Raw genomic sequence first — 109281 nt, forward strand, 5'->3', positions numbered from 1 at the left:
CGATTGGATCACGGGAAGGTGGGTTAAAAAACGACCGAAAGATTTGCACGGTCGTAAGCGCGCAAGCAAGCAAGCAAGTGAACTTAATATAAAGGATTTAAAAATAAACGAGCTTTATTGCCCATCGGATTCATCCCGAATTAAATAAAAATTCTGATTGTGAATGGTGGGAGGGTGGCATAAGTGCGAGGGGGGGGGCTTAGGAGGGGGGGGGGGGGGCTTAGGGGGGGGGGGGCGTGGCCACGTGACGCGTGACGTCACCGCGGACATGGTGCACCGCAGGCGGCGTGCGGGCGGCCCGAGGCACAGGTACGAGCGACCCCGCGTCCTCCCCCGCCGCTCTCGCTCTGCCTACCCCGGGGCCCGACCCCTTCCAGACTCGTCCACGCTGCGCGTCCCCGCGGATCCCCGCCGTGCGCCGGGGTCCGTGGTTACGTGGAGCCGCGCTTCGTCTCCGCCGCGCTCCACAGCCCGGCGCGGACCTAGGCCTCGCCGGGCCCCCGCCGCTTTCCTAGCGGTAGCACCCCGGCAAGGCGTGACCGCGGCGGCGGCTGTGACCCCTGCCGGTGACGTCGGTCTTTTTGGTGGTGTCGGGGTGTCCCGTGTCCCGTTTCTCTTGTCGTATTCGCCTGGAGCTGTGGACGCCCGTGGCGCTCGCGAGTGGGATTTTTCGCTCGGGGCTGTGTGCGTGAAGCGTGGTCAGTGAGAGAGAGAGGTGAACGCATGTGGGGCTAATTGTGGGTCGATGCGCTTCCATGCAGTAGCAGCAGCAGCAACACGTGCTTGTGGAGGATTGCGTTGGTGTGGGGGAGTCTGCTACACGATATGGCCTGTGTGAACTTCATGGGCTGTACGATGTGTTGTAAAGCTGCGTAGGGCTGCATCGTGATCTCTGTACAGGGTGTATGTGGATAGCGTAAACCTGAATGAACTGCATTGGGCTGTGTGAGCTGCATCGGTTCGGCGAGCTCTATAGGGGACACGTTGCCTCTGTGGACTGCATCACGCAGTGCAGCTGTTAGATACTTGGGAATGTTAATTTTGGAGCTTTCGTGACTGCAGGAATTATTCTTTAATTTATTATTTTATCTTTAGACGTGACTTAACCGAAAGAAACTAAGAAGAATACGTTGGAATGTTTGGGTTGTTGGGGCCGGGTTGCATGGACTGCCACGAACTTACACGAGTTGAATGGACCGTCCGGGATTCATGAATTGTAAGTGATGCATGAAACTATATATCTTTATTTTATGTGTGTGTGTGTATATATCGAGTTCATAGCATACATGATGGACTGCATGTGTTGTAAGGACTACCTGGGGCTGTATAGCCTGTATGAGCTTAACGTTGACTGTATTTTATGACATTGTATACGCTCTGTGGGCTCTGAGGTGTATGGACTTACATTGGCTACATACACTGGGACGCGTTGAGAGACGTGGGCTGTGTAGTCTTCAACGTGGGCGAACGTGAGTTGTGGTAGGGGCACGGATATGCTACGTATGGTGCGAAAGAAGTTTTACATACGGCACTTACATGGGCGGTGATGCATTGACTCAATAACGTGTGTTCTGCAGCAGTGCCGGATTAAGCTAGTGCGGGGCCTGTAGCATATGTTATAAAGGGGCCCTCAATAAAAAAAAAATAATTAAACCACTTGTTTTTACTTGCACGGTAAAGTAATTGTATTTTTTAAATTTGCTATACAGCCAGATAATACGACAAATCGCTAACCTGAAACACCCAGTCGTTCATAAAAGTTTAAGGCGGTATAGTACTATAGTAATAGAGCAAGTGCAGAATCGCTTAACCGGAATTGATCGCTTGAAAGCATTGAGCGCAGAGCCCTTGAAAGTGCGGGGCCTGTAGCTACTACATATGTAGTAGCTACTTTTGCTACGAGGATCATCCTGAAGTGTGCCCTGCAGGCCGGATGGGCTGTTTGGCCTGACATTGGAGCACCTTGCCTCTTGGGTTATGTGAACGGGGCTCCCAGGATTTCTGCCCCATCTAGAACCCTTTCCTGCTTGTCACACAATCGTTTTAAGCCAGTGGCTCTCTTAACCTTTACCGCAGCCTTGAACCCCGTTTGGTTCTCAATCGTAAAACAATAAAACATTTAATGACAATAAATACATAGGGATTGATGAAACGGTAGTTTGTACTTGCGTGCCCGTGCTTTAATTTGTTTTTCGATTATTTACATTACAAAAAAAATCTGTCCGTGTCTCGCACCCCCAGAAAGGGCATCTCGCACCCCAGGTGAAGAACCACTGGTTTAAGCCGTGCGACAGAGCGAGGCGTTCCGCGTACCCCGCTTGTTCAAGACCCTTTGCTCCTCTGCCAATGATTAACTCCGCCCCCTCTCCCCTGCGAATCCGTAATTGCACTTTACTGTACCACAGTCTTAGATTCGTACCACAGCCTCGACTCGGGCGCCACGGTGGCTAGGAGACGTTAACTACCTCGCCTGGTATACAGGAGGTCGTGGGTTCTATCCCGACCCTGACGCCTGCTGCTGTATATTTGGAGTTTAATTGTTCTTGTGGTTCTCCGTTTTCTCCCCTCCACATTTAGAATCGGCATGCGTTTAGAGTATTTGGCTGCTATAAATGTCCACGTGATACGCCACTTCGTTGAGCTATCGTTTGTGGCCAGGTTCCTTCCGAATAAAGAGATGCAGCTCTGGTTAAATAGAGTTTAGTTTTTAGATTCCCTTACCTGTGGTCTCCAATTCTCCAAACATGCCCTTATTTGAAAATACTCGACCCCTTTCTTCCGCCGACCCTGCTGACCCTCGCGCCCCCCCGCACCTTTGCAGTGTCCTTAAGATGCCAATCACAGTTTGTCACCCCGTTACTGTGAAGTTCACGGTTCATCTCTTGGAGTTTCATCACCGCCTGTCCGAACCCCCCCCCCCCACCCCCCTTAAAGCCGTCACCGTGGGATGAAAGTCAGTAGTCCCCCCGCCGCCTTACTTGGTTCGGTGTTGCGGCGAGCTCCACAATTGGTGGGCCTAAGTCGGTGGTGGAACGTTTATGCAGAAAGGACCATGCAACAACGGGTTTGATTTTATAGACCGCGGGGGGCTACACGGTGGGTAGCAGAGGACAGGGCAGCAACATCCTTTATGGAACCGTACTTTTCTATGCCCCCGTAACTACGCTCCACCAACACCACACTTGACCAGCGTGGTCAAAGTTGTACACCCATGACGTGCCCCACACGTGGTGGCACTCACGCAGCGGCTGATTAACTAAACGGCTGCACACATGCTGTACGGGACACGAATTCTCTTCCACTTTCAGTAAAGTGTATAATATTCCGTACCTGCCATATGTGCGTACACAAATATACTGCTGATGGTTTGAAATATCGGCCTTCTGCTGCAGCCTATAACAACAACAACCTGTTGTGCACGGTGGTCAAGACATCCAAGCACTGTTCACGCTCTACCCCGCTTGGCTTATTTGATGTGACGAGATTGGGCCACGGGCAGTATACAGTACACATGTATTTTGCAGTCCCTGCAGAACATTGTTTTATATAAATTGGCGACATCACGTTTCGTTTTCACATTACGCAACGCGCGTTGCTGTTGTGCGGGATTTATGTGTAACGCATGTGGCGACAGTGCAGGGGTTGCCAGAACTCCACCCCCAGAGTTACAAAACGTCGATGTCGCGCTCTGCTGCTGCTGCTGCTTTCCTAGTCCCGGGGTAAGAACGGAGCCATTTACATCGAACGCGCCGCCTTCATCCGTCCAATACTCTACAATCTACTACGTAAGGTTATCAACTGCTTTTTTCCCCCCATTCCTGACAGCTGTCAAACATGCTACTGTGTACGTTTTTTCGTTGTCCCCTGCGCTCGTGTTGTATACACCCCTCCGGTATCTCTTCTTCGGGTTACGACAGGTGTCAGGTCGGCGGCCTCCGACGTCCCGACGTTTCGCTCCACATGCCGTGCCGGGCAGCTCCTTCGGCAACTGAAGAAACGGGGAAAGCTCCCGCCAGACGCGTGGGGCGAAACGTCGGACGTCGTGGCGAAACCGACGGTGCAATCAGAAAATACATCAGAGAGTTGTAAAACGTTTTTCCATGCCCCCACCCGCTCCCCCTCCTTAATGTATAATATCTCCGTAAGGTTGCTAACAAGCCACTGTCTACCTTCAGCGAGCTCTGCCAGTTAAAGACTATTTGATTATGGTGTGTTTACCTTTTTAATTATTTACACAATTTCCATTAGGCTTTCCATCACACAACTGACAATCCACTCCGTTGCTTCCAGTCGTTAAGGACCATTGAGGTGTAAGTGGTGCGACGTTTTAACAGCCGTATGCCCGCTTGCCTGACACCAAACCACCCTGGGAAGCACGTGATCTCGTCAGACATCAGGAGCTCCACTAGGTTGAGCCTGAATTGCACTTCAGTGGGGGGTGACCGCCATATGTATGCATGTGGAACTTCTTCCACACCTTACCTGGGCAACCGTGCCAATCGCGAAATGGGTTGCCGTAGGGATTGCAGGGCTATGTGGTGGGCAGTCAAGGGAAGGGCAGAAAAATATTACCGTTGTACTGTACTGCTATGCTTCGGTGCCTATGCGTTTCACTTTCACCAACCGCGCTAACAGCACGGAGAAGCGTCGTTCAAATAATCCTGATGACTCGCACGAGTATATGGGGAGGCCCTCGCCCAACAATGGATTGTGCATGGTGGCCGTCCATCCAAGCACTGTCCAGGACGGCTCCATCCCGCTTAGCTCCGAGATTTGCCGTGATGGGCGCATTGTGTGTGCGTGTTTATATTACGTTAAATACTATGGAACAAAAGTTTAAAAGTGCACAAAGCAGCACGGAGAGGAGCATGCTTGGAACTACTTAGAGACGGAAAGAGGAGCACGTGGATCAGATAAAAAAAAACGCAAATCGGACGCATCACGGTGACGAGCATCGTAAATGGGCTTGAGCGCCACACTTTTCGCGACGGGATGGGTGATGGTCGGTGGACTGGGCCGGTGACAAGAGTGGCAGCCACAGTCGGGAACATATCTATGAGGCCCACCTCTTGGATGTGTTTTTGTAAACTCCTATTTTTTGTTAAACTGCTTTTTTGTGTCGTCCTTCCCCCGCACCTCTGATTTAGCACGGCTGGCTATGCACAGTGCGAAAGAAGTTCAATACGCGTACGTACAACCGCCGGTGGAGGAGGAACAATAAAGATCGGTTCTTGTGCAGAAGTAGGATTGATGGCGGCAGCGGTCTTCACCCAGCAGTGGATAGACAATGGCCGTGTTAACCCAACGCGTGCGAACGTGATTTAAACCTCCGCAGTGCAAGATACGGGCACCACGTGCAAAAAAGGAGAGCCGAGACACATCGCTGGAGTACCCACACTGGGCGGCGATGACTGCTCCGAGCCGCTTGCAACCAGTGCCGCCGCTATAACTGGTTTGTCTAGGCCCTGTTGGTCACGCGATATCCGGTTGAAGCCCACGGCAGGTGCGGCTGGTCGTACCTGCAGTTGTAATGGCCTGCCGGGTGGGGGGAGAGGGTGGTTATTTTGGTTTGCTGACCCCTGGTTTAGTCTGACAACCCTCCAGAATTTTAGTGGAGTCTGGATTTCACTTCGTCATTCTCTCGGTCTCTAGTCCACTGTGTATGTACGTTGAACTTATTTCGCACCGTTCGTAGCCAACCGAGCTAATCGGAGGTGCGGTGGAAGGACTACAAACTAGCGCACGAAAAGCAGTTCAAAAGAAGTTAGTTTTCAGTCCAGACTTAAAAGTGCATTGCTCCTGGGTGGCCTCCTAATATCGGAAGGAAGGGCGTTCCAGACGGCCGCAGCAGCGCATCTGAAAGGTGACGTCACACATTTAGTCCACACACATGGGCGCAAAAGACTAAGATTTGATATCTGCACAAATCACCTGATTTGGTTTGTCTTCATTATTGCTTGGCGTAGTCGTGCTTAGAAAGTGATTTTCCCACCCCTTCTAGCGACAACCAGGTGTGTTACATAGGACTGGGGGGGGGGAGGGTATAACGCCGCATAGATTAATCGATTCACGTCGGTTCCTGTGGTCGGTACGTGCATCGAATAGAGGTTACTCGAATGCATTTATTCCGATGTATTGAATGGGCTTCTCTTGACCCCTGCACAGCCACCAGTGACCGCTGTAGTCACCACGTGCTTAAAACACGAAATATGATTTGTAAATAAAAACACTGACCAACACATGGCCCGGGGAGGTGCTCCTCCAGCAGTGGATTGATGAAGGGCTGAACAATTATTCTTATTCTTTCCGAAGTCCCGCGACATATTACAAATTTGACAGCTTATTTGGACACGTTCTTATGTTTCTGCGTGTAAAAAAAATAACAATCTATCTCTGTTTAATGCACAAACTTACACTTGAGGTGTTTATTTAATATAGCACACCTCCTAGAAAACGTTCTGAGTCGCGTAATGTATCCGGTGCCTCTTCGTCTTCTCCATTAACACCGGCAGCGTTCGCAGCTTTGGACACAAAATGTTCAGCGAGTAAAAAAAAAAAAACCCTACGCTCGACATCCTATTTATGGCTTCGCCCCCCACACCGCTTCTTCCCGCCCCGCCGTCACGTGACACTTACGGGACGTGTCATAAGATTGCCACGCTTCGGAGAGGCAGCGCGCTAATTCGATATAGACACGCGAAATAACCACCCGCCCCTGGTGTCGAAATGAATTAACCCGCTCGCGGGCAGGGGAATGCGTCTGGGACAGGTGGGGGGGGGGGGGGCCCTCTCATGGAACAGTCGTGATTACAAAACGCGTGCGCGGTCTAATTGGCGCAAACTGCGAAGATGACTTGAAACTGAGACTGCCGCCACCACGGCTGCTCTCTAGATCCGGTTTCTCTCTGCCCGCGATTGTAGTCGGCGCGCGCCACAACTGCAAATGGGGGGGGGGGGTGGGGCGGGGGGCGGTTTTGGTGATGGAATTTACAGAGATGGCTTGATGGGCCGGTATGGGTTTTTTTGTGGTTATTGCCGTCACCGGACACTTCCCGGGCAGCCCTTACCTTAGGACGACGTGTGCCATTATTTTTGCGGGCTCTGCTTTTTTTTTTCTCGTCCGTGTCTTTTGGTAACTGCGGAAATAAAATGCAAACTAACACTCGCTGGGTTTTTTTTTTTTGGCAGACAGCCGTTGACAGGTAGGTAGGGTTGATGGGGTGTGTGCAGCGCAGTGAATGCGAATGCCATTACAAAAGGCTGTCCATCATTCGAATACACCGTGCTGGACACACCCAGCATTGCCGGCCTTGTGGAATGTCCGTCTACCTTGCCGTTTCACGTTTATCGTTTTAGAAAAAAGTTGAATTGTTGTTCAAGCTGCGATACGTGAAAGTGATGTTACTGTCATTGCTTGATGAATGTAATTTGGGATTATCATCTTCCCAATGTTTTGTGCAGCGTAATGAAATGTTACTTTTAGCCACTAATAAGTAATATTATTAATAACGTACGCACCTTTGTCAGTCCACTGCTGCATTGAATGCTTCCCCGTGACTTTCGGTCATGATCATCAGTCGGCAACCAAAATAACAAGAGACCATTATTTTCAATTCGGTAATAAAAAAAACTCTATTTCAACAGCCGCAATGGATGTGAATAATGCCACGAAGCAGTCCTTAACAAGCCGCAGGTGGCCATACTTCACCACCCTGGGCACTGTTCAGATGTCACTCCGCCACCTGGTATTTGCTGTGACCGGGAATCAAGTTCAGTTCATAACCCTTTGCGCAAACCGCTGCAGCACTGCTCTACGCTCTTGGACACTAAATAAGCATACTTTTAGTAAGTTTGTAAACGTTTAAAATCGTATCATTTGCATATTTAATGAGTTTTGCTTGTTGTGTTCACCATCGTTATTTTTCTGTGCGGCTCTTGGGAGATGGTTTTATAATCCAAGGTGCTACATAAAAAAATAAAGATTCACTTACGCTCACTCGTACGATTTCGTGAGTAAATATCAGCATGTCCGTAGCAACAATAGCGATGCCTGTTGAAGGCTTTCCCGAGCTCCAGTAAGACAAGAATGCGCAAATTTCGCTGCTCAGGGAAGGGCCCGAGGTGACAGGTGCGAACTTGTCCATGACGGACTGCTCCATAAAGCGCCTGCGTGATGTGCATCGTCACCGTGAACCGTCGATTCTCGTCCGGCGATCCTCTGCGCCGCTGTACGCGAACTGCCGCAGATGCCTATCTCCATTCACTTCGGCAGCAGACACCGCGACGGACGTGCGGGCGGGCGAGCACGCGGGCGATCGAGCGGCAGGGGTGGGTTGGGAGACACGCGTTCCATCTGCGGATGTGAGCATCACTTGCCGCAGGGGCGACGCTGCACGGCGACGAATCGTCCGCTTCGCCTGCCATGTCCAGGTGTCGCGTTTCGCCGGGCAGCAAGAGCACGTGAGTACGAGACGCCGACGCCGACGTTGCCATCGTCGTTGGCTTCTCGCGGGGGCGAGATGTTTGTGGGGGTCTCCGATTGCACAGTGGGGCGATATGAATCTGAAGATGCGTCTGGCACGGCGTGGATCGTCCTTTTTCGATCGGAAATCGTGGCCGCGCCGATTTTTCGCGCGTGCGCTCGTGGTATTTGCAAATTCGGCCGTCTTGCGCAAGTCTGTGTGGATATAAATAAGCAAAAAAATAACTTTACGAAAGATTTACTGCCTTTGTCAATCGACATGTATGTTGAACTTACTTCGAACTGTTTTTAGCCAACTGTGCGAATCGGAAAAAGCAGTTCGAATGAAAATAATTCTAGATTTGAAGCTTTCGTGACTGCAAGGATTCATATTCTTAGGTTTTTTCGGTAAAGTCACGTAGGTAAAACATCAAAATTAATGAAAATAAAATAAAATAAAACAAAAATCACGACGTTTCGGAGGCAACACAAGTCTCCGTCATCAGGTGGGACCGTCACAGCCGAATTAGCTGCATCACTTGATGCAGCTGCATCACTTGATGCAGCTAATTCGGCTGTGACGGTCCCACCTGATGACGGAGACTTGTGTTGCCTCCGAAACATCGTGATTTTTGTTTTATTTTATTTTCATTAATTTTGATGTTTTACCTACGTGACTTTACCTAAAAAACCTAAGAATACGAATGAAAATAGTTTTCAATCTATGCGATTTAAAATTCATAGTTCTAGTGGCTTCCTAATATCAGAAGGAAGAGCGTTCCAGACGGCCGCAGAAGCACATCTTGAAGCGCGTCTTTTTGTCCGACTGTTCGCCGAAATTGACGGCTGTTGGACCAAGGCCTCCTTCACCACGCTACGTCGGTCGAGGGTATGGTGGGGTGGGTTTATTATGACCGTACCGCACCGCGTGGATCAGCATTGGCTACTGACGTCGCGGTGTCAGGAGAAAGGTGGCAGGCGCTCGCGCGAGGGAGCCAGCATCGGTTCCGATGCCACCCGCCCCACAGATGTGGCCAGCGAACAAATTTAGGTCGCTGGGGTTTGTCGCGCTGTGCATTAAACCACCACGCCAACAACTCCTCCCCAATGAACCTGCTCGACGTTCTAAACAAATTTAAACAAGGCTGCCTTGTAAATGAGTTGGTTTCCGCGGTATGGAGCTGCCACGCTTATACAGTTCCATAAAAGAAGCAAGGATCTGCCTCGTAAATTCGTCACTGCTTCATGGAGCCTGGAGTGACACAAAGTTTAAAGGCATATTCCAGTATGTATAAACAATAAATATACTTTGCTTGCTTCCCTTTGTAAATTTACTGTGTTCTTTTGTTTGGTGGGGGGGGCGGGTGGGACCTGGTTATGCATTGCATTTTAAGATGAATGACGGGAATGCCAAACGGTAGCAAGGCCTCATGCGCGGGCAAGTTGGTTGAGGGGTGGGGGATGTGATTTACATAATTTACGTGTCCAAAAATAATTGCAATTTATTTGAGTTGTTTTTGTGTCGTCGTCTTGGCCCCATCCCTGGAGTTTTTATTTCCGAAAATCAAAACCCTCGAATTAAACGGCAACTTATCGCCTGGCGCCAGTCAATCTGTCATCGGCGTAAACATAAAGTCGAAAACGGATTTCTTATTCTTCACCCGAGTCTGCCGAATACACGGGGGGTAATTCCATTCATTAGGCTCCATTTGTGCGAGGATAAATGAGTGCAGCTAATTTTTTTTCAGTCAAACAAACGCTATTTTAGAATGTTGTCAGACTCGCAGCTATTTTTAATAATTCGGGTGAAATTTCTGCCGTCAGTCACGCACCGCCCTGATCCAATAAACGTCGCGCCGCCCGCGTAATTACGTTACGCACAGAACTTCATATCCGAAATCTAAAGTTTCGGCCACAATCATAAATGGATTATAATTCAGAGCAGAGACCGCATCATTCCTGCCTCTCTCCGTCCGAACGTATAAAAGGGAACATTCTCATTCCGAGCCCTCGGAGTTTCAATTTTGTGTGCCGCCGCCGCCGCCGCCGCCACGGCTGGGTGTGAGATGAGCCGTGGAACTCTCCGATGATGTATGGGGTTGTCCGTCGGGCGGGTGAGCAAGGCCTGCTAGCCCGCGTCACGCCCACATCAGACTGCGATGGAAGAGGCCAGCCAGGCACGGTAGCCCCGAGCACTCAACTGATTTGCTCCAGTCGCTCGCGGATTGATTCACTACCAGCACTTACCAATTCACTCCAGAACTCGCCAATTCACTCCAGCCACTCACCGATTCCCTTTAAGTCACTCACTGGTCATCGGTTGCCCTCCTTATCACTCTTTTGTTGCTGCGACCTATTGTGGTTACTGCTCCCGTGAACGCCAACCAGGGGCGGTTTCTTCATTAGGGCGATTGGGCGACGCACCACCAATGTCATTCAACCAGAGTCACGCTAGCCGTCACTGTGCCTCTGGATATAGTCCAATCAGCGTCATGCTACGTTCTGTGGAGTACCGCCTCTTTTTGGGCGATTTCCCTCCAGCTGAGAATCGCCCCGAGTGGCCCCATAGACTTGCATTCAAAGATGTTTTTTTTCGAACGGGGGCGCTGCAATGCATTCTCTATGGCTTCCGGGAGGGCTCGCCCTAACGTGCTTACGTCATCATACGTGCTTACGTCATCATACGTAAGCACGTTTCATCCAACAATATTATTTGTCGCCACCTAGTGGAATCTTTAATAAAATAAACTTGAGTGGTTTGTTTTAATAGTGAGTATAGAAACAAACAAGATGTATTGTAAGAGTCACTTTATTTTTCATTAATATTAAAGAAGTGAAGTTGCCTTTACATGCTTAAGCTGTTAATTTATCCATTGCATGGGTGGACATTATCCTTATCAATCATCCAGACATTTGCCCCCCCTGAGAGATTTTGCAGGAGCCGCCACTGACGCCAACCATGAATTGCCCCGCTCCACGTTTGAGGGATCTGTTCTACCGGACACCTGATTGTATTTACATTGCCTTCACGTAATTTATGTGGCGCCTTGCAGGGAATTAACGGCAGTGTGTGGATGTGATGGTGACGATGAGGTGGATAAAATAGATGAGGAAGTAATCGGCGTACTTGTGATGGTGTGAATGAAGTAAAATAAAAAGCATCCACACTTTGTTCAACCACCATACCGCATGTCAACACCTCACTCGCCCACCACGCTCCAGGTCACCTCACTTATCTTGCTGCCTCTTCCCTCGCGCTGTTTCGCTATACGTTATAAATAATCTCGCTCGATTCAAGAACCCTTTCACACTCGCCTTTTTACAACTTCGACAGTGCTGCTTGTTAAGCTAAACTCTTTCTATTTTACCAGGTAAGGCCCACTGAGCTAGAGTTTTTTATTTCAGAAGCGACCTGGCCACAAATGATGGCTACCCAACGAAGTGGCTTGTCGCGGGGAAATGTATCGCAGCGAAATACTCGACGCCTTTTTCCAAATATGGAGGGAAGAACCAGAGGACCCAGAGAAAAAAAATATTTAAAATACTTTTTTTTAAACACTCATTAATGAAATGTACTATCCGAGCTGCCTCTCCCTCTGCCCCCTTCCCCCATCGCCCCTCCCCTCCTTCCACATCCCCCGCCCCTGGGCGTGGCTCCCCGAGGCTTGCCGTGACGTCAGGGACCGTGGTGATTTACAAGCAACGTCAGTTGAGCGTCGACAATTAGAGCCGTTTAAAAGATTGTTTTAAAAATATATTTTTTTCAATGATAGAATATAGTATTGTCATCAGTATGACATACCTATACGAAGTTTGCAGTCGATAGCACATTGGGAAGTGTGTAAAAATTGAGTTACAAGATTTCTTCCAATATACAGGCGTCAGGTTTGTGATCGAAACCCACGACCTCCTGCATACGAGGTGAGGTAGTTAACATCTCGCCACCGTGGCACCCACAGCGCTGCTCGTCCTCGGTCGCTCTGCGTTTTTTGGCCCGCTGGTTCGTGCGCGGCTGGGCGCAACCCTGGCGCAAGCGCGCACGGGTTGCAAGGTTTATGTCGCGTGATGGATTTTATGTTAACAAATATACATGCCCGCGGAAATGCACCAATGAATTATTTATGCCGAGCAAGCTGGCGCCTTTGGCAGCGACGCGGGACGTTTTCGGCGTTTGGGAAGGAAAGGGCAAAATTGGGTGGCGGCGGGGGGGGGACCCCTTTCAGACCTAAGATGCGAATCTAAGATGCGAATCGGGACGAGAGTGGTCAGCCGCGAGTGTATGCGATGGGGAGCGGTAGTGTAGCGGTTAGCGCGCTGTGCTTCTGACCCGGCGGCCCAGGTTCGATTCCCCCTCATGACCAGCATCAGTGGCGATTATCTGAACTGGTCCTTGGCATCCCCTAAGTCAACTCGGCCTAAAATGAGTATCTGGTGCGGTGTGTAAACGCCCATAGACTCATCTTCTTAGTTCTTTCGGTAAAGTCACGTGACTTTACCGAAAGAACCAAGAAGATTAATCCCTGCAGTCACGAAAGCTTTAAATCGAAAAAGCCCATAGACTCGCATAGAGACCCGGTTACACACGGCTTAATTTCTCCCAGATTTTTTTATGGGTTGCCGCTGAACAGAAACAATAATGAGAGGTAGACTGGATGTGGTGTGCCAGGTGCAGTAATTATTTCCCGTGCCACCGACCATGACAGATCTGATGGACATTAATGTCTGGGTCTAACGATTCCTGTAACTTCATCCTGGGAGACATTTGGGTCCCTCTTGAGCCGTCATTTTTGAAGCTCCCTGCCCCATTGATCCCATCGCACAAGTGGTCGTGGCATAGACTTTTGGAAGGATGTGATGTGCCTTTCTCTTGTATGGCCATCACAGATACCGCGGTGGCGAGATGTTAATTACCTCGTCTAGTGTATACAGAAGTTTGCGAGTTCAAATCCCGCTGTGGTCGCGTGTATTTTTCTCCAGCTCCTCTGGTTTTTCCCATCACATTTAGAATCAACATCACGTGTTTTAGAGTATTTGCCCGCGATACATTTCCATGTGAGTAGCAAGTTCGTTGAGGCTATCATTCGTGGCCAGGTCACTTGGAGAAAAAGAGCTATTTAGCTCTGTGTGGAGCCTTACCTGGTGGGATAAAAATAATTTAGTTTTAGTTTCTCATGTTGGGCCATCACAGAAATATGTAAATGGTTTGGGAGCTTGTCGAGTGGCAGGGAGTTGTTCTAATGCTGAAGGACAGCTGTAGAGAGCGGGGAAAAAAATAACATGTCAATTAGACCCAGCCTGCAGGTAAGAGCCACCCGGTGTACAGACAGAAGCGATGTCGGAGCCAGTTTCAAAGTCAAGCAAGCTGGCAATGCCAGTCTGTTAAGGGATCCTCCGTTTTGTAATGCACCTCCGATTTAGTGCGGTTGGCTGAGTACAGTGCCAAAGATGTTCAACATACATACAATCTGTGCATCTAGAATGTTACGTTTAATGTATTGTTGAATATACACGTCCCAACCACATGCATTCGAACGGACTTGAATTAAACGTGCTGCTACGTAGCAGCGTAATAATGCTACGTAAAAGAAATCAAAACAACGGGAAGGTATTTAATTATTGAAGAAGCCATTCTTGCCCAAACCTAAACAAGCCTGAGTATTGGTATTGGCAGTCTTCGTGTTACATTTCATCGCGATTTGTTTATGGCATGCCCCGGAGTGAATTGCAATTACGATGTAATTACAATTACGATGTAATTGTAACTGAACTATCAATGCTTTTTGTGATTATTGTCGTTATAAGTCTGAAGTCAGTTGGCCATATGAGAACTCATCATGGTCTTCACCGCAGGTCTGGTCTATAGGTTGTCCAGTTGTCATGCCTATCGATGTGTGTTTAAACTTGTTCCGCACCGTACGGAGCAAACCGTTGATGTACGAACGGACCCACGGACATAAACAAAACTATATCCGCGACTTCCCTTACGATGCCAACGTGGTTTACCACTCAAGCAACCATGTGGAATTGCTCGTTTGTTTACAACCTGCTGTGCAAAGTCCCCACATCATCACGGCGAGTCAAGTCTAATTTTCTTGGTTCTTTCGGTAAAGTCACGTAGAAGGGAAATAATAAAATAATAAAAAATAAAACATTAAATAATTCTCACGACGTTTCGGCCACAACGCAAGCAGCCGTTCTCAGGTGAAGAACAGGTCTGTCGAGACGACAAAGTCTGAATGACACACCCCAGGCTTGGAGCGTATATTTAAGCTGGGAGGGAGGAGGAAGAGCGCCTTGACAAAAGAATTTGCATATCAAATATACGCTCCAAGCCTGGGGTGTGTCATTCAGACTCTGTCGTCTCGACAGACCTGTTATTCACCTGAGGACGGCTGCTTGCGTTGTGGGCGAAACGTCGTGAGAATTATTATATTATGTTTTATTTTTATTATTTTATTATTTTCCTTCTACGTGACTTTACCGAAAGAACCAAGAAGAGGAATCCTTGCATTCACGAAAGTTTTAAATCGAAATTCAAGTCTCATTTTCAACAACCTCTGCTCGTCCCCTTCCCAGTCTACTCCTGGCATAAAACACGTAATACCACCGCTGAGTAAGAGCCCCCTTTGTATGAATGTTGAACTTCTTTCGCACTCTATGTAGCCGACCGTGCTAATCGGAGGTGCGTGGTAAGGATGACAAACTATACACAAAAATCGGTTCTAAAGAAATTACTTTTCAATCAAGTTTTTCAATTCCCAAAGTTCTGCATTCCTCGACGTATAAAGATGGTATCAACCAATTTAATGAGTGTTTACATGTGGGATGGAACCTGGAAATTGCCAAAGAAAACCCACGTGTGCAAGGGAGAAACGCTTCATCCCATACAGACACAACAGAGTCCATGTTTTCGTTTTTTCAGTCTCCTGGCGAGGTAGCGTTTGGGCACCTCAATGCCCACGGCAAGGGAGTTTTTGAGCATTTGTGTAATCCACCAACTCCTCGCCTCCAGTTCCAGCCCTGCATGCAAAGCCACTTTGGGTCCCCTTGCATGTTATTAATTATCCTCCGTCTTGCACTAGACTCCCTCGTTGACATTTCACCGTGTCCTCAACACCGAACGCTCGACCACATGTGCGTCGTGCACAGCCACTTTAAAAGGCTTGCGGCCCGTGCCGAACGTAATGCTGGGGTTGCTCCGGGTCTGGTTCTCCATTGCGTGGGCGAATGCAGGGTGGAGGCTCGCTGCTCTGTTCGATTTATTTAGGTTATCACTACCGATTGTTGGTTCGATTATGCGACTCCACGGATAATGCCATTGGTTAGCACAGTTGCACCGTGCACCCGGATATAAGCCACTTCGTTGAGTTCTCATATTAGAGCTATCATTTGTGGCCAAGTCGCTTCTGAAAAGATCTACTGTGGGCCTGACCTGGTAAGATACAAAATAGATTAAATTAGAGTAATATTTGACTCAATCCTGGGCCTCCCTTCACCAACCCGCACCGACCAGCGTGACAAAGTACAGTGACTCGCCTTGCCATGACCGATGCACAACCTTCATCCAGCAGTGGATTGTGTGTCCTTGCGTATGTTGAACTTCATTTGCACCGTACGTAACCAACCGTGCGATTGGCAAAAGGGGCTGAAAAATCTCCCTCTTCGTATCATCATTATTGTTATCGGTTTAACATATAGGCTTTCGCGACCAGTATCCATAATACAGGTTTTTTTTTGGGGTTAGATCGCGTAAATATATAATTGTCATTAAACCCGAATTGGCATATTCTGTTTACGTGACAAACCTTACGAATCGGAGTACATCCAGCATCATGGAGCGATTTCTTTTTTTTTGCGTGCCAGAATTGCCGAGTAGTGGCGGTTTTAACGGCACGTATATTTACGCGATCTAACCCAAAGAAACCTCAATATCGTTGCTCAATTTTTCAAAGTTTTCTCGCAGGTGGCGGACGGTGCAAGGGTTCCGACTTTCGAGGTCGAGTTTGTCTTCGGCGAAGGCCAAATCTCGCATCTGCCGCACGCAGTTGCCCGGGTTCATTTCGCGCGCGGTGAGACCTATTTATTAGTTTCTGAGATGGGCGAGCGCGAAGGATGGCAGCAAATGGTCCTCCGCCCAAGTACATTATGACATTACTTGTAACGAGACAGGCCGCCTCGGTGAGCACGCCATGAGCCTGAATGGAAGTGGCAGAATGTGACATAACAACGTTGCGAAGCAATATACATATTTAACGGACTTGGCACACCCCTGATAACCCTGGGCACGACAATGATGGTGATGATGATGATTGTTAGTATCGTTATCGCGATGGTTATTATTGTGGTAGTAATGGAGCGTGCCTTTTTGGTGAGACTGGTCATACAGTGGTTAGCGCACACCGTGCTATAAACCCGGTGATCCAAGTTAAATTCCCTGGCCATGGTTAACTAACGTAAGTTGTAAGTCGAAGCAGTGCTCGGTTCGTCTTGCCCTCTTCCTTAAAATGATTATTGGAAATGTAAATATCAATTAAGGGGGTTATTAAAACATTTAACAACCCACACACTAGCCAGCCTTGTAAAAATGTGGTGTAAAAAAAAAAACTCGCATTGTTTTAGAAAAAAAAGTGACTGCGTCGACAGTGGTGTGCCGCTAGTACAAAACTCGACGCATTCATCAATGACACCACCCTGAAGAGGGGGGGGGGGAACATAAATTACAGGAGACGTTTTCCGAGCAATGGCCCTGCTTACTGCTTATTCTATCAAATCGGCCCGCCGTCCGTTTGAGGTTTGCACGGAGCTGTGTTTGTGGACCAAAAAAACCTCTTTCTGGGCCCGCTGCGATCCGGTCGCTTCTCCATAGCGGCACGCTGCTCGCCACCACCCCCCCCGCCCGCCCCCCCAGGAAGAGCGCGGCTTGTCGGGCATTGGAGGTGGCAAAGAGGGTCTAGTTTCAGGACCGGGGAACTTTATAGACCCGTGGCAGCTTGGGCCTTCGATCACCCTCTGCACACAGCAAACCCAAAGGGGGGCGGTGGGCTCACAAAGCCCAAGCGGAGCAGGGATTCAAAAGCGAGCCTGAGCCGAGCCAACATGCTACGGAGCCAGCTCGCCCGGGTGGGGGGGGCAGTGGGGGGGGGAGGGGGTACACGGCTCCACACCGTTCATCGTTTTCCCGCTAAGCCGTCGCTCTGCCACGGTCGCCGTTTGAACTTGACGCGCGTGGTCGTCCGCGTGCGGTGTAGCAACCTGCCGCCCCCCCCTCCCGCACCGCCCACTTCTCCCGTGAGTAATTTCCGTAACTTATTATCCGTGATGCGAGCAGGGCAGCCTTAATGTGCCCCCTGTCAGGGCGGCGGAGCGAGAGGCATCGCCGGGGCGCTGCGTCGGACCGCACCGCACGAGCAGAGCGCGCGCGCGCGCACATGGGTAATGGAGTGTCGCGGGTTATATTTGGAGTGGAGGAGATGAGGCCTGCTATTAATAGCGCTCCAAGGATGTTTGTTTCTCAGCTGGCGATGGGGGCGGGGGGGGTGTTGGACGGTTGGCGCGGTCGACCCGCGCCAACTCTTGTTTCGTTCTTTCTGCCGCTATCGCCGCCGCCACCGACGATACGGCCGCTGCCTCGAACGCGCCTTCGAAAAAGTGCCGCAGTTCCAGAGAGAGAGGGACGCCGTTGTTGCGTTGTTGCGCCGGGGGCGGCGAGCTGGAGAACGTGGTGGCCGTCACTTGCTGGTGGAACAAGCCCAGCGGACGTTGCAGGCGATCGGCCCCCCAACCCCTCCACCCCCCCCAATACACCAACTCGAGGCCGACACTTTTCTGTTGTGGGTCGCTGTCGACGATTGAGGCACCTCCCGAGGCGGCCCGGAGTTGTTGTCGACGGGAGGGTCGGGGTACACGTCGCATGTTCGGCACGCGTGGCCGTTTGTACCCCCCCCCCCCCCTCCCCGTGGGCCTTACCTGATAAAAATATATTTTTTAATAGTTAGTCTCTACGGCAGTGCGGGCAGTTCACAATTGGAAGGATGTGAGCTCAAATCCTGCTTTGAGGTTAACTCGGCCAATCATCCCTGCAGGGTTGGTAAAACGAGTACCACTTTGTGAGCAAGTCAACGGTGTCATTTGAATAGACTCCCCCCGCCCCTCCCCCCCCCCACCATAGCAATGCGGATTTTTTTTACCGCTGGGCTCAGGGCTGTGGACATCGGCACGATACCGCTCCTGACAGCGTTGTCTGGCTTGACCACCAGAATGTGAAACTGCAGTTGTTGCTCTGCACCTACGCCAGCCGTGCGGAGGGGAAGGACGAAGACAAAGAAGGGCAGTGAATGGCAGATGGAGTACGGCCTCAATGCTCGTTTGAGCAGGGGAAATCGCTCTGACTACGGTTTCCAGGGTTAATGATCACGAGCGATGGGGAATTGTCTCATGGGTAGTGCTGCAGATGGGGCTGGGGACATTGGCAGCGTCTCCCTGGACCTTGGACACACACAGACGCGTGGGTGTGTTACAGGACAGCCTGTGACACTGATTAGCCTGGTGCCTGGGTGGGGTGGAGGAGAGGGGAGTTAGTGGGCGGTTAGAGGGGGGGTGGGTGGAGGGGGAGTGTGTGCATCATGTTGGTGCCACATTTGCCCCATGTCCAAAGTTCACTTGGTCACATCCCAGCCCTTACTGATAGCGCCATTAAAAGTGCATTGCCCTGTCGGCTTCTGGAAGTCTTAGCACGCCCCTCCTTGTTGGATCTTACCGGTGAAACGGTCGTCGTCTAAATGGTGCACGGGCCGCGGAGTACTTAGTTGGACGATGTTTTGGAGTTCCCGCTCCCAGTGAACCGGTCAACAAATTCCTTTTGGTCGAGGTAGACTTCTTAGTCAAAACACCGTTATCTTGTCCGCATGTATAGCCGTTTTGTCATGCCACTGCTCCCAGAGAGCATTCCCATCCTACGTAGGGGCGTGTCGGTTATTTGACCATACTTCACCACGCTGGTCGACGAAGGGGCACGGGGCGTAACGTGATCATTAATGCGGACGCATAGATGTGGAAGTGGAGTACAACAAAACATTTAGGTGCACTGGCCTCTTGGGCCCTCTAGCCCCGCGGAAGCCTGTTGTAGCACCCACTTTATGTATGGCGTTCTCTCTTACACGCACTATCTAGGCTTGCGCATGCTTGGCTTCTGAGATGTGTCGTGATTAGGCGCATTCTAAAAATGGTTTAATAATAGGCGTCGCTACATACCCCGCCCCTCCCTGCAACATCATTGGCTGCTACTTTGGCAGATATGCCAACCATGGAATATACGTACAGTAAACCCTTGTTAATTCGACACACATGGGGCTCTGGCCTTGACGAATTATCCCATATTTCTAATTATGTGCAATGCTACTTCCCAGTGCCTCCTGCCCCAATGTATTTTTTTTTCAAAATTAGTTTTCCAACAATGATTTTAGGAAAAAAGTAACGCTTGCCATCCATAACCAGGCACTGCAGGAGGAGGAGGAGGATGTGGTTGCTTCCATGTGGTAGGTGACATAGGTTATAGAGGGGGCTTAATGCACACTTAGTATGCACTTACTGTACCATGTGTTCACTTTATCACTAAATTATAACCGAGTTGTTTTGGTCGTGGCGCGTGGCGTTGCTCCACGTTTATGCCGAAATTGGACCATTCGGTACGGCATTTCGGCTCGTGGCGAATTCTGTATATGCCGAAAACCGCAGCCGTCCCCATTTACGAATGATCAAATAGTCAAATAACGAGGTTTTGCTGTACTATTAGTGCGTGTCTGTATCGCTCTCCTCGCCAACATGTAAATAGACGCATGCGCACAGTTTGCCTGAAGCCTTTAGGGCAAAGAGAAAGGAAAAATCACAGAACCCTGCCAAACACCTTTGTGAGTCACACCTATTTGAAGGTCTAGCAAGCTGCTCTATATATATTTAAACTTGCAATATTAATATTTAATTGAGCAAGCAAACCACTCCACGTTAAATGCCATTTGAAGTGGCTCTCGGGGAGAGTGGTGGCGCAATGGTTAGGACACTGCTCTATGGACCCCCGGAGTTTGCCCGCGTTAAATATTTGGCTACGGCTTAAGGCAAGCGTTGAGTACGATCCGAATCGGGCCCGAGCCACTTTCCCCGCTTCCCCATCCCGCCGTAGCCAGCACGGTAAGCAGAGGTCGCAAACGGGTTTTGATTCCTTACCCGTACACATACCCGGCCGCACCAGGGTCGCAAATGGGTACCCTTACCCTACCCAAAATGAGTGACAAACGGTTACTCACCAGTGACTCACGGCCTACCCGTACCCGGTCGCACCAGGGTCGCAAACGGGTACCCGTACCCGGCCGGGTACGGGTATCGGGTAGGGTACGGGTATCGGGTACCCGATTACGACCTCTGACGGTAAGGTATGGTCAATCGATGTTTAACTTCTTTCGCACCGTACGTGGCCAACCGTGCGAATCGGAGGTTGCCGGAGTCTGTGGCGAGGCCTTCATTCGACAGTGGTTTGACCCACAAGACTTGAGCGTTCGTAAGTGACACCAACGATAGTTAGGCCTGAACTGCCGGGTTTCATGGGCAGCTGAAACGATTGGGTCGTCACAAGCGCTCTTAAGCGTTTGCGCCGCGGTGCTGTCGTCCGGGCATGCCGTGAGGCCAGGTCAGGCCCGCGGTGCCTCTGCCTAATGAGTCGTCTCGGCAAACACATTCATTCCCACCTGCGCTTTTTTAATTTCCTCCCTTAAGCGGCCTTTACATCACTGTCAGGCGTGCTGGGGTGCCTTGCAGTGGAGGCACTCTGCTGACTGTGTCAGGCGTGCTGGAGTGTGTCCCCTGCCAGCCACTCGGCACGCTTGCGCCCCCGCTTGCGGACGCCGTGGCCAGGAATCAAACTCGGGTTCAGAGTACGGTGCAGTGCGGTAAACACCGCACAACATCAAGAGTCGCAGAATCCTTCAAATAAAAAAAGCATTCAAATAATTGGGCAAAACTAACGGCGAGTAGGTTTGGAAAACTTTCAGTTTTTTTTCGTGCGCGTGCTGAAAAAGAGCATTGCATCAATGGTTAGATCAACAAACCGTCCCTGCAGTTTGAGTGCGGTGTAAAGTAGCTCAAAGTGACGGACAAATTCCTAATTTGGCTCCCTCCACATCTGAGAGTTCGAGACGTCGGTCAGATTGTGCACGCCACTAACAATCTCGCAACGATTCAAGACCCCAGGTGGCCCACCGGTGGCCGGCTCTGTCCTGTGACCCCTACACCGCGCGGCCACCTTTACATACCGACCTCTGCGATCGGCGTTTCCCACGCACGGTCGCGATGCCGTCGCGTTGCCGCTGCCGTAATCGGAGAACGCTCGCAGCTAAATAAAGCCGGCGGAAGTGAGCCCCCCCCCCCCCAGCCTCTCCCCCTCTCTTGTCTCTCCTCTTGCCCGTTAAGTGAGCGGGGAGAGCGAGGAAGGAGCTGGGGGGGGGGGGGGGGTTGGGGGAGGTGATAGGACAGGGACCGGCGACCTCACCCCACTCAAGGTTCTTGCTCGTGGCTAATTAATATTTAAAGGGAAGCAGCGTCTGCGTCCGCTTTTCCGAGCGAGCAGAAGTTGAGCGGCGGTAGAGGCCGGCGTTCGTTTTTTTGTTGCCCCGTGAGATCACCCCGCGGAAAACGTCCGTCGGGACGAAAGCGTTTTTTTTGTTTGTTTATTTTTGGCCAACGCTTGGCTGCGAAGCGGACGGAAATCGTCGCTGTCGGGCGCTGGCCGCCGCCAAAACTACGGGCCCGGCCACAGTGAGACTCAACGCTAACGAGTGCAGATGAAGACGCGGACTAGGGAGCATTTGGGAAGGCCATTTAGAACCCCCCCCCCCACTCCCCAGCGTCGCAATGAAAACCGAAAACTGGTAATAGGCTGGATGGGTATCTCCTCGATTTACGCAAAGGATGCGGTTCTTAAGAAAAAACTCGTAAATAAATTTCGTAAATTGGACTGGCTTTTCCCGTAAATTTTATTAAAAAAAAAATTATGGTTGTGTTTCAGACAGTCATTTCAACTCTTCTCCTTAACCTAAAAAGAAACACCTAGCACTTTCCAAAATACTAAAATAATAATAAACAATGTAAATTTGGAAAGGATTGGATGGCAATGAATTCGAAGCTGAAATAATTAACCTTTTCGGTGAACTCGCCGAAAGACCTGCTTTTTTGCTGCACGTTGGAATGACGGTAAAGGCGCGATGGTAAAGGCGTTACCGCTGCACTGCAGGGACACGTGACGCTGTCGCCGATTGGACGATGACGCAGCCCTTCCGGGCAGCTTCTCGTTTCATGATGCCACGGTGGCGTGCGGCCGTAGTGAAATTGCGTTCGCGCGTAAAATTCGATTTCGTCAGTCGCTTAACGGCCGTCATTTGCCAATTGCTTTAACGCGAAATTTCGAAAAACCGCACGTTCGAGATGTTAACTCCCTCGCCTGGTATACAGGAAGTCGGCGGTCCGACCCCTGACGCCTGCTGTATATTTGGAGTTTGCATGGTGGCGAGATGTTAACTACCTCGCCTGGTATACAGGAGGTCGTGGGTCCGATCCCACCCCTGACCCCTGCTGTATATTTGGAGTTTCCATGTCTCTCTCCCCATGGTCGCGTGGATTTTTCTCCGGGTCGTTTCCCCCCCCCCCCCCCCTCCACATTTAGAATCGACACGCGTTGAGGTTATATTTGGCTGCTATAAATTTCCACACGACGAGAAGCGGCGGCTTCGTTGAGCTATCATTTGTGGCCAGGTCGCTTTCTAAAAAAAAGAGCTGTGCAGCTCAGTGGGCCTTACCTGGTAAAAAAAAAAAAACGCACAGACAACTGAACTACCGAACTCTGAGTCCTGAATTACATATCATCGGGACACCTTGCGGTCCAGTGAACAAAAAACCTGGGGAACGGCTGCAGTGTGGCAAGGGGGGGCTGGGGGGGGTTCGGGGGGGGGGGGCACCGGGGGGCGGGGCTGGAAAGGGAGTTGGAGGACGCCGGCTGGATATCGCGAGTTGAATCTGACGCAGTCCACTTCGACGGCGAGTACGTAACACAAAATGAACGACTAAAGGACGCTTTGAACACTGACCTAGTGCAGTTATTTTGGCGATTTAAAAGAATCTGTTCATCAGGAGACATTCTTAAAAAAAAATATTCAGGCCCCCATTGTGTCAAGCGCAGACTCTAACTCTTATTATCTGCCCTATCTCCTCGCCTCTCTACTCATGTGCCACGAAGAAAGGCCATCACCTTTTAATAATCCTTTTTAGGCCACAGTGTGGTTGAACGTGTTAAGTTGTTTTGTTAATCTGACTTGTGCAGCAGCATTGCCACTCAATAATTTGTTTAACCAACAGAAGGATCGCATTCGGCAACTGCGCTCAGTGGGACCCCGGCAGGTTCCTGGTGCTGAGCGTGCCGCGCTGTGAACCCGGCGATCCCGAGTTAGATTCCCGGCACGGAGGTCGGAGGCCAGAACCCCACGTGGCTCCGCTTTGCCCGCGCGTTGTCGATGAAACCCACGTGTCACTGCTCGCCATGGAATGAGCACGCGCTCGATAAGACCGAATTTACACGTGAATGGAGGGGAAAATTGGTCGCGCGCTGAAGCCACGAGGTTTGTTAATAATTAATGCAATTCATCAACGGCATCGGTGCACAATTAGTACTCCAAGGTAATAATTGCCTGAACAGTTTTACTGCAATAGACCTGAATAATGTACTGCAATGGATTATGATAATTGCTCGCCGTCAAGACGGGCTTTGCCGAATTAATGCCGTGGCATGTTTAGCGACCGTAGCAAGGCAAAGGTGCAGCCCTGCAAGTGCTTGCTAGCAGCACTGCTGCCAGACGGACCTTAACTCGGGGGAGCTCCAGAGAGCCACTCTGAAGCTTATTGCGACCTACTCTCCCACGTTGGAGGAACGTTTTGAATAGAGGTGGAGTTACCCACACTTCACCCCACCATATACGTGACCTGCCAGAACCCATGGTGGCCACGTGGATGTTTACACACGGGTTTCTGGTTTTTTCCCTCCGCATTTATCATCGAAGTGCGTTTCCAGTATTTGGCTGCTGTAAATGCCCGCGCGACGGTGACGAGACGTTAACTACCTCGCATGGTACACAGGAGGTCGTGGGTTCAATCCCGACCCTGACGCCTGCCGTATATTTGGAGTCTGCGTCTCTATCATCATCATCACGGTGGCTAGGAGATGTTAACTACCTCGCCTGGTATACAGGAGGTCGTGGGTTCAATCCCGACCCTGACGCCTGCCGTATATTTGGAGTCTGCGTCTCTATCATCATCATCATGGTGGCTAGGAGATGTTAACTACCTCGCCTGGTATACAGGAGGTCGTGGGTTCAATCCCAACCCTGACGCCTGCCGTATATTTGGAGTCTGCGTCTCTATCATCATCATCACGGTGGCTAGGATATGTTAACTACCTCGCATGGTACACAGGAGGTCGTGGGTTCAATCCCGACCCTGACGCCTGCCGTATATTTGGAGTCTGCGTCTCTATCATCATCATCACCGTGGCTAGGATATGTTAACTACCTCGTATGGTATACAGGAGGTCGTGGGTTCAATCCCGACCCTGACACCTGCCGTATATTTGGAGTCTGCGTCTCTATCATCATCATCACGGTGGCTAGGATATGTTAACTACCTCGCATGGTACACAGGAGGTCGTGGGTTCAATCCCGACCCTGACGCCTGCCGTATATTTGGAGTCTGCGTCTCTATCATCATCATCACGGTGGTTAGGAGATGTTAACTACCTCGCCTGGTATACAGGAGGTCGTGGGTTCGATCCCAACCCTGACGGCCTGCTCTATATTTGGAGTTTAAATGTTCGCGTGGTCCTCCGTTTTTTCCCCTCCACATTTAGAATCGGCATGCGTTTAGAGTGTTTGGCTGCTATAAATGTCCACGTGATATGCCACTTCGTTGAGCTATCGTTTGTGATGGACAGGTGGCTTCTCAAGTCAGTGGGCCTCAACCTGGTGAAAATAAAAAATATAGATCTAGTCTGTGGACTTGGGCAGGATTCGTCACAACTCTCGGGGATGATGGTCATTGGCCAAAAATGATGACGGAGTGGCAGCCAGGGAATGGAACGCATCTGAGAGTATGCCCACATCGGTCAAAAAGAGCTTCACAGCTCGTCGGATTCCTCCAGTCTAAAAGAGGAGTCTGATTACATCAAACGCGTGTGTGCAGGTGACTGGTGTATTGTTATATCACAGGAGAGACGGCAGCATCTGTGGGGGGGAGCCCTTCATCCAGCAGTGGATTGATCAAAGCAAATGATTCTGAAATGTTTGTGAGAAATTTTTAACCGAGGTCTCTATTTATTACTGTCACATGGGACCGGAGTTCACACACTGTCATGGTTATATCCTGTTATATTTGGCCACTTTGAGCTAACAGGCTAACTGATAAAATAAATAGGCTGAGCTGCTCAAATATAATCATTCATTTGATACATGTGTGTGCATACACACAAACACGCACATACACGCACGCACACCAAGGATCTAAGATCCCCCGTATAGCCTTAACAGACTGTAGGAACAAGTGCTGTTAGCGAGCGCCTATGAAGGCCGGCACGGCACACGAGGGGATGGGTGACCAACACCACACCCGGCCACCTTTGTCTCCCTCGTGCCGATGTTTATACATCGCACCAGATACTCATTTTAGGCCGAATCGACCTAGGGGAGGCCCAGGACCGGTTCAGATAATCGTCACCGGTGGTGTTGACCGTGAGCGGGAATTGAACCCGGGTCGCCAGGTTTGTAGCGCAGCGTGCTAACCGCTAAACTACCGCTCCCTACACACCCCCTATACGCACACGCACACACACACACACATAAACACATGCACGCATACACACACACACATGCACTTGCATGTGTATGTCGTGTAGTGGTTAACGCGCTACGAATCCGGCGATCCGGGTTCGATTCGCGCTCACGGTCAACACCAGTGACGATTATCTGAACCGGTCCCGGACCTCCCCTAGGTCGACTCGGCCTCAAATGAGTACTTGGTGTGGTGTGTAAACATCGCCACTGGGGAAACAAAGGCGGTCGGGCGTGGTGCTAGCCACCCACCCCCCTCGTGTACCGTTCCAGCCTTAATAGGTGCTCGCTAACAGCACTTGCCCCTACAGTCTAAGGTTACACGGGTGATCTTTGTCTTTGCATTGTTCCTGTGTCGCACACGCACGTTTTGGCAGCCGGTACCTATTAATCTTAATGATTTGTGAACCTCCATTTGAAGGCGTACCTCCTGGAAATCATAAATTCCTGCGCATGCATTTAAGTGACCAGAGGATTTGTAAAGAGCTGGTAAATACATGCAAACGAAGTGTAATGCAGATTGCTTTTCCAACAATCTGAGAACGTCGTGCGAGTCTCGGAGGTTTATGGGTGCCTGTGTCCAGGTCGGTCTGTGAATCGTTAATGCCGTAACGCATCCTACTTCCGCGACTACTTTTTTTGTTTTACCCAGGTAAGACCCACTGAGCTATGTAGCTCTTTTTTTTTAGAAGGGACCTCACTGTCACAAATGATGAGCTCAAAACGAAGTGGCTTAGCATTTATTGCAGCCAAATACTCCTAATCGCACGTTGATTCTAAATGTGGAGGGAGAAACAGGAGGACCCGGAGAGAAATCCACGCGACCATGGGTACAGAGACACGCAAACTCAAAATATACAGCAGGCGTCGGGGTCTGGATCGAACCCACGACCTTCCTGTATACCAGGCGAGGGAGATAACTTCTCTACACCGTGGCGCCCTAGAATGTGAACCCCCCCCAATTGCTGATGCAAGGGGGGGGGGTGGTGTGTGATGGTGGCAATTTACGCCCCCTCTCCCATCCTTGCCCCCTCCACTTCCCAACCCATGAAATGCGGAGCGTTGTTGATATTTACCACTGAACGCTTTTGTTATTCATGCAGAGCCCTGTTCAATGAGCTTCGCGTTTTGCGAATGCGTACGTCGGACGATGTTATGCGGCTGTCTCCACGCCGCGGCAAACCCTGGCACGCACGGACGGACGTACGCGTGGCAGCTGCCGTACCGGCACCACGCACCGACGCCGTGCCGCACAAGCGGGAGAAACTGCACTCGGGTGTCAGGGGCAACTTGTTTTGTGTCCCGTGGTTTCTGGTGTGTGTCCCGCATAAACGTGTAGGGTCCGGCTGGCCTCGCCTCGCCTCGCCAGTACTTAAGAGAATTGCAATTGACTTCAATAAAGAACAGTTAGGATAAACAAAATAAATATGTAACAATAACCCACAGCGAAATAACTGCCTTTCGGAGTGAAACCACTCTCATCGCGCAGGCCCTCAATTCTCGGGTGGGCCTAGTAGCCAAGCGCGCGCTCGCGTTTGCCCAGTCAGCCCTGGGCACGTTATAACATTAATAATAATTTGTTTACTTAGTCATTGATTTTTGACGGTGCGTGTTCCCGTCAATAAAAAAAGAGCACTTGATTGCATAAATGGTCGACTTCGGAGCGAGGAGGTGCACACGAGTGTAAAAAGAGAAACTAACTTTTTTTTTCGTATTTTTATTGTTTTTATTACAACTGAGCGCGAGCCCGGGTCCAACAACGCCGGTCACAGAACGGAGGGGTGGAACAGAAACTCCGTGAACGGCATCCCGGTTTGGACGCGAGAGGGCCCAATGAAGGGGGAAAATTGGGCTCAATAAAGAAGAGAAAAAACTTTTAAAAGTATATGTATATATGCCACGGTGATGTTTATACCGTCTTAAAGGCATAAAACAAAAGCTGCCGTAGATTGTAAGTCCGCATGGCGGTGCTGCATGAATAAGAGATGCCGCGGCAATAGCGTGTCGTGATGGGACGACCCCGTTAAGTAAGGCACGGTCGTGGCCGCCCCCCCCCCCCCCCTTGTTTTGTTGATAGCTCAACGAAGTGGCTTGTCGTATCCCCTACAGGGACGGCCACACTCTCATCTCGTCCCAGCCAGGTGGACCAGACGACAACACGGCCGCATGTTCGGCCCGTTTGAGCCGCTGGTCTCGGCAAGGCAGAGAGAATTTTTCACCGTGCAATGTGGTGGTCACGTGCTGTGCATGAATGGGTCGTCGTGAGCAGCATGGCTCTGCGTGTTGATGCATCTCTTGAATTGGTGGTCTAGACAACGCTCAGATCTTTGTACACGCACGCAAGGCATATGGATGGGAAAGTCTGGCCCCTGTTGTGATGGGATTTTTCATTAGATTTGAAGGCAGAGTCGTGTTGGCGTGTGGCCCTGTGTGACCTTTGGCCAGTGGCCTAAGCAGTTGATTTCCATGTGGGCGTCTGGATCCTTTAATGCCAAGTTCATAAGATGAACCCGTACCCGGCAGGTGGGTGGTTAGCACAGGAAACTAACGCTAAAGCAATTGTTTTTTTAAAATGTAGATGTATATAAAACTTGCAATCTCCTGGCGCGGCAGTTGAAACAACGTGGAAAGTTTTTCTGAAATCCCTAGCGCCGCGTCCGTCCACCCAGCGGTGCAAATGTATCCGCCGCAGTCGATCGGCAGGTCACTTGCGGTGGGGTCAAGTGTGGGTGCCCTCGCCTCTTCCGAGTTGTCTGACCGGCGTGGACGAGTGGGCCAACAACACGCCCCCCCTCTCCCTCTCGGGGGGGCCCTCACTCGGGGGGCCCACTGGTGTCGTCTCTCCCGGCAGCAGTTGGTGCGCGCGAGAAATTTCAGGGCTGCTCCTTTTACCCCCTACTCGTAAAACTCACCGCAGTGCAGGCCCAGCACATGACGCGGTGTGGCGACGATGATGGCGTTACCAGACTCGTTGCGCAGCAACAAAAATATGCGCTCGTGCAAATGACAAACGAATTCCAAGTCGATGGTTTTTATTTTTAAATGTTATTTTTTTTAATCGAGCAATTGTTTCATCGAAGCAGCATTCGATAAATCGATGATATTGACTTAACGACAGTGGCGCTGCTTTTCCGTTTTTTTACGGAAAGGCCAAACCTGTGCCCCTTGCCGGCAAGTCGTGCGCGCCACTGACGGTAACCCTGGCCGGGAATCCAACTCGGATATCTGGGTTCGTGGTACGGTGCGGGGAACCGCTGTGCCACCACCACTCCACCCAGATACCAATAACTGATCAATTATTCAACGACGTGGGGTAATTGTTCAAGAAGCTCGACCTGAGAGGTTGGTGGGGGGGCGGATGAGGGGGGGGTTTGTGGGGGGGGTTTGTGGGGGGGGGGCGGTGGTGGGGGAGGGAGGGAGGGGGTTGTCTAATGCCACACTATCTGGACACATTGGTACTAAAACTGCCAATTGGGGCTGTTCACCTTGGCAGTAGAGGTTGACCTGATAGAAATATAGTGTCTGGTGCCTGTCACTGATTTGCTGTGTCTTAAACTTGTCATTCTCATTCAACGTACATTTTTTCGCATTTTCCAAGCCGAGATCTATATATATATGTGAAAAGAGAAAAAGTGATCGCTTGATGTATTTCTTTGTCACCGGGGGCGACTCAAAAGGCTACTGAAATTTTCACCCCCCCCCACCCCCCCGTAGAATTTTAAATAAACATTACATGTTAGCAATAATAATTACAATCAGATTTTTTTTATTTTTACAGATCGGAGCTTACCCACATGAGCGTCTTTCACAGTGATGGACAACAGTACTTGTAATTGGTGCAAACAGGCAGCAGGCACTTGGTAAACAAGGAGATATGATTACGTATGTTTGAACTTCTTTCGCACCGTACGTAGCCAACAGTGCTAATCGGTCGTGCGGGCGAAGGACAACAAGCTAAACACAATAAGCAGCTCTGAGTTTTCAATCTAGATTTAAAAGTGCATAGCCCCAGTGGCTTCCGAATTATCTTCCATCATCATTGGCTGTAATCGGTCCACTGCTGGATGAAGGCCTCCCCAAGTGGTCACCATCTCTCACCGTCCTGCGATGTCGCAATCTACCCGGCACTTTGCCCAGTAGCTCATTTCATCATTCCACCTCCGCACGGACGCGTTCCGCCCTTTGTCTGCTGCGCTTCGATTACACCGCACATTGAGCGTTCTTTAGACGTCAATGAAACTCTCCCTCGTAAAGCAACAATACTCCCAATGTACAGTTGCGGTTATGTTTTTTTTTAACTGCAATAAGACTCTGAGCTAAATTCCTTTGTTTTATAACTTTGCACGGTGGATCTTGTTTTGTTGAAAACTGTTGTCTCGTCCCACAGTAAGTGATTGTTGTAATGCTGTGTGTGGATATCCGGGTTGAATAATAAGGCACTACCTTTGGCATTGTTGCCCCCGTCTCATAGTTCAAGGGTAACACAAAAGCGTGAGCTGTCACAAACCGGGTATCGTCTGCCAGTGGGTGACGATGCTACGTTGTGGTTTTGCCCAATCAAGTAAAATTTGCGCATAATTTTTCAAACGTTTAACCCCTCCACTGAAATGAACTTTCTATAAACATGAAGCAGTCCCACCTCCTTAACCTCCTTCCGTTCCTCTCTCTAAGCCTCGTCTCTCCTCCATCGCCCATTCCCTTCCTCTTCCCTCGCCCCTCCGCTCCTTCCCGTCCCTCCCCTGGGGGAGCCCCCACGTGACCCCCACGTGACCCCCACGTGACTCTCTGTTACGGTCACTCGTCCCACGGACCCTTGCACTGCCCCTGCCATCTAAATCGCTCTTATATTTTTTTTTTCTTAACTGCTTCTTAAACCCACGCGAAGAGCCTTGAGCCAAGGTGCTTCTGTATAAACATAATATAAAATAAGATGAGGAATTGGGCCTAAACTTGCGACGGTGACGCCGGCAAGCGGTCGGGGTGTCGTGCGTTTTACGCCGAACGCGCACCGCAGTATATTCAAGTCCGCTTTGAAAATCCATCTCTTTGAAGTGGCCTTCCCTCTTTAGTTTGGGTCGGTTACCCTCCCCGGGTTCGGTTTTCGTTTCCCACTTTTCATGCATTGTGCATCGGGATCCTCGGATGGAATGCCTCATTAGACGTTTGAATTGTTGTTACTGTTAACCGGGGCGGGCGCGGGGCTTGAACCGCGAGGGGCAAACGTGCTCGCTCCCGCTCGGCCACGCCTCTGCTCCCGTGTGGAGTCGCTCGTTGTCGAATGACTCGCTTGTAACGAATGAATCGCTTGTATGGAATGAAGCGCCCCATAATTAATGAATCGCCTGTAACGAATTAATCGCTTGTATTGAATGAATCCCTTGTCTCAAATGAGTTTCTGATAGTGAATGAATCGCTTGTATTGAATACGTTTCTTGTATCTATTTCATTGCCTGTATCGATTGAGTTTGCTTGTATTGAATGCATGGCTTGTATTGAATGAATCTGATATTAAATGGCCCGATTGCATCGCGTGCAGCTTTTTTTGTATTTTCTTAACAGCAGCAGTAACAACAATCCCAGTGCAGAACACAACGTCCACGTGGCCGGCGCGGGTTGGGGCCGTACCCACAGTGGTCTCCAGCTGTGGTACAGCGAGTGTTGGGGAAGTGCTTTGAAGGCATTGGAGAGGGCACTGGCAGAGTTAAAGAGATGGACCTGGAAGATGGAAAAGGAGATGTGGGGGTGCCACAGTGGCGAGATGTTAACTACCTCGCCTGGTGTACAGGAGGTCGTGGGTTCGATCCCGACTCTGACGTCTGCTGTATATTTGGAGTCTGGGTGTCTCTCTCTCTCATCATCATCACGACGGCTAGGAGATGTTAACTCCCTCGCCTTGTATACAGGAGATCGTAGGTTCTATCCCGACCCTGACGCCTGTATTTTGAGTTTGCGTGTCTCTCCCTCCGTGGTCAAGTGGATTTTTCTCCAGATCCTCCGGTTTTTCCCTCCACATTATTAGAATCAACGTCACGCGTTTAGAGTCTTTGGCCGCTATAAATGATCATTTCTGGCAGCCAGGTCGCTTTGAAAAATATCTACATAGCTCAATGGGCCTTACCTGCTAAAATTAACGTCGTAATATAAAATTAACATCGAAGAGCATCGAGCAGAAAAAAATAGCACGATGTGGGCAAGAAGACAAACTCCGATCGCGAGCTGGAGTCAACAACGGTGGGACGGAACCTTTCTGCAAACCGTTGGGGTTTGCGCGGCTTTTGCGAATGCGTGTCGCTGCTTTCATTAGGCCCACAAATAATGCATTAAGGAACGGCGCCTTAGCTATCGCCGGCTCTTCACTGTGCATTATCCAAGTGTTATTGATTTGAAATGTGGCAGAAGTTGGGTTTTTTTTATGCGCTCGCGCTTTCGCGAGCGCAAACGCTCGGCTCGTACGTACGCCTCCTGAAATTACAAACTGGCCGCGTGCTCATCACCAACTACCTCGACCCCCTTCCCCCCCCACCACACCGCGGCGCAGCACCCCGTCTGTACGCGTCTCGCTGTCGAGAGAGAAACGCCGCTCAGCAGTGGATAGAGAATGGCTTTTAGTCACAGGTCGAGGGACAGCCACGCAACTGCTCGCTCGATCGTGCCGCCGTTTGGCAGCAGGACGGCGACCGCCAGATGCTATTTGGCCCACGATGGCCGGACGTCTTGAAAGAGGTCGAGAGTAACCCACACTTTACCGGGGTGATTGAATCTGACCGGCCGCCTCTGGATTGCAAGTCGAGTGTTGGTAACCTCACGACATACACACACTGGCAACATCCCTGCCATTGGCACGCGTTCAATGGAGGAATATCAAAGCTGCACAAACTCTCTCTCTCTCGAAGCCCTCTCGTGGCTATCAGATCTCTCTACATTGGCATTCAGCTTCTGAACATATTGCCACGGTAAGCAAGAATAAAATTTAATTAATTCTATCTCTCTGGCCTGTCTATTTACGTGCTGTGAAGAGCACTATTGCTCGGCACATCTCCTAAGTATGTATATTTTTTATTCAGTGCTATTGACGAATGTGTCTTTTTTTCTCTGGGTGGTTTGTGAGTAGGTGGCAAGAAAAGTCCACATTGAGCTCGCAAAGTTAAATTCTTCCCGTCAATTCGTCACTGCCGCTCAATTGTCTACCGTTCAAACAAAAGTGTCCAAGCTGGGTAAAATCTGACCGCTGCTCTTCCTTATTGGATGGCATCTTCCAATCGGATTGTGGACACACCGATCACATGACTACCTGAGCTTGCGTGTGCGCGCTCTCTAGACCAATCGCATTTCATCAAAACAGAATTTTCAACGATTTTTCTTTTCATTGACCCGGACGTTACAACCTCACCGTAGCCTTGCTATTTGGCTTGGGTCTCCTCTAGTTTTATTTCTACAATAATAATTATGAATACACGATTCTTTACATTTAGTGACTTGCTTACCTTCTCAATTTTGCTCTCCGATCGTGTTCTTGTACCGTTGGTCTGTTGCAACTCGCTGTGACCCGCCCATGCTGGACATCTGTGAAAAAAAGCTTCACAGCTCATCGGATTCCTCCTCCAGTCCAAATAAACACTCTGATTTTGTGATTCTCGTTCCGGCTGGTGTCGTTCGAACAGACAGCTGCTGCGTGTGCCCCCGTGCCGTGCCGTGCTGTTCCCAGACGCCGGCATATTCCCAACGTGCGGCCAAGGGAACTGTGCAAAGTAAATGTGTTGCCGGTGACAATTGCCTTGAAGTTGCCCTCTGGTGTATCGCTCGCAGGTGAGCAGGACTAAATTACCGTTCCTAACGACTCCGCGGACAAACTCCGTAAAGACGGCGCTTAATTAGCCGCGCCGCGCGTGCGCGAGGTGTAAACGTGCTGCGGCCCCAAGGAGTTTATTTTTGCTTCGTCCTTAGCATAAACATTTTTAACTTTCATACTTTGACGGCGCGCGGAGGCCTTTTCAGCTGGAGAATTGATTTCGTGCCGGAGTTAGGATTTGGTCAGAGTTCCAGTCCGTGTGCTTGTGTGTGCGTAGCGGTTTGCTTGCTGCGCTTCGAACTCGGCGACCCGTGTACGATTCCCGCTCGTGGTCAACGACAGTGACGGTTGTCTGTACCAGTCCTGGGCCTCCGCTAGGTCGACTCGGTCTCAAATGAGTACCTGGCGCGGTGTGTAAACATCGCCACTGGGGAGACAAAGGCGGCCGGGCGTGGTGTTGGCCACTCACCCCCTCGTGTGCCGTACCGGCCTTCATAGGTGCTCGCTAACAGCACTTGCCCCAACAGTCTGTTAAGGCATCTGTTTAAGCGAGTAAATGGTCTGCCTGTTTTGACCATTTTGGTCTCATCAGCAGTTTTCGTTTAAGCAGTAGGCATGTGACAGTGTGTCGATTCGTACGTGTAATGGCGTACCCCAGGATCGGTGGATTCTCGACAAAGTTTGGGCAGAACGGAGTCGTAGAAACGAGCCGGAGAAGAATGAGAAACGACACAAACGAGGCGGCGGCGGCGACCAAACGAGCCGTGATCATTGAATCGAATCGCGAAACCGAACTTGTGTCAAAATCGTCAAATCTCTGGGGGTCGGCGGAGTTCACGTTACGATGCGAACGCGTACGTTACCGGGCATGCCCCATGTGGTGTTGTGAGTGCGCGCGGGGTAAGTTGGCGTGTACACACACACGCGCGCTCACACACACATACACGCTCACACATACACGCTCACACATACACGCGCGTGTGGAGTGGACCTTGATTGTGAGCGAGGAGCGCCACGGCATCTGTCAGCGCACCGGGCGCCCGACTTAAATGAAGATATGTAAAGGAATTCTCCCGCTGTATTGAGCAGTCATCTTTGTTTTAAATTCCCGTCACTCTTTATTTAGCCGCCCGCCCGCCACGCCGCGCATTCCCAGATTGCTCTTTCTGTTCGATACTTGAACTCTGTGGCATGCAGAGCATCGCGTTTTCATTTCAATCGGCGGGCCGCGGGAGTTATTACGCGGCATGATCAATAGCATTAGTTGCACGCGGCTATATTGCTGTAGCAGTAATTTTCGAGGCTGGCCGATGACATAACCCCTTGGCCCCCTCACATATAGGGAGCGGGCACGCGCGGGCACGCTCGCGCGGTGTGGGGGGCGGGCTGGGGGCAATGGGGGGGGGGGGCTCGCCGTTACATTAATGCGAGAATCAGCAAACGCGACAGATTTTGCGATCGCGGGACAAGGCCGTGTGCAAAAGGTCAGCCGACTGTTTAAATTGTTAAAGGCGGCCCGCGGCTTGCCTAGCCTCCGATCGTGGTACGGGGCCCAGAGCGTTGTGGCCACCCTTCTTGGTTGCGGCCGTCAATTCTTGGTTGCAGGCCACCAATTCTTGGTTGCGGCCGCCAATTCTTGGTTGCGTCTTCTGCCGCTGCTGCTGCTTGGCTTGTTTTGAAGGAACCTGTTTTGACGGTTGTTTGTGTCACAGGCTTCCCACTTTCCTTGGCTTCGTGACATTTTTTTACCCCCGGTCGTTGATTCGGTTCATAGCCAAACCGTGCTTATCGGAAGTGGTGGGGGGGGGAACAAAGGACAACAACTTAAACACACAAAGCAGTTCTATAGAAATGAGTTTTCAAGCATTTGCCGATTTGAAGCAGGCAAGTTCATCTCACCCCTCTGGCCGCTGGGCCCGTCGCATTCTTTAACAATTGCATTCAACATTTTCTGCATCGAGTGATCGCGCACGCACGCACAGATCAATGTCTTCCTTTCTCTGCCCCCCCCCCGGCCTTTTGTGGAAAGTGCCACATTTGACACGGGGGTCTGCGTTTGAAGCTGTCGCCGGTTTACGTTTCCCACACCTTTGCCGCTGCCGCCGCGCGGAGAGGCGCCGCGTAACCAAGCGGCCACGCGTCCCCAATCTCTGGCAAAGCGTGCCCCACGCCCCCCCCCCCCCCCCCCGCGTGTGGCGACGGCACGTCGTTGCGGTCTGACACGTGCCAGACCGCTCGCGTCTCTCGGTGCCAGACAGCGGCACGGGGGGGGGGGGGGGGGGGGGCCTGTGCCGATCCACACTGTACTGCTGCCCTGATGCTGGGATGGGGGCCCGCTGTGTCCGAGCAGGGTCACTCGCGGCCAGGGAAGGCGTGGGCAGGTGCCAGGAGGTGTGCATGCAGGTAGAGGAGATGAAGCGGCGCGTGTGTGCGTGTGTGCATTGAACTTATTTCCCACCGTGCGTTGCCAACCGTCCTAATCGGAGGTGCGGGGGGAGGTCAACAGAAAGCAGTTCTGAACAAACGAGTTTTCAATCTGTTTGATTTGAAAGTGCATAGCTCCCAGCGGCTTCCTAATATCGGAAGGGCGTTCCAGACGGCCGCGAAAGCGCATCTGAAAGCGCGCGCGATGGCGGTAACCGCCGTCCTTTGTCCGATGGCTTAGCCAGAAGCTGCCGCTGCTGCTGCGGGGATGACCGGAGTGTCACGTGACGGTTTGTGCCCCTTCACGAGACCAGCGAGGTATCCCGTGGTTCATTTGTGGCGAGCGCTTTGTGGGTGATGAGAGGTGAAGGCCGAGGAAGGCCGGGAGCAATCGGGTGCAGCAGGAGCAGCAGGGTAAATCGGGTCGGGTGGATGGCAATCCTCCCCCCACAATATAGTGAATCCTTGCAGTCACGAAAGCTTCAAATCTAGAATTGCCTGCGTAGCTCGTGAGTAGGAGGTGTGTCGGCCGTGCAACTGCACCAAGGCACCACGGGCCCAGGTGTGGGGCTACTAAGAGGTAGGGAGATAAGTTGGATGAGGGGGGGGGCGTTGTTGCTGGAGCCGGCATTTAAATGCTTGCACCAGGGCCAGTTGCCAAACCTCGCTGCGCCACTGCCCACAATTTGATTATGATTAAGATGCACCTGCCTTCTGATGTCATCGCTTCGGCGTTGCGCGCGGCCTGGCACACTCGGGGCCGGGAGCTACGCGTCGTCGATTCGGTGATCAATATCGACGTTCTGAGCTTCTGGATGAACGCATCGACGTTCTCGGTTTGTTTACGGTTCCACGGGGCGGGAGGGGTGGAGCGGTGGTCCTTGCGGCGGAGAAGTGGCCGCCGAAAGATTTTGGGTCTTGCGGAGGGAGGGAGGGAGGGAGGGAGGAGCGGTGGTGGCGGTGAGCAGGAGACGGGGAGAGAGCGCGAGCGGGAGATGGAGCGAGCGGAAGACAAAACGACGCGTAGGGACGGCGGTTACTCCTGCACAGGGTAGAAGGGAGAGGTTAAACGACTGAACGAGTGAGAGAAGAGGAGGAAGAGGAGGAGAAGGGGGCGATGTTAAAAAAAACCACATAGAGGGCAGGGGAAGCAAGAGGCAGGAAGTCGAGAGGGGGGGGCGACCGAAGAGAAATCGCGTGCGGCGAGGGATCGCGCACGCATAGATCAATGTCTTCCTTTCTCCGGCCCCCCCCCCCTCTTCCCCCCCCCCCCCCAGCGCGCCCCCCACCCGCATCCCGTTACCCGATCCTGCCCAACACGCTCATTGTTTCAGCGCTCCCATTGATCCCTGTTTAAATATAGCGTGCGGCGCTCTAGCGGCCGGGTGGCATGACGTAATAGCGCGCGGCATGTGATGCCCGGCACAGCTGCTGCCGTGGGCACAGCCTCGCTCCCGAGCGTGCGCGCGGTCGCGTGCACAGCCCAAGCGCGCGTGTGCCTCGTGCGGGCTTGCGCTCGAAGTGCGCGCGCGTGTGTGCTCGCGTGCTTGGGCACTCGTGTGCTTGTCCGCATAGGCATTTGCGCATGTGGGCACTTGAGTGCGTGCGTGCGTGCACCGCGTGCTCGTGAGCTGTGGTGGCCGCGCTAGGATGGCCGTGCCCGGTTGCCAGTCGGCGATGGTGGGGGGGAGGGGGCGGGCAGTGTGGTGGTCAAATCCCGTTTGATGGATTCCGTTTGGACTCCGTCGCCCAGGTTGTCCGGTCCGCCGTCGTGCGCGTGTTCTGCCGTGTAATCGGCAGCGCATCTCTTTTTTCCGTCGGCCGCGTATCGAGGGAAACGCGGGTCTGGGAGCCGGTTGGCTGGTGGTTAAAGCCCCGTGCGTGTCAATTAGCTGGAAGTGCCCGAGTGCGACTGCTGAAGTTGCCCAACCGATCGCGGTGATGAGCGTTGCCCCCCCCCCCCCCCCCCCTGCGGGTTTATCTCGGAGGCGGGTGAGGGGTGCCTCTTCCTTCCTTCCTTCCCCCACACGCACACACATTGACACGCACAGCTTCAATAACAAATAATAACGGGACGAATTATTAGCGCTCACATCTACCGCGCTGCCATCCTCTCGCCAACGCGGTGATGTAACGGCTCTCCAGCAGAGACTCAACGCGGCCCAAGACGCTCGTTGGTGACTGACAAACATAATCTGCGGGACCGCCTCGAAGGCGCTAGGCCTCATCCAGCCGCGGGCCGTGGAGAAACGGAGTCACGCGGGCCGTGCGCGCTGAAGTCGTGGGTCGCATTTGGCCCGCGTATATCGTCGAAAATCCACCGGCCGTGGTTCGGAGCCCGTTGATGGTTGGTCACTGGGGGGGGTTGGGGTGTGCGGGCGGCTTCTCGTGGTGGTTGCCAGGTCTCGGGGTGCTCCCTCTTGTGTGTCGTCACGTCACTGCACCGCGCGCGCTCCTCCGTCTCGTGTTAACTCCCCGCGGGAAATGGGCGAAGCTCAATATTTGTACTTGTAACGAAAAAAAACTCAACGCGTTCGTCGATAATGTAACACCGTGTGTGTGTGTGTGTGGGGCCTTCAAAGGAAAAAAATGTAACAATAAAAGGCGACGGTTCGGGCATTCGCCCTCCTTCATTCGTTTCATTCGTGCGCTATGAAGAAGGGGGGCATTGCCTGAAACGTCACCACTTACGGTTTTTCCTTTGAAGGCCACACACAAGGTGTTGTTGTTGACGAGCGCGTCGAGTTCTTGCCCACAGGTGCTGGTGCACCACTACCCAACGCAGAAAAGCGGCGGCAGTAAGCATCGCCAACGCTTCTCTCTGTCAAGCTGACGAATCGCCGAACGTGCAACCGATGCGTCGATTCGTTTCTTGAAGTCGAATGGGGCCCACGTGCTCGCAGGACGTTCGCTGACTCCGTCTCGAGGGAGAATGGATTAATTAGGACTCGTACATGCGGCGCACGCTTGAAGATGGCGCAACTGTTACGTTTATGCTAACGAAGGGCGCTCGGCTGTAGAAACGAGATAAAAAATAGACAGCGCAGCAATGCAAACAAGACGGTGCAAACTAGAGGGAGGATTTACCGCTGAAACAAACATCAACATCGAATCGGATCACTTGGGCGAGGTGAATTACTGCATGCATGCACGTTTTGGCAACGTCTTTGGACAGATTTCTATACAGCAGACGGACGTTTCTGAGCGTTTGATGTCAACATTATATCCTAGAAATGTGTACATGTGTGCACCGGCCTGTCTCTACATGCTGTCAGATAGTGATATCTGCTGTGGCTGTCTCTATATATAATATATATATTTTTTAACTGACACTCTTTTAAATACAAAGACTAGGAACTTGCTTTTAAGACTCGCAGTCAACTCTCGCCTCCTCAGGATAGCCGAGAGGTTTCTTTTGAAAAGCCAAAAATATAGACACGAAATGTCTTCCGTGCCAGCCCAGCCGGAACCCGTTGTCCCACGTTCTCAGATTTTGCCGGGAAAATTCACCTTGGGGGGCGGGGGGGGAGAAAGGTGGGTTTGGGGCCTGTTGAGTTTAGAAATGGTAGTCGTTAAAAAAAAAATTTGTTGTTCAAATATTTCCTTCAGAGCTGTGACCTTGGGCAAAGGTCAACCCAAAGTGAAAAAGTGACCTTGACTAGAAAAATCACCCTGGGCTCAATGTGGACACCACCGTTTTGTGCAGCACCTCGTTCCACTCATCGGGAGCGCTGCGACGGCTCGGAGATGATAACTACCTCACCAGGTATACAAGAGGTCGTGTGTTTGATCCAGAGCCTGGCGCCTGCTGTATATTTGGAGTTTGCTTGTCTCTCTCCTTCTGTGGTCGCGTGGATATTTCTCCGGGTCCTCCGTTTTTTTTCCCCTCCCCAGTTAAGACATGCGTTGAGAGTATTTGGCTGCTGTAAATTTGCTCTTGATAAGCCTCCTTTCGTTTTTGGCCAGATCGCTTCTGAAAAAAAGATGTGTAGTTCGGTGGGCCTTGCCTTGTAAAATATAAATAGGGTAATAGGTTATGAACAGGGCTGTTCAGAAACAAATATCACGTGCCCCTAACTTTTGGCAGTGGCGAGTGTTATTCCAACTTCAGCCCAACCCCCTCTACCCTGTGGGGGATATGCGGGCCTTTTAAATGCTGACCCGTCCAAACTATACATCTGTGAAAAAGAGCTTCATAGCTCATCGGATTCATTATCCAGTCTATTACAAAGGTTCTGATTCTGAAATGTAACTACTGCTGTAAGAACCCGGTTTTTGGAGACAAATTCTATCTCGTAATTTCCGGGGTTAAGGCCAACCGCCACGATCTTTTCTAGATTTGAAGTTTTCGTGACTGCAAGGATTCATACTCTTTGTTCTTTGTCGGTAAAGTCACGTAGGTATTTTAAAAAAAAAAAGTTAACTCACGACGTTTCGGAAGCAACACAAGCCTCCGTCGTCAGGTGTAACTGCTCCAGTGAAATTGCCGTAGCGTAACGTCCAAATGTTTTTTTTGTTGTCGCGTCACCCTTCCACCATCCGACCCGCCGGCACTGTGAAACCGTCACGAGGTGCACAAGCGTTCCAGCTTGCTCTCACCGGTTGGCTCGAGAAACTCTTCACGACCGAGTTTTGGCAGCGATTTTGTTGCGCCCGCTTCGTTTAGAAAACGCTCCCACTGATGAGCGAGGGGAAATAACTCCGCTTGTTTTACCGTTCAAAAGTGTGCGACGAAGTGTGTGACCTTGAGCAACGTGTGCAAGGCTTCTGATGATTTGGAATAATTTCACTCTCGGTAGCCGCCCGCCGGCGCCATTGCGTGTGCTGCGATTCACGCTTTGGGTTTATTTATTTTGTTACGGTTGTGTCGTGATCGCAGCGCGTCCTGTGATTGGACGGAATTTGTCACGTGCAGGTTAATATTTCTTGACTTAAAGCTTTCGTGACTGCAGGAATTCATATTCTTTGGGTCTTTCGGTAAAGTCACGTAGATAGGTTCAAATTAATAAAAATGTAACAAAAAAAGTCGTACTTTTAGTTTTTTAAATTTTTACTAATTTGAACCTATCTACGTGACTTTACCGAAAGACCCAAAGAAGCTTAAAGTTTGACAACAAAAAACTAATTTGCTGCGTCCTGGGCGTGTTCATAAGACAACATCTGAAAACACTCAGTTTTTATCCTCTGTTTAACCGTCGACTTTCGCAACCAATATTCATTTTAATGATAATGATGTGATGCGTATTGACCTGCACTCTGGTGAGTGGGTGGGTGGTTGTGAACTGCAGTGTGGCGGTGGTCAGACGCGGTGTGGATGGGGTGAAATAGTCACTCTGGTAGCCCGACTCACCAACATGGGTGGACGAATCATGATAAAAGTTTTTTGGTTTAGATTGCATAAATATCAATGTGTCATTAAACCCGCCACCACCCGACCAGCCAATTAGTAAGGTTTGTCATGTAAACAGAACATGCCAATTCATTACTAGTCCAGCACAACATCCAGCATCACGGGGCGATTTTTTTGTTGTTGCCAGAATTGGCGAGTTGGCGACACAACCATACTTACGCGATCTAACCCAAAGAGAAGAAAATAAAATCTTCACCATGAATGATATTGGTTTGCGAAAGCCGACCACGTGTGAGATTGCGACTTTATTTACCTTCGCCGGAAGTGATGCAGGTTGGCCAAAGAGTGCTGTCAGGTGTTTGGCTCATCCACCACCACCACAGCAGCGGCAGCAGCAGTAGAGTCTCGAACGACGGTCGTAACCAGCTCTGACAAACAAGGTGGCTCGTGGTGCCGATGTGGTTTTTCGAGCAAAAGCCTTAAAATAGCGTGCGGCGGCGGTGGCGGTGTCTCGTTTTTGCTCGGCAAAAAAAGCTTCACTCGTCATTGGCCGTGCGAAATTGCGCGAGTTTGTCGGACTTTTATTTTATCGTTCGCATATATATACATACGGGGGAGTGGTGAAATGTGATCGTAGATGACAGTAATTATAAGTGTGAATTCAAATGGGTTTCAAATTCCTCCCCATTCAGTTTTGGGATGCAGGGAACTCTTCCAATTTAACATGTTACTCTGTTGTTTTTCTCAATAATTAAATGTCGTGCAAGTATTTTATTCGTTGTTTTGACTGCTTCCGTGTGCGATTTTCAATTATCGAATTGCTTTTACGAACGAGCGTGTGAAGACTGCATAATATTAATTTGCAGTTTAAAGTGATTCATTATATTCGTGTTGGCATGTGTTGGGAGTGTGCACGTACGTTCGAGCTGGTGAAAGATTGATCGGGTGAATGAACGAATGATCGGGTGAATGAACGAATGATGGGGTGAGTAAACGAGTGATCGGGTTAGTGAACGAGCGAGTGACGGAGTGAGTATGCGAGCGAATGAACGGCCGATTGAGTGGGCGAATCGGCGAGAGTGAACGCGTGATCGAGAGAGGGAGGAAAACGGTGAGTGAGTCGGCGGTACTGAAGTGAGTGAGGTAAGAGAGTCGGCCAGCAAGCGATCGAGTGAGCACAAGAACGAGTGCGTGAGCGAGTCTGCCCGTGTTTGAGCCCTCCGGCGGGAGTGGAGGCGGCTTTAACAGTGATGTAACGGGCCATCGCCATTGACCCGCGATCCTGGTTTCCACGCGATATCGGATGCGCAGTCGATTTCTATTTGAGGCCCGTTGACGCGGCGGGCTGATTACACCATTGTTTCAAGTGCTCAGACTTTGTTATTAAGTAGATCTCGTTGGTGTCACCCGATCTTTGATATAAAATTCTTAAAGGATTTGAAGTCGATTTAAAAAAAAAAAACTGTCTACGCTGAGACTCCCCTCCCCGAGTATACGGTCAAAGACCCCCTCCCATTCACTGAATCGTCGCAGCTCAGTTTTTTCTTTTAATATTTTATCATTGCGAATATAGCGGCCTCTAGTGGCTGGGGGGAACTTCTGGCAGCGGTGGCACGCGAGCAAGCAATTTGCAGGGCCGCACCTTTTTACCATCGTGTTTAATAATCTACGGTCAGTGGCGCTAGCGCACAATGGGCGTTGTTGTTGGCCACGCTCGTGCGCCCCTGTTCCTCCCGTGGGCACCGGTCCCCCTCGCCCGTCCGGTGAGACGAACGCGTCGCGTTTACTCGGTGATTCCATGTTGGCGCCGGTGCTCGCCGATGTACACGTTTGAATGCCTTTCGCGCACCGTACGTAGCCAACCACGAGCGAGTCGGAGATTCGCGCCCTCGTCGCTCGCTCGTCGGCTAGTCAGGGCTCGTCTTCTGTCGCTCGAACCGTGGTTACACTGGTCCTGCAGACTTCCCTCATTGTTATCCGGGCACCCATTTCACGCGCAGAGCTCTCGCGACCAAACATGATTCACGGTAAAATAAATGTAAAGTGTCGTACCACCCGCCTCCACCCCACGAGTTTGCACGTTTTGTTCCACGTGACCAACCCTTACTGGTGTCGGGGTGGAGGTGGATGCACGACACATTTTACATTGACGTGACCCAAACCCAACAAACATTATCATGAATCCTCCACCCATGTCGGGGGAGTCGGGCTACCAGACCGACTGTTTCACCCCATCCACGCCGTGTCTAACCACCGCCACACACCGCAACTCGCAACCACACTCGCTCGCCCACCCGCTCGCCACGCTGCAGGTAAATACGGTATCTCTCCCCGCCTCTCCCCTCCCATCGTCCCCTATCCTGAGCTCGTAAAACCACGCTCGGTTCAAGAAACGCGTGACGCTCTTCATCTGTCACGGCTTTCATTCGAGCGGCTGGGTGGCCCAGTAGTAACGCGCCTTCCTCAGCACCAAAGGGCCTAGGTTCGATTGCCCCACTTGAGCAACTTTACCATGTGGGGTTTGTGTGTTTCTCCCCCTGCGCTTGTGTGGGTTTGCTCAGCTCTCCTGTTTCCTCCCTGCACGTACGATGTCACGGGCATTGGCCAAATAATCACGGTGTCGAAAAATAACATGCAAATAACTGCAATTGGGATTACACACACACACAGCAGAAACATCGCCCTCTACCCATTCTGCAAAAAAAAAACCTGGCAGGACCCTCTTGAAAAGAGCTTTTCCTGGTTAAATTAGCGTAATAATGACATTCATAAATAACATAATCAACATCGTCATCAACTAATGTCGCTAAAAATATTCCACTTGATGTCCCAAACACTCCTGTCTCTTCCCACGCACTGCTGCACTTTAAAATCACCTCCCATCTTATCCTGAGCCCTTCATAATAACCGTGCTCATATCAGGAAGCCTATTAACTCTTGATCTACGTGTGTGTGGTGAACTTCTTTCGCGCGCCGTACGTAGCCGACCGCGCTAATCGGAAGTGCGGGGGGGGGGGGGGTCAACAAACTAAAACACAGATAGCAGTTCTCGATTTGAAGCTTTCGTGACTGCAAGGATTCATACTGTTAGGTTTTTTTGGTAAAGTCACGTAGGTAAAAAATAAAATAAATAATTACCGAAAAAACCTAAGAGTATAGCAGTTCTCACCAAACGAGCGGCTTCCTAATATCGGAAGAGCGTTCCAGACGGCCGCGGAAGCGCAATTGAAAGCAAACACAAACGAGCAGATCTATTCAATCTTGAACAGTGACTTTTTGGTTCTGACCATGTTGCATTTTCGTGCCTTCAAGCCCCTGTGCCCTGCAGCTCTGCAAAGAGGTAAAAGAAACGGTCCTTGCGGTCGTAGCCAAGGCAACGCATGCGGTCACAGGAGACTCTGTTCCGCTTCCCGTGTCACGCTGCATCGGCGCACCTAGCCTGGCGCAAGCGCCGTGGTGACGTCGCCGCCGCTTGGTGCCGAGTGGCGGCTGTTTGTTTGTTGTTGTTGTTGTTGTTGTTGACACCGCATTGGTAGTTGACGGATCAGCTCTGCGCTGTGTTGTGTGTGCAGCCACACTTGCTCGGGACGACCGTATTTATCTGGACAGGAGTGCAGCACACATTTTGTTCTCCTTTGCCGCCATGCGTTTTAAAGCAGTGAGCATTGCGTCGTATAGTACGGTAGGTGCGTGTCTGTGTGTCTGTGGGGAGCGGTGGCGCAGTGGTTAGCGCGCCGCTTATGAACCCCGTGACCTGGTTTCGATTGCTGCTCACGGCCAAAAGCAGTGATTATCTGCAACGGTTCTGGGCCACTCCTAGGTCGACTCGGCCTCACATGAGTAACTGGTGCAGTGTGCAAACATCGCCACTCGGGAGACAAAGGTGGACAGGCGTGGTGCCGGCCACCCACCCACCCCATCGTGTCTTGTGCCGTTCTGAAATAGTGCTCTGTAATAGCACTAGCCCCAGCAGTTCGTTAAGGCTATACGGGGCTTTGCCGTCTTTGTGTGTCACGCGGGACGTGTGTAACAAGCAGCAGGTGTGTGCGGCGTGCGACGACTCTATTTGCATTCGAACCGAGGCGGAGCTCGTCCAGATTCTCCTCGCCGCGGCTAACATCGTCGGCGGAGCGCGATTTTCCTAAGCGCCTCGTCCACCGCGGCGGTTTCGCGTCGACCTTCCGCACGCGGCCAAACGCAAAACTCCACCACGGCCGACGGAGCATGCCGGGGGGGGGGGCGGTGGGGAAGAGACCTCCACCGGTAGCAACGGCACGGCTCGGCTCGAAGCATTGGCGGCATTCGCAGCGGCCTCGGTTGATCGCTGGCAGCGGTGGCGTTTGGGAATGAGTGATGAGCCGCGGAAGGTGGGAGGAGAGGCGGTGGTGGAAAGTGGCTTGCTGCGTGGGGTTCGAGGCCGGGGTGGTGGGGGGCATTGCTGGAGGGGTGAGTTGGGGGTGGAGAGACGCGGGGGGGGGCCGTGGGGCTGCCTACACCAACACCTGTGTGACTATCAAGCGCCGCCCCCGCTGCACCCCAGGGGCAGGCGACGAATGAAACCCCCACTTCCTGGTTGCATGCGCAATGAGGGCGCTCTATATGAAGCGGCGGCGCTGGAGCCGAAGGAGGAGAGAGAGAGAGAGAGTCGATTGGGGGGGGGAGCGGAGAGAGAGGTGCCAGGCAGCAAGAAATAGACGCAGAGAGTGCGAGAGAGAGGGGACGCGGGCGAAAGCGGTGGAGGGGGGGGTGGAAGCGAGAGTGCGCGCGCACGCCAGCTGGGAATGTGCGGCGACACGCACGGACACTGACGCCCTTCAGGCCTCGTTCAGCCGTCCTTAAGGCCTCGCTGTGCAGCGACCGACCGACCGCCTGCCAGCCCGCCACCCCGCCAGCCCGCGTGCGAGAGCACCATCCGTCTGCCGTTGGCCTGCGGGACCCCCCCCCCCCCCCTCGTGCCGAGATGGAGTTGTGCTTCGTGGAGCCGATCCTCAGCTGTTACAACAACCAGTAGGTCGCCGCCGTGGGTCGCGACCCTCCTCCTGTCTTTGGTCGCCCTCCCCCCTCGTCATGTCGTCACCTCATCCTCTCTGTGCCCTCTCTCCTCCTCGTTGTTCACCTCTTACTGAACGTCCGTCGTCTTGATCCACATCGCTTGTCCCCCTTACCCCGGTAAACGCCGGTGCGTGGACAATTGAAAAAAAAAAAAATGTTTTAAAAATGTTAACGTGCGGGAAGAAACTGCGGCAAGCCACTGGCGGGCGGGCTGGCAGTGCAACGCAACGGTGCGCCAACCATACCCCTCTCCACCCCTGCCACTTCTGCCATCCCTCCATCGGCATGTGACACCGCTTATCCGTGTGCGTGCGCGCGTTTGTGTGTATGGGGAAACTGGTGTAGTAGCGGTGAGCGCGCTGCGCTGCAAACCGGGCGACCCGAGTTTGAGTAACTCTCACGGCACCGCACGTGCGTAAACATCCCTACGAGTGAGACAAAGGCGGCCGGGCGTGGTGCACGCCACGCAACCCCCCCCCCCCCCCCCCCCGTGTGCCGTGCCGACCTTAATCGGTACTCGCTAACAGCACTTGCCCCGTCAGTCTGTTACAGCACATACGGAGGGTGGGATCTTTGTGTGAGTTGTGTGTGTGTGTACCGTAGATTCTTGCCTTTCAGAACCCGACTGCCCTTCTACATCGGTCACTCCTGTCTCCCTCTTCCTCCGACGCCTTTGTATCCCTTTGCTGGTCCCTGTGTCCCTGTAATCCTTTTGCTGGTTGAGAGTATTTGGCTGCTAGAAATTTCCTGCACGACGATGTTGAGCCACTTTGCCGAGCTACGTAGCTCGGTGAAGCCTCTAACCTGGTCAAATAAAAAGTTGCGTTTTTAATGTGTCTAACACCCGGGTCTTCTCTGCTTCCGTGCCGGCGTTAATGTTTAACAACGAGCGACTCGCCGTTCGGGAGCGCGGAACGCGATGCGGAGAGATTTGTAACGCAGTAACGTCCGTTCTGTGACGCAGTGTGCCCTTCTCACGCCGTCACCGTTACGGTTCGTTCGCATCGCGCACGGAATTTCGTTTTCGGGATAACTGACGTCCGTTTTGCTTTGGCACGAATTATTCGGTATGCATAGTTGAACTTCTTCCGCGCCGTACGTAGCCAATCGGAGGTGCAGTGGAAGGACTAGAAACTAAATGCAAAAGACAGTTCAAAAGAAATTAGTTTTCAATTTACATTGCACGGTGCATAGATCCCAGTGGCTCCCTAATATCGGAAGGAAGGTCGTTTCAGACGGCCGCAGAAGCACATCTGAACGCGCCGCGTGATGCAGTGGTGACCGTCTTTTTGTTTGATCGTGAGCAAAAAGCCGCTGCTGCTGCTGCTGCGAGGATGACCTGATTCGCTGCGTCGGTAGTGGTGCTGCACAAACAAACAACAACAACGAAGAGCTGAACGCGTGCGTCGTCAAGAACGCGCTACCTACCCCTTCCTGGCGCCTCTACGGGCTGTGAAAAAGGGCCGTCGCCCGAAACGTCGCCCACTAACGGTGTTGCAGTGGCAGAGTTTTGTAGGCTTCTCATGCAGACCGGAATGAGGGTATTCGCATCGTTTAGTGACGTGTGTATGTGGGGTGGTGTGTTGCAAGTGCCGCGACACTTTCAACACACGCACACGTTTGTGCATTTCTGCGCTGCGCTACAAACCCGCGAGCCGAGTTCGATTCCTGCTCACCGGCCAACCACGGTGACGATTATCTGCACCGGTCCTGGGCCTCCTCTAGGTCGACTCGGCCTCAAATGAGTACCTGGTGCGGTGTGTAAAGTCATCGCCGTGGGGGAGACAAAGGCGGCCGGGCGTCGTGCTGGCCACCCACCCCCTCGTGTGCTGTGCTGGCCTTCATAGGTACTACTCGCTAACAGCACTTGCCCCAACAGTTTGTTAAGGCTAAAGGGGGGGCGGTGGATCTTTGTCTTTGTGCGTAAGCATCCTTAGAGTTCTTGCAAAACGAACTTGTATATATAAAAAAAAAGAAATGCTTCGCAGAGCAGTGTCATTGATAAATATTGTTTTCTACCACTTTCTACTGCAGCCTCGCCACTGCGCTGCAATCACGACAACAGAGCGTTTCCTTGATTCCCGCGTCCAACACCCACTCCAGCGGCGTTTATTGAATTCAAATCCGCGAGCCAACGACGTTGACGGCCCCGCCTCGCCGCCGCGCACCGCTGCGGCGCTACAGCTGCGCTCCGATCAATCGATCCCCGCCCGCCCGCCCGCCGATGGCCGTTCGACCGAACTGTTCATTTCGGAGTCGGAGTTAACGTTGAAAAAAAAAAAGTGCGAACGAGGCCCTGCCCGTGTCGCGTCGGCGCGAGTCGCTCCGAATCGCCTCGACAACTGCCGAGTCGTCGATGTCTCTCCCCGCCGCGGTTTCCCTCGCCTCATTTGCCACTCACCCCTCCGTTGGCACCCGGTCGGGCCTCCCCCCCCACCCCCTCCTGGCAACGGCCGGCCGTGGACCCCCCCGGCAAAACGCAAGACAGTCGCGATAGGACGGACGGAGCCCGTGGTGTGCCCTTCCTCCTCCTGTCGCCACAATTCCGCGCCAGCGGCGTGATCGCCGGCAATCTTCTTGTGATCTCATTGCGCATATGGCCAGCGAGGCAGAGCGGCGTAATTCCACTTTATAGCTCTGCGAGCTTTTTCCCTTCGCCAGCAGTCGTGTTTGCGCCGCGTTCATTCGGTCGGTCGTTTGTGGCCGTCGCTACGATGAGGAGGAGGAGGTGGCGGTGACGGTGGCGGCAGGGAACCGGGGAGGGCGGTTGGTGGAGACGTGGAAGGGTGGCGAGTAGGATGACTACCGAGATGACCGAACTTTTGTCAGATGTTCTTTGTTGTCTTTTTTTTGTGTGTTTTGTGATCCAAGGGTCGGCACGTTCACGCCGTCCCTCGTTTGTATTGTTCCTCCGTCCGTTCCCGGTCATACAATTTGTTCCGCTCCGTGAGTCTAAATGGCCCGCGTGACCGTATAATTACCGTAAATCGCCAACAGTCGATTTTTCGCGTGGCGCGCGCAACACAGGGCCACGGGAGGCAATCCCAGTCGATGGATCTGCGCGCCGTTAAATGCCTCCAAAATATCCCCTGCGTACGAGTTGACCGCCGGGGCAGTGGCGGCGGTGGCTACGGCTTAGACCTTTGGCAAGCGGTGGCATTGGGGGGGGGGGGTGGGGGTGGATTGGAGTTGCAGGGGGTCTATTGCCTTTGTGCAGCCTCAAAGGCTCATAAGGGGGCGGCAGAGGTGGCGGCGGGGGCAGTTCAGAATCGGAATCTTTATTTGTAGTGGAGGACTCCGTCCGACGCTCTTATTCGCAGGTGTCCAGTCGTTCTGAACAGGCCTTCATCCAGCAGCGGATTGACCGTGCCTGATCGATGATTATGACGACGACGATGAATCCAGGGCAGCTTAAACTGAAACAACCAGGTTGTACGGCCGCAGACAGCTTTCGCACGGGCCGCCCCACTTTACGAGCCTCGCATCGCCGCGTGGGCATCATCCCTCCATTCATCCAGCTCGTCAGCGCCCTCGCGAGAGAGCGCGCTCCGGGGTTTTTGTTCCGTCGAATAACTTAACGCGACCCGCCGTTGCCCGTCGCTCGGGTCCGTGCGGGCGTTCCGCTCCCGGATGGTGTTCCTCCTAAAAGTGGTCGGCGATTAAACGCCCCGGGAAGTCCGCCACTTAAAATAAATCGTCGCCGCTTATCGGGCGGACCTCATCTTGAGAGAGCGTTGTGGGCGCTTGCGGAGGTAAAGGTGGCCGTGGAGGTTGTTACCGGGAAAGGGCGAGCATGGTTGGCTTTTGGCTAATTTATTGTACTAATGTGCGTGGAGCTTCTTTCGCACACCGTACGTCGTAGCCGACCGCACCAATCGGAGGTGCCGAGGTCAGAATCGCACCGCACTTGTGTTAGAATCGGACTGCGCTCGTATGTATGTTGAACTTCTTTGGCACCGTATGTAGCCAACCGCACTAATCGGAGGCGCAGGATTAGAATTTCACAGTGATTACATCAGAATCGCACTGCGCCCGTATGCACGTATGTTTGTGCGTATGTTGAACCTCTTTCGCGCACCGTCCGTAGCCAACCCGGCTAATGGGAGTTTTGCGGGATTAGAATCCGTCCTGCTGGTGTCACTCTGTGTTACCCCTCGCCCCCGCCCCCCCCGTCCATCGCCCCCTCCTAGCGCTAAATGTTATGTCCTGGCTTGTGGCCCACGCTACGGAGTGGCCTGGCTGCGAGGGGGCATCTCCACTTCGGGCGATGAACCCCTGTGACAGCTAGAGGGGGGGGGGGGGAGGCCTGCGTTGTTATCGTCACCGTGACAACCTCCCCGACGCGTTCGTGGTTCGCTACAAACCCAAACGAGCATCATCATCATCGCGGCAGCTGCGTACGGCACGACTCGCGAAAAACGCTACGCTGAAGCGACGCCGCTCGCTGCTCTGTGATTGGGGCTCATGACGTTGTCACGGAGTTGACGAATGGTTTTTCAGGGCGATCTACGCCGCAGCTTGTTGTCCGACTGCGCTTTTGGCAGAATCTTCCCCACGGCGGGGACGGCACTTGAACCGCTGACCCCTCGCTCCCCCGGCCTCCGCCCTCCCCCTGCAAGTCAGCTCGCAGGGGGGGGGGGGGGGGGGCGGTGTGGTCAACCCTCCCAGGGCTCGCACTCGCCGCTGTTTAAACGAAACACAAGCTGTTCACTTTTTATTTTATTGCACCAGGAGTAAGGCCTACCCACTGAGCTGTGTAGCTCTCAGAAGCAAATGACAGCTCGACACTGTGGCTTATCATCACGTGGAACTCTACAGCAGCCAAACACCCTTAAACGCGTGATGTTGATCCTAAATGTGGACGGGAAAAACCGGAGGGCCTGGAAAAAAAACCCATGCGACCCCACGGGGAGGACATGCGCACACTTAAAAAGACGGCAGGCGTCAGTGTCGGGATCGAACCCACTACCTCCTGTATACCAGGCGAGGTAGTTAACATCTCCCAGCCACTGTGGCGCCCTGACATCGATGGGTTCCTTCGCACGGCGGTGGTTAAGATCTGAGACCTTGCACGCAGGGAGCCTTGGCGCCACGCGTTTTTCCAGGCTGCGAGCCAAGAACGTCTCTGGCTTTTAAAGATTGCTACCTGGGGGGGCAAGCTCACTGCCACGGGCTAGGCGTGTGAACGGAACGGTGATGGTTCGGTAACGAGGTACGCTCTGAAACTGCCGCGGCGCTGGGATCCGGAGCCGGGCGTTCGTGATTTTGCGACGTTCGGAATCCGCTCCGTCTATTGTTCTAATTATTACTCACGTTGACCGGCGTGGCGAAGTATGGTCACATAAAGCCTGTTACTACCGCCCCCGTCGCGTCGTGGACAGGCCCTCCACCGAGCAGGAGAAAGACAAATGGGGCTGCAGCGTGCGTACACGTGCCGGTCGCGTTTATCGGCTTGCCCTCCCTGTACGGCGGCGGCGGCGTCTTCAGACGCTTTAGCTATTTACACGTTATCTAAATTAAAATTGTGGTAAATGATTTATCGCTGCGATAAATCTACTTGTGCGTGCGAGGAGGACGCGCTGCCGTTAAAGCTGCCGCTACCGCTGCTGGTGGTGCTTCTGCTGGTGGTGCTGCTGGTAGTGCAAGTAATGCTGGTGGTGCTGCTGGTACTGCTGGTGGTGGTGCTGCTGCTGCTTCTCAGCGCGTTTTCCCACCGGGTTGTGCATGACCCCCGGGGCTGTTCGCTTCCAGGTACCGTGTGATTTTGGAGGGTCGGGGGGGGGGGAGTAGAGGCGCAGTGATTAGGACACTGCGCCTATTAACCCAGGTGACCTGATTTGATATCTGATGGAAAACGATAGAATGATAATGGTCCTGAAACCAACACATCACAGGCTCGCACCGATGACCAGCATTGGTGAGGTCAGGTCAAACAAACGTCCTGTGACCGATACAGCATGGTGGGGGGGGGGGGGCTTCATCCAGTCGGCAGTGGATTGACACGGGGCTGTCATTTATAATTTAACACGTTATTGTACGCTTGGAAATATAATGCACTTTATAGTAATTTTCTTTTACGAAGTTCACCGTTGTGATGGCGCTAAATGTTATTGTTTTTTAATCGTTTTTTTTTTTTTTAAACGAGCACACTTTTTCGTGTGGTTTTGCACCGATTCGCTTGAAAAAAAAAATCGATCGCTGAAAATGTTTTATTTCCACAAATCGGTGTTAAGCAATTCTTTTCGAAAAACTCATCCAACGATGGGCCGTCGTCACGAACACATCCGTCGGCAACACGAACCTTCAACGCGGAAGGCGATTTAAATCCATCGTTCGAATCGATGTCCGATCGGACGCGCGGGAAGGGGGCGATCGGCCGGCCAGAAATGTTTGTTGACTTGCTGCGTGCACAGCTGCGACGTGCCGGGGGCCCGCGTGAGCGACGCCGCCGCAGTTGCGATCGACCTCGCGAGGTCAGAGCTCGCCCGCTCGCCCGACCGACGAGTTAAGTGAAAGTGAGAGCACGTGCCCGCCCGCCAGCCCGGCAACACCGACACCTGTCCCGCCTCTGTCGGCAGCCCCGGCGACGGCTACGAACAGCTGGCAGTAAGCGCCGCCAAACGCCAGTGGAGTGAAAGGGGGGAACAAAGCGACGCAGGAAGGTTTTGGGGGGGTCGTGAGAGGCGGGTAGCGGTTAGGGAAGTGCGAGGCAGGCGGAGGCGCGGCGATTTTAGAACCGCGGGCTGCCGACGGTGTCACTGCCCCCGTTTTAGGCCGACACGCGGCGGAGGAGGAGCCGTCGTTTTGCGCGCGGTTAATGGCCCCGGTGTCGGGTTGCCTCCCCGGCGAGGGGGCGGCCGGGCCGGACCGATAAGTGGCGGTGTCCTCTTCAAAGCCCCGTGGCGGCCGGCTCGCTTTGCCCGTTAAGTGCCAGGTCCCCGGGCAGCGCGGTGACGCCGGGCCCCGAGTGGCCCATGCAGTCCGATCTCGCACTCCACCAGCCCCCACGACCACCACATTCCGCCACAGCCCCCCCCCCCCCCCCCCACATGCCACCGGCCTCTTGAAAGAAGAAACGTGAATTCCGAATAAACCGATGTTCTTCTTGAGCGGGCCTCTCTAATTCTATGAACGTTTTGTTCGATCAACAACGAAACTCCTTTTGTCAAACTTTTTTATTTTTTTAGCCGGTCCGGTAACGCTCGGCCGTTGCTGGACTTCCGAAGACCAATCTGCAGATCGCCAATTCAATCCGCCGGCACGAAAGTCGAGGGAGTGCTGCAAGTTACCTAAATCTCCTCGATGCCGCCTCCTTGAACGATTAAAATTTGCGATTTCGTTTTTTTTATTTCACGTGTTTGTAAATGGCGTGATAATTATTACACTTTTCGTATGATGGTTTGAAATCGTTGTGTAGCGTCGTAGCGTGTAGTATATACAAAAACAAAGATCCCCTAGTGTAGCCTTAACAGGCTTGGCAGGTGTTGTTAGCGAGTAGCACCTATGAAGGCCGGCACGGCACGAGGGGCGATGTTTACACACACCGCACAAGGTACTCATTTTAGGCAAAGTCGACTTAGGGGATGCCCAGGACGGGTTTTGATAATCATCACTGGTGTTGGCCGTAAGCAGGAATCGAACACATCTATGGGACCATTTTGCCAGTATGAAGATATTTTGAATGATAAAAACAATAGGGATGTATACCCTCTCTGGCATAAACACAGGAGGTGTAAAGATATTTAAACACCAAATGGATACCTATGATTGAATATACTCATGCATTGCGCCCGAGTGTTACAAATACTATCGATGTTCTTAAAGGATTTGAAAGCTGAAAATTGCCAGAAATATAATTGGCGAGCAAAAAATATTTAACCGCCCCCCCTCCCCTCCGCCCATGAAAAAAATATATGACCTGCAGGTTGATTGGTTCCACTCGTAGGGCAGGGTCAGCTTACATTTCCAAATTGCCCGAAGCCTCGTGCTAAACACAACGTACACGATTCCCATCATGTGCAAAGCAACGGCGAGGCCTCTCTCAACGCGTGGCGGCGTTTTGAACCGCGGGGAACACTTTCCGCACAACGCGCAACGTACGCTTTGGCGCGCACGTGTGGAATGTGAATGGAAAAGTGTTGCCCCTTGGTTCCCGTTTGCAAGGGGCTCGTGATCGACCCCGGACAAGGTCCCCCCCCCCCCCTAGTCCCTTCTCCCACGGGTCGCCGTCGGACAGTCTTGGATGCGTCGATTCACACGGCAGGCGGCAGCAATACACAATCTATCCGTGCGGAGCTTTGCGGTTTTTATTATACGCCCCGTCCGTATGTCACAGACGCTGCTGTTTCCCTCCCACGGGGAAGCCAAAGCTCATTGAAGGAATTGGCCAAATATCACTGCGGGAGAACCGCTTGCCCTATAACAATGGTCCCGAGACTCGGCGAGGCTTTCCTGGCTAAATAAGTCATTGTAATTTTTGTGATCTCGATCGATCGCGCAGACTCACAAACTGAACCAGCTAATATGCCTCTGAACCGTCGCATGCCACCGCCACCACGATACTCCCCGTGCCTACGGGGTGCGGATAATCTGGACACGGCTTCCAACTTTGCAAGCGCACCGGCGACTTTTCAGACTGCCCGGCGACTGTTGTAGAATTTTACTGTCCCATCCGTAGGATTTGTCAATCCTTCCGTTGCCCCGGCGGTTACGGTTATAATATTTTTTCCGTGGCCTTCGGCGGTCAGCCGGGCCACGCGATTTGAGTCCGGATTGAGCGGTGAGCGGGTAGGTCTCGGCAAAATGCGCGGCACTCGTTAAAATTAATACGCTCTCTATCGACACCCCTTTTGATTTACGCCGGTAGGGTCACGGCGTGGAGCAGGTGGAGGGGGGGGGTGGGGGGGCGTGTCCAGGGAGGGGGGGACGGCCTCTCGCTGGGCCGGTTTGGGAAAATGAAACGACTGGAGGAGAAATATCGGCGTCGGCCTCCGCTGACACTTTGGCCACTGCTGGTGGTGGAAAAAAAAGTCTCCAGTCGAGGCATCTGTAGAGAGCCCGTGTTTATTATTGTTTTATTTAATATACATTTTTTAAATTTGTAATTCCAAGTGAGCCCAGTCCACGGAGCATGAAACCGTAACGACGGGAGGTGGCGCAAACTCCGGACGAAAGTTCCCCCCCCCCCCCCCTCTCAATACCTGTGAGTAGTTCCGTCGGACGTACTCGGAGACGGAGGTAAGTTAAGGGCTTCCGCCAGGGTTTATTAAAGCTGTTGCAATATTACACAGCAGGGTACACAACTCCCAGGGGCGAGGGGTCCTACTCTGAGTCCGGGTCCCTGCCGGCGAGCTCCGGTCTCTCTCGTGTCGGATCGTGGACTTTGCCGACTCCACCGACCGGAGAGAGAAGCACCTCTACGGCTACTACCACCGGCTTCTCCCCAGACCCTATTCGATCCCTCTCTCTACCCCTGGTTCCCTCTTCACCCTGCTTACTTTACCCGTTACCACAGTGACCCCGCTTACGTCACGGGGTATCCCTTAAGTACCCTAGGAGACGTGACGTCATGTGCACTGTCCAGCGCGCATGACCCCACATCCCGTGACGTCATCGCACTGGACAGCGCACACGACGCCACTACTCTCCTCTACTCCTCTACACCTGGATGCCCTCCTGGGTTTAGGGGAGGGGGAGAAAAATCGCGGACTCACTGCCGCCCCCCCCATCACCCAGGTGTGAAAAGCGAGCGTTGTTTGGCCTACACCTTGGCAGACGAGCGACTACTCAGACTTCATCCCCCACCGCTCGCCAGCCTGCCGATTACACCGTTGGATGGACAGGCAGTGGGGGGGGGAGGGGCAGGAGGGTCGATTACCGCAATTAAATCGCCCCATCGTTCGAACTGCCACGCCGGGAGATCCACTGGAACCGGCGACCTCTCTGTATCGCAAGCCCAGTTGCTCTGACCGTTAACACCGCGGCGGCGGCAAGTTTTTGTAACGGCGTTTTTTTAGAGCAGATTTTATGTTGTGTTTTAGGTTCGGTTAGAGTAACCAAGCAGAGCCCACCCCTCCGCCCGGGTCTGTAACACCACAGTGCAACGTGCCACTCGTTAAGGGAGCCAAACCTTGCATCGAAACGCTCTCTCGACGTCCGCTTGCCGAGAGATCGCTGCTTCTCCGTCGCTGCTGTGGTCTGGAATTGCTCTCTGTTGTCCAGCAATCCGCGAGCTGCTGACTTAAGCCCCCCGCCTCTGTTCATGTCTCGGCCCCAGACGCGTCTCCTTTCTCCTGTGCCCGTGCCTGCCTCTCTCATCTCTCGTATGCCGTCAGTCGCACCTTGCCATAAGAATATTTCGATTTAAAGCTTTCGTGGCTGCAGGGATTCATCTTCTTGGTTCTTTCGGTAAAGTCACGTAGAAGGGAAATAATAGAATAATAAAAACAAAATAAAATACAATTCTCACGTCGTTTTGGAAAGACAGCGTCTGAAACTCAGACGCTGTCTTTCTGACAGTCCTGTTCTTCACCTGAAGACGGCTGCTTGCATTGTGGCCGAAACGTCGTGAGAATTGTATTTTATTATGTTTTATTTTTATTATGTTATTATTTCCCTTCTACGTGACTTTACCTGAAAAAACCAAGAAGATAAGAATATATGCGAAGCAGTTCCCTTTTCAGTGGAAACCAAGGAATTGAGTCGGCCAAACATCCCAACGCAGGAGCCTCCTGGAAAATAGTCTTCAGACTCAAGCCAGCCTTTCCCGCATGAACGTAAGGGCCTTTGTGAATTATCACAAATCACGCATCCCGCCGTTTTGTGCAGCATCTTGAGTTTTCACCTGATGCGCTGAATAACAATAATTGTGCATTGTTCCCGATCGAGGTCCTGCGGCCGTGCCGCTGGAGCACGGCTCTCCTGTGTGCGTGTTCTGGCTGTAAGCGTTTGTTTGGCCACGTTGTCCGACGTTTCGCTCTACGCGCCGAAGAAAGCTCTCCGGAACGACGGACGTCGTGGCGAACGGCCGCGCGGTGGCTACACAACGCGAGAGTGCGCCGAGAGAGCCAAATTCAAATTGTAATCGGAGTTGGGCGAAGCGGGGGGGGGGGAAATGGGAAAGAAAAAAACCGCTTTGCCGGATCTCTCGTGAGTTCTCGTCTTTCGTTTTCGAGCGGCGCTCGTGTTGACGCGGCGACTCGTTCGCAGCGATGTTGACAGCGAGACGCAGCGGCCCGCGTGTGCGTGTGGGGCCCCGCTCCCCGCTCCCCGAGGGCGAGTTTGATTTTTATTTGCCGCCGTCACCGCCCCGCGGTAAGACGAGCCTGGAGAACGCTCGCGTTCGGCACGGCGGTGGTGGGCTACGTACGGTGTGAAAGACGTTCAACGCACGCACACAGCAATCGTCGTTCCCGGGCAGGCAGCCTAATTCGTCACCGTCCACATTTCCCCGTTTGCGCCCCCCATTCGTCCCCCCCCCCTCCGACGAGCGTTATCGGAAGTCAAAACACAACCCCGATCTTTGGAGCTCACTTTGAAAGAAACCAAAAAAATCGGAAGACTCCAGTGTTGTTTCGAAGAGGAGGTTGTCTTTCTGAAGGCGTCTGTGACACTCAAGTCGATTAAAAGCACATTGATTAAAACGCACCGTACATACAACCGTGCTAATCGGAGGTGCGGGGGAAGGACAATTTAGTATAGTGTATAGTAGTGTACAGTGTAGTGTATAGTGTACTTTATAGTAGTCTATGGTGTCGTGTACGTATGTTTAACATCATTGGCACCGTACGTAGCTGACCGTGCTAATCAGAGGTCCGGGGGGGGGGGGGGGCAAGGACACCAAGCTAAACACAAGCAGTTCTAAAGAAGCGAGTTTGCCACTCGAGATGATTTAAAGGTGCACGGCTCCCCGGTGGCTTCCTGCTATCGGAAGGAAGAGAGCGTTCCAGACGGCCGCAGAGGCGCATCTGAAAGCGGCGCGCGATGGCGGGGCGCCCCCCCTAACCCCCCTCCCCCACGACTTTTCTCTTCTAAAACAGAAGTCGCCTTCGTCGTACGATCCGGAGAGAGTGCGCCGATCGGCAACGCCGAGCGGTCATTCGGGCCCCGTCGATGAAATTGGAACGTGACGTCGTTTGAAATGGGGTGGGGTTTTTTTTTTTACCCTCGTTTTGCCAGGAAGCCCAATTTTAAACGCGCTGAACGGTGGGAGGGAGTGCGTCAGGAAGGAAATATATAAATAAGATTCCCTTTTTTAATGAAAGGGTGAAATGTAATTTTTGTATACACTTCTTTTTAAGGTATTACACAGGCGCATATGTTTAATGTGCTTATATTCGTTGCAATTTATCAGAGGCGGTGATTAATTTTAGATTTTTTTTTTTGGGGGGGGGAGTGGCGGTGGTGTGGGGTTGGTGATTCCTGAGTCTTAAGAAATGTGCGTTGGTACGCTGTCTTCTCGACAGACCTGTTTCTTCACCTGAGGACGGCTGCTTGCGTTGTGGCCGAAACGTCGTGAGAATTGTTTTATTATGTTTTATTTTTATTATTTTATTACTTCCCTTCTACGTGACTTTACCGAAAGAACCAAGAAGATGAATCCCTGCAGTCACGAAAGCTTTAAATCGAAATGTGCGTAGTCGCTGCATTCAATGCGGGGGGGGGGGGGTGTTTTTTACCCGAAAATTTACTTTGGAAGCCGTTGTGGAAGCAAATTTCCCCCCCCATCCCTACTGCCACTGTGGCCAAGCTGGGTGGATGAGCGGCCTGCTTCGCCACGCGCAGTTTAAAACTTACGGACATTTTGTTGTTGTTGTCAGATCGAAGCTTCTTTTTGCTTTTTCTCTAAATTTCATTTGGCCCTTGTAAAGGCAGCACTGTAATTGGGGTTGTGACAGCTATTTGTGGTCGAGAGCCGCGCTGTGGAGGGCTTGCGTCTGCGTGCGTGGGTACGCGAGTAAGGCTTGTGTTTTGTGTGTCTGTGTGCGTGTGGGGAGTGGAGGCGGAGTGTTTAGCGAACTGCGCTGCAAACCCAGGAGCCCCCCCCCCCCCCCCCCCCCCGAGTTCAGCAAAACCAATCCCCTACCTCGCTGGTGTCGGACGGCAATGCTGTTGGCGTTTGTAACCACCACAGCGGCCAAATGGAGGCTCTGGACAGGTGCGAGGGGCTGGTAACCCCTCCACCTTCAATGAATTACCACCAAACCACGATTACAAATTTTTTTTAATAAGCTTGTACCGGAGGCCCCGGGGGTACAGGTGTCTATGACGTCTCCTGGCCAAACCCCATTTGGTGGAGCCAGGAGACTGAATCCTTACTCTCGGCTCCTCCAGAAACAACAAAAAACCACTACAGTTAGCCACATGGAATGTTCGAATGCTCACTGCGGAGGAGAGGCTGCCACTCCTCTGTCGGGAGCTGGACCGGTACCGCCTGGATCTCTGTGGTATTCAGGAGGTCCAGTGAACCGGCTCTGGCTCCTGCCACCATGAGAGGTGGACAGTCCTCTACTCTGCAGGAGACTGCCAAACAACAGGGAGTGGCTCTTCTGAACAAAATAATCAAGTGGCTGTGGGAGCGTGACCGTGAGGTGTTGGAAGCTGTAAGCCCCAGGCTACTTTGGGCTCGCCTTCCCATCAACCAGAGGCGAGGAGTGGTGGACGTGGTTACTTATGCCCCCACTGAAGATGAACAGCCCTTTCTTAATCCACCACAGTGTTGTTGACGAGTGTGAGTTTATTTATTTTAATTGTGCTTGTGCACCACTGCCAATGCAGCAGAAGCAGCACCAGATCATTTATTTAGCAAAAATGTGTCGTGAAACCCTCCGCCACCCGACAGCCTGGCCATCACCGCCACTTAGTGGCGAATGGTGGTTGTTGTTGTGGGCAGCGTTGGCGTAGTGTTTAGCAAACCGCGCTACAAGCCCAGGAGCCCCCGAGTTAAATTCCTCGCCACGACTAGCGACAACGATGGTCATCTACAACGGTCCTGCGCCCACCGCCCTTCCTAGGGTGGGGGTGTGTAAACGTCAACCCCGGGGAGACAAAGGCGGCCGGGCGCGGTGCTGTCCACAGCACCCGCTGGTGCACCATTCTGGCCTTAATAGATGCTAGCCAAGGGCGCGCTTGCTCGAATGGTCTCTGCAACTATAGTGGAATCTTCGTCTTTGTTATGTTATCAGCCTGTTCATTTGTAGGTGTCTGGCAAAGATTTTCGCACGTGCGTGTGTACACGTGCCCGCGTGCGTCTCAATTTTGTAAAACGTGCTTGTGTGCAATTGTGCACGCGCGCGCACACACACACACATGCACGCAATGCGCCGGTGGCTTGCACGTGTCACCAGGGGAAATTAATGCGTGCGTGCGTTTGTGCCCGTGCGTGTGAAGTCCCGAGGGCTTTCTGCCGTTTAATTTAAATCCGGATTCCGGGCCTCCACTCCAATGTTGATGAACAAGCGTCATTTAGCGGCTGTTTGAGCAAGCATGTAACTACTAACGAGCAGCACTCCCCGCCGCGTTGGCTCCCAGATTAATTAACGGAGAGTGTTTCTCCCAGTGTTTGCTCTGCCCGGGATCATGCTGGATTAAGCGATGGCACTCGGCGTGATTTTTTTTCTCTCTGTCTCTCTCTCTCTCCAGTTGGGCGTTTTTTCGCGGTGCGGTTGGGGACGCAGTCGCCACGCTCTGTGGACTTATTGACGCGCGTTTTTATTTTTTTTACTTCCTCCCCCTCTATGTTGAGAAGAATATTTATTCTGGAGGAATCCGATGAGCTATGAAGCTCTTTTTTTTTTTACAGATGTCGGGGCGCGTTAAAGCATGGGTGGAAAAAACCCGATTTTTCCAGCGGCAGGCATCGGGTTTTTTCTTTAATACAATTAAACCCGATTTTGGGGAATTAAAACCTGGTTTAATGAATACGAAACTCTGATAGGCTTAGGCTGCTTCCTCGTCGGTGCTGCTATCGTACTCGGGGCCGTCAGGCACGGGGTAGTCGTAGAATGCGGCGGGCAGGTTGGTCTTGATGAACACGAGTTTCTCCTCCACAATCGTGGGCGCCAGTGAGTTCCTTCGCTTGGAATGGATGAAGCCCATCGTTGAGAAGTTGGCGAAGTGCGGTTCTGCAATTAGAACCAATTAAACCGGATTTCTCCCAATCTCAGATGATCGGGTTTAATATAAAATGACAATTAAACCCGATTGTGAAAAAACCCGACTGTGCCACCCTCGGGTTAAAGCAAGAGTCGGCTGAAGTGGGGGGGGGGGGGAGGGGAAGGAGGTGGGATGGGGGTGCGGAGATTCGTCTTACAATCGGGAGAAAAAAATGGTAAAGGTGCAGCCTTGCGTTTGCTCGTTATCCACACCTCCAATTAGCACACGGTGGCGAGATGTTGACTATCTCGCCAGGTATGCAGGAGGTCGTGGGCTCGATCACGACTCCTGACGCCTGCTGTATATTTGGAGTTTGCATGTCTTCCCCGAGTTCGCGTGGATTTTCTTTTTTTTATCCGGATGCTCCGGCTTTTTCCCCTCCACATTTATAAACATGCGCCCTGGAAACATGCATCCAAATATTTTTCTGCTCGCCGTGGAAAGATTCAAGCACGACACCGATACGTGGGAAGCAATACGTTGCGTTGGCAATGCTTTGCGCACCCATTTATTAAGGGAATTGTGCAAGCGCCCCATGCCAGCTGAGGGGGGGTGCCTTTCGCCGTGCCCTGCGATGCCCTGTGTGCGAATCAGCCCTGGGCCTTCCCTGGTGCGATGTGTAAACACCGCCACCTTGGGAGAAAACAGCGGCCGGGCTTGGTGCTGGCCACCCACTCCCTCGTACGCCACGCCGGCCTTCGTAGACGCACGCCGATAGCACTTGCCCCAAACGTCTGTGAAGGCTACGGGGGGGGGGGGGGATCTTTGTCTTTGTGTGTGTGTGTGCGCGCGGTGGGTCGCTCGGGTCAGCAGAAAGGGCCTCTAAATCACTTCGGCCAAGAGCGGGCGCGTTCTCGGCGATGATTTGTACGAGATAAGCGAATAAATAAAATTAATGTTGGGGGATGACAAACGCCCGCGTGGATGTTGCTTGGAAAGTTGTTCCTCTCTCCGGAGAGCCGTTGCCAGAAACGTTATCCGTCTCGGGAGAGCTGTTGCCTGGAACTTTATCCCTCCTCTTTCGGAGATCCATTGCCTGGAATGTTATTACTCTCTCCGGAGAGCTGTTGCCTGGAACTTTATCCCTCTCCCTGGAGAGCCGTTGCCTGGAACGTTATCCTAGTTACGCACGATTTAGTTAAAAAAAGACCTCGCTACTTATTCTATCGCAAAAGGCAGCGTTGTCGTCGTCGTCGTCGTTTTTGTACTCGGCTCGTAACGACGCATCGATGGAAATTCTCACTCCCGATGCAACGTATCAACTCGTGCGCCTGAGAGGGGAACGTTCTTGGGAATCTGTGGAACATTACACGCGTGAAAATGTAATGGCCAGCAGCACGCTGCGGCTTGTGACGCGTAGAGGTCGCCGGTTCGATTTGATCTCGCGGCACAGCAGTTGAAACAACGGGGCGAGTTTCTAAAATCCCCCCCCCTCCTCCTCCTTCCGCCTGTCCACCCAGCAGTGTGATCGGGTTTGTTGCAGTTATCGATCGGCCGGGTCGCTTGAGGTGGGTCATTGTGTGGGTGCTCGCTTGTCTTCCAAGATGCCTGACCAGTGTGGAAGAGTAGCCCAAGTACCCCCCACAATGAAAAGAGCGGGGGGAAAAAAGATCTAAAATATACATACAATGGGAGAAGTTTTCTGGGAAATGGCTCTTCTCCTTAAGAACTTAACAGGGGGTAACAAACGAGAGGGGGGAGAGGGGGAATCCATGCAGTCCACCTCGGTCGTCCGGTTGCGAGGTCGCATAGCAAATTCAACGTGTGGCACGTACGTAACATATGAAACGTTTGTAACCTAGGTAACATCGCGAGCGGCCTGCACCATTCTCCGCGTCTCCGGGCTGGACTTGATCATTAGTCGCACCGCTCCTCCCGAAGCTGTTATCGCACGGCCCGTACAACTTAAACCCGGACGTGTAATTTAGAAGAAGAAGAAGAAGAAGCAGCAGTCGCATAGTAATTGAATCGTCTCATCGAGGCTGTCTTGAAAAGTCTCAAAGAAGAAACACTCGCACCCCCCCCCCCCCCGCTCGCTCTCTCTCCGTAGCGGAGGCATCAATTTTTGTTACTCTGATCTGCCTCCAGGCTCCGCTGCTCCGCACTTTTTTTCACGTTTTGCTGCTCCGTAAGAATTGACGTTAATGCACTGAGGAGAACGAGGAGGGGGGGGGGGAGAGGGGGGCGGTGTGGAGGCGGCGGTGGGGGGGAGGCGACGTTCAGCTAGGAATGTCGAGCCGAGTCCAGATACAAATCTGGTCTGTAGTTAAAAAAAAAATAATGGTGGAACGGTGAGTTATCCTTGCTCAGCAGCAGCAGTCGGAGGTGAGTGTTGTGCAGGTGCCCGGTGTACTTAACGGCCGATCGTTCAGAAACCTTTTCCCTTCCGACTGTTTGACTGGGCCCGCAGATCACACACATCTGCAGTTTTTTTCTTCTTCTACTGGCTCATCCCCCAAAAACACTTTGTGCTTGAAATACGGTTTCTACTTAGGAGGTTGCGATAAGCTCTCAGCCCTTTTGTTAATCCACTGCTGGATGAAGAGTTCACAGCCCCCCCTGCCCCCACACACACACACCGCGTCGGTCGTCATGGTTGTTTGACCATACTTCGCCACTCTGGTCAGTGGACGTTATAGCGAGGTAGTGGGGGGGGGTTGAGTATCTCTTCACGGGTGTCCATGAGTAGGTACTGGTTCGTAGCGTGGTCCGCAAATCGTCATTTCACCTCTCCACATCCACATGTTGTGGATGTGGATTAATCGTAGTAATTTTTATTCCCGATGTTAATGTTTCTTAACGTTTTACTTTTACCCCGGTTGCAATTTACTCTGCTCGGTCAGTGTTGGCCGTGGATGTCGTTGACGTGTTTCTGCTTTTACCTTTTTTTAATTCTTCGTTCGTCTAGGCCCCCTTAAAAGAGTTGTGATGCGCACCGATGCCTACTTTATTGAGGGCGATATTGGCACGTGAAATTAATATTGATTAATTGATAATAACGAGAACATTACACAGCTCTTCAATTCGCCGCTGGCCAAAGGTCCCTTGGCACGCCGTGCCGTTCGCGGGGAGGGGGTCGGTCGTTTGACCGTACTTCCCCACTCGGGTTCGTGCGGGCCGACGAAGCAGGAGGGGGGAGGGAGGGAGGGGGCGGTGGAGGGGGAGTGGGGCGCCTGCTAGGACTGGCTCGAATTTCGCCCGCCACCGATGATTCGTCGCGGCGGGGCAGAGGATCGATCCCGGGGCGCCGGGTTCGCTGCGCCGCTGCGCTTCGCACCTCGGCGGACGGTGCGCAAGGTGGATCCGGCGCCCCCGCGGTGTTTTCGCGCAACGCCGAGCTGCGTGCACCGCGTGTTGAGGTTGTTCGGGTGATTTCGCTGCCGCAAATGTCCGCGTGACGAGCCACTTTTGTTGAGCCATCGTTTCTGTGGCCCAGGTTGCTTCTGGAAAAAGAAGTTTTAATACCTCCGTAGGCTTCGCCTGGTAAGATAGGGGATGGTTTAGTTGTATTTGTGTGTGTTTGAATGATTTGTTTAATCTTTTTATTGTACTTTTTTTATTGTTTGTAACGTTCTATTCCGCCCCTCCCCCGGACATCGGTTCCGTGGGATGATCCACGAAACCGTTGAGGTTGTGGGTTCTCTGCGTCCGTGCCGCGCCCGCCCGTTCACCGAGTTAATTCTAATTACAATTAACAGCTTTGCCGTTAGGGCCACGAAAGGTGAAACCTTCCCCCTGCCCACTCTACTGACCCTAAGCGAGTAACCGATGCATTGATGATTTATCGTTTTAAAACGAATTTCTTAGGATCACGACACGCGCGCGCAGGAATCTTTGATGGTGGCGCCGTGTGCGATTGGTCTCTCGCCGTCACTGCGGCCACCAGAGGCCGCTAACGTTGGCCACATTCTTACAAGAGTGGGATCGGACCGGGGCGCGTCGTCGAATCTTGGCGGGCGCGAGGGTCGGTGTCGGAGCGATTACAACGCCTAATTAATTATTAGTTTACGAGGGCGTTCTCCAAGTATGTTTATATTGAAAGGTCGTTAGAAGTGATGATGACTTGAACATTATGGGTCCCATGTGCCTGCCACTGTGGTTTGATAGAAACGCCTGCTGTTAACAAAGCCTCCCTGGCACTTTGTTTGTTTTAATAATAATGATGGTGGTGGTAGAATAGCCTCACCGATTCTCCAAACCTTTTCAGGTTGCTCCTGATTTTCCAAAGTTTTTGTCACCTTTTCTGAACGAGAGTTCCTTTCCACTTACGATGATAAACAGAGGACCCCGGGGGAAAACCCACCCCCGAGGGGGGGTGCGGGGGAGGGGGGGTGTACGAGGAGCTGGTAACGCTCAAAGCTCTGCACGGATAGATTCAGGAATCCACTGCGGGACCCACCTTGTCCCCCCCCCGTTGCTATAAGGGGGATCTTTGTCCTTTTAAACTTCTTTTGCACCATACGTAGCCAACCGTGCCGATCGGAGGTACGGGCGAAGGACAGCAAACTGAACACAAAAATCACGATTTGTTTTCAATCATGGTGATGATTTAAAATTGAATAGCTACCAGCAGCTTGCTAATTTATCCGAAGGAGAAGAGTGTTCCAGACGGCCGCAGAAGCGCGCTTGAAAGCTCAGGATGACGGTGACCGTCTTTCATTGATGGCCAGCCAAAAGTTGCTGCTGCTGCCGTGAGAATGACCGGAGTTTGCGGGGACGGTTTATGGACCTTGATGAGATCAGCGTGGTATTGTGGTTCATTTGCGGCAAGCGCTTTGCTTGTGATTAGAGGTGGAGGCAGAGGAAGACTGGGAGCAGATGCAGCAGCAGCAGCAGCAGCAGCAGGGTAAATCGGGCCAGGGTGGATGGTGATCCTACCCCGTCCCCACATAGCGACGAACTGGGTGACTTCCCTGCAATCGTTGGGTGTCGGTGTAGCTCGCAAGCCGGCGGTGTGTAGGCGGTGCAACTGCACCAGGGAGGTGGAGGGGGGTCCCCACTGGGTGAAAGAGCGCCACGGCTACGAAGAGGGAGGGAAAATAGTGACAGCCCTGCCTCCACCACTTGCTTGCTACTAGAATAGTTGCAGGAACTGCTGCCACTCGCCGTTTACCTACGAAGAGCCCGCGCGGAATCACAGGGTGCTGGTGCTTCTTTGCCGGAGCGTCTGGGCCAGGTTCCTTCGCTGTGATTGGGGGCGCCACGGTGGCTAGGAGATGTTAACTCCCTCGCTGTATATTTGCATGTTCTCTCTTCCCGTGGTCGCGTGGATTTTTCTCAGGGTCTTCCGGTTCCCCCCCCCCCCCCCTCATTCAGAATGGGCGTTGCTTTGCAGAGAGCATTTGACTGCGATACAATTCCCACGCGATAAGCCACCTTCGTTGAGCGATCATTTTACGATGGCCAGGTCGCCCCTGAAAAAGAGAGCTGCGTGGCTCAGTTGGGCGTTACCTGGCAAAATAACAAAAAATAGACGGCAACGAGTAGAACAGCCCACGCGCACGCGCACGCGCAGAGATGACGCTCGAAGCTTAGCAACAGATGGGTTCAGGAAATACATTTGCTCTACTGCCATCTGGACCCCACCGCACAAGCAAATCCCTACGACATCTGGCATTCCCTTCGCAGTCTCCCCCCCCCCCCTTCCGATTGCTAACCAGGCTCAGCAACTGCTTAGCCTCCCGAGTTCCGACGGGAATGGGCCACGCGTTTTACGGTGGTCTTGGTCGAAGGTGCGTTGCGTCTCGTCATTGCCGCGGCATTTCCCGCCAGCGCTCCCGAATCCGTTTTGCGTACAGTGCAGGTCGGGGGGGGGGGGGGGGGGCGGTAAACGTCTCCCCTCTGGTTCAGCTGGGCAGGCAGTGAGTTCCGTCTCGGGGTTTTGTAATCGCGGTGGACATGTGAGCGGGTGATTAACGCATTAGAGGAGCGGCAGGAAGGCGGAGGCGACGCTTAATTCGCCATGGAGTCCAGCTGAGGGAGGGAGGGAGGGTCAGAAAAACTGGGATGGAGCTCACTGGCTCGCTGACCTGGCGTCACGGTGGACATCGTTCGAGCGGTGCCCTCGCGGATCTTGCCGAGTGTGAACCTGCTTGTTTGCCCTGCTCTGCTCGCCACACGCCGGCAACGGGCCGACGCTGCCGAAACGCGCGCCGGAAAGAACGGCGTAACTCCGGCATAGGGAGCCCGGTACTCGCTCGCGCTCGCTCGCTAACCCCCTCGCTTTCTCGGTGTCGTCGTCGTCATCCGTAGGTTAATTCTGGGCCGGCCCGTATAATGCGTGTCGTGTTATTATTCATGAAGGTGGCTTCCCCGATAGTGAAACGAATGGCAGTTGCAGCCTTGGTGGGCCGTTGCCGGAGATTGTTTTTGGTGGTTTTAAGAGACGTGGGTGCTGGATGGGAGTCCGCGGGGCTCTTAAAGCGGCACGCGCTGTCCCCACGCGGGTGTTCGTTCGCGGTTGTGCTGCACTGCTCTGCCTCGTCTCGCCCGCCGGTCGCGTTGTCCGGCACCGTGTCCCCCCCGACGTTTCGCCCTGCGTGCACGGGAGGGAGCGTCTTCGGGAAAGTGAATTAGATTTTTTTTAATTCACCGTTGAATTGTGTTGGTATGTTGAACTTCTTTCACACCCTACGTAGCCAACCGTGGTAATCGGAAGTGCGGTGGGGAAGCACAACGAACACTAAAAGCAGTTCTATAGAAATGAGCTGTCAATCTAGATGATTTAGAAGTGCATAGCTCCAGCGGCTTCCTAATATCGGAAGAGCATTCCAGACAGCCGCATAAGAGCATCTGAAAGAGATTTTTCTCTAACTCGGTAGGATCTGCTTTTACATCATTTATAGTGTAAACTCATTTGTTCAGAACCGCTTTCTGTGTTTGGTTTGCACGATTGGCTACGGTACGGTGGTGCAAAACAAGTTCAACACGTACGTACGAACGTACATTCTCAATCCTGTGGTTGCAGGATCGGTTATGAAAGCCGCTTTGATTTGACGGGTCTGCGCCGACGCTCGGCGTCTCGCTAATTGGCCGGTCTCCTTGACTGTGGCCGTGAAGTCTTGAGTTTCGACAAGCCGGAACGGGGGGGGGGGGGGGGCCCTCGCCCCCCCCCCTCTCTCTCTCGTGCGTCACTCTTGGCATCCACGGCGTCTCGTGTTCGTTTTTTTTGTGTTCGCGACTCCCGCCACCTCCTGCACGACCGTTGCCTTGCCCCGCTCTCGCGTCGGCGTTCTTGCCGAACGTGCGCTCAGCGCAATGCACTTTATCAGATTTCCGCTCAAATGTGGAGGGGGGGAGGGGGAAGGGGCCGGCCCGACGCAGTGGGCAGAGAAAGTTGGATCGGATTAGGAGCCCGGACACATTAAGGACCGCTAATGTATCTCCAAAGTATCTACGATGTTGGCCGCCTCTTCTTCCCCCACGCTCCTATCCTTGGTTTGCCAAACATAGACGAAAGTCTCCATTGGCCGGCTCCACCAGGCTGCAGGGTTCACCGCCCAGTGTAGAGGTTTGATAAATAGGGGATTAACCTGAACGCCACATTAATCTGGCATCAGATTTTCCAGAGAGCCCTCCGTCCGGCCTGGCCAGCGTCACTGATTGAATTGATGCATTTGAATGCACTCGCGTGCGTTGCAAGGAACAGGAAAGGGGAGGATGTTGCCACAATTCTGGCTGTCGCCTGATGAGGCTGGTTGTAATTTACCGGCGAGACGCCACGGTACACGAATTGTAAATGTTGTGGGTTTTATTGTGACGTTTCGTTTACGTGGCAAACCTTACTAATTGGCCCATTTAATGACACATACTTCCACGATCTCACCAAAAAAAACTTATGGATAATATTTGTCGCGTGTTAAATTGCACAGCAACAAGCCGGTTGGCACAGTGTCCGCGTTTTACGAGAGAAGGGAAGAGAAAGATTCGCACGCACACGACACGGAGAAATAGGACTTCCTCTGCCCGCGTGTGGTTCTCCGTAAGTGGAGTACAGAAAAATAATCTCCGAATTAAAAACAGCCAAATGAGAATTTATTACCTTTAATACACGCCGCTGGTGTAACAGGGCTCTCTGTGTAATTGATTAACATTTCGGCGATTAAGGGCCAAATGCGCATCGCGTCCGCAAAGCTCTCGGTCTTCAACGCGGCGGGTCTCAGACCGTGAGAGGCCTGACTTCGACTCCCGGTGAGGATCGTTTGCCCGCGACCCCCGGTGGGCGTTGACCCGATGGGTGCCAGGTTTTGTTGAGGCTCCGTCTTACGTGGGAAGGCGGCCGTGGCCGTTCGGCGCCCCGTGTTCTCCGTCGGTGGCGAACGGAGCCGCCGTCACGGTTCGTCGTGAAATCTTGACGGGAGGTGGCGAAAGGTGGCGGTGACACCCCCCCGCTAGACGTTCTATAGCGTCGTGCGCTTTCGACAGCTCTGACATTAGCATGTCAATTTGTCCTTTATTTGCTGTGTGCGTCGTCATCATCATCGTTGTGGTCATCATCATCGTCATCATCCTCGTCATCATCCCGCACCTCTGATTAGCGCGGTTGGCTACGTTCAACTTGCACGCGTACGTACACCGTCGTCATCACCCGGAACGCGTCAGCTACGAAGGCCCAGAACGTCGCCTCGATAGATCTGACGACCCACGCCGGACTGTGCTGCGATGGAGCCGTCGTCGAAATCCGCTCTCGGCCCGGGCGAATGGACGCAAGGGCGCCAGGGCGCTGTGCCGGAGAGTCCTCCTCCACTGCAGCACAGTGACCACTTTTACCGTCGGCGTGGAAAAAAAACTACTGCGTTCATGTTTTGGCAGTGTGATGACGGTGCTGATTATGGGTCCCTGTGTGGCTTGTTATGCCATGCCTCTTCTCTCCACTTCCTGTTCTGTGTCACTCAAATGTTCGCATGAGATGAGATCCGACACGTGTGTGTGTCTATATATTTATTTTTACGTCTTTTTTTTTTTCGTTTATGTCAATGAATCTTCGAGGATTTCACATTAGCGCAGCGTTCGGCTCGTCGATCAATTTGATCCCCTCTTCGTTTTGCGCGCTCGAGTTTGCCGGACCGTGGGATTTACTGACGATTAAGTCATTTTTTCAGCAACCGCTCGAAATGAACGACGGAAAATGACAGTGGAGCTGCCGGCGGAGGGACGATGCTGGAAAACACGTTGTCGAGTCTGTTTACTTGTGCCGGCGGAAGATATTTGTTTACTTTGCGTACATCGTGCACCGACTCCTGCTTCGTTGAGGGTGATATTGGCACGTAAAATAAAGATTGATTTGATCCAGAGGGACGCCACGGTGGCGAGAGTTTGCTTGTTCGCGCCGTGGTCGCGTGGGTTTTTCTCCGGGTCGTCCGGTTATTCCCTCCACATTTAAAAATCGGTATCACGCGTTTAGAGATCATCGGCTGTTGTACATTTCCACATGATGATAAGCCACTAAGTTGAGCTATTATTTGTGGCCAGGCCGCTTCTAAACAAGAGCTGTATAGCAGCTTGGTCGACCTTCCTTACCTGGTAAAAATAAAAATAGTTTAATCGTTTAGTTAAGAGAGGAATGGTGATGTCTTGGGGGATTGATCATGGCTGATGCTAAGGATAGCGAATTGGATTTATCATATCTCAATGTCGCATCTCAACCATTCCAAGCCGTTCCGGCAGTCTAGCCAAGGGGGACCCCCAGTGTCAGCTGTCCCTGTGGCGGCACAAGGTGTACGCAACAGCGACCACAATGTTGATGGTTCACCTTCATTCCCTCTTCCCGCGACAGATACTTGGGCAGGATGTCCGAAAGCCGCCACCACCACCACCACCCGCCCCACCACAACAACAACCACAACAACAACCACCACCACCATCACCACGTGAGCGCCGCCGACGGGCCCCTCTCGGCCTACATCAAGACGGAGCCGTCGAGCCCCGGCTCCCTGGGCGACGCTGCGAGCCAGCCCAGCCCCGGCGAGCTCTCGGACGCCAGCAGCGGCAGCTACACGCGGCACGGCAGCGGCTCACCGACGCCCGCCCACCTCCTGCAGGCGCCGGCCGCCCTCTACTCCCCGCCGCCCGCGCCCCCGGCGACGGCGACGCCTGGCTCGCGGAAGCCCGCCCGCTACGAGCCCGGCGGAGGCCTGGGGGGTGGCCCGGCCGCGGCGGCCGCGGCTGACGAGGGGCAGCCCAGCAAGTGCGAGTACATGCTGAGCACGCTGCCCAAGCGCTTGTGCCTGGTGTGCGGCGACGTGGCCTCGGGCTACCACTACGGCGTGGCGTCGTGCGAGGCCTGCAAGGCGTTCTTCAAGCGCACCATCCAGGGTGAGGGGGTGGGGGAGGGAGGGGGTGGGTGGGGGAGGGGGAGGAGATGATGGGGCACGTTTGGGTAAGGCCCCCTGCTCGAATCCTGCGGGCGTTTGACGCGCCCCCTGTCGCTATTCGAGCCACCTTTGTAATAAAGATAACAAATAATTAGCTTCGCCTTTAATATTCTTTGGGTCTTTCGGTAAAGTCACGTAGATGGTTCAAAGAAAATAACAAAAAATATACGACGTTTTGATCACAACACAAGCGATCTTTTTACTTTTAACCATCTACGCGACTTTACCGAAAGACCCAAAGAGTATTAATTCCTGCAGTTGCGAAAGCTTCAAGTCAAGATTCTCCTTTAATGTTAACAGGATGCTGCTGTGGTGTAGCGGACAGCGCCGCTGCACTTGTAATCCAGAGGTCGCCTGTCCGCTTTGATGTAAGTAGGTATGTAGGTAATTGGAGGTGTGGAGGAAGAACAACTAGCTAAACACAAAAAGCAGTTCTCGAAATGAGTTTGCAAAGGGGCAAGGACAGTTAAATCAACGGAGAAAGTTTTTTAGATCACTCCCCCCACCCCCCCCCCCCCCCCCACCACCGCCTCTGGTCCACCTGGCGGCATAGATGGGTAATGCTCACAGTCCGTCACAATCGGCAGGTACACACACGCGCGCGCGCGCGGACGAGGTGCGGGGGTCCTCCACGCCTTCTCCAACTCGTCGTCTGGCCGGCTGGCGTGGAACGGTATCCCAAAATACTCGACAGCTCGAAGGGCACACAGCGAGAGGGCACACGATGAGAGGGCACACGTGTGTGTACACGCTCGCGGCGTTGCTACTGTCCAGCGTGCAGGCAGCGCAACCGCACCAGGGGGGCGCTGACACCCGCGCTATGAAGAGGAGGTGGAGTAGGGTGGTGGGGGTGGAGAAATTGACCAGAGGGCCCCCCCCCCCCCATCCCATTCCATTCCTTGCACCAGGGCCCATGCCACCCACGCCACTGCGTGCCCACGCACGTTCACTCCTCCGTCCGTCAGACCCAACGGCTTTGTCTCCACCCGACCGCAGCTCGCAACACTCTGCTAGCTCCCCGCTTCTTTCCTCCTACCTCCTCTGCACTTTGGAATTCCCTAGGTCAAGCAAAGAAACATTCACTTTTATGTATCGCACAATCAACAGCGCTGTTTGCTCCTGGCTGCATGGCGTTATTGGCCTTTGGACCCTTTGCTTTGCAAACCCGACTTTTCAATTATCCCCTGGCCAGACATTCCTCAACGCACCTCGCACACCACGTGTGTGTGTGTGTGCCCGCACTTGCAAAGCACAGACAAACACACACACAGCCCGGCTGTGAACTCCGTACAAGTCCACTGCTCGTTGCCAATCTTTGTACAGCAGCAGCGTGCGCATACACTTGCTCGCACGCACGCGCGCACATGCACGCGTGCAATCGGCGCGCGTGTAAAGTCTGGGCTGACGGTGGTGGCGGCGGCGGCGGGCCGGGCGGAGGCTTCTCAAACATCACGGCGCCACGGTTGATTTATTAAATGCACAGCTCATAAAAGCGGGAACCCCCCCCCCCCCCTTTTAAATAATTCACGCCGCCGCGCCCGCACTCCGTCTCAATGTGTCTGCAGCGCGCAAACTGCGGCGTGTGTCTGAGCGATTCGTTTTTTCTTATTTTTTTTCTGCGCGCCGCTTGAGAGCTTTATGCTCGCCGCGGCGCACGAGACGGGGCCGGGGACTCGGCGAGCGCTGCCGTCCGTTCCTCCGCCGCCTTCGTTTGGCGCGTTGCAGAGAGACAGAGAGAGACGAGCTTTTTCCGAGTTTTGGTGACGTGGCTGCTCCTCCCTCAATCTTGCCCCACGCAACCTGCCGCAGCGGGGGGGGGGGGGGGGCATCCCCTTGGGAGGAAACGATCGACGCGGGGAAAACCCGCGCCTCTGATTGCTGACCGGCGCGCGCTCGCGAAAACGTGCGGCGTCACGCTGCCGCCTAAGGCCCTCGAACCGGTCGGCGGCGCTTTTTTTTCGGTGTCCGCCGTCGTCCATTGGTCTTGGATGGGCGGTCGACTGTGCGCTCCCGTCGTCTGCTCCGCTGCACGCTGCGGTTGCATTATTGCCAGCGCAAAACGGCAGCTAGGAGAGCCTGCGATGCGGTTCGCTGCGAGTTGTCGTGGACAGAACGCCGAACAAATGACCGCGGGTGCTGGACACACTGGGTGCTGCGACCAAAGGAGAACCCCATTATAAAGCGCCGTATTTATCGGGCACTTAAATGACCCAGCATCTCAAAGCGCCTTCCGACCCTTCTCATTTCAGTCGTTCCGATGCTCTGCTATAATTTTCACTTCACGAGCCTAGGGGGTGGGAGAACCTTCCCCCCCCCCCCCCCCCATGACACCTGTCCCTAATTGGCCACACACGGAGACAGAGACCACGATTTTACGGACGACTCAACCGCAAAGCTGGCGGTTGTCCAGAACATGCCACAATGTGACGATGTATGCTGGGACAGAGGTGGCCGGGTAGACGAAGCACGTGACGGATCAGATGAATGCGTGTGTGCGAGCAAGCGAGGGGATGGGGATGAGTGCGGCCATGAGGACAGAGGGAGGGTGGCCACTCGCTGCCAACCCGCGAAAACGAGGGCGGCACCCGGCAAGGATAGTTGGCACGCTTCACCCTAATTTCTGAGGGGCGTCAGAGGAACACACGGAGGGGATGGGTGGCGATGGGGCTTTAGGGCTTAATGGACACAGTCCCATCGGTGAGCTCCTCTGACAGGCAAGGCAGCGTTGGCTGGGTCACGTAGCCCGAATGCCCAGCCACCGCATGCCCAAGCAGCTTCTGTTTGGCCGGGTAGAGGGGGCTAAACGGGCACGTCGTGGGATGGAAAAGTGATGGAATTATGCAGCACAGGAGGATGTTGACTTACCAGTAGTGTCAAGATCGGTCGTTGTGGAAGAGGAGGCTCGTGAAGGACACTACTGGGCAGTTGGCGGCAGTCACCCTCCAACAAAAATGGAGGGCAAAGGACCGATGCTCACAACAACGAGCGGAGCGCCGGGCAGCTAAAATGCAGCAAGTTGGCACAGCAGGAGGCACAGCTGGTGCATCTGCCAGTCCATCTCATTCATGGCACCTGGGTCTGTCCCACGACCTCCTTGCCAGCAGCGAGCCACCGACACTTCACGTGGCCTCACAGTGCACCTGGCCTGGCACAGCCGCCGTGGTGACATCACTGCCACTTAGTGGCGAACGGCGGCTATTATGGTCGCTGTTCGCTTAATACCACGGGGTACGTTTGCGTCCAGCGTTGTTCGCCGAGACGTTCCGTCGGTGCACCAGTACGAAATCGCGGCATCGCTCGCCACGCGGCATCGGTGACCGCTGTGAACTCGGCGGCCTGAGTTTGATTCTCGGTCGTGGCTAATGTCTGCGGAAAAAAGAGCTTCATAGCTCATCGGATTCTTCCAGGACAAGTAAAGTTTCTCATTCTGATAACATCAGAGGCGGGTGATATCCGAATCATTCCTGGCCATGTTTTGGGTCGACTCGGCGCTCGGGAGACAAAGGGCGGGCCCGGCCGTGGTGCTTGCCGACACCAGCGCCTCGTGTGCCGAGCCCGGCCTTCGTAGGCCCTCGCTTGACAGCACTTGCCCCCTGACGGTCTCTGCGGGGCTATACGTGTGGATCTTTGTCTTCGCCGGCGCGGCTGTTCGCTCACCTGCCTGTGTTTTTTGCCCCCACCGCGTGCACGCTGGCGCCTGCCGGGCCCGCCCTTTGCTCTCCGCGCCCACCAGGAAACATCGAGTACAGCTGCCCAGCCTCCAACGAGTGCGAGATCACCAAGCGGCGCCGCAAGTCGTGCCAGGCGTGCCGCTTCATGAAGTGCCTCACCGTGGGCATGCTCAAGGAAGGTGAGAACGTGCCCGGAGAAAACTCACACGTGTTTAAGAAAACTCCACGTGGAAAGCGTTTGAAAATTTTTATTTAAATGTCTTTTTATTATATCTTTTTTAGCTTCGGTGGTGGAGCGCTTTCATTCTAGATTTTAAGCTTTCGTGACTGCAAGGATTCATATTCTTAGGTTTTTTTTCGGTAACGTCACAGTCTACACAACAAAGGCTCATTCCTAACAGCGTGCTTCAGCCGCACCGAACCTTACAATAATAATATCCAGGGCCTACCTTGGCTCCTCCCACCCTCAACCAGTATATATACAAGGACTGTTTTCTTGGAATTTCTCTTACTTGATACCTACGTGACTTTACCGAAAAAACCTAAGAATATGAGCCCTTTCATTGTCAGCCCTGGCAAAAGCACCCCCGTGGAAAACACGAGTCCCGTGCTCGGCGATGCCGTACGCAGGCTCGTCGCGCTTTTTCCGTAGAGCACGTGTTTAGGAGGTAAACGATGCACGCGTGATGCGAATGTAACTTCAGCTTGTATGTCTGAACTATACGATACGAAGCAACATTAAATTTTTATTTTACAAGGTAAGGCCTACTCGGTTATATAGCTGTTTTTCAGAAGCGACATGGCCAAAAATTCTAGCTCGACGAAAGTGTTTCCGTCACGTGGAAATGTACAGCAGCTGATCAAACGCACGATTCTAAATGTGGGGCGAGAAAAACGGGAGGACCCGGAGAAAATCCACGCGACCAGGCGCAAGGTAAATCTTAACTTAAAGCTTTTGTGACTGCAGGAATTAATATTCTTGGGTCTTTCAGTGAAGTCACGTCGATAGGTTCAAAGAAAATAACAAACTACGACGTTTCAATCGCAAAACAAGCAATCGTCGTCAGGATAAAAAAAGGTAGTTGGCGAGGTAGTTACGCGCCACGGTGGCAAGATGTTACGTATGTACGTTGAACTTCTTTCACTAATTGGAGGTGCGGGGGGAAGGAAGCGTGAAAGGGGAATACAGAAGATGTATTATACGAGACGGAACATTGAAACCAGAATAATAATTGGCGTGGATGTGGGGGATATAAATAAGAAACGAGACCAGGCGGCAGCAACGTGTCTCCCTCACATCTCCGTCTTTCCTGCATGAAATATAAAAGTTTTATTTTTTACACAACTCATCGGTCCTACGGCCTTCTGGGAGTGCATATTGTCAGCAGCATCGATTCGGTGCAAGCAAAACTCGTGAACGGTTTCAACAAAACTGCACACAACCGATCTTAGAACCGTAATCCAGAATCGTGACGATGTCGCGCTACGAACCCGGCGACTCGGGTTCGATTTCCGGTCACGGCCAACGCCACGGACAATTATCTGAACCTCTTCCTGGGCCTCCCCTAGGTCAATTCGGCCTGAAATGAGTACCTGGTGCGATGTTTAAACATCGCCACTGGGGAGACGAAGACGGCCGGGCGTGCTGCTGGTCACCCACCCCCTCGTGTGCCATGGCGGCCTTCTTAGGTGCTTGCTAACAGCACTCGCCCCAACAGTCTATGAAGGCTATAGGGGGGGTGGATCTATGTCTTTGGTGGTGACGGTGGTGGCGGACAGCTGTACAGTAGTAATACATTAGATTAGGTGCTCGCAACGAACCGGAAAGCCTTTCAGAGCATCAGGACTCCGTTTAAGAGGATCCAGTGTCGTGTTATATGGCAAATCCCTTCCTAACGAGTGCTTGCGTTTTGGAGGAAATCTTGCAGTGCTCGGGGAAATAACTCGCAGACAGTTGCGATAACAGTGGCTTTGGTTTTACCCGGGAGAGAGCCTCTCGCCCGACTCCTCTCGACAACTTGCCGCGCTTCCGACTCCACCCCCGGGGTGTTTGGCCAATTGTGTCCGAATTGAGTGTTTGGCTTGTTCACGTTGGAGGATGCTGGATGGACGGAATTACACACACACACGTACGTTTTATAGGGGAGAAGGGTTAAATAGCAGGCCCGTATTTCCTGCGTGTGTACACGCAGGGACGGTCGATCCACTGCTGGATGAGGGGGGGGGTCCTCTCCCCGCGCCGTGCGCGACGCCGGAGTTTATTTCGTTGGATGAGGGCAGCGGGAGCACGGACGTGGGAGCGTCGAAGTACAGTACAACAATGGATTTTGCTGTGTGCTACCCTCCGCTGACCCACAACACCTTGTACCCCGTGCATGACGGATTCGAGGGACCCTCTGGCATGCCACCGTCCTGGCCACCTCGCAGCCCGAGAGAACGCCGCTGAGCGTTCCAGGGCAGGTCCCTCCAATGAAGCTGCTCACCCAGGCTCCAAACAAAACAAAACAATCCTGCTTGGCTTTCGAGATCTCAACAAGATCAGGCCATATTCAGGATGATTTTCACCGTCGGCCCAATTTTTAAGAGATGTCACGTAAGCCGGGGGAGGGGATGGGGGATTTGGTATGGGGTGGTGCGGTGGCATCGTGGGCTCGGGTGCCAACAGACCCCATGGATCAGAGTTCGATTCCTAGTTCACGGCTAACATGATTGGCACCTCCGATTAGCACTGTTAACTACGTACGGTGCGATATAAATTCAACATACATTGGCGATTGAATATCAGAACCGGTTCTGTCCACCACCTCTCCATTACCGTCGGTAGATCGAGCACGGCTAGAATGTATTATTTAATCATAGGCTGGTTGAGGCCCACTCTTCGCCGCCAGACTGCCATCTAACTAGTCACCTCGCAAGCCCGGCATGTTGAGATCCTCGTGAACGGACGACGTAATCCGTGTGATCCGCCAACCTCCGGCTTCCAAAAGGCTTTGGCTCGCACGCCGGTACTGCCACCGCCACCACCGCTACGCGGTCGTGCCGGAGAAATGCGCAACAGCCGTTTAAGATGATTAATTGCCAAGGCCCCGAAGCCTGCGAAGCACAGTGGCGAGGCATATTGTTTGGCACCGCTTTGGTTTTTATGAACGAAGCGGCAAGATAAATTGATCCAACTTATTTCGCTAATGGCGTAATAAAATCATCACGTCTCCCCGTAATGAATTTTAGAACATATCTACGAGTGATGGCTGATTGAGTCGCGTGGGGGATGGGGTAGGGTGGGATGGCTGAGGGGTGGGGGGGAGCAGGAGGAAGGGCGGAGGATGAGAGGGGATTCAATCGGCGTTTAGCGGGGCACCGTGCGCAGGAGCTAATCGCCCGGAATGCCGAGTGGGACGGTGCCTGGCTCATGCCTGGCCCGTGCCTGATTGGCGACCGCCAACGCATCCCGCGTGCGTTCGGGACAAGGTATTTGGAAGCGGAGAACAGCACAACAGAATCCATTTGTTGTACTGTACTTCGACACTCCCAAATCCGTGCTCTCCCTACCCTATTCCAACACACAAACTCCGGCGTGGCGAGGCCCCCTAATCCAGCAGTGGATCGACCGTCCCTCTGTGCACACGCGCAAGAGATGTGGGCCCGTTATTTTAACCCTTCGCTGGTAAAATGGTATATGCATAATCCTGTCGATTTAATAACGGACTGCGTGTAAAATATTTATGTATTGTACGGTGGCTGAACGCGTCCGTTTGTGTGTGACCTGTTGCCTTGAGTGCAAAACAAATCGTCCGCAAGCGGAGACCAAAATAAACAGGGGAGACGATCGTAAAACACAGCCCCCGAGACGCTGCGGGACAGCGCTGGCAGACAGCTGACAGCGCGAGTTTCCATAGCCGCCCCCTCTGAACTCGCCAACCTCCCAGCCTCCCGCCCCCCCACCCCGTCCATGCGCCCCTCCTATGCCAGAGGCATAGACGCAACTTCTGAAAAGATTTGCTCCGTTTGTGTGTGTGTGTGTGCCCGCACACGTGCGCTGTTGTTGAGTTGCGACGAAGAATGGGGGTGCCGTGTGTGAACAGGCGTGTCGCGTGGTGAGCGTTGAGAGGGGGCTGTTAGGCGTGGGGGGGTGGGTGAGTGATGTGGGAGGTGGGGCGGTGGTGAGGTGCGATGGGAGGGGGGGGGGTCCTATTCACGTGGCGCTGTGCGTGTGGCTTTGTGCGGGGAGGCGTGGTAGTGTTGCGGTTGGTGCGCTGCGCTAAGAACCCTTGAGAGTGTTCGAAGGCTATGCGGGGGGTCTTTGTGCGCGTGCGTGCGCTGCGTGCGATTGAGTGCTGGTGATGAGAGTAATTATTCTTTTAACCGTTTACTTACCCCCCCCCCCCCCCAAGTTACGGACACCATCGATGTGCGTTCCTAAATAAATCACAACGCAGGTAGCAGTCCCGTTGCAAAACCTCTCCAAATGCACCGCTGCTGTTCAAACACACCGGGGATATATCTCGTTTCCGTTGCAATTATTTACTTGCAGGCATTTGGCTCGATTGCGTCGCCACGCACGCGCAAGCGGTTCACAGTTCATGCCATTGCCGCGCAAATAAGCCGAATGAAATAACGAATTATAATGTACGGCCCTTTTGTCGATCCGCTGCTGGAACGAAGGCTTGCCCGCGTCTAGTCAGTCATGGGGGATTGTTTGACCATACTTCACCACGCTGGACAATTCTCGGGTTGGTGAAGGGGGGATGCCCAGGACCGGCTCGGCCGTCACTTGCCACCGATGTTAGACACGTCCTGGAATCCAACTCGGGTCACCGGGTTCATAGCGCGGTGCGAGAACCCCGGCCGATGGCAAGCAATCGCTGCACCGGTCCGCCCGTCCTTCACCCCCAACCAATTCACCCACACTGACCATTATGGTGAAGTATGGTCAAAACAACCATCGCCAAATACGCAGCGTGCGTGTGCCCTTAATCCAGCAGTGGATTGACGAAGCGCTCTCGGTTACCTTTTCATAATTATTCATCCTCACAGCCGACGGCTACCGAGAGAGAGAGGTGTGTGTGTGTGAGCGGCAAAGGGAAACGTACAGACGACATCCACGCACGCCGCGATGGCAGCGTGAGCCCCCCCCCCCCCGCGCTCGCTCAACGCCGCTTCCATTGTGAGCGAGAACCGCTGGCTTTTGTCCTCGCCGAGAGGACTTTCAGCCTCGGCGCCCTGTCCCACCGCCCCTGTCCCAACGCCGAAGCCTCCTTCCCCTCCCTTCCCTCCCTGCCTGCCTCCCAGTAGCGTTACCCCCCCCCCCCCCCAGGGGAGCGTCCCTGTAATGGCTATTGATTAAAATAAAGATTTATTGTAATGTGGTGTTCGGCTGCACTCAGATGAAGTGCTAATTTTGAGGTCCAGTGATGCATGATAACGACTATCCATCAGCTGTGTCCCTACTCATCCCTGGCAAACCAACCAAACCTCCCCTCCTCCCCCCCCCCCCCCACCGATAGCTTCCCGTGAACCAAACTTTGTTGATTTGCTCTGGAAGGGGAAAGTGCTTATTGGATGGTTGCGTTTGCTTTAATGCATCCCAGATTAATTGAGAACACTTTGAAATTGACCCACTTCCCTTTTTTTCTTTCTTTCGCGTGCTCCCAAACTGGACCCTGAGAAAATGATACACTTCCGAAACCTCGCTGGTGTCGTCAAGGAGCATAAACCATCGTCACGGAAACCACGGTCATCCGCGCAGCAGCAGCGGTTTTTTGGCTGGCGATCGAACAAAGACGGTGGTACCGCATCGCCCGGCGCTTTCAGGCGCGTTTCTGCGGCCGTCCGGAACGCTCTTTCCTCCGATATTAGGAAGTCGTTGGAGCAATGCATTTTTAAATCATACAGATTGAAAACGAATTCTTTAAAGCTGCTTTTTGCGTTTGGTTTATTGTCCTTCCCCCGCACCTCCGATCAGCACGGTTGGCGGTTGCATACATAAGTTCGACATGCATACGTACATACCGCACTTGCCTGTTCGCGTGCCGTGACCGACCCCGAGTCGCGTCTTTGTAGCAGTAAAAAAAAATGTGCGCTTTATTAGGCTGAAATTAACGTGCGTTAACGCGCCCGAGAGCCGGCTGCTGCCTTGCGACGTGCGTCGTAAGGCAGCCCGTCCCACCAGAGGGATCGCTGCAAACACCCCATTGTCGCCCGCGGTGTTTGAAGTCGGTCCAGAGGCGGGAGAGGAGAAATGGGGGCGACTGTTTTAGCGCGGCCGCTGCGATGCCCCCCCCCTCCCCCCCTCTTTAAGTCACTAAGTTGTCTCTGCCGTGCAGCTGAGCATCGCTGCGACCGGGGGGCTGGCGGGAGAGGTCCCAGTCGTCCTCTCGCCTTCAATAATATTTTTTTTAAATGTAATCGCTCGCGGAAAAATCCGTTCGTTGCAGCGGGCGTCACAGACGAATCGCCGCATCCCCGTGCGCGTCGAAGCTGAGCAGGCGATGGGAGAGAATTTAGCAAAAAATATATAATATCCATCGCGGTTCCACCCCCAATTTAGCGCCACTCCCACCGCCCTTTATTGGTGCCCCCATAATAACGTCGTGGCGGCCGGCGCCGCGCCAACCTTTAGTGGCGGCATTAGTCGGCTCTTCCGAGGGGAAACCGATATGTCCATCAGCTGACGTGGGGTAGCTCGGGGGGAGAGATCGTGATAGAGAGAGGGAGAGAGACACAGGGGGGGGGGGGGGGGGGCGTGGGAGGTCGGCCTCCCAACACAAAAGCACGTGCCAAATGCCGCGGCGTTTTTTTTTCCGACGCGTGTCTGCCGTCACCCCTCCCGACTGACAGCTGTCCTGGAGCGGGCGGCTCGGGCGTGGCGGCGGTAACGGAGCGCCGAACGGTCACCCGCTCCCACCGGGCCTTCCTTGAATGCTCGCGCATTCCCCCGCTCTCACCGGGCCTTCCACTGACACTCCCCCGCTCCCACTGGGCCTTCCACTGACACTCCCCCGCTCCCACCGGCCTTCCACTGACACTCCCCCGCTCCCACCGGGCCTTCCACTGACACTCCCCCGCTCCCACTGGGCCTTCCACTGACACTCCTCCGATCCCCCACTCCCACCGGGCCTTCCACTGACACTCCCCCGCTCCCACTGGGCCTTCCACTGACACTCCCCCACTCCCACCGGGCCTTCCACTGACACTCCCCCGCTCCCACCGGGCCTTCCACTGACACTCCCCCGCTCCCACCGGGCCTTCCACTGACACTCCTCCGATCCCACCGGGCCTTCCACTGACACTCCTCCGCTCCCCCGCTCCCACCGGGCCTTCCACTGACACTCCCCCGCTCCCACTGGGCCTTCCACGAATGCTCGCGCGCTCCCTCCGGGCCTTCCACAAACGACCTCGCTCGTGCGTCAGGGCGCCCGTCGCGAGCGGACGCCCCGAACCGGTGTTAGATTCGCACGCCCACCTTGCGCTAGCGGGGACAACCACCGTCGTTTGCTTTTACAGATGAAAGCGGTTTCGTTTGTTTGTTCCGTGTACCGGACTGAAAACGAATTTCTTTAGTTTGTCGTCGTCATCCCCCGCCCCCCCTCCGATTAGCACGGTTGGCTACGTATGGTGCGAAAGAGGTTCAACGTACACACATGGCGAGTGATATCCCAAATCGGTCACGGGAATGTATGCATCTTGTTGAACTTCTTGTGCACCGTACATAGCCAACCGTGCTAATCGGAGGTGCGGGGGAAGGACAAAAAACCGACAGCCAATTGGCAAAGGGGGTGGAGATGGGGTTTGCAAACCCTAGCTCCATCACAGTTGCTGAGCAAAGGCCCAAAGTTAGCAACTAAATATTTAACAATTTAAATTTTTCCTGGTAATGCCCACTGAGCTATATAGCTCGTTTTCAGAAGCAACCTGGCCACAAATGATATCCCAAATGAAGATGCTTATTACGTGGACATTTGTAGCAGCCGAATGCTCCGAACGCATGTTTATAAAGCTCCTACGTTTCTAATTTCCACGCGGCCAGCAACAAATGGCACCGTCAAAGTGTTAATAGATAACAGTCGATACGTTTCTTGAATTTGCACGAGGTTATTTTTAGAACTCGGACAGTGTGTGTCGTGACCAATGTGGTGAGTGGGGGGAGTGAGTGTTGTCGTGACCGACAGTGTGGTGAGGTAGTGAGAGGGGGGGGGAGAGCACTTTTGAGTGAGTGTGTGGTCATGACCGACAGTGTGGTGAGTGAGTGGGTGGGAGGGGTGGTACATGGGCAGGACAAAACAAAGACCAAAGTGCTGTTAGCGAGCACCTACAAAGCCCGGGACGATAGACGAGGTGGCGTGTGGCCATGTCACATACACGGACACAGACAGACACACCGACACACACACGTGCCAAGGCCTCCAGCCACGGGATTATCCGTGGCCCCTAATGAAGCGTGCCAGGCCCAGATTACCGGGATTGCGCTCCTAAACGTTGGGTCATTCTCCCAGAGCTGCTTAAGTGTCGCTTGAAGCGAGGCCCTCCCTTGTTTGGGGGCAGGGGTGGCAGGCAAACTCTGCCGCCACCCCCTCCCGCGCTCGCTCGCCGCCAGCCACCGGCTGCTGCCACCATTGGCACCACCACCACCAGCAGCACCACCACCTCTGATGCCAGCACCACCAGCACCACCAGCACCACCACCTCCGCTACCACCAGCACCGCCACTCCCTCCAGCACCACCGCCACCTCTGATGTCAGCACCACCTCCACCACCAACACCACCACCTCCGCTACCACCAGCACTGCCACTCCCTCCAGCACCACCGCCACCTCTGATGCCAGCACCACCAGCACCGCCACTGCCACCACCAGCACCCACCACAAGCGCCACCGCCACCAGCACTACCACTGGCGCCACCACTGGCTACTGCTGCCACTTTGTCTCAAAGCGGCAGTGGTGAGATGTAAACTTCCTCACCTGGTATACAGGAGGTCGTGGGTTCGATGCCGACCCCTGACGCCTGCTGTTTATTTGGAGTTTGGGCGTCTCTTTCCCCGTGGTCGCATGGATGTTTCTCCCAGGTTCGTCTGCTTTTTCCCTCTTCTAAATGCTTCAGAAGCGACCTGGCCACAAATGATAGCTCGGCGAAGTGGCTTGTCATGTGGACATTTATCGCAGCCAAATACTCTTTACTGCATGTTTCTAAATGTGGAGGGAAAACCCAGAGGACCCGTAGAAAAATCCACTTGACCACGGGGAGAACATGCACACTCCAAATATGCAAGCATCAGGCTAGGGATCGAACCCTAGACCTCTTGCATACCAGGCGAGGTCGTTAACATCTCACCACCGTGGCACCCCAATCTTTCGTGGGGTCAATCAATTTGCACGGATGTCAACAGTTTTTGTCCTTTGAATAGACTCGGCCCCATCATGGGAACGTAGAGTTTCCACCACTGGACTCGCCACCGGCTAAATTCTCCTCCCCCCGCTGGCTGTAACCGCACGGGACGAGCACCACCTCGATGCCGGTCGTCTCGCGACCAACTCGGATTTCGCGGTTTGTTGCCCAGCGAACCGTCACCTACCCGGCTGTCGTCGTCGTCGCCTCTCCGGGCCGCGCGTGTTGTTCGGCTCGATCGTCCCGACGTTTCGCTCCACGCGCCCCAAGCCCTTCTTAACACTCCTGCAGCGCCACATTCTCACGAGCAAAGCAAAGTTGCTAGCCCCCCCCCCCCCCCCCCCCCGCTGCTGCTACCGCTGCTGCAACGCATCCCGCGTTGGTTGGCGCAGGTTCACGTTTGTCGTAACCGCCGCATCAGCTGCCGGCACCGTCACCCCGCCGCCGCTGTTGAGTCCTCGCCGACGATGTATTGTCGGGCTGCAAAACACAGCCATAAATTAACGCGAGATGCGCCATAAGTGGCCGTCGCTGGCAGGGCGGGATGATTGCGGTTATTTACGGAGCCTGATAACGTTACAAATGGCAAGCGCGGTGGAGGGAGCTCCTGTCGCCAGTGGGGGGGGGGCGATGCCAGCCGGCGGGCGTGACGCATTCATTCATAATTTCCGCGCTTTGTTTGTTTACGCGATTATTCACCCGCTCGGTTGGTGCTCGCAATCGTCCGGAAGGTCGGGGGGGGTGGGGGGGGGGGCGCTCGTGCGAGCGATGCCCCCCTCGTTGCTGCACGGCCCCCCCCCCCCATTGGTACAAGGGCCCGCCCGCGACGCAATCGCAGGTCGTGCCACGCAGTGTACCGACGTTTTTCTTGCGCGCGCCGGGAGCTGCTTCAGGAACTTAATTGGAACGTCGGGCATCGTGCCGAAGATGCGCGCGGTCCGACCCGAGAGCGCCTCTCCACGTGGTGTGGTTGGTTGGTTGGTGAGCACACAAATCCGCCGGGCGCATCTGGCTCGTCACTCGTGACGGTGATGTTGATCCACGACGGAAGTTTTTTGGGGTTGGATCGCCTAAATGTTAACGTGTCGTTAAACCCGCCACCACCCGACACAGCCAATTAGTAAGGTTTGTCACGTAAACCCACAACATTCACGATTGTAAATGTTGTGGGTTTACTTTCCAACACACCGGCGTGCTGTACGAGTAACTAATTGGCACGTTTTGTATACGTGACAAACCTTACTATTTGGCCGTGACGGGTTTAACGACACATTTATATGTACACGCTCGAACCCAAAAAAACCCTCTATTCTGGATAATGTTGGTCGGACAAGTCTACTACTCGTTAAACTGATGATGTTTGTTTGAGACCGGGTGAGAAAGAATCCAGACAGGAAGTCTATTTTTCATCGTGGACCTGCGATACATTAAACACCTTGTAGCATCAGCCTCTAGAACCCAAAACAGTTGAACAGCGAATGTCATAACAGCATCAAAAAAAAGATTCCGAGAGTGAAGTTAATTAAAAGTTTAAGGTGTCAAAAAGAGGCAGCCCTGCAAGTGCCTGCTGATGCCACTGCTGGCAGAAGGGCCTCAACTCGACTGAGGTGCAGAGAGCCCCTGTGGGAGGGTACTTGGCCTACTCTTCCACGCTGGCCAGATGGCTCGGAAGAGGTGGGGGTACCCACGCTTTACCGCACCACGCGCATCCAACCTCCCTGCGGATCGACTAACTGCAGCGACAACCTCATCTGTCCTCCTGCATGGACAGAGAGAGTGGGTCTGTTGTGGGGGGGGGGGGGGGGCGGTGGAAGTGACACAGGAAAACTTAATTTCGGCAAACTTAGCACCGCCGTTCGGCGAATTGGACCCACCGGCAAAAACCCCCAGCGGCCCCCAGTTTGGTTGCGTGCCAACCCAGCCTCGCGGGGGGACCCGCTGTTGTCTTTTTTTTGTTGACGGAACATCTGCACGGCATCTGGCGAGAGAGCGAGGCGACGCGCGGGCACGCGCGCGTGGTGTCACGGGCACCCCTGTGGGCGCCGGTGGCGGCGAGTCGTTTTTGTTTGCTCCGAGTCGAGGGTTTCGTGTCGCCGCCGGCGGGGGAGCTGCGCCGGGGCGCTGCCGTTTTTAGAGCCCCAATCGCGGACGAGGGGCGGGGGAGAGGTGCTAATTAAAAAGCGCGGAGGAAGAGGCGAAATAAAATTAATTGACGATCGAAACATGAATAAATAAGAGACGCGCCTTCACCTGGCTGCGGCACGGCAGAACGGAGTGAAACACTGTCTCGTAAATGAAATTAGCCATTAGGTGCGTAATTAAAATGCGCGGCGTTAGTGCCGAGGTGACTTGGCGGGGTGCGTGCGTGCGAAGTGAGTGAGTGTGCGCGGGACATATTCTCACTGGGCACAATCCCATGCCAAGCGCGACTGATTTAGCAACCGCGGAACGAACGAGCCCGCCACCGGAACAGGTGATTGCGATATTAAAGATTGCTCCCGCCACGCTTGCCGGGGGAGAATCGTTCTCGCCCGTGGCGTTTTTTGAAGGTCCCGGCCACGGGGAGGGACACGCAGACTCCAAGTAATACAACAGGCGTCGGCGTCGAACCCACGACCTCCCGTGTACCAAGCGAGGTAGTTAACATCTGCTAGCCGCCGTGGCGTCCCATATTGTAGATGTGACCAAAGATGAGTTGCCGCAACGAGTGCTCCTGGTTTGTGGAGTTCTGCTTGTTTCAGCTCACATGGGAGAGACTAATCTCAGCCCAAAGGAATATATTTTTTTCACCGCTCACTCGGCAACGCGAGCATCGTTACACGGGCCGTGCGGCAGGAAAATGCTCTCGTTATTGTTGTGTTTTTTTTTACTCTGCTCAGCATGACGGCTAAAAGCGGTCATGGTAACAATGCTTAGCTGCGTCAGTTGATGAAATACTTTCCACGTTTTGAAGTGTTGAGGCCCATCGGAGTGTGGGTGTGGGGTGGTGGTTGTGTGGATGATGCCTCCGTCCGAGCGAGAGAGATCCTGTGGGGGTGAGGGGAGGTCTGTCCAGAATCGCGAACACCCACATTGATTCACATTTCATTTTCGCGCAGCCTTGATTCAAGAGTCAAGTTTGAACTCTATCCGGCTGCGCTTTGCGCCCATGTGTGCGTGTGATTTAGTCACCAGTTGAAGAGAGCTTAGAAATGTGAGCTTAAATGTATTTATGTTAAGCAACAACTGGCCATGAAGCCACACGCGCAGTGAAATATCGACTTGGATTAATAAAAAGTAACGACGTGTGTTTCTGCATGTACGTATGCGTGTTGAACTTCTTTCGCACCGTACGTAGCCGACTGTGCTAGACAACACCGCTGGCTGTGATGTGGTTTGATTTGGCCGACGGGCGCAGGTCGAGATAGCTGATGTGGTCCTGGCAAGTTTAAAAACGCCGCTAAGTAAATGGCGAAAAACCATGCATGCGTTTTTCTGGTCACACTTGCAATATGGGGAACAGCATTCACCCATCTTGGGCTGCCTTGGTGGTTGCTGGTTCTTCCCCCGGGAACTGTCAAGTCGGTGTTTGACCACCACAGTGGCGATACGTTTAAATGCCTCATCTGGTATGCAGGAGGGTCGTGGGTTCGATCCCGACCCTGACGCCTGCCTGCTGTATATTTGGAGTTTGCGTGTCTCTTTCCCCGTGGTCGCGTGTATTTTTCTCAGGTTTTTCCCTCCTCACTTAGAATCGGCGTCCGTTTGGAGTATTTGGCCACTGTAAATGTCCACGTGATAATATCATTTGTGATAGCCAGGTCGTTTCTGAAAAAAATGACTCCGTAGCCTTAGTGGGACCTTACCTGGTAAACTAAATAGTTCGTCCGTGGTTGCACGAACTGCGGCTCGTCACGCGACTCGTTAGCGGCCCCCGGATCGTTCGGTTATGTGCGCGGAATTCAGAATCTTTATCAGAATCGGAATCTTTATTTCGACTTGGAAGAATCCGATGAGCTGTGTGAAGCTCTCACAGATGTTCCAGTAGCGGCGGCTCGGAAAGTTACGACGACAAGCAATGCAGAAATAGACGGAAGTGCAAAGTGATAGGAAAGTTAAGCAAGCCACCAAATAACAAATATCTGTAATTGTTGGGCGTCTTTCGTCCTGCTTGCTTACAGTTTCCGCGACCCTAGATTCGTGTTCTGCTTTCCCATCGTTGTTGTCCCGTGGAGTTGTCGCCTCTCGCGTAGGATTCCGCGCTTGCTCGGCCCGCGTAGCTCCCCCGACGGGGACCTCGGAGCTGTACCGCGAGTTGTTTGGCGTGATGACGCGAAGAGAAGGAAGATCGCTCCGAGCACGTAGGAGAGAAACATCGGACTTCACGCCGAACTAAAAACCCGGAACAACCCGAACACGCGTCCAGAGCTGTCTTTCATTGTCTCTCCTTGTAAAAAGCAACTTTGTGATACAATTAAATTTAGCCGCTGCGTAAATATGAGTCGAGCGCTTGCCCGGATGGAACAGCGTTTCGAACGCTGACGTTTTTGGCATAACGGCGTTATTGAGAAAGTCGTACGTTAATGCACACGCACGCGCGTACACATGCGTGTGTGTGTGCGCGTGTAGCACGGCGGTTGGCGTTCATTGATTTTTACCGCAGCTCCAATCCCTCGTGGAAGCAGTAACTCAGGTGGTGTGGAGCGGGCGCAAAAACCGGACGTGATGTCACGTAAATCATACACATTTTTACATGGAAACCTTGCCCAGTGGCTGCAGTGGGGCGGCTCTGCATGTGATTTTTAAGCGACGGATGGGGAGGTGCGAGGTGAGGTGGGGGGGGATCGGGCTGGTAGTGGTGGGAGGGGAAGAGAAAAAAAAGTTCAAGCTGCTGGCCGTTACTTCCGCCGGTGTAATTTAAGCGCCCGTCGCTGGATTTACGCGGAGGGGAAAAAAAAATGATAATGTGGCCGTAAATAATTTGACCGTTTTTTGCCGCAAGAAATTCCTGATTCGGATAAAATATTCTGGCACGGGCCAGCATGGACACAGGCTATTAGGTGTTCACTCACAAAGCGGTGCCAAATGTGGAGGGAGGCCTGCCCCCCACGCAGTTCTGCCCCTGAGCGTACTTCCCACTGGCCTCAGGCCCTGGATTGAGTCTTTGAGCTGCAGTGAAGCAACGATTATGCCTATTTGAAGTACTAATGTCTCATATGGCTGTTGTTCACAAATGGGGTGAAGGTCGTGGGTTCGATCGCAATCATAGCGCCTCCTATATTTGGAGTTTGCACGATCCCCCCGTGGTCCAGGTCCTCAGGTTTTTCCCTCCACAGTTTGTCTGCGATTTAAATTTCCAGTTGATGAGCCACTTCGTTGCGCTACCACTTGTGATAGCCAAGTCGCTTTCGAAAAAGAGCTACGTAGCTCAGTGGGCCTTGCCGTGTAAAATAAACTAAAATGTTTAGTTGAGTTTGAAGACTTCTCCACGAAGAAAGCGGTGAGCAAAGGGAAAATGTGAAATGCTCACCGGCTCGTGGGCAGATGTGTGCCGGGGTGGATCGGGAAGATCGATGGCTTGTGTGGCAAGGCCTTCATCCAGCAGTGGATTGATAATGGCTGATTCATGATGATGATGATGAAATGTTTAACAACTGCATTGGTCAGTGGTGCCGTTGCTGGTTCAGAACGGAGGTAGGGTCTGACTCGTACTTGGGAGATGGCGCTTGACTGACATCTCGGAGGTCGCTGTGCACCCTGGGACACTTAAGAAAGTTGCCCAGTTTAGGGTTCTTCTCCAAGCAGACGTGGACTCCTCAGAGAAGCCCTTTACGAAAGCAATGATCTACACGAGTGGTCTTGACTCATTTTCAGAGGCGGGGGGGGGGGGGGGGGGTGGTGGCACTTTCGCCGATAAGGGCCGCCACACATTTGAAACCATTGAGGGTTTGGCAGCAGCACAATGACGACGATGATGATGGGGGGTGTTGTCACCATGTTGTGTTTTGTCGGGGGGGGAGGGGGGGGTGCCGCACGTCAGGGGCCGCACTAAAGGCCACCAGAGGCCGCCAGCGTCCCCGCGGGCCTTGCAATGAAGGACACTGATCTACGCATGAGCTAAGACCGATTCCTCACGATAGCTTCACTTGCAATTGCTTGTTTGTTTACAGATTAGTTACTACAGGCACCCAAAATCTGTCCCAATGCTTATGGTTTTCCGTAGCTTAGTTTTTGTCGCTTGTGCTGTGGATCAATCTGCTGGGGCTGTTCTGCGCAAGCCGATTTGTGCTCTGCGTGGAATGTAATAATTCAGTTTTGACTTAACGTCGAGTTAAGTTTGCGATATTTTCTAATCGTCCGTGACGCCGGCGTTTACATTTCGTTACTTTGCCGTTCCTTTGTGTGTTTTTTTTTTTTTACTTGCTTCATTCTGCCAACCAAGGTCACTCGTGCAAACGAGACTTCACCTTCCGGGCCTCTTGAGTTCTCACCTGGCTAAACGAAAAGTAAAATTAAAAGCAGAAATGTCAAAATAGAAGCTTGGGACCGGCATCACGGGAAACGCAGGTTGCTCGCAACCTTGACGCGCCTTTCTGCAATTCAGCCTCGGCTAACACCTGCGCAGCCTCGATCCTTTTCTTTCGCGCATAACCTTGCTCCTTCTCTGCCTTCCACTTTAGCGAGAGGACGCGGATTTACGCTCCCCTCCTGCGCTTTGGTGCAGCCGAACTTTCGTAAATTGTTCTTTTCCCTCTGTACGCACGTATGTATGTTGGACTTCTTTCACACCGTACGTAATCCACCCTCCCCCTTGCCACCCTCCCACCGTACTCCACAAACCAAAAAAGGATTGCAGAATTTCCTCGTATTTTACGATGCCGCCACCGCCGGCGCGATCGGGTTGTAGTTTTTTGTTCGTCGGGAGGATCGTTGGAAATCCTACGGCGTTGACCGTGAACCAAGACGCGGGGGACGATGTGATTGTGATAATGGGGCCTCGTCTTGCCGTGCTGTAAATTAGAGGGCCCAGGGCGAGAAGGGGCAGGCGGTGGGTAGAAAGAGCTTCCCTCGTCCCCCACTCAACCCGGTGTCAATTTACAAAACTAAAATAAAACTTCGTCAGAGAAATTACATGGATTTTTTAAAATAAAACCACTTCAGCTCCCTCTTATCTGGAAAGTTTAAGTTGACTTTGTAAACCTTGTGCCGGGTGGTTTCGTGCGACCAAGGAATAGCTTGAGCCACATCCCCTAATTTTTTGTCCGTTGGTGGCACCGTCTGCCATGGGAGTCTTCCTTTCTTCTGGGTCCTCCAGGTGTTCCCTCCACATTTTAGAAACGCGCGTTTAGAGTGTTTGGCTGCTGTACATTTCCACGTGATAAGCCGCTTCGTTGAGCTATCATTTGTGGCCAGGTCTCTTCCGATATAAAAGAGCTATGCAGCTCGGTGGGCCTGAACCTGGTGAAATAAAAAAAAATAGTTTGGTTTCGTTTACTCGTTGTCGAGCTGCGCGTTCGGGCACCAACTAGTCTCACGGCGTGCGATGGCGTTGCGTTGGCGTGCGTTGCCGGACAGGCGTCCGTCTGGACCGAGTGCGGGGCGGCCGGCAGAAGTACAAGCGCAGGATCGACGCGGAGAACAGCCCGTTCCTTGGGCCCCAGCTGGACCAGCCTGCCAAGAAACCACGTGAGCGAGCGAGTGAGAGGAGGCCGCAGCACCGTTCACCACGCCCGCGGCCCCCCATGCGCCGTGCCGGTTCTCTTCGTGGCCGCTCGCACCCCCCCCCCCCCCACCCCATTGCCGCCCCACCACGGTCTGGCTCGAGTGATGACATTCGCCTTTTTGCGATTCCTCTCCCGCCAGTGAACAAGATCATCTCGCACCTGCTGGTGGCCGAGCCCGAGAAGATGTTTGCGATGCCCGACCCGGCCGTTCCCGAGGGAGAGGTGAAGGCCCTCACGACGCTGTGCGACCTCGCCGACCGCGAGCTCGTCGTCATCATCGGCTGGGCCAAACACGTCCCGGGTGAGAGAGATTTTAGGGTTTTTTGGTTTGTTTCTCCATCCTTTCCTTCCTCTCACGGTTTGATGCAGTTGAGAAAAAGTTGAGAAAAATCCCCAAAAGGCCCCCCACCCCCGAACGGCGGCGTTGAAGGTTTGTCAGGAGCTGTTGATAGTGAGGTCGTCCCGTGAAATTGGCCACTTGGCTGGCTGGCCAGGCTGAGGGAGCGACGCGCGAGGCGTGGCGGAACTCGCACGCCACCGCCCCCCGCCAGGGGTGGTGGGGGGTGACGGCGGGGGGGTGGGTGTGGTTGGGGGGTGGGTGGGAGATGGGGGGGGGGGGCTGTCGCTCCGCCGCCGCTGAGGTGTCGGCGGATCGATCTGCGCGGCGCCGTGAATGGAGATTTGTATCTGGTAATTAATGCATTCGGAACAGCCCCGTTCTATTAATCAGCACGATAAGATAAATTGGACACACCGCCGCCACCGCCGCCGCCGGGAGCGAGCTGTGTGCGCCCGATAGCCATCACCCTGAGGCACCCACCCCCCCCCCCCACTACCCACTCTGCTCCTCGCCCTGGGTCCCCGCCTGATTATTGCGTTTAATTAGTGTAACAAGTGGGACGGTCCTGGCGCGCGCGCGCACACAAACACACACACACACACACACACGCGCGCAGAGGTCTGCCATTGTTTGGCAGCCTTCTGCCTTCTCGTGTTAACGTGGCCGCGATGTCATTGGCGCGGAAGAGGAGAGATCCGTTTGTAAGATAGAGGGGTAAAGGTGCAGCCCTGCAAGTCGTTGTCCACGCCCACTAATGATGGAAGGACCTCCACCGGAGGAAGCAATACATAGATGGCATTTTGGCCTCCTCTTCCGTGCTGGCCAGAAATCTTAAGGGCAGGGTGGAGTTTGAGATTCGAGCACGTTGCTTCGACTGGCGCTACGCCGGGAGATTGAATGAAACCAGCGAAATAGACGATTCACCGTCGCAGAGGTCTGCTCACGGCCAGATTCAGCGTCGCCCTAAGAGGCGCTCGCTCACCGCACCGGTTGGTTATAGACGGGAGATGCTGTGTGCAGCCGCAGCGGTTACCGCGTTTGCCGATTTTTCTGGGGGCTCGTTTCTTCCAGACCAGCTTAAGCCAGCCTGGTTCACGCTGCCGATGCTTTCACCACAACGAGTGCGCTCGCACCGTCCCCTTCACATTGGACGCTAAAGTTCCCGCGACGTTCTCCCGTGCCGGCGTCGCGATCCCGATCATCTGATGAATGGCCCGCAGATCACTGTTCGTTTGGAGGCAACCATCACGCCCTGCCGGGCCGAGTGCCGCTCCATGCATTGCGCCGCACAGGGACAGCTGCCACCGGGGGTGCCCCTCCTAGCAGGGCGCCTTGAGGCGTAGCGCATGCGAACATTAAGGATGACGACGGCGATGATGATGAAACTAGATTAATTTACATCACGCAGTGCAAACAACCAATCTAAAACTACTTCACTGGTTATCCTGAGAGTCGCTTTCATTCGTGACGGTGCTGAACGTAGCGGCCTCTAGTGACCGCAGGGGGCGGTGACGTGTGAACGCGTACGTTTGTATGTTGAACTTCTTTCGCACCGTACATCGCCAACCGTGCTAATCGGAGGTGCGGTAAATTCTAGCGCAACGAAGTGGTTCGTGTTGAAATTCATAGCAGCAGCCAAATTCTGTGAACGCACGTTGATTCTAAAATGTGGAGGGGAAATACTGGAGGATCCAAATATACAGCAGGCATCAAGGTCGAGATCGAACCGACGACCTCCTGCAAACGAGGCGAGGGAGTTAACACCCTGCTGACTCCGTGCCCCTCCTGGACATCTGTGAAGAAGAGCTTCACGGCTCATCGGATTTCTCCCGGGACTGAATACGGATTCCGATTGCGAACGCCGCGTTGACACGCATCGCCCGCCACGCCACCCCGTGGCCCCCTTTTGTCACCAGGCTTCTCGGTGCTCTCGCTGGGCGACCAGATGTCGCTGCTGCAGAGCGCGTGGATGGAGGTGCTGCTGCTGGGCGTCGTGTTCCGCTCGCTGCCGTGCGACGACGAGCTCGTGTGGGCGGACGACTACGTGATGGACGAGGAGTCGTCGCGCGTCGCCGGCCTCCTCGACCTCAACTCCACCATCCTGCAGCTCGTGCGCAAGTACAAGAGCCTGGCGCTCGACCGCGAGGAGTTCGTCACGCTCAAGGCTATCGCGCTCGCCAACTCGGGTACGCGCCGCCACCGTCACCGCCACCGCCCAGGATCCCAATCACAGACTGCACGCCAGTAGCTGGTCACAGTTGGTTCCAGTATTCAAGTACTTTGATACTGCTAATCCTGCATAATGCACGGGCATAATGACTTTAAACCCCTCGCCAAACCCTACGCATTTCACAAGTAGTACTAATCGCATATCTGCATTTCCCATAAATATGCTAAATTCCTCTTGATATGCAAATTATATTGTCAAGACGCTCTTTGCCCCTCCATCCCAGCATAAATAGTCGCTCCAAGCCTAGAGCGTGCCATTCAGACTCTGTCTACTTGACAGACCTGTTCTCCACCTGAAGACGGCTGCTTGCGTTGTGGCCGAAACGTCGTGAGAAATATTTTATTATGTTTTATTTTTATTATTTTATTACTTCCCTTCTACGTGACTTTACTGAAAGAACCAAGAAGATGTTCAAGTACTTTGTCGATCGCAGGCTGCATGCCAATGCCCAGCCACTGTTGGTTCCGGTACTCAAGTGCTTGTGAGTTTCGATTTAAAGCTTTAGTGACTGCAGGGATTCATCTTCTTGGTTCTTTCGGTGAAGTCACGTAGAAGGGAAATAATAAAATGATAAAAATTAAACATAATAAAATAATTCTCACGACGTTTCGGCCACAACGCAGACAGCCGTCCTCAGGTGAAGAACAGGTCTGTCGGAAGACTGCAACTTGTGAGTTGCAGTCTTCACGCCACGAGAGCTATGCACTTTTAAACTTAGATTGAAAACTAATTTCTTTAGAGCTACTTTTTGTGTTTAGTTTGTTGTCCTTCCCACGCGCATCCGATTAGCACTGCTGGCTACGTATGGTGCGAAGGAGGTTTGACGAACGTACGTACAATAGCAACTGCAATTAGTTCCGGCGCTAAAGTGCTAATGCCGGTCGCAGTTGCGGCTACGATCAGTTCTCCAGTTCTAACCTCATCGGCGTGGATTTGGTGAAGGTGGCGCAAGTGACGCACGCAGTTACACCCCATTAAAGTTGACACATGGATTTTAATCAAGGCTGCAGAGACCTCGAGTCTAAACTGCCGTTAATCACAATCGTAACCCCAAATGCCACTCTCACCCTAATTCCAGTCCTAGTTCAAGCTTGGCCTCGGTCGTTTGGTTACCCAAACGACACGTGCCCTTGAATGTCGACTCGTGTCTACCCCTTCGTGTCCGAGCCGTCGACCGGCGGGCACAGCGGTTAACGCACCGCGGCCACGAACCCGTCGACCCCGGTGCGGTTCCCTGCCACCGCTAACATCGGTGACGAGTTGGCGCCTGATAACCAGGCCCCCCCCCTCCCCGCCCCGCTCATCAAATCTGCACCGACCAGCGTGGCAGATGATGGTCGGACAACCCCCCCAAGCCTGACACGGCGATTCCAACAGCTGTGGTTTGCACCACGGCTGTTAGAATCGCTCTGGATTGCAACCGTCGGCTTGGCACCAATACCACCACCACCACCACGGCTGACGCGACTGTGTCTCGTCCTTGCTCGCAGCCCACGTGTGCCCCCAGCTGCGAGCGTGTGTGCGTGCGCCCGCCCCCCCCCGCCCACGGCCTCCACTAGCAACGTCAGCGCGTCGATGAGAGGCATTGGGCGGCACACCCTTGATTTTTGTGTTTGGTTTGTTGTCCTTCCACCGCACCTCCGATTTTAGTACAGTTGGCTACGTACGAAAAAAGCGAAACATGAAAATAAAAGAAACAAAGATCTCCAAAATCCTGATTAAACACAAGATCCAGGTCCGATTCAACACAGTACATAAAATCCGTGATCTGGTCCCGTCTGTAAAAGATGTGGTTCCAGACATACAGTACCCTGGCGTCTACAAACTAAGTTTCCTCTGTGGTAGCAGTTACATTGGAGAAACCAAACGACATGTCTCGGACCGCATCCGTGAACATAAGGCAGACCTGAAACACGGTAGGACAAACACCTCAGCCGTGGCAGATCACTGTTACAATTCAGTGGGCTCACATGACATTGACTTCTCCAAGACAGAGGTTCTCTGCAAGCCATCTGGCTATCATGAGAGATTCGTTCATGAGGCGATCCACATATACAAACACAGAGACAATTTCAACCGAGAAGATGGATTCTGGCTTAGCAATCATTGGAAGGACGTAATAAACCATTTCGGATCTTAACTGATTGTGTTCACGTTTACGGTGACTTTCAGACCACGTTCCACTCACTGGCATGGTGCAGTGTGCAGAGTAATGTATGGTGTCGTAATTGTACAGTAAACATATAGCAGTATGATACACATTAGGGTGGGTAGAATAATACATAGTGTTATATTAAAATGGATAAGGCAGCAACTGCAGCAGCAGCAGCAGCAAGTGCAGCAGCAGCAGCAAGTGCAGCAGCAGCAGCAAGTGCAGCAGCAGCAGCAACTGCAGCAGCAGCAACTGCAGCAGCAGCAAAAACTGCAGCAGCAGCAGCAACTGCTGCAGCAGCAGTAACTGCAGCTCCCTTTGATGCTGTTAATCCTGCATAATGCACATGCATATGCAGTACTAATCACATTCCTGCATTTCCCATAAATATGCTAAATTCCTTCTGATATGCAAATTCATTTGTCAATGCGCCCAGCTTATATATATGCTCCAAGCTCGTGTGCTGTTTCATTCAGACTCTGTCGCCTCGACGGACCTGGTTTTCACCTGAGGACGGCTGCTTGCGTTGTGGCCGAAACGTCGTGAGAATTGTTTTATTATGTTTTATTTTTATTATTTTATTACTTCCCTTCTACGTGACTTTACCGAAAGAACCAAGAAGAAGAGGAAAGATCTCCCCGTTTAGCCTGAACAGACTGTTGGGGCAAGTGCTGTTGGCGATCACCAGTTCAACAAACATATACACATACAGTGACGCACTCGCGCGCGTGAACACACGCACGCATCAGCAGCAGCAGCAGCAGAGGGCTTCTCGTCTTCCCTGCCACTGAGCTTTCCTGGCCTCCGGCTGCAACGGTCGATGGCGCAGTTTGGCCACTCCACTTGCCAATGCCGCCCCCCCACCCAGTTAGCGCGCAACGGCCCGTGCATGCCCCGCGGTGTGCGTGGAGTGGGTCGGGGGGTGGGACGGTGGTGGGGGTTGGGCAGTGGGCTGTGGGAAGCGTGCGAGGTCGGGGTAGAAAAAAGCGCTTCGGGAGTAAAGAGGGGGGGCGGTGTGTGGGGGGGGGGGGGTTGTTGACGGGAGCTCGTTAATGGGATCTCCCCCAATTTTCCATCGCCCCCCGGGGCGGACACCGATTTTGCACCGACTGCAGACGACCGTTTAGGAGGCCGCGTAAAACTAACGGTGACAGATGCCGCCCTCGCTCGCAGCCGCCGCCGCCGAATTGGGACCCTAAACGGAAAATCTGTGTGGTGGGCGGGCGGGAGCGGGGGCAATCGCTCTCGCGCGGGAGCTTATTTAGTCGTCTTTTTTTACCGGCTTCATTTTGCCGTTTGCGTCTCCTGCCGGTCACCCCGACGTTTCGAGAACGAGCCGACTGCGTCTCGTCCGCGATCGAGGACCCCCCCCCCCCCCCCGCGCGCTCTCACTTAGGGGTGCGAATTCCCCCGCCGTCGCTCACGGTTTGAGTCGCAGGGACCCCCTCTGGAACTTAGGCGGCGAGTGAGATGGGAGAGAGGAGGAGGAGGAGGGCGGCGGTTGGGGACTCGGGACTTAGAAATCTGTAAAAGCAGCAACAACAACAACAAAAAACCCGCAAGCCAATTTTCCTGCCCGCCCGTCGAGTGGCTGCGGGGCCACTTCCCGGGAGCATTTCCACTCGGCTGGTTAATTCTTGAAGTCGTTTGGTTGGTAGTTAAGTAATTGAATTCAGCGAGCCCTCCTAGATGTGATGGGGAAATGTAATTATGGGCGCCGCGCGCACACGCACGGGCGCACACACGCACTGATTCGAGCACCAGCGAGCGAATTTGTGGCGGCGAGGAGGACTGATGAGGCTGTTAAAGCAGGGGGGGGGGTGGGGGGGGCTTGCTTGGCACCAGGGAGAAAGCAGCTTCATTTTAAAACTCAACCAGCGAAATCCACTTTGGTGCATCTTCCCCGGCCTCTTTAAGAGGGAGACGCGGCGGCGGGAGGGGGGGGAACGCCTGACCGCTCGCCCTCACGTTACATTTACTTACGCGCCTGCAGATGCATTTCTGCGCCTGATTCGGGCAAGACGAGGTCACCGCGCGCCGCCAGGAATCTACCCTCCCAAAACCAGGGGGCAAATCCACAACACGCCGGTGTGTTGTACTAGTGACGAATTGGCACGTTCTGTTTACGTGATAAACCTTACTAGTTGGCCGTGTCGGGTGGTGGCGGGTTTAACGACACAATTATATTTTTACGCGAGCCAACTCAACCGCTTGTGGATATTTACATGGTAATCAACGTACGTCATTATGCAAGCCCATTGTTCTTGTACCTCCTGTCGATTGTGCGAACTTAAACGTTTTATTGGCTCGAGTTGACGCACGAGCTGGCGCTGCCGATGGAGTCGCCGTGCAGAAACGTGCTCGTGTCTCGAATGGGACGGTTCGTTCAACGCCGCCACGCGTTAACGAAGGCAACGGTTCTTAGTTATCACCGGACTCCACCACGTTGCAAACTTCCTCCTTCGGTAAATGATCACGTGGTACATCTGCCATCTAGTGGCAAAATCTGTAATGAAAAAAAACTCAAGTCGGGGGAGGGGGGGCCGCATCGCATTTGCCTCCGCGGTTCTTCCCGTAATCGCACTCACGTAGGTTGCAACGTTACTTGACAATGATTACAACGTTTAGTTTGCAGAGATTTATTGTGCAATAGTTTACATGACACTTGCACTTATTTTGAGTTCCGGGTGGCAGTTCAAGAGTGCGATCTCTCTCTGAGCCTCCCGTGACTTGAGTGTGTGTCGGAAGTTACACGGACGCGCTGCTAATGTAACGAGCCTGTTCGTGATAAATTGAGCACGATTTTCTTTGCTGATGAGACGTGTAACGGTGCACGTCTCTGATAGCTCAACTAAGCGGCTTATCAAGTGGAAGTTTTAGCATCCAAATACTGAAAACGCATGGCATTGATTCTAAATGTGGAGGGAAAATCCGGAAGACCCGGGGAAAAATCCGCACTACTACGGGGCGAGAGACACGCAAACTCCAAATATACAGCAGGCGTCAGGGTCGGGATCGAACCCACGGACCTCCCGTATACCAGGGGAGATGGTTAACATCTCCTAGCCACTGTGATGATGATGAGAGAGAGAGAGACACGCAAACTCCAAATATACAGCAGGTGTCAGGGTCGGGATCGAACCCACGAACCTCCTGTATACCAGGCGAGATAGTTAACATCTCCTAGCCCATCGTGATGATGATAGAGAGAGAGAGACATGCAAACTCCAATTTTACAGCAGGTGTCAGGGTCGGGATCGAACCCACGGACCTCCCGTATACCAGGCGAGATAGTTAACATCTCCTAGCCACCGTGACTCCGAATCGCGACAAGACCATCGCGATTCTCCAGTCGACGCGTTCATTCCGTGTTGCGGCCGCCCCTCCCAACTCCCCGCCCCAACCTCCCCCCTCCCCTTGTCGCGTACCACTACCGCACCCCGCCCCCCCTGCCCGCTAACCCTGTCGTCGCCGCTGGCCCGCCCGTTCGTCGTGCTGCGCGCAGACTCGATGCACATAGAGGACGGCGGGGCGGTGCAACGTCTCCAGGACGGCCTCCACGAGGCCCTGCAGGAGCACGGCGTGAGCCAGCATGCCGACGAGCCGCGCCGCGCCGGCAAGCTGCTCATGACGCTGCCGCTCCTCCGGCAGACGGCGACGCGCGCCGTGCAGTTCTTCTACTCGGTCAAGCTGGAGGGGAAGGTGCCCATGCACAAACTTTTCCTGGAGATGCTCGAGGCCAAGATCTGAATTGGAGGCGCGGCGTTTCCTTCACGAGCTGCCCCGGCGCACGCGTCCGCGACGATGTTCGACCACCCTCCCCACCCCCCCCCACCACCAGCTCCCACCACACCGCCACCCACACCGCACCCCACCTCCCCACTCCGCCCGCCCACCCCACAAAACTGGAGCGATGAGAAGAGAACTTTTGTGGAGGCCACTACCGCGGTGGTGACGATGGTGGTGACGTTGTTGCCGGCAACGTGCCCGCTGTTTCCCTCTACGCCCGCACCCCTCGCCGAACACCGACCCCCCCCCCCTCCATCGACCCCCCCACCACCCCCACCATGTTTTGGGGAGGGGGGGGGGAGCAAAGTCAGGTCGTGCAAGCCGCAGCCGGGAAAGCAAAATGATGTTGTCAGGCTAACGGCGAGATGCTGCCAGCCGCCCTCACCCCCCGCTCTCCGGTGGTGGCGTTGACGATGGGAGGATGAGGAAGAGTGTTGGGTCGGAGCGAGCCGGAACCTCGCCACGATCGACGCTGGCGGCCGAGGCAGTTGCCACGAGGAGTTCGCGGGGAGAGCACCACGCGGCCCACTTCCCACGGCGTCCCTCCCCCACCGCCACCGCCACCCCAGCAAGCGTGGGTTGTCGCCAGCGCTCCTCTCCTCGCTCGCTCCGCGTGGCGGGTACATTTTATTAATTGGAATGCGTCGTGGGGGTGGCGCTGGGTGGGTGAGGGGGAGCAGGAGGGGTTTGGGGGGGGGGGGCCCAATTGGCGTGGTGATCGCGCGCGTGCCCATAGCCTGATTTTGGCTGCTTCCGCACGGTGTACACGGAGCCCGGGGAGGGGGGGGGGGGACCCCAAGGGGTCCTCGACGACTCTGGTCGCAAAAAAAGACTTTTACTCACAAATGCAATTCGTGTCGCCTAATGTTCGTCTGAACGTCCGTGTTGAAGACGAGGGGGGGAGGGGGTGGAGGTGCGGGTAGCGTGGTCGTACACTAGAGGTGGAGGAGTGAACCATTTTCGTTCCCGCGGGGCCCCCGAATTGGACTCGGATACCGCCAGCAGCGAGCCCGCGCGGCAGTCTCCCCCCCCGGCGCTGTCCGCAAGTAACGCCGAATGTCACCGCGGGCGCTCGGCCACCGCCTTTCGGCGCCCGGGGTGAGAAACGTTGCCCTCCGGCGCCCGGATTAGCGCGGCGGTCCAAGGCCTGCTCGCGGTCGCGGATAAGTGTCGTTCGCTGGGGGGGGGGGGGGGGGGGGTCGGTTCGTGAAGGGTGGAGGCACCGGGACGCGGGCCAAAGGGTAATTGGTTTTGTCTTCCACTGCCTACGCGCCACGCGCACGGCAACGACAACAACGCTACTAAGTGGCGGTCACCACGGCGCTTGTGCCAGGCTGTGTGCATTTTAGGGCCAAGTGAAGTGTCGCAACGTCTCGCCCCTGGGGGGGGGAAGGTCAGGCTCCCGCACCGACGGTTGGTTGCGTACGGCGCGAAAGGTGTTCGGCGTACAGCCTGCGGCTCTGCAGAGAGATCCTCTGCGTAATAATTATCGCGAGCAATACAACGTGACCTTTTTTTTTCTCTTCCTCCTCCTCTGGCGCTCCGACTAGAACTTTGAGACGCCTTCCCCCCCCCCCCCCCCCCCCCCCAAAAGCGGCCGCCGTGAGTCTTGTTCTGACGTTCTGTTCGTGAAGCCCTACCCTGGAGCGTGCCATCGGCGTCAAATGTCGCTTCGCTCTCCGTTTTCGCCTCTCGTTCCGTCCTCGTCCTCGTCTCTTGCAAAGAGTTGCGTCTCCGTGATGCCCAAGTAGAAAGGGGGGGGCGGTGCGCACGCTGCGGGCCGTGCGGCGTGTCGTCCGTTGTCGTCCGTTGTGCTTCCGCGTCTGCGCTCCCCCCGCCGCCTTTTTGCCAAAAGCCGCGCTCGCGCCAGGCTGGGTTCAGTACGGTCAAATAACCGGCACGAGCCGCACGGCGTGGAACCCGTCTCGCCCGCAGTGCGCTCACCGTTGCGCTAGCGCTCGCCCGCAAGCCTGCGACACGCGCGCACACACCGTTCCCTTGGAAAAATACTGACCTGTACATTCGTGATGTGGCGTCGCTGAAATTGCCCCGGCAACTCGAGGCGCATTATATCACTCCTCATCTCAAACATTCGAAGGGAATCCCACTCCCCCCTCCTCGCCCCCCCCCCCCGCCGCCTCCTCCTCTCCCCAGCCCTTGCTGGAGCTCTGCTCCTCCTGTGCCCAGCTCTCCGCGTCCCTCGCTTTCGCTTGACCGACGCACGCGGACAGCTCGGTCGTTGTGGCAGCAAAGGACCCAGGAGTTGCCGGCGGGGGGTAGAGGAGGAGGGGGGTGGTGTAGTGAATGAGTGGCCGAGCGGCGGTGCAGTGCTTAGCGCCCTGCGTTCTCAACCAACCCCCGGCGACCCCCCGGAGTTCGATTCCCGGCCACAGCGATATCCAAACCGGTCTTGGGGCCCCCCAATCTCCTCCGCACCCCACTCTCCTCCACCAAGCCGCACCGGTTCGGCGGGACGGTGAAGCAACGATTAAAACAACCTCCCGCCGCCGAGCAGCGAGTTGACACAAAGGGCTGTAATTATTAGAATACCTTTATTGCAACGGTGATTTCGAGACTTGACTTTTAGGGGGCCCGCCCTTTACAGGCCGTCCCTCCCCCCACGAGGTAAATTGGTCGGCCGATTTTGCTCGCTGCTGTGAGCGTGCGTGCGCCGGAAAGCGCCAAGCGCTAGCAGTTTAGCGCAGGAGCACTACAAGCCCGGCGACTCGCGTTCGATTCCCGCTCGAGGCCGACACCATTGACGGTTATCTAAACTCTGTTCTGGGCCTCCTCTAGGTCGACTCGGCCTTAAACGAGTACTGGTGCGGTGTGTAAAACATCGCTGCTGGGGAGACAAAGGCGGCCGGGCGTGGTGCTGGCCACCCACCCCCCCTCGTGTGCCGTGCCAGCCTTCATAGGTGCTCGCGAACAGCACTTGCCCCAAAAGTGTGTTAAGGCTACGCGGGGTACTTTGTCTAACGAGGGGTCCCGTGGCGCGCGTCATCCCAATGTCCTGGCAATGAGTGCCACCACCTCCGTCCTCCGTGCTTGATGAGTATGGTTGCCCAGCCATGAAACACGCACTATAAATGTTCTAAGTGTTTTCGTTTTGTGTTTTTAGCAATCGTTTATATTATACTGAGCCATGCATATAAAAAAAAAACTATGGCATTCAATAACTTGACTTCTCCAAATATGTAAAATAAAAAAAATAATCATGTTAAAATAAGGAAAAGATTTAAAGCCAAACGGAAACCGGGAAAGGTATGTTTAAACGACAAAGGACGTTTCTGTGTAAAATGAAGTGTTAATTATATCGACGTACGCGTGTGTACTGCGTGTGTATACGTGCCTGCGAGCGCGTGTGTACTGCATACATACGCGCCTGCGTGCGCGTGTGTACTGCATACACACACACGCGTGCGCACGCACGCACGTACACGCACGCGCACACGTGTACTCGTGCGTGTACGGAGCAGAACCGTGCGTCTGCCGGCACGCGTACTCTCGCTTTTATCCGCCGCTGTGCTCGCGGCGGCCGTCGTGACGTCTGGGCGCCAGTGCTGGCTGACCGATCCCCGCCGTTGGCCCCGAAACAAAACGCCCCCAACGAAAATTGAAAAATGCCAGGAGAGCGTTTCAGAGGCCGGTCGGCAAAACCACCGCGTTGTGGACGGAGAAACTTGGCTCCAGTGTCAGGAATCCGTCGGCGGGAATGGCGCCTGCCGAGCGGAAATATTCCCGTTGGAACCGTGCGCTGCTGGGCAGGGGCAGCTGCCACTGGGGGAGGGGTGGTCTCCTTGGCCAGGCTACAGAAGGGCATTGGAACGGTTGAGTTGAGGTGTGATTGTGAGGCGCTTGCTGAGAGAGGCATGTTTGAGACGCCCCCGCAAGTTCAAATCCTTCTAATGGATTCCATCCGCCGTGTGAGCGATCGGCGCTGTTGGGTATGGGGAGAGCCCGATTCGGCTAAATGCGTCGGCGTGTGGGCACGATCAGTTGTCGTCTCAGTTCCAAAGTAACGCCCCGCGTAAAACCCGCGTCGGAGATGACTCGTGCGGACGATTGGATGCTTCCCTACCGGCCCCCACTAACCCCCTCCGTGAGCGGCCGTACCCGACCCAGACCCATCCTCTGCGCTCGTCCGCGAGCATTCCCCTCTCCCCGCGGCAGTCGCCGCCACGACGCCGGAGAATTCGTCGCGTTCGGAAAGGGCCCAGAATGCTCGCTGCAACAAGTTGGCTATTTTTGCGTGGCTGGGCCCAAATCCTCCCTGGGCATTGAAGGAGAATTTTGTTTTTTTCTTCTGGCAGAAGTGGGGCAGCGTCTACACGAGAAGGTTATCGTTTTAAATGGCACTACTGTACAAATGAAAATAAATATAATGAATACGAGTAATGTAATGAAATAGTGATAATATAATACATTTTTACGGACGACTTTTTATTTGCAGTGTGGTTGGAAGTTCACTGCAGTGTGATATAAGAGTATATATATATACACTGTATATTGTAGAAGAGTCAATCATTGGTTCTCTTGGTACACGGGGGCCCTGTTTATCAGAAATATTGTTGGGTTAGGAATCTCTCCGCAGATTCACAGAAGCGATGGAACGCTGCAGTCTTGTCTTCATTTTGCCGCGTTTGAACACCGGGGCAGACACTCGCACAAACACCACGCACACACACACAGACAGGGTGATAACCCCAGGTCACGCATATTCCACTTACAAACTGCACCCCAGCTGGAGGGAGAGAGAGAGACACCCACACACCACGCATGCTCCTGGAGGGGTGAACGGCAGGCTCGTGCCACCGATTCGTCAGTTAAAATCCACGTCTTGCCACGCGCGATGCAACTTCCGTGGATCCGTGCTTGTGGAACTGCGCAGCCCGAGAATCGGCGGGTTATACAAATTGTACGTCGTGAAGAGTGCTCGGGGTGGGGGGGGGGTGGTGACGTTTCTGTTCGCGGGGTGAAAAAGGCCCCGTGCGATTGAGGCAATACAGGAGAGACTAAAACAACAACCGTTGAGCGGTGGGAACTCGGGCGGTGAAAACGGGACGAGAGGAACGATCCGTCGTCTTTAACGGACTCGCGGCCTGTCGCTCATCGTGACGATGAACTCGCCGCGGGAGGTGGACGGAGCGCTGCGTGTCGAGCGGGGGGTGGCTCAACGTCCCGGAGCCGAAAATAAACCGTGTCGTGTTCTGTTACCGAATGAATTTGGTGCACCCCGTCCGCCAAGATCTTCAAGCCGGAACGAATGGTCGGCGTTGCGGCAAAGTCCAGTGGCCCGGTCGCCTCCAGAGGTGCTCCTGGAGCAAGAGAGCGCGGGATGGGGGGTGGTGGCAGCCTGTAAATGTAGATGTGGGGGGGCCTAGTGGGTACAAGCAGTGGCTTAGCGAGGTTGGCATGGGCCCAAGTGCAAGGGATAAAATGACGCTGCCCCCCCACTCCATCCACCGTCCCCCCCCCCGCCCCCCCTTGTCACCTCGGTGCGGTTGAAGCCGCCTGCTCGATAGCTGTGCCACCGACCGAGTCCAAGGCTGGGCGGTTGGTGGTGGTGGTGGCGGGGGGGGGCAGTTGTGATGCCGGTGATCGAATGCTCATCTGTGATTGGTGGGAACGCGTGCTGCCCTCCCTGTACCGCGAGAGAATCACGAGAGTGGGCCCCCCCCCCCCCACCTTGCTGCGTCGTTCGTTTGCGTGCACGTGACAGGCGTGCAACGTGCTGCTTAGTAGATACGCTATAAAAAACACAATAATATAATGAATGAATTATACACCCAGGGATAACGTCTACCTTCGAAGGTTAACAATTTTGCAATAATACGTGTTTTCCAGGTTATATGTGCTGTGTTGGTTTGTTTACACTGTACACTGTTTTATTTATGATGTACATAACGCATATATATATTGAACTATAGTCTATTGCCCAACGCTTGCGACGGCACGCGCGCTCGCCGGCCCGTCCCGAAGTGTCACCAAGGCGAGGAGAAGCGTTTCATGTCGTGCCGGAGTTTGTGGGCGCTTTCGTGCGCCGGGAAATTTGTTTGACAACGCGGCCTCGCAGCAGCCACGCCTTGGGGGGGGTGGGGGGTGGGGGTCTCATCGTGGGCACTTGTGGTGTCCGTCGAATCGATTGGTCCCTCCGGCGGATTTGTCTGCTGCACGAGTGGCACGCTCCCGTGATGGTCAGAGTGGCGGCGGGCGCTTGGCGGACGATGTCGCCACGCCGGTGGCTTTCGCCCAGCTTGGCGCTAATAATTGCGAGGCATTTTCAAGTTCGCACCGTGACGCCGAATCGCTCACTGTGCCCGCTGCTGTAGTGCGAAATCAAACTGAAGCAGACGGGGGGTGGGGTGTGTGTGGGGGGGGGCGTATATTTGATTGACACACCCGGCAGTATTAAACAGGGGTGGCCGCCTGGGCTTGAACCGCGAAACCTCCGCCGCAACACCATGGCAGATTGATTAATTCCACGAGCTCTCACCCGTTCAACACACAGGCGCCCCCAACTCCTTGAAGGCGCTTGCCGATATTTGCGCCGGGTTATTTAAACAATATAGCGTACGCCTCTTTAAGCACAAGACAGCCTAACGGTATGCATAAGAACAAACCAGTTTGTATATATCCAGACACACACACAAAAAACCGTAGCACGGCTTGGCGTGACGGGAATGAGAGCCCCCCCCCCCGCCTTTTGGAACAGGCTTGAAAGGATCCTAGTGCGTGTTCCATCCTCGCAGGCGGTGACATCAACGCTTCAGTGACGCGAGCCACGTGTGTGGGCCAGCGCGATGATCTATCCGCACGCGTTCAAAGCGGGAGAACGTTTTAGGGGATTTGTTTGGTTTTACACGCAGGAGGTTTGACGGGTGAAATAAATTGCACGCATTTGCCGTCGCAGACCAAACACCCAACTCCTTCCTGTTGAGCCATTGCCGTGCCGGTGCGATCATGCCCAGGTGTGCAGGTCCCTCGAAAAATCGGGCGGCTTGGTCACAGCCTCTGCAACTGCTTTGTCCACATCGGAGCGAGCAGTTGCGGTTCACAGAGGAAAACGGAACGGCGTGTTCAGGATCGTTGGCGACCAATCGGATGAACCACGTGAACGCGCGCAGAGCCTCTCTTCTCCGCGGCACGAGCGACTGTTTTCGTGCGATTGCTCGCAACGGGTCGCGGAGACCGTCCGCGCGACCGATGTGTTGGGGGGGGGGCGAGGAGGGGTGAGATCCGGCTTGGCTCAAGGGCTCGGCGACTCTCTGCGCACAGGCCCACGTGGGTGCGAGCCTAAATTTGGATTCCGATCTGGCAACGGTTTAGGCGGGCGTTTGTCTCCGGCCGGCCGGTGCGCCGCGGGAGGTCGTCGTCGGCGGACGTCGCAGCGCCCAGCGTTGGAGAAGCGAGCGCGCGCAAGTTGCGAGCGCCACACCCGGGGGGCATGCACGCGTTACCAACACGTCGATTTGGCGAAGGTGCAGCCCTGCAATTGC

At 53.6% G+C, this 109281-nt stretch overlaps 1 protein-coding gene across 4 annotated transcripts; it reads left to right on the plus strand.

The window, feature by feature from the left end:
• The first annotated feature begins 249 nt into the window (after positions 1–249).
• On the plus strand, positions 250–106176 carry LOC133356244 (estrogen-related receptor gamma-like). 4 transcript variants are annotated; one of them, XM_061573634.1, is made up of 7 exons: positions 250–309; positions 71917–72455; positions 76248–76364; positions 93123–93233; positions 93411–93572; positions 95528–95797; positions 101499–106176. In XM_061573634.1, the coding sequence occupies exons 1-7, from the start codon at positions 269–271 to the stop codon at positions 101741–101743; spliced, it is 1485 nt and encodes a 494-aa protein (XP_061429618.1). In that variant the 5' UTR covers positions 250–268; the 3' UTR covers positions 101744–106176. The 4 variants fall into 4 exon arrangements, with proteins under 4 accessions (XP_061429618.1, XP_061429619.1, XP_061429620.1 ...); XM_061573635.1 differs by lacking the exon at positions 250–309 and adding an exon at positions 8374–8460; XM_061573636.1 differs by lacking the exon at positions 250–309 and adding an exon at positions 35630–35646.
• Positions 106177–109281: the final 3105 nt, after the last annotated feature.

This window comes from Lethenteron reissneri, chromosome 53 (genome assembly GCF_015708825.2).
Source record: "Lethenteron reissneri isolate LAM-NWPU_2019-01 chromosome 53, ASM1570882v1, whole genome shotgun sequence".
NCBI lineage: Eukaryota > Metazoa > Chordata > Hyperoartia > Petromyzontiformes > Petromyzontidae > Lethenteron > Lethenteron reissneri.

What these genes read in the sequence shown, in the direction of transcription:
- LOC133356244 (XM_061573633.1), top strand. Translation starts at nt 46,897, where the DNA reads ATGGAGTTGTGCTTCGTGGAGCCGATCCTCAGCTGTTACAACAACCA. An exon ending in CTCAGCTGTTACAACAACCA is followed by an intron (nt 46,944 to 71,916) that starts GTAGGTCGCCGC and finishes TTCCCGCGACAG; the next exon opens with ATACTTGGGCAGGATGTCCG. An exon ending in CGTGGGCATGCTCAAGGAAG is followed by an intron (nt 76,365 to 93,122) that starts GTGAGAACGTGC and finishes GTTGCCGGACAG; the next exon opens with GCGTCCGTCTGGACCGAGTG.